We start from the raw sequence: 144,179 nt of genomic DNA on the forward strand, positions 1-144,179 counted from the left end.
TCCCAACGTGCAGTGATGAAGTGAGGGATCAGACTGGATAAATTCTCTGAACGTGACATACACATGCTGATAACCTGCTACATGCATGCCATACTGTATATCTGTAAGCACCAGAGGAATGTAGCATGAACTTAATGCAGTCTTTTACTACATGCCTTGGACCTACAGTACCATGGTCATAGCCAAAACCTGAACAGGGCACTGTGAGCAACTTGCAACAACACCGTGACATCCCAATGATCACTCGGTCAGAACGCCATCCAGTGTTCCTCGTCTTCGCTACACTTGTAGTATGACAATAAGGTCCTTAAAAGGTGCTAGTATTTATGATAAGGTTGTTTTCTAAACTACTTCTTGTTTTTTTTTTCATTAGTGAAAAATAGCCAAGACTGCCCTGCTATAGAGACTGCTGATGAGGATGTACTGTAGCACCTTGGTGGATAAAGTGTGGAATGAGGACAAAATGAGGATCTGGGGCAGGCTTCAAGTGCGGCTTTCCATGAACAAACAAATGACTACACACACACACACACACACACACTTACTGCCATTGAGATCTTTCATAAGATGCATTCTGTGAGCAGGACGGATCCACACAGAGTCTTCTTCACCTCTTTATTAGCATCATGTGGAGCAGGAAATTGCTGCATCTGATGCATTTGATTCAAGTCTGCTTCACTGGGACAGATCTAACACCAATCAACTCAGATGCAACCTCACCTAGCAGGATTCTCTTAGCCTTGTTTCAGCTCACTAACCTATTCTGATGAATAAAACTCTGGTGGACATTTGCATTCTGTAATCAAGGGTTAAATAATGTAGTTATTCTACTAAAGCTTCTACCCCAGGAACTGCTTGAATCCTTTTAGCTGGGTCATAGAGTATATATTCTACCCCAGACATACAGGCTAAATACAGTACACATATGTAGCATATATTCTGTTAATAAATATGTAAAATGTGTTTTGTAATATGAGATTTTCCGAAAAATCCGACAAATCCGAAACAGATTAAATTCCTATGCTGAGGTATCGCTGTAAGTCCATATTCTATGAAATTTAAAATTGTTACCTAAAAGTGATGTGAAAGGAGATATTGAGATTGTAGCTTCTGCAGAGATGTGGTCACTGCACAGGACCGGTGGTGAAGAAGAAGCAAAGCCATTATGCGAAGCTCTCAATTTGGTCTCACATGGTCTACGTCCCTACATTTCCTTTGTGGTCGGGCTTACTCTCTGAGATTGGGTGAGAAGTTCAGGAATTCAAAAGGAGCTCAGAGTAGATCTGATGCTCCTCAACATCAAAAGGAGCCAGTTGAGGTGGTTCAGACACTTGATAAGGATGTCCCCTGATAAAGGTTGGTTGGAGATGTACCAGGCATGGCTTTTGGGGGGAGCTTCTGGGGTCGATCCAGGACAGGCTGTAGAGATAATGTTTCTCAGATGGCCTGGGAGAAAAGAGGGGTCCATCATGAGAAGCTTGAGGAAGTTGCTGGAGATAAAGATATCTGGGTGTCTCTGCTTTTCCTGTCCAGTTTTTATTGTATATCAGTTTTTGATATGCTAGTCTACTGTTTAAAGGAATTTTGGGAAAAGGGCAAGATGCCCTTACCAATAGTGACCTCCTAGTATATAATAAACAGAAATAAATAGAGATGATATTCTTCATAGAAATAATACAACTGCTGTTTTTCTCCATTTTTTGTAATAACATAACACATTTCTCCTCCATCTCACAATACTGAAAACAAAATGCCCCCAAAGTATTTACTCTGCTGGAACAGGAACACTAGGAACATCTGCATATGGAGGAGAAAAGAATGAGGTGTGCTATAGGAATCATTAATGAGGCAGAACACAAAATTATTACCACCTCATTTAGTGGTTTATCAAGTGAACACTCTCACTTACTCATCTTCTATACCACTTTATCCTGTATTCAGGGTCGCAGGGACCTGGAGGTTATCCCAGGAGGCTTAGGGCACACAAGGCAGGGTACACCCGGGACAGGGTGCCAATACATCGCAGGGCACACACACATACACCCATTAACACACTATGGGCAATTTGGGAACGCCAATTAGCCTAATCTGCATGTCTTCAGACTGGCGAAGGAAACCGGAGTACCCGGAGGAAACCCACCAAGCACACATGCAAACTTCATGCACACAGAAACAAGAATCAAGTCCGGCCGGAAACCGAACCCGGACCCTGGAGGTGCAAGGCGACAGTGATAACCACTACACCCTGTGCCGTCATCAAGTGAACAAAGAAAACAAAATCATTAAAAAAAACATAATTACAAATGGAGACAAAAAGCGTACCATTGTTTTCAGTCAGTGCAGCTTTGACTAAAAGATAATAATAGCGATTTTGGTTTAAAGTTGTTTTTACACAAGGCAATTTAGAATAGTTCAACTAAGAGGGGTTTTAGGGGTCATAGATTTAATCACAGTTGTTTGCATCCTGTATAACCTCAGTATAACCTCAACAATATTTTTCCAAAAGTCATAAGCAAACACACACACACACACACACACACACACATCATTCAATCAATATGATTTATGTTTATCTTATCCAAATGGATAGAGATGTTATAACACTAATGCCCCATCACACACTGATAAAGGGCATTAAGTTCCCACTGCATCCTAAAACATATCTGAGGATGCAGTGGGAATAAAGTCAAAATGGAAAACTGTGCATTTATTAAGTCTACACTACTTCCTAGCTGCGTCCCTTTCAGGTTCTCAAAGCCTCCATAATGTTACCAGTTTTTTTCTATCACACACACATACTGTACATGATCATGCATTCATCAGGTCTGATGATATCGGACTGAGTTATTACGACGACTGATCAGATTGCACCACGCTTTTCTAGTTGCTTATCACCGGCTTACGATGTTGTCATTGTGTCCGGTGGGTCAGTATACTGTACAGTAAATACCACGACACATGCAGTGATTTTCATTCAAGAAGTGATGGTGTAAGGAGTTGGATCTAGTATTTATGTCAGCTTCTCTGAATGTCATATAGACGCGCTGATAACTGGTTGCATGCATGCCAGAAGAAAAACACATTTTTTGAGCACATTTGAGACTGTGGGTCAGTTTGACCGGGGTTTAAGTAGTTGACATGATTGTTGAGCTCATGGTTGCACACTGGGGTCAGCATGGGCACTCTGACCCGACTGCACCCACTTCGAAATCAAGCTGTGATGCACTGTGTAATCTCCCTGACATCCCTCTATCAGAGCAATTGGATCTACGCTGGATCCTCTGTGGAATTGGACCAGGCGGCCTAGACTTTATTACCCACACATTTTCCAACATATTGTGTTGGGAGTCTTGTGCACCTTGTAACCCTGTCCCTGGTCTATCAGGTGTCCTACCTTGGACGACTTTTGGTAGGTGCTAACCACAAGACCTGCTGAAATGGAGATACTCTGAATTAGTTTATGAAGTTAGAACAGAAAACAACACTTCGAAATATTATCATTTGTAAAAGAAATAAATAAAAAAAAAGTCCAAACTGGTTTGTTTTTCACTTGGTAAATAAAGCTTCTTCTTCTAGCATCTGTTGCATGAACAGCATCAACTGTTGGCCGAATACTGGCAGCTGGTCCCACACACCATAAGCAGGTCTGTTAGATAAAAACAAAACCTATTTTTCTCACACTTCTCTCACTTAACGAGTCCCTATTAGTTGTTCTTAGCACTGCCAAGTGTTATTTAATATTTAACCTTTTCCAGCTATTGTTTTGTTGCATTTATTCCAAATATGTTATATCTAGTTGAGATTTGGTCCCAGTTTAGGCAACATTTACCATCAATTACACACTCCGTCTTTATGGTTTATTACTACTGTATTGTGCAGTGTGTTACAGAAGATGAACAATACTATGCCTAGACCCAATTCTGATTTTACCCACGACAACAGCTTCCAGATTTTTTTTTTTTTTATTATTAATAATCATGAGGATATCTTGCTACAAATTCTACATTACTCACATTAAAACCATTTAAGTACAGAAAGAGCTCTAGCTTTAGCCACCTCCAATTACAAATGTGCATCAGAGATTTGACTTAAGCCAGGCTCTGTGCAAAATCCTTGAGAAAAAGCCTTTAGCTTTACTGAATTGATGAGATATAATCACTGGTACTTTTGTGGAGAATAAAAATCCCAAAGGTTGTACTTAAAACTAACTACAGTCAAGACTACTTTTATATTATTATTATTAGAAAAACAGACTCTTTTTATTGTAGTTAATTTGAATTTGCAAATTTAGTTTTCAGCAGATTTTTGAGTTCTGGTGTTAAAAGAAATGCAACAAACAGCAATTTCTGAAAAACAATGATTAATTATACGTTTATTTTTAAAACAAATATATTGATCAAAGGGTACATGGACCATAAGTATGGAATTAAACATTTATCAAAATTGAACATATTGTATATTGATCTTGTTTAACCTATGCGACTTTAGTATAAATTTGTGAAATTTTACTTTAACTATACTTAAGATACAGGACTGTGCAAAAGTCTTTGCAAGAACATCTTTAAAAATAATTCTACATGGAAAATAATATATATATATATACAGTGGTGTGAAAAACTATTTGCCCCCTTCCTGATTTCTTATTCTTTTGCATGTTTGTCACACTTAAATGTTTCTGATCATCAAACACATTTAACTATTAGTCAAAGATAACACAAGTAAACACAAAATGCAGTTTTTAAATGATGGTTTTTATTATTTAGGGAGAAAAAAAATCCAAACTTACATGGCCCTGTGTGAAAAAGTAATTGCCCCCTGAACCTAATAACTGATTGGGCCACCCTTAGCAGCAATAACTGCAATCAAGCGTTTGCGATGACTTGCAATGAGTCTTTTACAGAGCTCTGGAGGAATTTTGGCCCACTCATCTTTGCAGAATTGTTGTAATTCAGCTTTATTTAAGGGTTTTCTAGCATGAACCGCCTTTTTAAGGTCATGCCACAACATCTCAATAGGATTCAGGTCAGGACTTTGACTGGGCCACTCCAAAGTCTTCATTTTGTTTTTCTTCAGCCATTCAGAGGTGGATTTGCTGGTGTGTTTTGGGTCATTGTCCTGCTGCAGCAACCAAGATCGCTTCAGCTTGAGTTGACGAACAGATGGCCGGACATTCTCCTTCAGGATTTTTTGGTAGACAGTAGAATTCATGGTTCCATCTATCACAGCAAGCCTTCCAGGTCCTGAAGCAGCAAAACAACCCCAGACCATCACACTACCACCACCATATTTTACTGTTGGTATGGTGTTCTTTTTCTGAAATGCTGTGTTACTTTTACGCCAGATGTAACGGGACACGCACCTTCCAAAAAGTTCAACTTTTGTCTCGTCGGTCCACAAGGTATTTTCCCAAAAGTCTTGGCAATCATTGAGATGTTTTTTAGCAAAATTGAGACGAGCCTTAATGTTCTTTTTGCTTAAGTGGTTTGCGCCTTGGAAATCTGCCATGCAGGCTGTTTTTGCCCAGTCTCTTTCTTTTGGTGGAGTCGTGAACACTGACCTTAATTGAGGCAAGTGAGGCCTGCAGTTCTTTAGATGTTGTCCTGGGGTCTTTTGTGGCCTCTCGGATGAGTTGTCTCTGCGCTCTTGGGGTAATTTTGGTCGGCCGGCCACTCCTGGGAAGGTTCACCACTGTTCCATGTTTTTGCCATTTGTAGATAATGGCTCTCACTGTGGTTCGCTGGAGTCCCAAGGCTTTGGAAATGGCTTTATAACCTTTACCAGCCTGATAGATCTCAATTACTTTTGTTCTCATTTTTTTCTGAATTTCTTTGGATCTTGGCATGATGTCTAGCTTTTGAGGTGCTTTTGGTCTACTTCTCTGTGTCAGGTAGCTCCTATTTAAGTGATTTTTTGATTGAAACAGGTGTGACAGTAATCAGGCCTGGGGGTGACTACAGAAATTGAACTTTTAACTGTGATAAACCACAGTTAAGTTATTTTTTAACAAGGGGGGGCAATTACTTTTTCACACAGGGCCATGTAGATTTGGAGTTTTTTTTCTCCCTTAATAACATAATCTTCATTTAAAAACTGCATTTTGTGTTCAATTATGTTATCTTTGACTAATAGTTAACGGTTTTTGATGATCAGAAACATTTAAGTGTGACAAACATGCAAAAGAATAAGAAATCAGGAAGGGGGCAAATAGTTTTTCACACCACTGTATATATATATATATATATATATATATATATATATATATATATATATATATATATAAAGCAGTAAACAGTAACTAATTAAACAAAGGCAATACTTGGTGTGATAAACCGTCGCTTAAAATGTAGTTTCAGGTAAAGTTTGTCCAGTTTTATAAGAGAATGAACTGCTTAGTTTGACTAAACATCTTGAAAAAACCAGCCACAGTTCTTCTGAAGCCTTTGTCTCACCTGCTTCTTTTTTTATGCAGCAAAACCCAAATGATTTTTTTCTGATTTTTTTTTTGTCTGAAAAGTAGTCCTTTACATACTGTAATATGCTCCTTTCTTTTCTAGCCTACAGATATTTTCCTGTATTATTATTATTATTATTAATATTATTATTATTATTATTATTGATGGAGTACTAATGTTTGGAAATTAGAAATGTTTTTTTTCTACTGACTTAATCATAAAATAAACATGTATAAAACAAGTTCGAACAAAAAAAAACTGAAGAAACAAAACTAAAGCGGAATGCCTAAGACTTTTGCACAGTCCTGTAGAAATGAGTCCCAATAGACAGACTGATTTGTTTTGACTTGAAATACAGGTGGATCCAGAGCACCCACTGAGCCGTTGCTGCTGGTAACAATCATCTGTTTTCGTTGTCCACTTCCTGTTTGCCATCAGTCAACCCCAGGCTGCAGAATCTCCCCCATCACCTCAATTTTTAATAAAACAATCCCTGTGTTGAAATGTTCCCTTTGTTTCCTCCGGCGCTGGAGGCTTCGTGGACCGGTCCGGTGCATTATTGATGTTATTATACACAGTCCAGTGTGTTATCGATGTTATTCTTTATGGCAACAATAAATGGACTGAACCACAGTGTATTATTGATGTGTTTATTGCTACGCATTACTAGACTCATCATTCTACCGTTAGTGCCATGTTGATATAGAGCAGCCGCGCTAATAAAGTCATGCCTTACCGAACCCATTTGAGGATTTAATATACTGTATTGCAACACCACAGTTTTATATTTAATACCAGCAATAAACATTTTTTTTGATGAACTAATCATTGTCAGCTGCTCATAACCATGCAATAAGGTTTATGAAACAGCCTCCTGTCTTCCGACTTATTGGCTTAGTTAATGACATCAGAATAGCATATTAATTATTATCATAAAAATGCTCTTGTGCATTCACTTCATACAAATATGAATCATCATTCTCCTTTCTTTAAGTTCAGCTGTACCTAAATAACACCAAGTTGTATTTGAATTATAGGCTTTTTGCAAGAATAAATAAAGTCACATTTATATAATAAATCCCATTATAAATTTCTTCGCGAGAACGAATAAACAAATATTAAAACCATTTCTTAATATTTAATTTAAAAAATGAAAAACACTTAATCTGTTGGAAGATAATCCGGTCTATTTCAAACATTATTAATATCCAGTGTGACTCTCGACATTGGTTGTGCCTTTAGATTGCTGGTTAAATCTGCTCTTTCCACTTTGAGTAGTGCTTCAGAGTAGGTATTCAGTTCAGTTATTGGATGAGCTCATATCTTCATATCTTCATTAGCAGGTGTGGAACTGATTTAATATTCTTTCAGGGCAGGTTATGGTTGACGGTTCACTCCAGTTCTCCACTGTGGTTATTATTACTGTATTATTATTATTATTATTATTATTATTATTATTATTATTATTATTATTAGTTTGGCCAGTGGCTCACTTTGGTTTTCAAATTTTTCACTGTTATGTGTTTGCAAAACTTAATTTGCACTGGTTTTGTTCATTGGGTCGTTGTGGTTCTCCACTTTGGACAGTGATTAAGTATGGTTTTGCAGTATGGTGAGTAGTTCACCTTGGATTAGCACTTTTGGAAGTGATTTGGTCTGTGTTTACAGTTTGGTCTGTGGCTCAATTTGGTTCACCACTTAGATTAATAGTTATATTTTATATAGTTGGATTGTGTTTGAGTTTACTTCTGCACACTGGCTCCTCCCTGCTCTAAAACACAGCGGAGAGTGTAGCTCAGGGTCTTTCTGTTGGGATGTCTATGTAGGAAGGTGGAGCTTAGTGGCATGCTTGGGTTTCACAGAAGGGATGTAGGAGCTGCCTGGAGATGCATGTGACATCATATAGGACTCCTGTCTGGGGCTGCGCCCACGGAGAGAGCTGGGAGGGGGCGGTCCGCCCAGCACCGAGAGTAGAGTCAACGCAAACTGCGCAGGAGCTGCTGTCCACGCGGGCTCACGTCTCCACTCTGCTCACCGCCACCACTCACCAGCCTGTTTCTGCATGCCAGCAGGGCACTGCCAACCAGACCTGCTCATGCAGGACAGGGGTAGCTCAGTGGTTAAGGCATTGGACTATGGTTCGAAAAATCCCAGGTTTAACCACAACCACCAAGTTGCCACTGTTGGGCCCTTTAGCACGGCCCTTAACCCTCAACTGCTCAGATGTGTAATGAGATAAAAATGTTAGTCGCTCTGGATAAGAGCGTCTGCCAAATGTAAATGTGCGCATTCTTTCGTTCCATTTCCCCTCCTTTAACCCTTTCCTTCCCTATTTATCCTAAATAAATTATCCCTTTTTCCTGTAAGACCTCGTCTCGTGTCGGTGCTTTATGGTGCTGCCCGTGCACATAGGGTCGAACCCGTTACAAATTGAATTGGGTCTACATTTTAGGTGCTGTTATTTTCCACTTTGGTCAGTTATTGAGTCTGGTTCTCCAGTTTGGTTCATGGTTGAATCCAGTTCTGATATTTGGTGCATGGTTTGGTGCATGGTTTACCATTTTGGTTAATTTTTAAATCTAGTTCTATGTATTTGTTTGTGCAATGGTTCTACTTCAGTTGATGTGTAAGCTTGGTTCTGCAGTTGGTGTATTACTTTGATGTTCCTCTTGGTCAGTGGTTGGGTTTCATTATGCAATTAACATGTAGGTTTTGAGGTTTTGACAATTTTAGTTATACAATGTGTAGTGATGTCAGCAAAATGATGTCCTGTATAGTGTGTCCCTAAAAATCTCTAAACATAACACCTAACACTCACTACAACTTCCTGACCCACCCATGGGCATAATTCTTAATAATAATTCTTCTGTCGAGGGCATTCTTAAAGGCGATGTATGAAGACTTTTGGGGACATTTTCATGAATAATAGATCTAAGCTGAATCACCTGTATCATGGTTTTATGGATTCTATTACACAATACTTCCCCCACACACTGTAGTGCACTGACTAGAAATCACAGTCCAAAGCACACAAGCACAACCTGGGAAAAAAAATCATTTCCAAAACAAACCCAGGATTAATGTCAAGCATAACACCCAGTCCTGCTCTAATTAAAGATGTGATACAGCTACAGGAGCCTCCAAAGATATTTTAGTGTCTTTTGTTTGTGCTTTTGTTTTTGCTGTTGATCCTTTAGGCGACCTTGAGTGGGAGAGAAGTGCGGTAAAAATACAGGAAAAGATAGTAAGTGACAGAGAGGAAGACAAGTGGAGGGAAAGACAAAGAGATGAGGTACACAGAGGCACTGTACAGTGGGGCACCAGTTGCATCCTAATCAGAGCAGCAGCTACACACACCCACGCACACACACACACACACACACACACACTGTTGATATGTATGTGTGTAGCTCTGTCTGCACCAACCTTCGCTATATTCCCCTCTTTCTTTCCTTATCTGTCTCTCTATTCTTTTTTGTTTCACTTTTTGTCCTACTATCTTCCTCCATTTGTCTCTGCTGTTCTTTTTTCCTGTTGTATCAGTCTATCTCTCTGCCTGTCTCACTCTAAGCCCAGCTGTCTTTTCATCTATTTTTCCACTTGTCTCTTGTCTCCCAACATCTCTTACAATGATTGCATCTATCTCTCTGTCTCATCTGTCTCCATTTATGTCGCACTATCTCCCTCTGCGTCTCTTGTCCTCTCTCTTAGTTTGTCAGTAACTTCTGTTAGATATCCATCAACCATGTTTGGGTTGAATCCAGAAATTTGCAGAAATTTTGCATTTTAGTTTTTTTTTTATTTTTTTTAACCTGACTAATGATACCAGACTTGTCTCTAATAGAAGTCATTAAAATTATAACTATGAGAAAAAAAAATAGATAATATGTTTATATAAATATATAATACTCAGTTGTGCAAACAAACAAATCAATTCTTTTTCTCATTTATAAAAAATACTTTCCATTGAAAACTTGCACTGTATTGTAATTAAGGCCTAATAATGTTAAATAGTAGCACCTGCTCTGAAAAGTAAAATTAAGGGGGCAAAACCTTTATTATTCTCAGTCCCTGTCACCATGGCCAAGAAGAACGAACTCAGTCATGATCTTCGTATGCGTGATGTCAATGCTCATAGTGGAGGCAAAGGCTACAAGGCAGTAATAAAAAAACCAAATGTCCCTGTATCAATCATACAGAGTATCATCAAGAAGTTCAAGATGTTCAACAATGCCAAAAACCTGGATCACCACCAAAGCTCCAATAACCAAGCAGAGGAGACAGTATTAAGATCCACCGTTCACCAAGTGGTCAAGCAGTGGCTCAAAGACAATAACATAAATGTTCTGGAGTGGCCAAGTCAGAGCACTGATCTCAACCCGATTGAAAATTTGTGGAGAGAGTTGAAGATCCGGGTCCGGACTAGCAGGTCTTCAATTTAATGTGATTTTATTTGTATAGCGCTTTTAACAATTGTCGCAAAAGCAGGTTTACACAAAGGGCAACAGTGGCAAGGAAAAACCTCCTGAGATGGTAATAGGAAGAAACCTTGAGAGGAACCAGACTGAACAGGGAACCCATCCTCATCTGGGTGATAACAGAGAGCAGGAATTGATCTGCATTCATACTGTGTGTTGGGTGGCAGCCAGTATAACAGTTGATGTTAATTGATGTTAATATGGAGTCCAGGTACTTATTGGAGGCTCAGGTAGACTTGTAGTAGTCTAAAGTCCTAAAATATCGAGCAACTGCAGCCATGTCAAGTCCTCAGAGAAACAGCTGCCAACACCAGTCGAGACCAAAACCGTCTTCATGGTAGAGTGAAACCGCCAGAAACCAGACGCATCCCAAAGAGACACACAGGGCATTCATGTGACGAGATCTCCAACCAGAAGCGGGGCACCAGGATGGGTCAGACAGGTCCGGAGGGCAGAGGAAGTCTGGATCACTGGCAGCTCAGGAACGACATGTGTAGCTCGACAGAGAGAGGGAAAGAGAGAGAGGAATCATCCACTCTCCAACAACTCCACACTCTCCAAAGAGTGGAGAAACATTCTGCACCAGACCTGTAGAAATCTTTTGGAGACCCACATGAAGCGTTTCCAGGCCTTCATTAAAAACGAAGGCTAATTCTGAACTTGCTGATTTTTAAATATGTCTCCTTAAAACCCCCCAAAATTTCATATTTCTTGAAATATTACATTATTGTTTTCAGTTGTTTCTTAATTATTAAATATATGAAAGTATTAAACACTTATTCATAATAGAAGACAACTCAAAAACATGGGTATGGATAATCTTTGAGGCCGTGTAAACACCAGGACTGCTCACTTTGGCATCTCAGAAATGTCCATCTGCTGCAGTGTAAAGGTGAAATGTTGAATTATTTGTGCACAGCACTAATCTCTGGTATTTTGTAATCCAGTGTTTGTCTGAAAGTCTCACAAATGAGAAGCACAGAGCAAATATGGAGCAATATGCCTCACTCGGAGAAAATAATAAGTATTAAAGAACTCACACATACAGTACATCCACACACATCCACACTCTGTGCACTGAGCTATTGCTTAATCTTTCTCTTCTTTATAATTCATTTATCTTCTTGCATTATCCTGTCTTTCGGTGTTTTGTTTTCAATCTAACTGTCAGGACCTTAATACAGAGGTTGCATATGAACCAGCTGTTGTTATTAAGAGCTCATCAACACTTCTCTCTCTCTCTCTCTTTCTTTCTCTCTTTGCCCTCCCTCCGGTGTCAGGAAACAGCAGGTTCTCTGATGGACAGATCGTACATTCGGTGAAGGTGACTCACATTGGAAGTGTTCAATAAAAGGAGCAGTGCAAATATTCGGGTTATGATGAGAAGCACGTGCTACTAAACTTGGGGGTGGGAGTGGGGTGCTGGGGTGGATGGGGTTAGGGAGGAATGTATCCCCAGAATGTATCCTCCCCTTCCTGAGTCTAAATTGATCTGTTCCAAAGTGAGTCACATCTTTAGATCTGAGTAAGCTCTGTAAGCCGACTAAAACTGGAGGAGCTTATCGGTATACACATTGTCCTGTATTAAGGTTTTATTCCAAACTCCCCATGTTCCCAGGGCTCTATGTTCCCAATAGCTGGATTCCCAGAGGACTATGCTGTTAAGGCTTTATATCACCAAAGCCTGTGTTTCTTAGGGCCTTAACGTTTGCATACGCTTATCGTCAACATGTACTGTAAGTCATGGCAATATTGAGGCTGCAATGATTTCTTTGAATTTTTTTTCTGGGGCAGAAAGATTGTACAACATTAACATTTAATATAAAAAAAAAACTCAAAAATGCTTACAAGTTGTATTTTATTTATTTATTTATATACAGTATTAAATTTTAAATAACACAGAATTCGAAATTATAGTACACATAGAACTTTCACCTTTAACAGCCTGTTCAGTATCCATTAACAAGCTTCTGGCAAAATTCTGGTTGAATATTTATCAGAGTTCAGAACAGATTTCTGATAAGATTCCTGGCATGATCCCTAGTTTTAGGAGTTGTTCACCATGTTTTGACAGTGTTAAGGCTTCAAAAGCTTCAAGCTATTCCACAACCACCCTTAATGTATTTTTTTTGTCTGTTGGAACACAATCTGAGGTTATGCTGGAAAACTCTAAAGTAGTTCCCTGTATTCATTATGCCATCTACTTTGTGCAGCTTACTTAACATTTATTTATTAACACTTATTAACATTTGTTTCAGTCCTTTTGTGGTTGAATGTTTTTCCTTTATTCCTCCAAAAACATACCTATAGTTGAAACATTCTTCCAGAAAAGATTTTCTTTGACCATGGGCTCAGCTTCAAACTTCAAAGTAAAGCTTGGAGGTGTGGATTTTGGAGCAGTGGCTTCTTTCTTGCTTGGTAGCTTTTCAGTCCATAGCGAAATAAAATTGGTTTGACTGTACACACTAACACTGCTGTTCCATCCAAAAAGCTTCTGGTTCGTGAAAGGTCTATACCTTGGTGGGTCTTTGGTTGTTCCTGGCCAATTGATCCAACTTTCTTTTAGCTGAGGATGACAGTTTGGGTTTTCTTCTAGACCTTGTCAAAGTGCCTCCACCTCCCAATGGTGTGTACTTACAGTATGTAAAAATGTACAAATAATGCTCTAGCTGCAATGTCTTTAATTTTCTGCAATGTCTTCCTTTGCCTGGCTATGGCTCTGTGTTCTGAAGTGCTCTATATTTCCAATGCCACTTTTTTAGGGTTTCAGATTTCCAAAGCTCTATATTTCCAGTGCTTTTATTCTGGGGCATCTATGTCCCCAAGGTTCTGGAGTCCCGAGGCTGGTGTGTTTAAAAGGTCTGTGTTTTTATATTTCCAGTGTCTGTGTTTCCAGAACTATAGTGTATGTACCCGAGGCTCTATAATCCCAGTACCCATATTCTCAGGGGTCCATGTCCCCATGGTTCTATAGTTCCAAAGCTTGAGTTTCAAGGGGTCTATATTCCGAAGGCCTTTTATGCCTAAATGCTTTGATCCCAAGTTATATATTTACAAGATTTGTGTTGCCAAGACTCTGTTTTCAAGGGTTTAGATTCTCAATGCCTCTCCCTGGTCCGTGCCCTTCCCTGGCTCCACATCTGCAGTACTGGTGTTTCAAGTGGTATGTTCCTATTGATCTATATTTCCACTAAACATATTTATATGACTGTAAATATGGGGGTCTACAGTATGTCCCCAATACCTGCATCCATAATAGCCTTTTCCTGAAATGTTTGTGTTCCCAAGTATCAATATTGTATACAAAATCATAAATCAAAGTATGTTCCCATGGGCCTGTTTTCAAAGTGCATTTATTCCCAGGGCTTGTGCTCCCAAAGAAATTACCCCAAGGCCATACATTGCCAGGGCTCTGCAATTTTAGTGGCACACTAATGAGCACACAGTACCAGACCAGTGCTCCGCTCAGAACATTACAGCTGGCCAACACATTTTTGTGATTGAAAGTCAGAAAGCCAATATGCTGGCATGGTATTTTTGATCATGAAGTCCACAGGCATCCAATTAATGTTCTAGTATATTGAATATTCTAGTCCATTTTGCGTTATGCTTTCAGTAAAATAAAATTAAAAAAGGACACGACTTGTTGGATGGACAATTAGAGGAAAGATTCATAATGAACATCATTTTATAGGTGTTAAAAACTATATCCTGTCATGTATACAAAAATAAGACACAGCACTCATTTCTTTAAAATAATTTTATAATAATATTGGTTCCTGACACTTGAAAATAGTTTTGACTTGTTTTTAGTATTTATTTTTTTCAGTTCATGTCTATGTTAGCTATTTTACATTCAGAAGCATGAATGGTTATCCTTTTACTATGAATAAACTGTACGATTTCTAGACAGTCCCTGTTGCATATTAAATGGAACAGCACAAGTTTGAACTAATGCAGAAAAACAAATAATGTAAATTCCATTAGAAAGCCATAAGGCTGCTGCATTTTCTATGTCACATTATGAACACTGATTTACTGTTTTACCCTTTTAACACGACATAACCATCTCTTGCATGCCATTTCGGTAATGACCTAATAAGCAGCAGGTCATGAGGTCGATAATCGCACACTCTCCATCTTCATGGTGAAATAAATTCTCAGCTGGAGCGGTAAAAGTGCAGTAGAGTGAGAGAGAGAGAGAGGATGGGAAACCAGTTCAGGATTGCAATGGTGGAACAGGTGTTGAAAGAGAACATAAAATACTAAGACAGTCCATGTGGTGTGTAGAAATGTGTGTTGTATGTCCTGGTGATTTGAGTGTGGATGTGAGTAATTACATCAGTGGGTCGTATATTACATAAAACATGAACTTAAGACAGTGTGATATTTTCACATAAAGCATGAGGGGGTCTTCAAATTACAAAAAAAGAATACAAATAAAAAACACTGTGTGTGTGTGAGAGAAAAGGAGATGCAACTCTATAATGACCTTTCATAACAGATGACAGTTATGAACAGTCCTCTAGGACAAATGTAAACAAACAAACAAACAAACAAACAAACAAACTGGAAAATCTCCAAAATTTTAAGTATATTACATAAACGTATAGAAAAGCCGTACTTGGTTATGTGACTAGGGCTCATTATACAGTAGGCTCCTTTAAATGCGTTAAATCTTGTCCCGAGACAAGACGGATCCAAAGTGTAGATCCTTTGTGGCCCAGAGCAGAGGTGGCTCAAACGCCTAAGGCTGAAGGTTACTCATGAGACGGTTGGGGGTTCGAGCTCCTGCACTACCACTGTTGAGTCCTTGAGCAAGTCACTTGACTCTACCTGCTCCTGAAATGCTGTATCCTGCGCTCCGACCCCAGTTTCCTAACTGGGATACTGTATGTGAAAAAATAATTTCACTGTGCTGTAAGGCAAATGACAAATTTTAAGATTCTTCGCGAGCTGGAGAAGAGACGATCACGCATGCACAAACCAAGGAACACACTTGTAAGCAATGTAAGTAATGGGTGTCAATTCGATCAAATGGTTACCAATATTATTAAATATTTACATCGTTTATATTAATATCCAGTAGCGGCGCTTTATGATATCACATTAGAGACGGAAACAGCTGATCACAGAACTAGAAAATCTATCGTAGACAAAATTGTCACATTTCAGCTTGGCCTCCTGAATATGAGACATATGAGACATTCTACAAACGAGAGACGTAAATGGCACCGAACTTGTTCGTAGGCCAGCAGATCGACCCGATCACCTGATCTGTATGCACTTAGCACAGATTTACATAAATCTTCTTTAACATTCCCAATTTTATACAATGCTGCAAGTGCAAACACATTAAAAAATATATATGTTTACATCAATATCTATGTGGCATTTATTTCATACCTTTTGTAGGTTTATTTCATGCACTAGGCCAAAATCCTCAATATGATTGCCTTCAATAAAAACACTGTAGATTAGTGCGGAATAGAGATATCTCATGTTAAATGTATAGAAAGCCTGAGTGAGTTGTAAGTGTTTGAGGCAGACACACAGAGTTTTAAATGAAGATGTCACTCAGTCTGATTTACTCAGACTCACATAAATAATTAGTAATGGCACTCAGGCTGCATGTCGTTCATGTATCTTTTGGCCTTTTCCTCTGTGTGTGTGTGTGTGTGTGTGTGTGTGTGTGTGGGTGTATGTTGAATGATGAGATGCAACTCCATAATGACCTTTCATAACAGGACACACATTTACTCAGTGTGTGTGTGTGTGTGTGTGTTTGATTGCATTTGTCAGTTCTTAACAAGGCTGTTTCTATTCTATTATACAACATCTGAAAGGAGAACATGTGTATGGTATGCCATGCAGACTCCTGACTCTCCCGACCTTCTACCAACTCTCATCATTTTAATCAAACCTTGTTTACAAAAATGCTCCAGATCTACTAAATTTGAGATCTCCTCTGATTCTCATGATCAATTAAGAGGATCTCCTGTGCATAGGGTTAACCCTAGGTTTTTAATTAGATCAGCATTCTGACTGAACCGTTAAAAAAACGGTGATCTTCAACTTCCGAAGACGTTTCGACTCGTTATTGTACTGGAAGACGAGCGTTTTCCTCATCTTCAGAACAGATCAGTACTTTTCAATATCCATGATTCCCTTTATCTTGGCGAAAGCAGAAGAGAAGCACCACCATCACCATGCCTCACCATGTTCATTAGACGATAGGCAGTCTTGCTTTACAGTCTTGTTTTTAACATATTTGTTAGAAATACACCTAAGAAGTCCTACCCTTGTCTTAGCAGCCCAGAATTTCTCTCGCATGTTCTGAGATGATTGAGGAAAGGTTTAAAAAGTTTCTTGTGTGAGTTTCTATGTGGTGTTTAAACAGTAGAAAAGAGAGATGCAGTAGGTGAGAGTGAGCAGTACCTTCCAGATGTTCCTGCTGTTCCGTTAATGCTGCTGTAAGTCTCTTGGCAGCCTCTTAAATACCTTTCCTTTTTTGTGCTTTTAGCAATTTTAGCGGGACGTCCTGTTCTTGTCATGGTGCCCCATTTTCTCTAATAGCCGATGATGGTTTTTACGATGTTCTATGGTCACATGATGTTTTGCAAGCCTTTTTTGCCGTACTCCTCTCATTTCAGCAGTGACATCCTGTACATGCCTTGTAAGCTTCTTATAGATCTTGGCTTCAGCTGTCTGAAAAATCTGATCTTCTTCTAATTCTTTCACTTTATTCTAAAGGATTAAAAATTATGCACCTGAAAAATGTATAGTTTTTATTTCCATCTCAAATATATGTACAGCGTAACACACAGCATCCGATTCATTAATGTAATGTACTGTCTGGTTTGTTTAGACAGGATGGAGGCGTGGCTTAGTGGAACTTCACATCAGTCAAGTTTGTCGATGTGGAAACATTTGGACTTCCTGTTTCTTAAAAAGTGAACATAAGGAATCAACCCCTGATTTTCAAGCTGTTCGAGAGGACAAGACGTGGCAACCTGTATAGGTTGTAATTGATCAATTAGACCAGTGTTCTGCCGGATTTCTCACATGGCTCGGATACTCGGTTACACTCGGTTACAGTACAGTTACATTGCTCACATGGCAATGGAAACAACAACCTGATGTTTTGATCACGATTTATTGCTCCTAATATTAATTTGTTTTCCCCTGTTCTCTCTTTTCTTTATCTTTCCTTTGCCCCTACGCTCTCTTTCCTTTCTCCAGATAGATCTGGTAAGCCCTTTCTCTGTGTATGTGTGTGTGTGTATGTTTGATGTGTGTGTGTGTTTGTGTTAAAGATAAAGTGGGATAAATGTAAGTTCATAGATGAACGTTCAGCGCTCAGGTGCTTAGTGTTCGCTTAAGGCCAGCGGGATGATGACTGATCTCTCCTCCCTAGTGGGCTCATTAACACCAGAATAGAACAGGTACAACACACACACACACACACACACACACACACACACACACACACACACACACACAGCTGTCTCCAATCTACACGGTATGTCTTTGAAAAACAGCTGTGTGTGTGTGTATACAGTCCTTATCACGGCTCTTATGGGTGCGTGTGTGTGTGTGTGTGTGTGTGTACAGAGACAAGAGAGACTGTAAGCTGCAGAGAAAAGAAAGAAAACCATTAATAGATATCTGATAAAGTCCTAGCGATGATCTTCCACTGTAACTGTTCTCAATATTCCCCGAACATGTCCACATGTGCAGAAAATAAACCCCAGGTCCAACTCTCTGACGCGTCTCCACCTAATGCCCTGATATAAAAGTGCATCTATAAAGCTATAATTTGCATGCTGCTTCATACTTATCGACCTATTTTAACTTCAGTGACAATTTAGCATGGAGCAGAACTCCCTCAGTGCCAGCGAGTTTGTGCAAAACGCTTTTATGCTCGTTGTACCTCCAACCTGGAACGATCTTCACAAAGTACAGAAAGAAAAATCTGCCTTCTTTTATTTCTTTTAAAAGTAAACTTACAAAAAACATGTCTTATACTTTGGACTACTGTCAATACCTACACACACAAATGTATAACCCTGTTCTTGAGGGTATTGTAGGGTGTGTGTGTGTGTGTGTGTGTGGTATACTTTATGTTCTAATTTTGTATCTAATTAATGTATCTGCATACTTTATTGTGTGCGTAATGAAGCATGCATAATGCTGAAGCCTTTTTGAAAGCTAAAGATATATTGCTAATCTAAGATTTTTATGTCATTGAAAATGTATAAATAAAATATTAATGCAGATGCCACACAGTCAAACTGTTCCCAAGCAGATAAAGGCTGGTAGATTTACATACTGTGCGCTTCTGCCTTTTCTACTGTGTGGCCCAAAAGTCTGGATCCATAGACAAAGAAATGAAAATTAAGTCTTTTGACTTTTGCAGGACTCGTGTTAACACTGAATACAGAAAGGTTGAATGTTTCTTAATGTATCAGAACCGATTTTATTCCATCCAGCAATGATTTCCTCTTACAGTCCATCCATCCATCCATCCATCCATCCATCCATCATCTGCCCCAACTCAACGCTCAGTTCCGCCCAGTTTCTGAGCACTGTTTTAACAGCTACAGTAAATAAGACTAGGCTGCCATTGTTGGGTACTTGTGCAAGGACCTTAACTCTGTCTTCTCCTGGTATACTGTCTCCTGTGTTCTTTTGCTTGTTTTGAACCCATCTTGGGTCTGAACTAAAAGCAAAGATTTTAAAAAGATCATTCTTTTATTGATTATCTACAGTGCTTATCTTCTCTAGGGTCATTGGGGCCTGTAACCAATCCCGAGGAAAACTGGCCATTAGGTGGGAGGACACACTGGATGGGGTGCCAAGCCATTGACTTGACTCATTGTGTGAGTGTGAGTAATATGGCTCTATCACTCTCACTCACACACCCAATAATACAGTTTTTCTCGGTTGTTCTGGAGCATTTCTCAGATCAGAAAGTGAATTCTCAAAACTACTTGTTCAACCGCCATGTAATTTAGTCACTTGTGCACAGCACATGGACATTTCTCATTGCTTTGATCAAAATGAAAATGCTTTTGTACATTCATATAATTGATTGTGTATAATTCTCTTCTGTTTTCTACATTTCCACTTGTTTATGTCATGTTGTTTAATATATATTATACTCATTTCATCTAAATAATCTCAACCCCCATATCATTTCAGCATCAGTTCACTGCACAAGTCACTGAATGAAAAATAGTTAATTCAGTTGTCAAAATCTCCAAGGCCAGGCAAGCGGGGAGGAAATATCACTATGTGTGCTGCTATTTCAGGGCATGGTGTTCTGACTCATATTCCCCTTATAGGCCCATACAATACACAGCATCTCCTCACCTTCCTAGAGACCCTCTATAGGGCTCTCATCCCTGATAGGGGTCCATTTCAAGATGATTCGGCCAGATGTGATATACTTTTTTGGGATATTGTGAGTTTTCATCACTCAAACACCATCAGACAATGGTTTTTGACCCATAAAAGAATGTTGAGGAAATTCCTCCCACCATGTTCCCCATTCCTTAACCCAGTTGAGAAGTTTTACTCATCATGGAGATGGAAGGTCTATGATCGCCAGTCACATACACAGATGTCCCTTCTGGCTGCCATGGATGCTGCATGTGAGGATATCACCGTGGAAGCCCGCAGAGCCTGGATTAGACACTCAAGAAATTTTTTTCCACGTTGTATTGCAATGGATAATATTTAGACTGGGTCACCAGGTGGGATAGAGACAGACAACAGCATGCACAGTTTTGTCTAAAAGGTGTTTCCTATGTTTACCATTTGTAATTTTGTATTGTTATCTCATTGTGCTTTTGTGTCCTTATTTTTCTTATCACAATGGCATTATATGATGTTTATTGTAATTTTTTTTTTTTTCAGTCCACTAGTAAAAGTACAATAAAAAGTGTAAATCCTGTTCGGTCTTAATATTCCACAGTCTCACGGCATTTCATGCAATAGTCACGTAATTTGTGTAAACTTTGATTCGTGCACACCGATACAACTTTCGAGGGTTTTTATGCCAGACAACACGATTCTCTTTTCATGCCGGAGAACACGGTTTTACAGTTTTTCTCAGTTGCTTTGGTGCTTTTCTCAGATCAGAATAAAAAGTCTCAAAACCATTAGTGCAACTTCCACAACATTTAGTCATTTGTGCACAACATAGTAGCAATTTCTCCTTCCTCTGAACGAATTGCAATTGCCCGTGGACATGTACAGTATCAGTTGCTTTCATGCAATTCTCTGCCGTTTTATAACATTATCATTTGCTTATGTCATGTCAGTCAAAATAAACTATACTTTTGAACGCTCAACTCAACAAGTACAGTATGTTGTTGTGTGGGATAATGTCTGTTTTCACCACTCACATCTGGTGGGACAGTGTTTTGCAGAACATGACAGAATGCTGGTTAAATATCTCCCTCCCTACTCCCCTATTCCTTAATCCGATAAAGGAGTTTTTCTCTGCCTGGAGGTGGAAGGTTTATGACCGGCATTCACATCCTGCTAGCAGCCATGGATGCAGCATGTGACGACATCACAGCAGAGAGTCATGCAGAGGGTGGATTCGCCACTCCAGAAGATACTTTCCTCGCTACATTGCATCCATCCATCCATGATGATATCCAAGGGATGATATCTGTTGTGATGTACAGTAGATGCAAATACTGTATGTGGCCAGACAGACAGGAACGTCTGGATGTGCCAGAATGATTTACGTATGTTCAGTTACAATATGTACTGTTATATTGTTCACATTTGTGCACAGCTCTACCAAAAGGGTGTTTTTTATATGTTCATTCTACATAAGTGACTGTGGAGTATTTTTCTTTTGCACAATGTTGTAGAATTACAAACGGCCTACACAGTAAAAATGTGAAACATACGTACTGTATTCAGTGTCTTGTACTCACTTACTTCCCTAACTACAGGAATGTCTAACTTTACTGTAGATTTTACTGTAAATGGCTGTAGAAAAAGTGTATAGGGCTGTCTTGAGCATTTTTAGGTAGTGTCACCGAGTTCTGACCTTTTTTTGCATTGGAAAACACTGAGAGAATACTGTAAACTGTAATAATGAAAAACCATTTGACTATCTTGTTCATAAAGATGGTGTCAAGACTTCTCATTTTGATGACACTGGCAGTTTCATTGACATGAATATTTGCTTTTTGAGGAATGGATTATCGATTTTGAGCAAGTGACCTGCGTCTTCAGCTTATCCACTAGGTTTTGCAGTTTGCACTAATTGTTTTGAGAAATACACTAACTTCTGTGCAAATGTTAATAGTGATGTGAGAAAAGCACCAAAGCGACTGAGAAAAACTGTAAAAACAATTCACTTCCGGATAAATAAAACAGATTTAAATATAAGGATATATAATATAATATATGTAAGGAAATCCGCAATATAATCTAATATTGTAAAATATATTGATGAAACGTGCTGATGATATGGCTGTTACTGTATTTGATCAAACATAGTGAAAATCAAAAGACAATTACCGCAGCAGTGAATTGGTTTAAAAATCATACTGTCCGACACGGAAAATAAGTGCAATTTGTGTCAGTGGGCACGAATCAAATAGCTGAAATAACGTGAATATTGCACGTAATGCCGTGATACTGCGTTGGTAAATTTGTGCTGTTGAATTTCATAGATCCCATACAGAAGAAATTTAGGCTTTTGCATTGTCACTTAAACCAAAACATATTTTATATCAGAAAATCCTAAAACCATGCAATGTCATTTTGACAACATGACTAAACATTTTGACTTCACCGTATATAAACAATAGCAAAAAGACTTGTCATTCTGATGGTGACGACATTTTCATTGACACAAAAACTTACTTTTAAAGGAATACCTAAGGATGTTGAGTAAAGTACAAGCTTTTGCAAAAAATCCAATGTGCTGTGCTGTTTGTACTAATTGTTTTGAGAATGCACAGAATGCAAAAAAATGCTATTCTTCAGATACGAGGAATTATTCATCGAGGCGATTTTAGAGTCTGTTAGGGCCTTAGGCGAAATTATAAATAAAGCATTCATTAAAATGATCTTATAATTAATAAAAATTTGTCAGCTTTTCCCAACAGTGTTTGACTCATGGTACTTAGTTAGTAACCTAGTAACCAGTGCAAGGATCTATCTAATAATGGAAACTTTAATCACTTTTGTAAATAGATCTGGACAAGATCATCTGCCAAATGCCTAAATGTAAATGTAAGCAGTTACTGTGTATTCGCACACCATTTCACTACTTTGACCATGATCTGACAGGAATCTTTGAAAAGTTAGCAGTCTGTGAAATACATGCAATTCAATGACATTTTGTCCTTTTTCCTGACTGGTCTTTCGTCGGTGGTGTATACAGTGGTGTGGAAAACTATTTGCCCCCTTCCTGATTTCTTATTCTTTTGCATGTTTGTCACACAAAATGTTTCTGATCATCAAACACATTTAACTATTAGTCAAAGATAACACAAGTAAACACAAAATGCAGTTTTTAAATGATGGTTTTTATTATTTAGGGAGAAAAAAAATCCAAACCTACATGGCCCTGTGTGAAAAAGTAATTGCCCCCTGAACCTAATAACTGGTTGGGCCACCCTTAGCAGCAATAACTGCAATCAAGCGTTTGCGATAACTTGCAACAAGTCTTTTACAGAGCTCTGGAGGAATTTTGGCCCACTCATCTTTGCAGAATTGTTGTAATTCAGCTTTATTTGAGGGTTTTCTAGCATGAACCGCCTTTTTAAGGTCATGCCACAACATCTCAATAGGATTCAGGTCAGGACTTTGACTAGGCCACTCCAAAGTCTTCATTTTGTTTTTCTTCAGCCATTCAGAGGTGGATTTGCTGGTGTGTTTTGGGTCATTGTCCTGCTGCAGCACCCAAGATCGCTTCAGCTTGAGTTGACGAACAGATGGCCGGACATTCTCCTTCAGGATTTTTTGGTAGACAGTAGAATTCATGGTTCCATCTATCACAGCAAGCCTTCCAGGTCCTGAAGCAGCAAAACAACCCCAGACCATCACACTACCACCACCATATTTTACTGTTGGTATGATGTTCTTTTTCTGAAATGCTGTGTTACTTTTACGCCAGATGTAACGGGACACGCACCTTCCAAAAAGTTCAACTTTTGTCTCGTCGGTCCACAAGGTATTTTCCCAAAAGTCTTGGCAATCATTGAGATGTTTTTTTTGCAAAATTAAGACAAGCCTTAATGTTCTTTTTGCTTAAAAGTGGTTTGCGCCTTGGAAATCTGCCATGCAGGCCGTTTTTGCCCAGTCTATTTCTTATGGTCGTGAACACTGACCTTAATTGAGGCAAGTGAGGCCTGCAGTTCTTTAGATGTTGTCCTGGGGTCTTTTGTGGCCTCTCGGATGAGTTGTCTCTGCGCTCTTGGGGTAATTTTGGTCGGCTGACCACTCCTGGGAAGGTTCACCACTGTTCCATGTTTTTGCCATTTGTGGATAATGGCTCTGACTGTGGTTCGCTGGAGTCCCAAAGCTTTAGAAATGGCTTTATAACCTTTACCAGACTGATAGATCTCAATTACTTTTGTTCTCATTTGTTCCTGAATTTCTTTGGATCTTGGCATGATGTCTAGCTTTTGAGGTGCTTTTGGTCTACTTCTCTGTGTCAGGTAGCTCCTATTTAAGTGATTTCTTGATTGAAACAGGTGTGGCAGTAATCAGGCCTGGGGGTGACTACAGAAATTGAACTCAGGTGTGATAAACCACAGTAAAGTTATTTTTTAACAAGGGGGGCAATCACTTTATCACACAGGGCCATGTAGATTTGGAGTTTTTTTTTCTCCCTTAATAACATAAACCTTCATTTAAAAACTGCATTTTGTGTTCAATTATGTTATCTTTGACTAATAGTTAACGGTATTTGATGAGCAGAAACATTTAAGTGTGACAAACATGCAAAAGAATAAGAAATCAGGAAGGGGGCAAATAGTTTTTCACACCACTGTATATGGTGGTTTATGGCCTTGGCATGGCCAATCCAAGTGCACACTGTAGGCCATTCCTTCTGACGGGGAGGCAGACTGGAGATGGCTGAGTTGGTGGGATCAGACATTTGGGGCAATTGATTGGCCAGATACTGGGAGACTTGCTTTACAGGTGGTTTGAAAATAGGAGGGTGTGAGCAGCTACTAGGAGAGGGAGGATGAGAAGTGGAGGTAGCGAACAGTTGCGCACTCATTATGGCTTTTAACTGTAAGTCTCGCGTCTTCATGCACTCCACCATAGAATGGCCTACGCTGTTTAACTGCTCCTCACACTGCTGTTTCACTGTCTGACACAGTTGCTGCATCTCCACCTAGGCATTCTCTGGTTTATGTTTGTATGTTAATACCCCTGTGTTGTGGATGCGTTGCAGCTCAACCACCCGATCTGGCAGCTTATCCATTTGCCGGGTGAGTTTGTCTTCTAGCGCCTGCAGAGCCACATCTATCTGACCGAGACGCGCTGCTATCTCAATGGAAATGAGGCTTTGGCCGTCTTCAGCGTTGACGGCAGAAGGAGGTGGAGACAGCTCTTCATCAGTGAGCGGTTGCTCTACCCCATCGTCACCTTGTGGGCCCTCGTCTTGAATGGGCTCACGATGCGTCATGAAAGGGCCTGCTGTGAAGTTGTGAGCTACCAACCCTTCCTCAGCTCGTGCATCAGACTCGGCCATTACTTGCCCCAATTTACCTTTAATAAACAGGGTAATTAACCAAATCCCTGAGTGATTGTTTTGCGAAGAGTAAAATGGTATAAGAAAACGCTGGCTAGGTAACAGCTAACAGCAACAATAACAATACATGAATGTAAAATACACACGATATATAACAACTAACTCTGACGATATATAACTATATAACTCTGATGGCCCCATGTTGGGCGCAACTGTAACAAACTCGCTACTATTTATATTAAAACAATATCTAGCCGCTAACAGAATTCAGGAGTGAGTAAGGACCACCAGAGAAACGGTTACAAAGTGTGTAAACAAATAATATTGTGCTGTACATAATAACATTCCTACGCCGGCCACTCATGCCACATTCATCCAATCAATGCTATTTTCTGCACATAGAGTCTTTTCCTTTTTAGTCCATATATACAAAAATAAAACCCAAAGAACGTGGTGCTCCATGCCCGACATCCCCCGCGGGCGGCGTCTCTTTAAGGGCAGCACTGGGGCAGCCGAAGACTCGGTCCCGCGTGCACACTGCCGCTGACGTGTTCAGTCCCGAGGAACAGCCGACACACACCAGCTCCCGGGAAACACACGACCATAAACGGACAAAACAAAACACAGAGCGAAAAGCTAAAAGCTAAAGGTAATGCTACCGCAAAAAAGCACTACATATTATGTAAACCCGAGTGCGGGATATTGTTATCCCTAACGCATGAGGGTTTTTTTTGTTTCTCTTTTCTTTTCTTTTAGTATTGTGTTTTGTTTTGTCCGTTTATCGTCGTGTGTTTCCTGGGAGCTGGTGTGTGTTGGCTGTTCCTCGGGACTAAACATGTCAGCGGCAGTGTGCACGCATGCACCGTTTCTCTGGTGGTCCTTACTCACTCCTGAATTCTGTTAGCGGCTAGCTATTGTTTTAATATATAAATAGTAGCGAGTTTGTTACAGCACCAATGTTGATACAGCACATCTAGCTATTAGTGCACACCATAATGTATAATATGTACTATATAAGGAAGAAAATATTTGCTGTGGTGCTGTTCCTAAAAAGCAATCAATAACTGTGTAGTTTAAATAAAAGAGTTACTTTTCAGAATTGACTTTTTATGGAAAGCTTTGAGCTACATGGTGAGAGTCCTGCTTTGATCCAGTATGAATCCGGATGTCTCTTCATATTTGTATTTTTTTTATTTGACCTCATCAGATCCATCGTTCAGAGAAACCCCATCTGTTGGAGCTTTTCCTCAACTTCATGGGGTGTAAAAAGCTTCCAGAATGTCTGGCGTGATGACTGATGACTGCTCCCTCAGTGGGAGTGTGTGTGTGTGTGTGTGTGTGTTGGGCGCTGGAGGCGATGTGAGCTTGATTAGCAGCTATGTGTTTGTTTACACCAGCAGGTGGAGAGCAGAACAGTGGGAGGCCAAGGTGGTGGTATATTCAGTTGAAAATGTGTGTGTGTGTGTGTGTGTGTGTGTGTGTGTGTGTGTGTGTGTGTGTGTAAATGTGTTCTGGGGTTACACATCATGTCTGACAGATTTCCTTACAAAGCCGTAGGTTTTGGCAGCAAGTGCACCCTGGAGACAACATCCCTGATGAAGAAGCTGTTAGCTGAAGAGCTTTTAAAATGAAATTGAAGACAAAGTGTGTCTGAAGGGCATAAGTAGAAATGGAGACACAATTGAGGGCACCTCTTCAGGACATGAATTACATTTGGACTAAATATTTTACAATATGCAATAAAGTAGGCTATATATAAATAAATAACTATATTTTTGTTATATTCTCTATGCGTATGGGAACTTACTAGGCAAGAGCAATTGAAGCTTACTAACCTAGAACGGGGATGGCACTTTGGTTAAGTGATTAGCACTGTGGACTCTGCCCAATGGTTAAGGGTTCTATCCTTCCCCTGGATCTGTGTGTGTGTGGAGTTTGCATGTTCTTTTCTTGCGTGGTGAGTTTACCATGGGTTCTCCCTTTTTTTTTTCACAGTCCAAAGACATATGAATTAGGCTAACTGGCATTCCCAGATTACATGTATTGTGTGAATGAGTGTGTAGATGCATACAAGCAGGGGAGTTGAGGAGTTAAGGAGTTGGAGTAGTGATCAGAATGTCCCAAGTTTAAGCCGCCGCACCACCAAGATGCCACTGTGGGGCGACGAAATGTCTCCCTAGATAAGATAGTCTGTCAAATGTTGTATATGTTAAAGTTTGCATGTTTTCCTTGTGATTAATTGGTACCCTTTCCAGGGTCTACCCTGTATTGTGCCAAAAGTATCCAGTGATATGATTCTGGATCCTTCTGCAACCCAGTCCAGAATAAGTGGTATACAAAATAAATGAATAAATATCATATAAGTCTTGATGGAGCATGGATCTTAAAGAGCTCTTTAAAGGAACTCAGGAGATACCCAGTGATTTTGAAGCATGAGGGACCACAAAGGAGAACAGCAATCACTGTTAACCAGATCCGAATCCAAACCATAAAAGAAACAAATAAATGAAAGCCTAGAATTGTTACTTATGAGAGTAAACATCTGGGTTATTTAAGGTGTGCATCATTCAGGTGAAATTGACTAACACCAAATTAAACAAAGACGCTTCTACTGTTTGTGGTTAATGGGAATTTGGTCTGGAATTGCAAGTGTCATGCCATTTACCATGCCATGTATAGTGCAAAAGATAATTAATGTAAGACCATTTCAGAAGAAAAAAAGGCAAGCATTATCATAGATGAAAGGGCAGTAACATAGAAGGAAACTTAGCAGCGGGTGCATTTAGGAAGCCCTACTGTCAAGAGGAGCTTGACGGTACACTTCATGTGCACATTTGAAGGGATCTGTTGTAGTGAGACGTTGATAGAGAAGGCATATGGAAAATAATTAGGAAAAAAAGAAAGGATAGAAAGGAAAATAAGGGAACTACTTGCCATGGCCTCAAATGAGAAGAGCATTGGAATGGTACTTTAGATTAGAACTTGAGGATAGGTACAATTGAAGGGCACTACATGAAATAGAAATAAAAAGGTGGTCATACGCACTGAAGGAATTACAAAGGAAGGCTCCTTTTGAACTTGAACTTCGAATGTGCCGTAGAATCAACTACGAGTGTATGTAATCCTGAGTGTTGCATTGTCATAGTGGATTTTAGGAAATAGACTTCATGGGGGATGTAGATATGTTAAAGTTTACCATAAAAGATACTTGCAGTAGGACCATCTGAAAGGAATGTAAGGAAGGTGCTAAGAAAGAGCAATATTGTAAAAAGAGAACTCAGAAGCAGATGGATTTATGGACTTAAGAAAGGAAATTTCTGTAAATAGGAAAAAAAATAAAGGAGGTTTGAGGAGGAGTTCATCTGAAGACTTCTCTTCAAGGAATGACAAAGGCTCTTAATTTAGAAGGAACCATAGAAGATGGTGCATTTGGGGATTACCAAGAGAGAGAGAGAAAGAGAGCGAGAGAGAAAGAGAGTTCCCTTTTAAAAGCTACACTCGATGCTGCATGAAAAACGCTTTTGGGAACACTCTTTGCACGACCGATTATTAAAGAATGTGTGTCAAACACGCCAAAGCTTATTTAACCCCAGTCAGGTGACGTCATTTGATTAGGTGCACCTGGAGGTTATAAATAGGCGTGAACCGAAAACATTCTCAGGTCTTTTTGTCTTCAAGGACCGTATTGTGTGTACATGTGTGCAAAAATCTGTGTTAAATACTGCGCGGCAGTTAAAAAAAAAGAAACAGAAGGCGAAAGTAAAAGAAAATATTACTTACAGTGGCGGAGTTAAAAAGGAGATGTTTGCCTCCATGTGAGAGACTTCTCGCTGATGATGATCACCATGCTTTCTGCTTTGAATGTTTGGAGGAAGAGCACGCTATCCTCGGACTCAACCAGGGTGCTTCGCGCCTGGCTTGCGTTCTTTAAAGGGAAATCGCGAGCTGCACCTCCTTTCTGGGGATCGTGTGTCGATCTGGCGGGGCCGCGTGAGACAGATTCGCCCCCTTTTCTCTCGCGGGATCGTGAGGCTTTTGCGTTGACTTCTCAAGCGCGCCTTGGTCTTCTGATCAGGTGGAAGAGATCTGTTCTTTTGCTTCTGCTGAGATAAAAAAAAAAAAAACGCCTAAACTACACTGTAAAAATTTTTTTTATAGTAGTTTTCCTTTTTTTAAAAATACATACAAATCTCTGTAAAATCACAGACATTATATGTAAATTACCAAGTCGACTGTTTTTTAAAGTATTATTTCAATAATGAAATAAAACTTTTTTTTCACATTTTTTAACAGTAAAAATACCATATTATTTTTACTGTGTTTTTTCTGTTTTTGTAAATTAGGTACAACTTTATGTAAAATTACAATAATAAATTGTAATTAAATACAAATTTATATTAGATAAAGGTTACAATTTATAAAGTTAGATAAAGGTTAATGTCCATGCTAAAAATTTAATGTTTTTCTTCGTAATTTTGAGGTAAATCATATTAGTTTTATAATACTTTGACATTTAAGTTCTACAGTAGATGCAAGTTTTTCATGACTTTTTAAAAGATTATCCTTACATTATCACTTACATGTTTTGTAAGTAATTGTTTTGATGGCATTTGTTCTGAAATATCACCGTGGCAATCTAGCCATCAGCTTTCTTAATGCATGCCTGAATATTCTGACACAAGGATAATGTATTTGCTGTGTAGCTGTTTTAAAGCTTTAAGTTAAATTTTGATATTTTGCTTGTATAAGGGTGTTATTTTTGTACCAAAAACGTTATCGAAAACTTCACGAGTGTCACAGCCAATCAGAAGCTGGACACAGGAACATTTTAATCTTGTTTCTGATTGGCTGATCAGCAGCTGGAGGCAGATATATTCTAATTACCGCTTTATTACTGGCGCATTTAAATGAGCACGCGAGTGAGGGCGAAATACGCCTACGTTTATTGCTCATGTATCAGACACAGACGTAACGTGATATCACCCAGCCAATGGGAAGCAGGCGTCCTTCAAATGTTTAGAGCGCGTAGAGGTGGTCTGACTCTGCAGCCGGTAAACGGTTTCTGTGTAAATTCAAAGAAGTGAAGACACGCTGCTGAGCTACAGGTAAGAAGAAAAGCAGTTTCTGAGGGACAGAGGAGAAGACTCTGAAATGTTACATCATGTTTCAGTGGGAGAAAAAATACCTGCAAGCTCAAGAAACAATGACAGTAAGAAATTTTTTCATTGTTATTTTAATTCTTGGACAACAGGGTTAATGATTTAAAGGTTAAAGTTGTTCTTTTAAATCTAAGATCTTAATGTGTTATTTTATTCTCTCTTCCAATCCACCCTAATGCACCAAGGATCCAGTTGTTTACTGCCTGTTTGGAAGAGGATATTTCCTGGATACACTGGACCGTCCTTTTTGCCATCTTGGGATGTTTTAGATTTGCTTACTTGCACTAAGGCATTAGGATTCTGAACTAAAAGTTAAAGTTATTGATACACATACATTATATAAGAACTATAGAGTAAAAAAGGGACCACATTATACTTTATTTGTAATAAAGTTTCCAATCCAACTTTAATTAGAATATTGGGAATCTTGTTTGTGGTTTGTTTGATTGTTCATTTCTTCATAGGTTTTTAGTCAAGGATATTTCACAGCAATGTTTAGGTTTGAAAGAGAGAATGTTCCACTGTTATAACATGATAGTCTAAATATTTAAATTTGTTTTTCATTTTAGGATTTTACTGTAATGCTATAAAACTGAACTTTTTATTGTATTTTGCATCATACCTGTACTATACTATGTCACAGTTCTACAGGCTATTTTACAAATATTGTAATCTTGAGTTTGTGTTAACATTTTATTAAACATGTGTGTTCATAGAAATTTATGAAAAAAATTGCTAAATATCAGGGTTTTTGTGTTATTGCTTTATTTGAAGGTGTTTGATCTTCAATTTAGGAAAAATCTGTAAATAACAGTGTTTCCCTGCTAAATGTCTAATGCTTTTGCTTTATTGGAGGTGTTTGATTGTAATAATTTTTGAAAAAAAAGTACAATAAATGTCACGCTCTCAGCGCTTTGCGCTGATCAAAAACCGCGTTGTTCATTTGACATTTTCTTTCCCACGCTGCCAGGCTCTTATCACATAGTCATGTTTTCCCACACTTTCATACCTCCAGACGCCTACAGCTCAGAACATAAGCCCAAAGCCCCCGCGAGAGCCATGCCTACCAGCCCCTTCCACCTACGGAGAAGAACCGGGAACCTGTAGATCGTTCTTATCCCAGTGTTTGCAGATCTTTGAACTGCAAGCCTCCACCTTCTTTTTAGAAAGGTCCCCGGTGGCCTACGTGATCACGCTTCTCACTGGGAGAGCCCGGGAGTGGAGTATGGCCCTCTGGGGCGCTCGCGACCCATGCTGCGAGAGCTTCGAGAACTTTTCGGGGGAGATGAGGAGGGTCTTTGACCGCTCTCATGTCGGCAGGGAGGTTGGGGCCAGACTACTGCGCCTTCGCCAATGACTACGATTAAGTTTCGGACACTAGCCACCTGGAGTGGATGGAACGACAGAGCCCTAGCAGAAGTTTTCCAGGGAGGGTTGTCAGAGGCACTTAAGGACGAGCTACTCGCCTGCAAACTTCCCTCTGACCTCCACGAACTTATGGATCTCGCGAGGAGGATTGACTCACGTCTTCATTCTAGACGCTCTACCTGGAGGTTACCCCCAGCTAGGAGATCACCTCCTCCCAGAGCACCTTGCCCATCTCAGAGCAATTAGGAGGAGCCCATGCAGCTGGGCAGAACCCGCATCTCTGAACAGGAGAGACGCCGCCCCCGCCTGGAAGGAGCCTGTTTCTACTGCGGTAGTTCCGATCACATACTAAGGAACTGCCTGGTAAAAGGAAACGCCCTCCTGACAGATTTCCAGAACATCGCCCCTGCTGTCCATAATGCTAATTGTGAATGGCCAAGCCCACTCCATTCAGGCTCTCGTGGACTCCGGCTCCAACCGGAACCTGATCATCGCCGCTACTGTCAGGGCTCTCAGGATTCCCTGCACAACTCTGAGCACTCCACTGGCAGTCCAGGCCTTAGATCGGCGCTCCCTCCCGTCCATCACGCACAGAACGCTTCCGCTCACTCTAAGGTCGTCAGGAAATTATTATTAGGATCTGTCTCTTTTTGATAAAGAAAGCTCATGCCGCCCTGGTTCTGGGCCTCCCCTGGTTAACTTCCCATGGCCCCCAGATAGACTGGACCAAGTTGGTCATTACGGGTTGGAGCCCCTCCTGTGCCACATTATGCCTTCGCTCCGCGCATTATGCACTCCTCACCCCAGCCAAGCCTAAGGAGACTCTGGATATCTCCAATGTCCCCACTTAGTATCATGATCTCAAGCAGGTCTTCAGCAAGACCCGGGCCATGCCGCTTCCACCACATCGACCGTATGACTGCCCTATCGACCTGCTCCCACGATCGTCTCCTCCTAAGGGTTGCTTATACTCCCTAACCCACCAAGAGAGAGGTGTCATGAACACATACATTACAGAAGCCCTCGCCGCTGAAATCATCCGCCTGTCCTCCTCCCCTGTGGGGGCAGGATTTTTCTTTGTGAAGAAAAAAGACGGGTCCCTACGCCCCTGTATCGATTATAGGGGTCTCAATAAGATCACTGTAAAGAACCGTTACCCACTTCCACTCATGACCACTGCAACAAATGGAAGACAGCCTTTAACACCCCCACGGGACATTACGAGTATTTGGCCATTCCCTTCGGCCTGACCAACGCCCCCGCCATCTTCCAATCCCTCGTTAACAAAGTCCTGCGCAACTTTCTCAACTCTTTTGTGTTTGTCTACTTAGACGACATCTTAATTTTCTCCCAAGGCCTGGAGGAACACCAGCGTCATGTTCGTCAGGTTCTACAAAGACTCTTGGTGAACAACCTCTACGTCAAGGCAGAGAAGTGTGAGTTCCACACACCCTCCACCACCTTCTTGGGCTTTGTTATTTCCCTTTCCAGGATCGAGATGGAACCAGCCAAGGTCCAAGTGGCCCACTCCGACCTCACGACTAGACCTACAATGGTTTCTGGGCTCCGCCACTTAATTCTGGGTTACAGCTCTATCGCCACCCCACTCACCTCCCTGACCTCCACGAAACGTTCAACTGATTGGGAAGCTGAGCCTGTTGGGCCTGAACACCTCCCTCTACAACATGATCCTGGACTTTTTGACCGGAAAGCCTCAGTCAGTACGAATCGGGAACTGCACCTCCAGCACCACCACACTGAGCACTGGGCCCCTCAAGGCTGTGTACTCAGTCCTCTGCTGTTCACACTGCTGACTCACGTCTGTGTAGCGACACACAGTTAAAATCAGATCATCAAGTTTGCTGATGACACGACCATGGTGGGTCTCATTAGCAAAGGAAGTGCAGAGGCTAATGGACTGGTGTAAAGACACCAACCTGTCTCTGAATGTTGAAAAGACAATGGAGATGGTTGTTGACTTTAGGAGGACACGAAGTTACTATTCTCCGCTGAGCATCAATAGCTCCTCTGTGGAGATCGTTGAAAGCACCAAATTCCTGGGTGTCCACCTGGAGAAGGACCTCAGCTGGACCCTCAACATCAGCTCCCTACACAAGAAAGGCCAAGCCCTCTTCTTTCTGAGAAGACTGAGAAAGGCCCAGCTTCCACCACCGATCCTGACCACCTTCTAAAGAGGAACTATTGAAAGCATCTAGAGCAGCTGCATCACTGTCTGGTTTGGAAATTGTGCCATATCAGACCGGAAGACCCTACAGCGGATAGTGAGGACAGCAGAGAAGATCATCTGGGTCTCTCTTCCCTCTATTGAAGACATCTACACCACATGCTGCATCCGCAAAGCCACCAACATTGTGGCTGATCAGACACACCCCTCTCACACACACTTCACACTCCTGCCATCTGGAAAAAGGTACCGAAGAATTCAGGCACACACATCTACACTGTGCAACAGTTTTTTCCACAAGCCATCCGCCTTCTCAACAAAAAGGGACTGGACTGATAAACACACACACACACACACAAACATAATTACTTAGCCTAACTGAACTACCTCAAAACATTGAGACTGGACTGACTAATCAACACAAGCGCAAACACACTGACCTACACTTCCAAACTATCATACACACCAATCTGTAAATGCTCTTTTGCAAAATAATCTTTACTGGATTACCTTTGCACTAACTTCTTAAATTCTTGCTGCTTTGTTAAAGAACATTTACTGGTTCTCCACTACGTCAACTCATCACCTCAACACCACAGAGTATTATGTTATGTCACTTTGTTGCTCTTGTTTGCACATTTGCACATGCACTTGTTAATTTATGTTGTTAATTTATGTTGTCAGGTCAATCTGTCTCGTCTCCGCTAGCCAGCTAACTAGGCGTCTTAGTTAGCTAGTTGAGTTTTTTCTGTTTATTTATGTTGTAAATTTATGTTGCATGTAGCACCTCGGTCCTAAAGGAATGTTGTTTCGTTTCACTGTTTACTATATATGGTTGAAGTGACAATAAAGCCTACTTGAACTTGAACTAGACAAACAATGTCACATTGGGTGAGGGATGCTACAGTATTGCCCTAGCCTACGAGGTGCGTGGTCACACTTCACCTCTAGGAGTTAGGACCCATTCAACTAGGGGGCTTGCATCTTCAGTGGCTTTGGCAAGAGGTGTCCTCTTGCAGCAAGTGTGTAATGCGGTAAGTTGGTCCTCTCTGCACACATTTGTCATATTTTACAGTCTGGATGTCCATGCTACTCCGTGCTCACGGGTTCTCTAGTCAGCATCCCAGAGACAGTTCTAGACCTCTTTGGTAATTGTGCACACACGCTACACAACCCTGGGGGTCCAAACACTTTTCAGTGATGTGGTGTTGGTATTCTCATTCCCAATAGGTTTTTCACACAGCATCCAGTGTAGCTTTTGAAAGGAAACGTCTCAGGTTACTTGACTGTAACCCCGGTTCCTGAAAAAGCGGGAACGAGAATCTGCGCTCCAATGTTGCACTGTATGCATGACTGGACGTCCTTTCAGACCGTTTCCGGTTTATACCTATTTATAACCTCCAGATGCACCTTATCAAATGATGTCACCTGACCGAGGTAATATAAGCCAAACTTTGGCATGTTTGACACACACGCTTTAAGAACCGGTTGCACAAAGAGCGTTCCCAATAGCGTTTTTCATGCAGCATTATTCCTGCTTTTTCAGGGACCAGGGTTACAGTCAAGTAACACGAGAAAAACTTTATTATTATAGAAACTAGTATGTCCAGGAACTTAAGGAAGTGCAGCTTTAGAGGGGTGGAGTACTAAATGAGATGAGAGCTTGAAGTAGAAGAGCACTGGAATGGGAATTCTGTAGAAAGGAACTTGAGGAAAGGGATGTTTTCCTGAAAAGTAAAAAGAACCTGGCACATTTGAAGCGAGTGTGCTTCTACTGTATTAAGGAATTACAAAGGGGAATGTAGGGATAGCCCACAGTGGGTTCCTTATGAAGGACACTATCAAACAAGGAAATTCACATTTGAATGGCACATTTGGAGGAAAGTGTGCAATAAGGGAGGGTTACTGCATCAAAAATGTTTGATGTATATTGAAACATATATACAGTATACACATGCACAAATGGCAACAAAGATGGAACCATTTAAAAAGAATTGTCATTTCATGGTATGTGTGTGTGCGCATCTTTTGAGTTCTTGTGTGCTTTTGTACATGACGAGCAGCAGATCTCTAAGCCACTTTCTGTTAATTACACAGGGAGTGGTGTAATTAAAACTTTCTCGGCTCTCATGTAGAGCTAGCTAAAAGCTTTAGGAGAGCAACCCCCCTTTCCACCCCCACCCCCTGAGTGTGTGTTCTTGTGCGTGATTTTGGCTGCTATCCTTCATTTGCATCACATTTTCTTCACCTGCCTTCTTACTGCACCCAAGACACTGTGGCATGAAACACTTTCCCATGGAACTGCATCTTTATGGAGACCAGGTTTGGTTTCTTATAAACCTATATCATGGGGACTCAAAAATGTTTTAGAAGTGAAAAAAAAGGGTTTTATGAATATTCAGCATTTGTATTCAAATCATAGGAGTTTCCGCCTTTATTTCGTAATTTTTTCAGATTTACCCTCATGGAGACTTAATTCATTCCGGTCCTCATAAATGAGTCCCCATTCTATATTCATAGCATCCTGAAGACATTCTGCAAATATCACCTAAGGGCTTTTTTTCTCCCTAACACAGAGTGTTTAGTTCATTGTGTGTTCTTTCCCTCAGTGTGAGAGTCATACTGGTTTTGGTGCTTCCTTAAATATAAAAGAATTTCAACTTTAAATCGAATTGACTGCATTAAATGCATAAAACATGCCATGTGCTCTGGGAAACAGCTTCTGAGCTAAGCCATGTTCTGGACAATTGCAATAACAAATAAGTAAGAATATAGGCTAGAATTGATTTATGGATTTTATCTACTAATTAAATGACCTCCAAAGTTTTTGGGAAAAAATAAGATCCCTACCATTCAAAAAATTATTCATTCAAAGGTTTGTGTATGTCATGCCTATTTTGGCACAGAGAACAAAACACATTGGATCTGACACCATAGCAGAATAAATTTCCTGTTATTCTGTTATTGTTTGTTAAGATGTCCCATGTGTACTTGTTGTTATCTCTGGGAAGAAAACAAACAAAGAAAACAACAAAGGAGATTTGAAATTATTGGAACTGGGTTAAGAATCTTTATTATCAACACATTATCAAAAACTGGAAAGATAGTGCTGAACCGTCAACTTTTTTTTAAAGAAATGATTAAAAAAACATTATGAATGGAGATCACTTGAATGCTTGGTGAATTTGCATGGTAAAGCAACAGTAAAAACCAGAGCTATGTTTTGTAATGAAAGTAAGAACATTTCCATTCACAGGAACTCACCGGATTTAGACTAAACAGCTGTGTGTCCATAAGAAAACCACTTGTTATTGTACCACTTGTTGATCTGAAATAAAGGGCTCAGTTTGTTAGGGAGCATAAGACTGGACATCATTAGCAATGGATGAGTCCAGACTGAGCCTATTCCAGAGTGATGGGCGTGTCAGGGTAAAAAGGGAAGTGCATGAAGCGATGCACCCATCATGCATGGTGTCCACTGTACAAGCCTTTGAAGACAGTGTTATGATCTGGGGTTGCTTCAGTCGCTCAGGTCGAGACTCAGCAACGTTATGTGGCAATAAAATGAAGTCATCTGACGACCTGAATGTACTGTACATAATCACCAGGTTATCACATCTAAGGAGGTTTTTCTTCCCTGATGGCACGCGCCATATTCCAGGACTTGCACTCCCATTTGTCCCAACCCCATTAACATAACAGTGTGTACACATCATTTCACTTTGTATGACTATAATTTGATGCTTCTTCATACTGTAGGTCTGTAAGAGTGGGATCATTTCTGTGATAACGTCACAGTTTATAAAACAGCACTAAAGTACTACCACACACTAGTTTAGGACAGATTCATAAAGTGTTACAGACTCTGACTTCAGAGAGGACTATGGACTTCTTTTTATTGCCATATTTCTGAATGAAATGAATTTTGAGGACATTTTCAGCTCTACATGCCCCGTGGACATTCTTTTCTCTTTTGTGTTTATTTAATTACGTGCAGTTTGAATTGTAACCAAACCAAATAGCAAAGAACCAAAATAATCAATTTCACTCTCATTCAGACTCGACAAATGGACTGAAAGGCATGAAAGCGAAGTGAGACAAAGGGACAGTGATGTGTCTAGACCGTTTTTAGAGGATGAGCAGAAGGAGTTTCAAGATGGCCTTGTAGGTAAATGCGGATTAGTCATGCAACACCTACATAAGGTCTTAATACTATTTAAAAGCATTACATAAACTGATCATTAGCAGCAGACACACTTTTATAGTAATAATAATAATAATAATAATAATACATGAAAACATAATCAGGAATGAGACAACTCATTTAAAAACATTAACTGGCATACATTTGTATTTATTGTTAATTTGTGCCCATGTTCTTTGTTATTGCTGTGTGCATTCTTGTTGAATGTTTGTGTGTGTGTGTGTGTGTGTGTAGCTCGTTATAATTTGCCCTTTAATATCTCCTCCTGCATTATGTATAGTCTATCAGGAGTGGGTGTTAAACTGTTTGCTTCTGCTAATCACATCCAAGTGTTAGACCAGCGAATGGCTCACAATCACTTTCTCCTGTTCTCCTCATGTTATATCCATATTAGCCTCTTTTATTATTTCTTTTTGTTATTTATCTGGTAAATAAACTTCCTCTAACATAAAACACACAATGCATTATGCTTTACAGTAATTATTTGAAATTGTTGGTAAATTGCTGTAATACTGTATAACTAGAAAAAACAAAGGAAAACCCCACCTCTGCTTTGTGTAAGACTACAGTTTACCCTCTTACCGTCTTCTACTCCTTATATTTGAGCCGTTTTAAGTCACATCCCCACTAATTTTTTAAATGTTGTTATACTGTAATATACAGTATGGGAAAATCCTTGGCTGTTGACCTTGTTTACGGTGCCTTGCAAAAGTATTCATACCTCTTGAACAACAAACGTAAATGTATTTTATTGGGATTTTATGTGACAGATCAAAGAGCCAATGTTGACCGTTGTATTTATTCCCATTTTGTATGACCGTTCACACATTACGGGCAATTTGGGAACACCAATCAGCCTTATCTGCATGTCTTTGGACTGTAGGAGGAAACTGTAGTCCCTGAACAATCCTATTTAGCACATGCAAACTGCATGCACACAGACCTCGAGGTGAATCAAACCCGGACCCTGGGGGTGCAAGGTGACAGCGTAACAACTACACCACCGTGTCTTTATTCTGATATCCCTAACTAAAATCCAGTGGAATTGACCAGCGCTCCGTGATATGTTCAAAGCTTGGGAAGGTTTTTTTTTATAAACTAACCCAGCTTTAAACTTCTCCACAACTCAAAGCCTGAGATTACTGTAGATATAAAATAATCAAGCAATAAAGGTATACGGATATGAACCCTATCACGAGGGTAATTGCATGAGGTAATTAATGCATGTGGACCTGCTTATGTATGCTGATTGCATGCTGATTCATTCATTAGTTAATTAATACAAGTGGATCTCTTCATGCGACCCTGATCTCTGAAGTGCATCATGCGTGTACATTTGCAGTGAGTACCTCATGCTGGGGTAATTAATGCACATGGGTCATTAAATTGGGTAGTCCATGGTAAGGTTATGTAGTGTGATCTTATTGAGCACAGGGTGCTGGGCAAACACGAGTGTGTGCAGGACAGGGAGTAATATTTTCTCATTTTATTCTGTAATAGGTTGTCTAATTGGTTTGTGATTAAGACATAACAATATGTAACATTGCTGGCTACATCACTCTGTTAAAGTGGTGATGGCTTTCTTCCATTCAGACAGAGGTCACTTTTACATTAATGCTTCTCAAGGTGTCACTTAGTCATGCCCACGATGGTACACATGTGATATTTGTCTTTCGTGCAAGGTTCCACAGAACATCAAGTGACATATAATGTATGAGGCCAAAGTTTTTTTTTTTACTACAACATGGTTAATGAATGTGAGTGTGTTCCAGGAGAAATGTTGTTTCTCATGTTGTTACTACTTAGGACATTCTTCAAAACCAAACATTTCGCAAACATGAAGAGGCAAATGGTTGAAAAACTGTCCTCATGGTAGTTATATTGTCACGTCCACTGCCACCACATTAAGCAGACTCAAGATCTTGTCCAAGGTGCTAAGGGAGGGGAAGCATCCTGGTCTCAGCGTCAGATCAATGTTCAGACTTTTTTTGTGTTTTTTATTTTTTTTTATTTAGGCGTCCAGCAAAATCATTCTTCATTACACACACTGCCAGCCAGCTTATAAATAATGTCCGGAGTAGGTCACAGCCAGGCTCTCCAAATTACATTGATGAAATCCTACTAGTCAGTGCTGAAAACCTATAAAGCATTCGAGTTGTTTCGAGCTGCTTACTTTCTGTATAAAGAATCTACATAAAAAAATTAAATAAGCGTGACTTTTATGTCTGATTTTACCTGCACAGGTTGATAAAAAATAATATTGCCAATTGGCCCAAATCTGTTCAATCTGGCAACCTGACTCTGACAGTTTTAAAAGGCCGTCTAGCATTCTTAGTATAACATCCTAATTTGCAAGCTGTCCTTACATGATATCATATGACGTTGTAACACACACACACACACACACATTTCAACACTACGGGCACCGTAGCTTAACCTGCATGTCTTTGGATTGTAGGCGGAAACTGGAGTACCCGGAGAAACCTCACCAAGCACATGGAGAACATGCAAACTCTACGCACACAGACCCGAGGGGAGAATCAAACCCTCGACCCTGTACTGTAGGTGTGAGGCCATGATGCTAACCTGCCACTCAACCAGCTACCAAAAATACACCCCTAGATAACAACTCATTCTGAAGTTTAACATTGCAGGACTTCCTTTTTTTTCTTGTTTATTTACCCACGCTGTTGCCAGCAAGGATCTGTTGTTGATCTGTTGAGTTTGATGAAAAGAAAGGAGACCATGTCTAAAAGTTGCTCTTTTAAAGCAATGTCAGTACTGTTCTGATTTTTTTAGCCCTTGTGTGATGGGTAAAAAGTAAAAAGTTACTGTAGCAGCTCAGACCAGTCTGGTCATCCCCCTCTGATCAAGATGAAGGTTTCCTCCAGCAGAACAGGATTTTTATCCTTCTCTAAATGATGATTTTGGTATATTTTTGGTGGTATATTTTTAATGACGGGTTAAGGATTTTCTTTAAGGAAAAAAAAAAAAACGGCGCTGCTAGTACGTGATTGGCTGATTGGATAATTCTGTGAGCATTCCCTATGTGCCTGTACACACTTTGGGCAGTTTTAGGTCGTCAATTAGCCAAATCTGCATGTCTTTGAAGTGTGGGAGGAAGCCAGAGCACACAGAGGACACAAAACTCCACGCACACAGACCTGAGGCAGGAATCGAACCAGGACCCCCCTGAAGGTGTGAGGCGACATTGCTAACCACTACGGGTTGTAAAGGGTATGTACTGTATTTAGGTTACTGGAGTGACTCGGATCAGTCTGGCCATAAACAACATGAAGGATTTCTCCAGCAGAACAGGATGTTTTTGTTTCTCGGACCACTCTGTATAGAAATCTAGAGATCAGAACCTTCTGAAACACTCGACCCACCACCAAATCATTTACCACTGAGATGATAACGATACACAAAAAATACAGTTGTGAAGTTGGATGTTAACATTACATTACATTACATTACACTGCATGCATTATTTTTTATGAACTGCACTGCTGGCACGTGACTGGCTGATTGGATAATTGCCTGATCCTCCTGTGCACGCGCCGTGCTCAAATTAATGCATCAGCCCACTCGGTGATTAATTCACGTGCACGCACGCACGCACGCACTCCTCCTCATCTTCCTCCTCCTCCTCCTGTCCGGTCTCCGCCATCGCTCTGATCGGGAGTGCATCCGTCTCCCAACGCGCGCGCGCGCGTTGCCGCCGCCGCCGCCACCACCACCACTAACACCGTTACCGCTGCCGTTTCAAGTGCGCGCGCGCGATAGACAGAGAGAGAGAGAGTGAGTGAGTGAGAGAGAGAGACGCACAGCGACCGAGACCGAGACGGAGGCAGGATGCGCGCGCTGCTCGGTGTCCCGACTCCCGTCCTCCTGCTGGTGGTGTACGGACTGTGTCCCTCTATGGTGAGCGCGGAGCGGGCATGCTACTCCACACAGCGACGCGTTATCGCGGTCTTATGAGCACTCTGTGTATCGTGTGTTTTCTATAGAGTGTGTCATGTCCATGTCATGTCTGTTCTAAAAGCTGCGTGCTGTTTATTGTTGTTATTGTTATTATTATTTGTTATTATCAAAATGCATCTGGTGAAGTTTGTGAACAAGAAGATGCCCGTGTATGCATGAACGCACACTCTTCTGGTGTGTGTGTGTGTGTTTGCGCGCGCGCGTGTGTGTGTGTGCGCGCGCGCGCGCGCGTGTTGTACTGTAGCTATAACATTGCATTACAACACCGGGGTGCTCGTGCACGCGTGTGACGGGTTTTCGTTACAAAGTTTCACTTTTTTTTTTTTTTTTTTACAAAGTCAAAAGGAATGTAACGGTGCGCTCAGTGACGCAGGGATGGAGAGATGATCAGAGAGAGGGCTTTACACTGCGGCTCTGATTGCATGCACAGAGGTGCGCAAAGAAAAAGAAATGCTGGAAAATGCAATGTCACTATAATCACACACACACACACACACGGTTTTGCGCACTGTTGCATGCTGCCTAATACAGTCCGGGTTGAGATACTGTATGACATGCTGATTCACTCACGCAGCACACATTCAGCACAGGCTTACCTTCAGTTCATCAGATTATCTCCTGCAGGACCGGATTATCTCATCTCATTCACACCTGGATTCACTCTCAGCGGAATTGTTTTGTTTTATTTCATTTCATTTACACAAACCTTAACGTCATCAACAAATCATCATCTTTCCTGGAGATGTTAGAAAGCTTAAAGCTCTGACACTGGAGACTCCTTACATCCATGTTAAATAGACACCTCCATACACAGTCAGGTGCATAAGTAGTTGTGCAATCACATTTTGTTTTAGCCTCTGTACACCTCCAATGTGGATTCGAACTTAAAAAGTCAAGGGGTTTAACAAAAAAATATTTAAGTTTAAAGCTTAGAGCTTTTTAGCCATTATTTTATTATGATTATTTTTTATGTATAATAATAATATATAATATAGGAATTGTGTAGTTTAGAGTGTTGTACGTTTTTTTCAACACAAAATTGACAATATGATGAGGTGAATTTTAGTTTATTTTAACCAGCTACCCAGACATAACCGAGCCAAAATAAAAAATAAAAAAAGATGGGTCACACAGGCAAATAAACAACTCACATACACATGATCATGTGTTTTTATTGTTGTTTTTCGGTTGTTTTATGCCTAAAATAAAACTAACATGCTCATTTTGAGAGTTATACATTTTTGCAATGCCATTCCCATATTCCTGTGGTGGTAGAATTTACCCTTTATACTGTAAATGGTAATGATAACTTCCATTTTAACTGACATATCTAAAAACCCAAATACACACTTTGAAATCTGAAGTGTCCCTTAACACACATCATCAAGTCTTCCATATGAGCAAATGTTTATTTTTTAAACCGCCGTGCCACGTGCTGTGTTGCCGGCATGGAGCTATGCCACTTGAGTTTTTAGGGTTTTAAGTATTTATGCTGTGCCACTTTTTTGTGTGTTTCTGCCTCTGTACACCACCACAGTGGACTTAAACTAAAGAAATCAAGGCGTGATTAAAGTGTAGACTTTTAGCCTCAGGTCAAGGGGATGAACACACACACACACACACAAAAAAAACATAGTCTATCAGTAGTTACAAGCTGAAAATATTTGGCCAGCAGTTTGATATACAGCTGTGTTTCCTCACTATCTTATGACGAATTCAGAAGATAACATTCCAGGAATTGATACCAAGTGTTGAATTTGCACTTGGCACTGTAGCAGTTTATGGGAAATTCTCAATAAGAGGTGCTGATGCAAGTGAAGGAGGACATCATTAGAAAGTGGAAAAACAAAACAGACTTACTGTAACAGACAGACAGCACAGACAGCAGAAAGTTTTTGGGCTCGACTTAAATCAACAGTTGGGCAGATATCTTTCTAAAAAAGAAGGAAGGCACTGGAGAGCCTGGCAACATCAAAAGACTTTCAAGACCTGAGAAGAAATCTTCGATCAAGAGAAGGAAATGAAATCTTCAAACTTTAAGCTTTATGAAATTGAATAAATAAAAACAAAGGGTTTACTTCAAGATGCAAACCACTGGGAATGCTCAACAACAAAAAGACCATATACAGTAAGACTTAAGATAAAAAGCCAGCCCAGTTCTGATACTAGATTAATTTGTAACAAAAATATGATAGGAAGAGAAAAATGATTGTGGAGAAGAAGATAAAGGACTTATGATCCAAATCATACCACATAAAAGCTGCTGGAAGCAGTGTTGTGGCATGGGCATGTATGGCTGCCAGTGTTACTGTCTCACTGCTGTTTATTGATGATGGGAATGCTGACAATCAGGATGAATTCTAAAATGTACAAACACTGCAAAGCTGATAGGACAGCTCTGGGTTAGGGTTGCTTTTCAAATTACTGAGGACAAAAGCAAAGGCCGAAAGATTCATAAACACGCAGCATTTGAAGGTTTGCATTGAAGCAAAGAAGCTTGAGGGAGAAAACTCAGCATTTGGTGTCCATGTCCATGGGTTCCAGATGGTGGGCAGGCATCGACTTCAGTGTGTTTATCGAAAATACTCTTAATATTTATCATGATGTTAGTCTGTCCTATTACTTTTAAGCCTGTAAAAGTTGAAAAAATACAAAATTCTGATGGGAACGACTGCAGTGGGCTCCGAGCCACCTCGAACCGGGGTCGTCATTCACAGTCGTACGGCCCTATTTTTAAAAGTTTGCGATCGTTCAAATGTTTTACTGCGGCTAAGAGTTTTAACACCATACTGTGACTGAAGTCTTCTATAAATGTCAATCGCTTTACACCTTCTTTCACCTGAAATCATGACAAGTCACAGGTTTGCTTGACTGTATATATGTAAATACACCATACAGGAGAGAGAGCGAGAGAGAGAGACTTTGAAGGGTTAATATAGTTTAAAAAAACTTTATTAGTATTCATATTTGCTCTTTACGCAGCATTTGCACTGATTTTAAAAGCGTAATTAAATGATGTAAAAAGGTTAAAACAATTACAATTGTGCACAGACACAGCTTCTTTGTTCCCCGAATCCTTTAGACACATTATTGTTCTTTTTAGTTCTGGATTTAAGACTCATTACTGGCATGCATTCTGCTTTCTGTCTACCTCATACTGTTTCTCCTTCAGCTCTCAGGTTCATAACCGATGATAAATACTCCACTTGTCACTGTGTTCCTTAGAGAAAAGTGTTACGGCCCTCTCTCAGCAGGGGACGAGGCTTCAGTCGGTACCTGGTCATTTATAAGTGCATATATCTAATCTGCTCCTGCATTAGGAGGACAGTGATGTGTATAACACCAGCACAGTGCAGTGACCCACACTTTAGCCAATTTATTCAGGACACCAAAAAAGACAACCTACAAATGAGATGCTTGAAATCTGAGTGTGTTTCACTGTAAAAGAGAAAAAAAAATACTCTCAACCTTTAGCTGTTTAACTCTTCTTTGATAAGGCAACCAAAAATGTAAGAAAAAAGAAAATAATCAACACAACTATATACAGTAGAGGTTTATGCTCGAAGGTAACCAAGTACCAAACCTGGTTACCTAATTTCGAAAATAGTTTTGTCCTACTGAAAGATATTATTAATCATGTTTAAAATATGGTAGAATACATTTATTCTACTGTATAGCAGTATATAGTATAGAATACAATAGAAAATAAAATACAGGTAGAACATTAAATGTGTCAAGATATAGGAATACTAATCTTATATTAGGTTAAGTATAATATAATATAATATAATATAATATAATATAATATAATATAATATAATAGGACTGCCTGATTATATCAAAACTTTTTCTACTCAAATGTATTTACCTAGGCTCACAGAAAATAGTTAGACAAACGATCTTATTAGGAAGATGTTGCTTTATCAAAGCAAAATTATTAATAACAAAAAAAAAAACACTTAATTACTGACAAACTCTACAAAAAATCTTGACTATGTATTACTTGGAATAAATTCTAACATTTTGTAATTAAATAATTGCACAGGTCTTTACTGCGATTATGATTTTAATGTTTTGATTAATTAAGCAGCATTACAATAAATAACTTTTTGTACATCATTTTTAGAATAACTAAGATGATCAGTTACTCGGGTCGAGACTCAGTAACGTTATGGGGCAATAAAATGAAGTCAGCTGACCACCTGAATGTACTGAATCACCAAAGTATCACATCTATGAAGCATGAGTGCATTCCAGGACCTAAATTGTGAAAAAAAAAAAAAAAAAAAAATGGTTCTGGGAGCACTATACGTACATGTGAGTACTTCTTCACATGAATAGTTTAAAATTTATATTTTTTACTCATATTTAATATAATATATTTTTTTAAATATATATTTGACCAAATTTTCTAATTGTTATTTGTATTTTCCTAATCAAAATTTCTCTTTGAACTCTTTCTTCGTCTTCTTTTTCTCCTTTACTACACTCAACCAAAATGGCTTCTTCATTCCAATGCCATTTATAGTAATGTACTGTAGAGACAAAGCTAAAGTTAGCATCAAATATAAAACACTGTAACTGTTAACCAAAAAAATGAACTTGCTAGGTTACAAAACATTTTAAAGCATAAAGTTGATGAAAATGTATATATTTACAAAATGGTATCAGGGCTGGATCCTTGTCTCTTTGGATAAATGAAATCCGTTTATGTTATATATATTTTATCTAATTGAATTCTGATATCATTTTAAACAGCATACGTTTCCAGAGATTTTTATGACCATCCTGCTATAGTGACCTCTCTATATGCCCTCTTTCTCACAAATGCAATAATCCTTCTCTCTCTCTCTCTCTCTCTCTCTCTCTCTCTCTCTCTCTCTTATAAAATCTGTCATGTTAAAACAGTGCCACCATTTTTTTTAATCAAACCTTTCAAAGTGAAAGTGCGTGTCCAGCATCTTTTCTCCCTGTCATGTTTTTCATGCATGCAATTACACAATTACGTGGACAGGGGGTCAGCGACCCTCGTTAAGCACTGATTGTAGGAGACGCTCGCTAAATATAAGCCTGCGTTTGTCCGAGCGCCAAGTAATAATGCGCGTGACTCATGGATCCATGTCTAAGTGCATCACAGGACGTGGCTGAGTGATGTCGGGATGAAGTGATGTAGTCAGTAGGTGGAAAATTACAGTCATGGAAACAAGACGTGGTTGTGTGCTACAGTAAGTGATTACATGGTGCATTGTGGTATATTGTCTACACCTCAAACGCATATTAGATACTATAGGTATGGTTACAAGTCTTGTCTTCTTCTCGACATCTTAAATTGCTTTGGAAATTCCTAGGGTGGTCAGGTCTAGTTTAAGGGGAGGATGGCATTCTCATGACTTTCTGATTAGATAAAAAAAAAAAATAAATAAATAAATCCAAACACACCAGTCACATTTGTTTTGAATTAAATTCTCACTAATTTCTCATGAGATCAGCTCGAACCGCTCCATCCTTTCATCATGCTTGTTATCTCACTGGGGTGAAACCACACGGAAACTTCTTTAACATCATTATTCGTCTGCTTTTGTGCTGCACAGACATCAGGTTCCTATCTGTCCACTGCTCAGGCTTTTCTTATAATGGGTACATTATGAAGCAAAACCCGGCTGTCACCTCCTTTTGTTCAGCAGGTGGCTCTTCTTAGCACATAGCTTTACTTCTCTAACGCTGGGATTTAATCTCGGCAGGATTTAGACTATCACTGTGCCTGTGAGTAAGAGACATGAGACAGGGAATGTTTTTTTTCTCATGAAAATAGAGATATCAGGGAAAACAGTGAGTTCATGCTTGTCAGTGTTGCGCATTATCTTCTGTTATCATACTGGCAAGTAAATATGAAATAGATTATTTATTTGTAGATCTGCAGAAACAACCACGTACTTTCCTGAAGACACATTTATTGAAACCATTTGACGGAATATTTTTTATGCATACAGACACGCTATGTACAAGTCAAAATTTTCGACACCGCTTTCTAACTCCATTGTCGTTCCTATTGTTGGGTGTAACACGTTACAAAGTAACTTAGAGTACTTGCGTTACTTTTTTGATGTAATGAGTAATCTAACGTCTTACGTCCACCATTTAAGTACTCGGTTATTTAGTTACTTTTTAAAAAATGTAATTTGTTATTTAGACAATTTCTGCAATCCGTGAGCCAGACAGCAGTAATTCCCAATCTGTTATTGCGTGTATGTGTGTGTGAAAGTCGTCCTACAAGCCTTGACTACAAGGTCTTGACTGAAACAACATTCATGAGGAATCACAAAAAAGTTTTCATTTCCTGCAATAGAAAAAGTACTCGAACTAGTTCCTTTTATCAAAAAGTAACGCTGTAATGTCACTGATTACTTTTTAATGACGGTAATTTTGTAATGTAATTAGTAACTGTAAAAAGTAACGTCCCCCAACGCTGGTCATTCCTGAGTTTTATTTCTTTCTACACTGTAAAACAATACTGAAGGTGTTTATCCAAAACACACAATAATCTCCTCTGAACAGTTGATATTGAGATGTATATCTGCTACTTCTGCTCTGTAAAGCTTCATAACGGCTCTAATCTGAGGTGCTGGTTGTTAATTGGTGATTTCTGAGGCTGGTGACTCTAAATGATCTTCTCCTCTGCAGTAGATGTCAGCAGTTTTGGTCTTGTTTTCCTGGCAATTGCATCACATTGCTTGATAGGTTGATAGGTTTTGCAAATGCTCTTGTGTCAGAAACTGTTCTTTCAAGAACCGTTCCAGAACAGCTGACCATCATGTCTTAAAATAACAACTGTTCCTAGAAGAAACAAACCAAGCACAGGGAGAAGACACCATAGTAGCCAAAGTCTTCATATCATTAGTAATCCGACTGTATCTTTTTTTTAAATAGACCTTTAGGCTGTTTATTTGGGGCCGTCTCCATCTCATGGATCAGGCAGGACCGGAGAGCAGATGTGGTCAAGACTGCTGCGATGTCATGAGTAGCTTACATGAAAGTGAGAGAGAGAGATTATTAAGAATGCTTATTGTCACATAATGTTTGAGGACAATGTAGATTTTGTGCACAGTGTAAGTCGGGGTCATAACTGCCATAGTTCTTCCAAGTTGAGGCTTTAATCTATAAGTCAAAGCAAGATTTTTGATTGTGCAAACACAGTTCTGAGAGTAAAAACTTTATTTCCCGGTTACATTATTGTACTATTGTATACCATTAAGGTGAAAACTTTTATCAGTATGTTAGAGCCATGAGCTGAAACGCTGTCGTCCTAGGAATTTCCTAAATGTCCCAAAAATGTGAAAATGTTTTGGAGCGAGGTCAGAACTGTACGGGGGATGTGGCTATAACACCCAGCCGAGTTCCTGTAATGTGCAAGCGGTGTTGTTGAATGAGAGTGTGCAGCGTCACACGGACAGAGGCATCTCTTCCACAAGTTGGTGACAAGATATGTGACGATTTTTAATGATCAGGCATTCCACTCGCTGAATGTTCATAGAAACGATGAGGAATGCTTTTATGTCTGTCTATTCATCTATTTGCAGAGTATAATTGAGATCGAAATTGATTCTTTTCACTCGCTTGATGTTTGGTTTGGTTTCACACAGCATGTTATTAAGGTGCATGTAGTGTGCATGTTGAAGTCTTTCTCAATAACTATCATTTATCAGTCAGAAATCTGAGCACAGAACTCTATCACGCGAGTGCTGAAATCACCCGAGTATGGAGAACACAAAGCCAGTGCTCAGTAACGGTAATGAGATTAAGTTTGAATGATAATGATATATATATATAAATCATGTGTAACACTCAGCCTTTATTCTTTCTGCACTTATTCGCTCAGATGCTCTCAGGCCTGAGATTAATTGTTGCGTTCTCAGCAGCCTAAAGAGCCGCAGCATGAAGGAGAACACCCCAGGGTTATGTTTAAACACATTAAGCACTCAGTGTTTAAAGTAAAGCCAGGAGTTAGTTGGCTTTCTGAGCTCGTTCTGCGTGTGTCTGTGGTTCGTTAAAGGTGGCCGGAGCGTGCAGCGTGCTTCCTACACAGCGATGTCTCCCACAGTTTGTCTTATGTCATTATCCTTCTGCTGCCTTTTATGACCATCCAATCTAAAACAGCAGGTCGGAATAACCGGATTCGATCTGGAGAGCTTTGTCATGAGGCAGCTGTGTCATAAGAGTCTCATCTCGAGCACGCTGTGATCTGAACGCTGACTTGCCATGTCTTATCTCCAAACACCTGATGCTGAAGTAGAATGTCCCAGACTTGCTGTTTGGTGATGACACGCACCAAATTGTAGGTACAACTGCATTGACATTTCCATTTTTAATCCAGCATTGATGTTTGTAATGTTTATAAATTTCTAATGCTGACAATGGAATGGAATTTGTCTTTGTCTTGGTGCTGGGTTGATGTTTTTCTTTCCCTAATACACTGTCCAGACAGGACAATGATAAGCTTATGTGTGTGGAAGAGGGCAAATAGTGCTTTAAGAAAAAGATGGCTGAATGGTTCTTTACCATCCCAGCCTTTACCATCCCCTGATGATGGATACAGTATGATAGAACGATCCAAGAGGTGGGAATTGGGAAATTATCATAAACAGGGGAAGTGACGTAAAAAATTAATAAATAAATAAAATAAAATAACATAAATAAAAGTGCTACCAGTATGAAACCATCTGCAAGTCATTAGAGCAATTGATATTCATGGGTGCAATCACTCAGACTGGCCACTGGGGTTGCTGTTCTTGCTTTTTGTTAGTTTTAATTACTGGACATATCTGAAAAAATAAGCTTAATTAATGATGTGTGGGGGTTTTCCCCTCTTGTGTTCCTTTTGAACATAATTTTTCTTTTGGACAATTTAGCCATGCCTCCTTAAATGTATGAAAATTTGCATAATATGTCAAATATACTTGTCCTCGGATTTGTTTGGGTTAGAGTTAGGGTTAGAATAATAGGAATAATAAGAATAATCATAATAATCATAATAATAATAATAATATCTCAGTTTTATATAGCGCCTTTCAAAATACCCAAGGTCGCTTTACAGTATAAGGCGTGTGTAATGTAAGCATGTAAGGGGGGAGGGGGGGGGAATAGAGGCCAAAGGCCTCTGTGAAGAGATGTGTTTTGAGGTAGTTTTTAAACAGGGGTAGTGAAGGGGCACATTGACAATGAAGGGGTAGCTTGTTCCAGAGAGTGGGGGCAGCTACATTAAGGGCTCTGTCGCCAAAGGTTTTGAGTCTGCTGCGGGGGACGATCAGCTGGCCCTTGGCAGAGGACCGCAGGGACCTCAGAGGGGTGGAGGGGTGGAGGAGGTCAGTAAGGTAGTGGAGAGATTTGTAGGTGAGGAGGAGGACTTTGTAACTAATGCGGGATTTGAAGGAGCCAGTGAAGCTGTTTGAGAATGGGAGTGACGTGGTGCCAGGGCCTAGTGCCTGTTAGAACCCTTGCAGCAGCATTCTGGATGTATTGCAGTCTATCCAGGGCTTTGTTTGGCAGACCTGACAAGATGGCATTGCAATAGTCCAGACGGGAGGAGATAAAAGAGTGGATGAGGGTCTCTGTTACTGAAACAGAGAGTGAGGGCCTGAGTCTGGAGATATTCCTTAGGTGATAGAAGGCAGATTTGGTAATTCTTTTGACGTGGGACTGAAATGATAGGGTAGGATCCAGGATGATGCCCAGATTGCAGACTTCAGGGGATGGAGTGATGGAACAGCCATCCACATCCAGGTGGAGGTCCGCAACCTTCCTAAGCAGTGGTGCCTGTGCCACCACCATGAGCTCCGTTTTGCTGCTGTTTAGTTTGAGAAGATTGGTGGTCATCCAGGTTTTAATATCTTGCAAGCAGTGGACAAGAGGCATTGGGGGGAGTTGGGCAGAGGGTTTAGTGCTGATGTACAGTTGTATGTCGTCAGCGTAACAATGAAAACTGAGTCCATGAGAGCAGATAATTTGTCCTAGAGGGAGCATGTATATGGTGAAGAGAAGGGGGCCAAGCACAGATCCCTGGGGGACCCCATGGTTGATTGTTGTTGTTGTGGAGTGTGAATCTTTCAGGGTGACGTATTGTTGCCGGTTTGATAAATATGACTGAAACCAAGAAAGTGCTGTATCTGATAGTCCAGTGAACTCTGAGAGCCGTGTTAAGAGGATGGTGTGTGAGACTGTGTCAAAAGCACAGTTACATAAATAACATAAATAACTTAATGTTATAACAAGGTGTGTAATGTCAGGGGAATGAATGTCAATAGGGTGAAGCTATGTTTCTCAGATACTGAAAATCGGTTTCAGCTGAAATTTTGTGTTTTAGATGATTTTGCTAATCTGTAACTAGATTTTAATTTATAGTCCCTAACTAATGGAGGCCTTCAGCCAGGTGAGTCCTAATAACATTTCATACAATTTTGTTCAATTATGTTTCATACTAGTTATGCTCTTGAGCAAAAACCTGGTAAAGGTTTCATATTTATTGAATATATTTAATGTAACTTGGCCAGAAATTACTACTGGGGGGTAAAATTTGTATGCTATAGGTGCTTGGACCCCGGTACTCGCTGCCTGTGACTACATTTGTAATTCTAATTGTTTGATAGAACAAACTCTTAGTTTGGATTATTTAATGTGCTTTAAAGGTTTTAATAGTGACTGATTATTTAAACCATATCTCTCATAATTTAGTGATCGGTTACCGTGTTATGTGTAACATGTTTCAGGAGAGTGAGTGCCAGCATGTCCTTCCTCAGTTAGACACAGTAACACTGCATCGACAAGACAGATACACGCAATCACACACAAGATCATTTCGTCCAGCCACACATCCTGGCTAATTGTGTATCTCAGCACACATCCGGATTCAGTCTTGTAATTTCTCAGTAATGGGCAGAAACCTTCGTCAGGTCAGAAGCATTGTGCAGGAAGAGTAGAGGGAGTGGCCTGAGTAAGTTTTAATGAGGTCAGGTCATGTCAGCTAGTGCATCCAGAAAATGCGTCTCAGGAAAGGAAAGAGTTTTCACAGACTTGCATCACTCACTCGTTTACTCATTGTCTATATCACTTTATCCTGTATACAGGATAAAGTGATACGCGGGGGATGGAGCCTATCCCAGGAGACTTAGGGCACGAGACGGGGTACACACTGTGCCAATCCAATGGGGTGCCAATCCATCGCAGACAGACTTGCATATCATTTTTATTTCTTCATTTCTCATGTATTTATCTTCTCAAAACACAATCACATTACAAACCGACCCTACTGTGGGCGTGGCTGTCCTCTGAAATGGCACATCGATACATCTTTGCTTATGTTATTTGGGTTAAAACATGCTATATTTGTATGACTGCTAATTCATTTTAATCATTGGTGTGTTTTTATTAGCAAAAACATGCTTGGGATTTTGCTCTGGAGGAGCAGTTTTAGAAGATGATGTTCAGAAGAAGAAATAGAGAGTTAGATTTATCACTTTAGCTGTTTTAGCAGGTTTTGCTAGTTCTGCTAGAAATCCTCATGCTACTGATCCCCACTGCCCTACACATGAGCAGAGACAACGAGTAACTGTAAACTCCAATCTGACCGTTTTTTATTTAGGTTGCATGACTATGTATCGATGGGTACAGTATATGATCTAGGATGACGTGAATGTGAAAAACATCAGATTTGAGCTTTAACAGCTTTAAATTTCTTGAAAAGTAAAAAAACAAAAAACAAAACGTATGAGTAAGAAGGAGGACTTAGGAGTCTTAGGAGTTTCTTAAGCAGAGACGAAGATGAAGTACTTGCACCCGGACACGCCGGCAATCAAAGTGAAGAGCCGAGCCATTCCTCTCCAGTTACTTCCATATAGATTAAGTACAAAAAATATTGGTGAATAAAAATAAAATAAAATAAGGTAAATATGAGCGATTTGGGTTAAATATGCAAAATACGCATGTTGTTTCAAGATTGGTTCAAGGCTTATAATCACTATTATTTTATCACCATTTTGTAGATATGCACAGGCCATGCATTATAATAGACCGATAATAGACCGAACCTGACCCACCTGAACCTCTCTAATATTCACAAACCAGGCACCTCATTGGCACTGGCACCACCGACCTGCACAACACACGATGATGTAGTTCATTAACACTAGACTGATTAATGTGCTACAGATGCGCACTGACAGCAGGGACAAAGGAAGAACTTTACCGTTTGTCCCCCTTCTGTCAGAAGAGGGAGGATCTAATAAATATAGTAAATAAAAAAAAGAACAAACAAATTATTCAGATCTATGACAAAAACATAAAAGAGTTTTTATGCCAGCGGTGTAAACAGAAGCTATGCAAAACATTTAGGGGAATAAATAAATCTCTATTAATAATTCCCCCCATGTCTGTGTGTGTATGTGTGTAAGTGTAAAGTATATTTTTCTCTGCATTAATTAATAATTAGACTGACTCTGAATATGATTTGTTAGTCATGGACCCGCCCGCCTGAAACCTCAATATTTTCTTTAAAGATCACCCACCCGACCCGATAGTATGTTTGCGGTTGTTGTGCATCAAAATAAACATCACTATCTTTTTTAATTTAATTAAATTTTTAGGACAACAAATTACAGTCTTCAGAAGAATGTGTCATCCTTAGCAACAGGGTCAACACAGTTTGTGTCTGTTCCTCGCTCAGAGTTGCTCTGAGATTAGTCTTAAATCACTCTTAAACTAAGACTCCAAGATAAAAGTTTTTAAGCAAAGTTAGAGCTATCTGAGAGGATTTTTAGAATTTTGGTAAATTCGGTCCAATGCCAATTAGCCTAAAGCTAATTAGCCTAACCCGGAGGGAACCTACCAAGCACAGAACGAACATGCAAACTTCATGCACACAGACCCGAGGCGGAACTTGAACTCTCGTCCCTGGAGATGTGAGGCCATAGTCAGTGCAATGTCGTTATATTTGAGGAGGGTAAACGTCCCATGAGTTTAATTTAAACATTGTCCACATGCTCTCTCTTGCTATTGCTCCTCGCTTATTGTCCCTCCTGTTCTTTCTGCCAGCTCTATCTGTAGGCACATAACAGCAGCAGAATTTCTGTAACTTTTATGACTGCTTACCAATTTATTCACATGGTTCAATACAGCCCATGCAAACGAGACTTGTTGGCAGCTTGAGTATACTGTATAAAATAACTCTTACTTTAATAAAGCAGCATCTTGCATGGGGTAGTTGCATCATAATTATCCACAACCTGCTTATATTTAATCAACTTAATTATATTGCTCTCAATATAGAGACTTAAAAGCAATGAAAAACTCTCCTGTCCCGTTGTTGTTGTTCTCATCCAGTTCCGAACCCGCCACATTGCCAAAAATGGTCTCTCACGCGTTGCTGTCCTTTGAGGGCAAATTCTTAGTTCCTACAGTAGGTCAGACATGAAGGAGGTATCAGCAGCAAATTTATCCACACCCGCGCTCAAATTCTTCCAAGCATAAGATGAACTATCCGCAGTGGCATGCTCCTTCTCATGCTTCTTCTCCTTGATCATTACTGCAGTTTTTAAGTCCACGTACGAATGTAATATACAGTATTTATCAGATTTGGGAACGCCAGTTAACCTAATCTGCATGTCTTTGGTCTGTGGGAGGAAACTGGAGAACCCAGAGGAAACCCACCAAGCACAGGGAGAACATGCAAACTCCAGGCACACAGGAACCCGGATCCTGGAGGTGGAGGTGCGATGTGACAGTGCTAATCACTAAGCCACCGTGCCCTCGTTGTGGTAATTTATTTTTGTTTATTTGCTTTTGTATAAAACGACCCTGAAACTGATGATTACCACTGGCAGCAGAATATTAAAATGTGAAAAACAACATATAAAATAACCTGTATTCAAAGAGTAACCTTGTAGAAATCTTATGAACGTAATGCATGTACTGTAGGTAGTGGTGCGGGGAGAACATGCACATATAATGCTCTGACTCACTTCAGAAAAAGAAACGGATAAAAAAACTGTTGTGATTAAACGTTTTTTTGTTAATAAACTCTACACCTATACTTTTTAAAAGTTTCCTAAAAACAGTCGTGGTTTTAATTAACTTTCTAACCTTGCCTGGGCTTTCTGCAAAAGGTAGATAAGAAGTCAGTTTAATAAACGTGGCTGTGTAAATGTCTGTAGACTATGAATAATGGCAGGAATAACGCTAGAAACAGGTTTCATACTCATATTTATTTACTTGTTTGATTTTACTCATTACACACTGCCTGGCCAAAAAATAATAATAATAAAAATAATCGCTAATTGATAAGGGTCAATTTATTGGGCTGCATCAAGCAAAGAAAGCAACTAAGGAGATTTAAAATGACCGGAACTGAGTTTAGAACACATTATTAACACCCGGACGGATGGTGCTGAACCATCAACTCTGTGGAAGAAAAGTGGTCAGAAAAAACCAATCATGAATGAAGATTACTTCACACTTGGTGAAGTTGCATGGTAAAAAAAAAAAAAAAAAAACAGTAAACACCAGGGCAATGTTTAATACTGAAAGTAAGAGCACTTCCATATACACACACACACACATAGACACGAAATGTGATGAGAACTCACAGGTTTGGGACTAAACAGCTGTGTCCATAAGAAAACCACTTGTGAGACTCATCAGAAAGGCAGCATAAAGACGATGGAAAAAGGGTCATGCGATTAAATGAGTCCAGACTGGTCCTATTCCAGAGTGATGGGCGTGTCAGGGTGAGAAGGGAAGGACATGAAGCGATGCTCCCATCATGCATAGTGTCCACTGTACAAGCCTCTGGAGACAGTGTTATGATCTGGGGTTGAACAGTTACTCAGGTCTAGACTCAGTAACGTTATGGGGCAATAAAATGAAGTCAGGTGACCACCTGAATGTACTGAATCACCAGAGGATCACATCTACTGTATGAAGCATGAGTGCATTCCAGGACCTAAATTGTAAAAAAATATGGTTCTGCGAGCATGATGAATCATTTTCACTTGTCCCGTCTTTAACTGGAATTGCAGTAAAATAGAAGAAACCTCCAGCCATTAAGGTCCTCAGTCCCCCTACCTGCATTGTGCGTTCCCTCTAAGCCAGCACACTCCTGGTGATGCTCCGTTCCAGAAAAAAAACAAAACAAAAACTAATTAAACTGGAGTAACTGAAAAATGATTGTGGTCTACAGATTGGACACGATTCCTACTGCCACTCAAATATCAACCACTAGCAAGTCATGTTATCAGACATTTTACGCATGTTGGTTGGTCATTAGAACTGGTTCCATAAATGCTTGTAAATCAGTTTCCTGTACAAGTGTGCGGATTTGTTAGCGTACTCGTTCACACTCTCAATTTGCACTTGTTCTACATGGACTTGTTTGGACAGATAATACATTACACACTGTGTAGTGAATGCTGAAACACCCTGGCAAGAAAGAGTGGAAGAGAGAGAGAGCACATGAGTGATGGAGAATAAACAGAGTAAGTAATAAAAGCTGCAGGTCTACAACCTTTTAATAGCTTTTGTTTGGGGGAGAAATTGATGAGCAGCAGGACGCAGCAAAATATTACTGGAGATAAAGAATTAGGACGTGATACTGTCTCCGTCTATATATTTCTTCTCTCTACCTCTTTTTGCTGGAGACATATGAAACATGAAGATGTGTGGAGAAATGCATCTCACACACACACACACACACACACACAGAGAGACTGCTGCACAGATGTCTCGCTGGGCTTTAACTTACTGTTCGTCATCCCATTTGTCACGGCGTCATTAATGTCCGTCTTCATGCAGTTAGAGCAGAAAGCACGGGCGGCGGTAACTGTATTAAAAACGACTGGCCCATGATGATAAATGGTGATGTTTAGGAAGAGCTACGAACCACTAAAGGAAACTCAACAAAGAGACATGGAGTCCGTCCCCAGAGACAGAATGTTAACCGGTTTAAAAGGCGTGATCATCGGTCAGGATGCAGTCGTGTCTGTTCTGCCAGCCCACACAACCTTTCATTTTTTTCTCTCTCCGTCTCTAAATGAAATGGTGTGATGAATGAGTGGGTCGAGCAGCTCCGTCATTCTGCTCATGTTTACTGAAATCATTTAGCATCAGAAGGTCGTTCCTTTCCATTACAAGACAGTGTACAACGGGTTCATCCTTATGATAACCTGCACTACTACTATTACTGAACTATTACTACTACTACAAGGGGTGTTCAAGTCAAACCGGGATTGTGATTGTGCACAATTCTGAAAGTAAAAACCCTCTGCAACCCTAATGCACTTAGCGTTTTTACTAGTGCTTGGATCCCATCAAGGAAGAAAGTTTGCATAGCCATGATCGCACTGCATGCTTCATGTCTGAAACGCCGGCCTCTAAGGAACTCCTTTAAACATGTGGAAATGGCTAGGAGCCAGGTCAGGACTGTACGGTGGAAGTGACAACAACTCCCAGCTCCAGAGGTTCCTGTAATGTACAAGTGGTGTTAGTAAATGATTGTGTGAAAAGTTTGCACCTTTCAGATGTTTTACTGCGGATAAGAGTCTTATCACCCTACTGTGCTTGAAGTCTTCTGTAAAGGCCAATCACTTTTACGCCCTCATTCGCCGGAAATTTTATTATAATTCCTGGGTTGATTTGAACCCTAGTTTAAGTTCAAGTAGGTTTTTATTGTCATTTTACCAAATGAAATGAAACAACGAGAAGAAACAGTTCACGTTCCTTATACAGTAAGTAGCAGGTGGTAGTAGTAGCAGTAGTAGGGGTAGGAAGGCCCAAATTTGATGCCCAATGCCCAAACCCCAGCCACCATCCCAAGCTTTCAACGTCAGCATTCTACAGCTTAAGAGATAGTGAGTGCGTGTCATGTATGCATTGTTAATCTAAGCTGTCATATGTCAGTATGTATTAAAGAAATGAAGGAATCCATGTGTTATATTGAGTTCTTGATGCATAACTGCATCGTGTAGAGAGGGGTCTCTGAATCAGGACCTCACTGTGGACACGAGGAGACTTTACCTTCTGCTACAGCATCTTGTGGTTTCAAAGTTGAATGTCAGTTATCAGAAGATTCCTAAGGACAAGCCATACCATGTGTGTGTGTCCATGACAGATAGAAGGCTTGTTCTCCAGCAGAAGGAGAAGGTAACAGAGAGGGTAATAGACAGATAGATGAGGAGAAAGATAGATGAGGAGAGAGTGATGCACCAGGGCCAATTGCGAATGACAGGAGAATATTGAGTGTGGAGAAGTGTATGTGTGTGGTTTCAGTTGGAGGAAAGTGTTGATGGATAGACAGATGATGAACTCTGAGTGTGTTCATCCTATAAGGCACATCCACAGGAGCTAACACCACTCCAATTTCCCATTCCTTTCTCTCTCTCTCTCTCCTTCTCTCTCTTTCACTCTCTCTGTCTATCTATCTTTCCACTGGGGTAATCATGGAGCCACCTGAACCGTTTGCTTTTGTTCTATACTGTGATGTGCTTCGAATCTCAACTCCACCTCCGAATTATAGATCAAAGCCAAGGGGAAAGCGATCAGGTGCACTGTGGGAGGAGGAATAGAGAGAGAAAGAGAGAGAGAGAGAGAGAGTGGGCATATAAAGAGCAATGTGGCAAGCACCTTCTTTTTCTTTCTCTCTCTGTGATCTGAGAAAGACCTCCCACCCCCGAGTCTCACGCTCAACACCAAAACACATTTCCTGTTAAATTAGGGCTGCGGGAATTTGAGGCAAAGTGAAAGTTGGTGTTCATCTGTCTTTTACCCGGTGCCTGTCACCAGGGAATCGGATGCCTGCTTCACTGCTGCTTTTATAGCAAGGATGCTCTGGATATGACTTGGATAAAAGAGTGCGTTACTTGCTTCAAGGCTGGAGTACAGAAGAGAAAGAGAAAGAACCAGGGGGTGGGAGAGACAGAGAGAAAGAGAAAGATGGAGCTAGAGACAAAGAGAGAAAATGAGAAACGGAGAGAAAGCAGAGATAGAGAATTCTTACTTTTACACAGCCCCCAAAAATATCTAAACGTCATTCCAAAATGCGCGTTAGAAGCCAAAGATGGATAGATAAAATAATATGCATTCAGTCATTTCTTTTGTTTCCCTTTTTTCCTTTCAACCTCCCCTGTGCCCAAACCTGACAGAATTCTGGCAACCTTTGAGTCATTTTAAAAAACCACATGCGCTTTTGAGTCTGACTTTTAATAATACAGTCAGCATTTTGTCAGCATCCTGAGTGCCACCACACATGCATTTTGTTTTTCCCCTTAAGCTAGAGTGCTAGCTTGGATAAAAATGTAATAAAAAAAGATTTCTGCTTTGAAACATACTTTGTCCAACACAGTATACATACAGGTGTTCTAACTATGTGACTCCCATCCCTCTGCACCAGGCTCCCAGCAATGAGAACCATCTGCTCATCTTCTGCAGCATACAAACAGGTGGTCCATAGATTTCTCACTAGCACAGGACAGACGCTCTTTACCCATAGACTAAGTTCACATTACCATTCTGAAGTCAATCAAATCAGATTTTTTACCCCAATGTGATCCAGATATAATTTCTTTATGACTGCCTGAATGCACGAACCTGACCTCTTCTTTGAGACAATGGCCATTGTTAAAAAGCACTAGATAAATAAATACAATTGAATATATATATTTTTTTTTCAGATCTGATCTGCTTCCCTTCCATATGTGATTCTAGATCAGATATGTGGTCAAGTGACTTGAACAATAACGAACAGATTGAAATTTATGGGTCTGTGTTGCCTCTGCATATGCGTAGGGCTCTGATGTCACTTGGTAGCGCAGGGATTTCATAGCAATGCTATAACAGCCAAAAGGATCTAGCGTTTTTCCTTCCTTTGGACCTCAACAAGCCGACTAACTTTTTTTACTAAATCGCATCTATTGTTTGAAACAAGTGAGCGTTCGCACAAATATGACATGTTTAACCCAGATGATGCGACCAAACATGCCATTACAGAGAATAGACACGTCCACTCCTAAAAGTCCCTAAGAGTGTGTGGGTGTGTGTCTGTGTAGCTTCTCACTGCAGGATGGGTTGCAGGCCTCAGCACTGTAAAGGTCTATGTGAAGTTTGTAGCTGCTCTTATCATTAGCTGCCATTGCTGTTACAGTGCCACCTGGTGGTCAGTTAAAAAGCTTCTGTTTTTTTGTGTTTAGTTAGCTGTGGTAGTTGAAGAAAAAGGCAGTGAGGGCAGGCATGCCATGTCCTCAATGTTGGAGATGTGATATATCATTAGAGCTTCTTCAGCTACTTTTAAAATGCACCCTTTCATATATTATGGGTGCTGTGTATTTCCGAAAAAATACTTTAACCCGTGTCCCTCAAATGGAACCCCCACAAAGAAACCTACTAATCGTAAAATAATAATAATAATAATAATAATGGTTGTAATATGTACTTGAAGTTGTAACTTGTCCAAAGTTACTTGTAGTTTATTTTGCTATACTTCCGTATGACTAGAGTGATTGTAGTAATCCTACAGGGCACTAGAGGGTGCTTGCGAGAGCTTTCATACAGGATATAGAGGTAGCTGCTACAGAGAAGGAGAAAGATTTAGTTTGGTAGAGGGAGCATGTGGGTGCTTTTCCTTTAGCTTCCAGAAAATCTCAGAGCCCTGAGTGGGAAACCTTTTGATTTTAGCTCAATCTAAAGACTCCTTAATGTCTAATATGTCTGAGGTTCACTGCTCTAAAAGAAAGAAGAGTGTTCATAACAGCTAGCCATTCATGCACAAAAGGACTTTGTATGCTGACCTAAAAAAGAGAAAAGATGAAGTTGGATCGTTCCCCAAACTCACCTGATTTTTAGCGTACTCAATGTTTTTCCACACACTGGACTTAACCTGCAAAGTTTGCAACTTTTTTTTTTTTTTTTACTACTCCAAAGACACTAACCTGTTCTTTATCCTATCTTTTTCTGTTTCCGAAGCCAATTGCTTTAAGTTTTTGAAGTTTCTGTTAGTTTAATAAGAGGGTTTAAGTTAAATTTGAGCATTAAAGAAAAACACAGAATCAGCTCGGTGGTTGTTTCTTTAAACACAAAGAAATTACTCTGGTCACATGGGAAGTGTTACAGATGGCGCCTGAACAGGGACAATCAGAAAATTAGCAAAGCTAAAAAAGTATTTTAGGTGAATCTTTGATCTTTAAAAGGTTATACCTAGCCTTTGGTAAAAGCCCATAAAAATGGAGGGTGATAATCATGATGCACCTGATCAGGATTTTTCTTCTAAAGCTTTCACTCAGAAAAAAGAACTAGATCCTGTTCACAAAATTATTGACTTTAATGAACTTTTCATTGATTCAGATGATGAAAAAGAAGAAGCAATTGTTACTGAGGACCTACCACCTCCACCATCTTTTGTTTTTAAGGACGATAGTCACCGCATGTATGGAGTTGATGGCAACCAGTCACGTCCCACCAGCATTGAAGAGCATCTAGCCAACCTTGAACATCAAAGTAAGTGAGCTAGTTAATGAGACGCAAATCACGTTAATGCTAAATTCTCTTAAAGAAAAAGTATTTTATATGTTTCAAAGAGAAACTGATGATAAAAGGAGTGGACTCAAAGCAAGATGGATGACATGGGGAAAAACTGTCATTGATTGAAGCAAATTGAAATGAAAGAGACTTTGCTTTTAATTATAGAGCCATTTGCCTTGAAGCAAACCTGGAATGACTGAAGGCGAGATGGTGATGGCTATTCTTAGGAACTGCAACCCATGCTTAGCATCACTTCTCAGAGGCACGTCTAAAACTGTGGATAATGTTCGTTTGGCGACACAAGTAGAGAAAGATTGGGTAGAGAGCAATAAGTACTGGACACAAGTAAGTGGTGAAAATCAGAAGAAAAGAGTAATTTCTGAAAAACCTGACCTGAAAACTTAACCTTATGATGGTAAACCGATTTGAAAATTTTAGTTCACTTCAAAGATTCGTTATCGCTAACCATAAATTTATCAACGCAGTGGTTGACGCCGGGAGCACTTACTCTTTGATACAAAAAAAAAGGTAGGGAAGATGTTGAACTCTCAAGCTAAATGTTTGCCTCCCAGTACATAGACTTTCATGCTCACCAATGGACATCGACAAAAAGCTGTTTGTCAAGTGAGGGAAAAGTGTTCAAGGAAAGGCATTTGAAGTTCAGTTCTACGTACTCAACCGGTACTGCCAGATCAACATCTTTATTTTGGGACTGGATTTTTTAAAAAGTATAATGAATGGTAATAGATTTTAATTCTGCCCAATTCTATTTTCCAGATGCAGACAAAGCCCCAACCATTCATTTTAACTTCCATATAGCACAACCCAGTAATCACTTTTTCTTGCACTACCTCTAGATGTAAAAGCACAGCTGCAAAGTCTAATGCTAGAGTGGCCCAAGGTATGCACTCAGAATTTAGACCATACCTCACTGGTGAAACACAAGATCATCACTACGGATGAACATCCAGTAAGGAAAAAGCCATATCATGTGTCAACTACTAAGAATGAGTTTATAGAAGGACAAGTCAAGGAGTTGTTGGAAAAGCAGACCATTTGTACATCCATTTCCCTATGGGCATCGCCTGTTGTTATAGTTGAGAAGAAAGACAGCATTCCAGAATGTGTATTGACTATCGTGGCCTAAATACCAAAATGCATTTAGATGCTTACCCCATGCCTTAAATTGTGGACATTTTAGAAGTCATGCAGGGAGCCAAGATTTTTAGCATTCAACACTAAAATCTGGCTACTGGCAACTGGAGATGGACTTAACAAGTGTTGGAAAAAACTGCTTTTGTCACCTCATCAGGGCTATATGAATTTTTATGTCTACTCTTCGGGTTCAGAAATGCTGCAGCATCTTTCCAGCGTCTGATGGAACATGTTCTGAGGAAGCATAAAACTCTGCAAAAAGTTCTGCATGGCGTGGATTGACGATATTGTGGTTTATTCACCAGACATTTCCACTCATTTGAGCCACTTGCGAGAAGTCTTCACTTGTTTGCATGATGCTGGATTCTCTCTTGGCTTAAAAAAGTGCAACTTCATCCAACCTTCTTTGACATTTCTAGGACACATTGTATCTACTGAAGGCGTTAAAACTGACCCTGAAAAGGTAAATGCTGTGGGACATTGCCCTGTTCCAACTTCAGTTAAAGAAGTCCAGAGATTTCCTGTGATGGATGGTTGGTATCACCGCTTCATTAAAGACTTCTTTTCCAAAGCCACCCCTTTACATGCCTTAAAGAAAAAGATAGAAAATGGAGCTGAGCAGAGGACTGTCAGAGAGGATTTGGGAAGATCAATGAGGATCTTACCAAAGCTCTAATTTTAGCAGTACCACGTTTCACATTGGCTTTAAAAGTTCAAACAGATGTGAGTGACACCAGTTTAGTATTGACACAAGAGTTAAATTATTGGTCAAAAACGTGTCATAGCCTTTGCATACCGTCTGTTGAAAGGAGCCGAACAAACTTACACAGCTTCAGAAAAGGAGTGTTCAGCTGTGGTATGGGCCATGGAAGGATGGAGGCACTATTTGGAAGGAAGATGTTTTGAAGTTTTAACTGACTATGCAGCATTTACAAGGGCATTTAATTTATTAAAAACCTTCCTCAAGATTAGAGAGATGGACAATTCGATTGCAAGGGTTTAATTTTGTTGTTCGTTACAGAAAAAGGTCAATGGAATATTGTACCAGATGCCCTGTCAAGAAAACACCAATTAGAGAAAAAACTTAATTATGGTGACCACAGCGATTCACTCATCCACCATCACCAATGATCTTCCAGTGGATTTGTCTCAGCTTGCACTAGCACATCCAGGAACAGAAAGTGAAGAGCAAACAACAAAACAAAGATGACCCTTTGAGAACACATTTTATTGAGGAAAATGATGTGTTGTTCAGAAGTGTTACTGATGGTAAGAAAAGTCAGAAGCTGTAAGTTGTTGTTGTTCCTGCTGTGTTTAAAGACTTGTTTTAAGATATGCACACGACAATTCATTGAGCGGTCACCTTGGAAGTTTTAAAACTTTAATAAGATTGTTGGATTTCTCTTTCTGGCCTGAGATAAGGAAGGATGTATGGAGATATTGTAGAGGGTGTTTGGCATGTCAGCAACACAAACCTACCACCTCTAAGCCTGCTGGTCTATTGCAGAACACTACTATTGTTGAGCCCGGATATATGCTGGGGACCTTTTACCAAACAGCATGAGTATCTGACAGTCATTGTGGACTAATTTTTCAAATGGTTAAAGTTATTTCCACTTTGCTTTGCAAAAGCACCAACAATTGCAAAGATCCTAGTAGAGGGGATCTTCACACGCTGGGCTGAGGAACTCGGTCTACTTCCAACCTTCTTAAACTTGTCTGCAAGCAATGGAATGTAATCCAAAAACTAACCACCACATATCACTTACAAACCAACCTAATTGAACGAGTTAACCGTAATCTCAAGAATATAATTGCCTCCTACATGCAGGAGAATCATCATTCATGGGACCAATGGATTTGTGATTTTCGTTTTGCACTAAATTTCGCATGGCACGAGAGCTCATAGGACCATTGGAGAGAGCACTGCAAAGTCCTCCTGACCCCGACCAACCTAGCTATGATGCTGTAGACTGGCAGTATAAATTGTTAGACTTGGTAAGAGCCAATGTGGTGAGATCACATGCAGGACAAAAAAAAGTACTATAATCGACGGAGAAAGAAGATCGAGTTCTCTGTTGCAAACATAGTTTGGGTGCGATCTCGCACCTTATCCAGAGCTGACGGTGGGTATATGGCTAAACTATCCCCTAGGTGGAAAGGCCCAGGCAGGGTTATAAAAAAAATTGGGGCCAGTTAATTATCAAATTGCACTTAACTCTGATCCTAAGAGGGTGGGGGGTGTAACTTGTCCAAAGTTACTTGTAGATTATTTTCCTATACTTCTGTATGACTAGAGTTGTTGTTGTTGGTCTTTCGGCTGCTCCCGGCAACCCTCCCATTTTATCCGGGCTTGGGACCGGCACTGCATCTAGAGTGGCTGTAGTAATCCTACAGGGCACTATAGGGCTCTTGAGAGAGAGAGCTTTCATACAGGATATAGAGGTAGCTGCTACAGAGAAGGAGAGTTTTGGTAGAGGGAGCATGCGGTTGCTTTACCTTCAGCTTCCAGAAAATTTTAGAACCTTAATTTAAAAACCTTTGGATTTTAGCTTAATGTAAAGGACTCCATAATATGAGTCTCAATATGTCTAAGGTTGTTCTTTTTTTTACTGCTCTAAAATAAAGGAGTAGACTTGATCAGACATCATTAACTGTAACCCATAAAGCCAGTCAAAACTTTAGATGCTCTTTCTGACTTCATGGTCTTTCTCTATGTTTATTTCTTTTTACACTGTGAAACAATACTGAAGGCATTTATCCAAAATACACAATAATCTCCTTTGAACAGTTAATATAAAGATGTATCTTATAGCTTTATATCGGCTCTAATCTGAGGTGCTGGTTGGTAATTGGTGATTTCTGAGGCTGGTGACTCTACTGTAAATGAACTTCTCCTCTGCAGCAGAACTAAGTTTTGGTCTTGCTTTCCTGGGAAGGTCTTCATGAGAGACAGTTTCATCATGGAGCTTGATGGGTTTTGCAAATGCACTCAACACAATAATGTTCTAACAAGACCTGTTCCAGAACAGCTGACCTTCATGTCTTAAAATAACAACTGACTTGTTGTTGTTACTTAATTACCTAATTTCATATGCCACAGGTGTGGTTCCTCCACATTTGAAAAGTGATTTTTGTAGCATAGTTCCAGTCTCCAGGCATTATCAGGGAGGAGTAGGTACCACTCGGTTTTAGCTTTATTTTCTAAAAGAGCTACTGTTATTTTTTTTTACTGCCACTATTAAGGGTCTTCTTTATCTTTCGGTTAATCCCTTTCAGGGGTCGCCACAGGAAATCATCTGCCTCCATCTAACCCCATCCTCTGCATCCTCTTCTCTCACACCAACTTCATGTCCTCTCTCACTACATTCATAAATCTCCTCTTTGGTCTTCCACTAGACCTCCTGCCTGGCAGTTCCAACCTCAGCATCCTTCTATCAATATATTCACAATCTCCCCTCCGAACATGTCCAAACCACCTCAATCTGGCCTCTCTGACTTTATCTCCAAAACATTTAACATAGGTTGTCCCTCTGTTATAAAAGGGTGTAAACATTTATTTAAAAAAAGCTCTATCCTTATTTTTTCCACCTCCAAGATCACAACCATGCCCTGCTTTAGCTTTGTTACTTGTGTGTTAATTTCACCTCACAATTTCACCACCACATCAATGGTCTTCTGAAATGTGTTACCACCTCAGCACTGATGTTAGACCTGTGACTGGGAGAAAGTTTCACTTCCCACTACATTTGTCCCATTAGCTTGATCACTATAATTCTCTGGTAAGAAAATTACATCAATGTTTTTTTTTTTTTCTTTGTTTAACTAGTTCTCTAACTACGGTTCTTTTATTTCTGTCCCTGCCACCACTGATATTTAAAGAGCCTATTCTTAACTTCTTCTTTAGATGAACAAAAAGAAAGAAGAATGAAAATGGGTTCTTTTAATGGTATCTCGCTTTTTTCGGTTACACAATCTCGGCAGCGACCATGAAGGCGATTTGTCTTAATGTCTCCCTGAGACAAAAGCAATGAATTCGCTGATTCAATTGAAAGACACATGCATTTACAAACTAACCGGCTCGGTTATACCATCTCCAACAGCATTTACCATTTAATACATGGCTTCGGCTCATAACAAGCAGAATGCGCTAAAAACTGCACTCTTGAGTAAAGCTGTCCACTCATGTAAAATTCCTAACTAACAGTAGACACAATCAGCTCACATACAGTATCCAAGCTTCTATTCTTAATCTCTGTGTTCTGGCAAAATTGGAGTCCATATGGATGTATTTTCTTGTCTGAAATGGGAATTTTAAGCGTATAAATTACTCACCAGCAAGAATAAAAATGCGTATTAAAGAAAAAGCGTATAAAAATTTCCTCACACACTTCTTAGTCTGTAACTTCTGCTTGTCTCACTTCCTTGTCTGTACCGCATTATCCTACGGTATATACAGGGTTGCAGTGGGCTTGGAGCCTATCACAGGAAACCTAGAGCATGAGGAAGAGCACACTCCAGACAGGGTGCCAGTCCATCGCTGGGCACACACACATACTGTATATACACCCACACAACACAGGCACTTAGCCTGATATGTATGTCTTTGGCTTGTGGAAGGAAACTGGAGTACGTGGAGGAAACCCTCCAAGCATGGCAGAATATGAAAACTTCATGCAGACAGAGGCGGGAATCGAACCTGGCCAGGAATTAAATCCCAAACCCTGGAGGTGCAAAGCGACAGTGCCTTGTCTCAACACCTGATATATACTGTATTAGTCATTCACTAGACTTCCAAATTTCGTCCTGTTCTGTACTAATAAGAAGACTTATTCTAATAATGTCTGGAAATGCTACAAAAATCTTACTGAATAGTTGTAAATTCAAAGAGAAACAGGATAAGGAAAGGTTTCCTGCCACTTGTGGAATAAAACACTTGGCACTGAACATGGGGTAGCAATGGACCAGGTAAAGTGATGATTATAATGGTGGTTATACGTTAATCATAATTTGCTGTCCATTATATCTTTACAACAGACGATATGATTTTGTCAGTGTCGGGGGGGTGGATCTCTAACCTCAACCAATTCACCTTTGTGCAATTTATCTCTCCATGCCGTCTGAATTCCCAGTGCTCAATGCCCCCCTACTGCTCCATGCCATTACCTCTACAAAAAAGGAAATAAATAAAAAAAGACTCTTCATCGCTGCACCTTTCTCTGCAGATGTCTGCACATCTAACATATATTTTAATTCCTTGCTTTTTACCTGTCTGTTCAAAATTGTTCAGTACATTATCCCCCGCAGTGGGTCGATCCATGTCTGACTGCTCTTTGCTGTCTTTTGCTCCAGCACTGCTAGGTCTTGGTGCTCACTTCACACTGCACCTATGTAACACACCATCCCTGCAACATGTGTAACAGCTTTACATTGTGATGAATGAATCTGATATCCACATTTACTTTCTGTTGAGCTAAGGAGCACACTTTAGTGATTTTGCTTCAGATAAAGATCCAGAGCTCTGAGAATCACACTCCACACATCACTCTTACCTACATTATTAACTCCCAACATGCACCAGAGAGAGAGAGAGAGAGAGAGCGTTACACATGTGCAAACATGAAACATATTAAAGTTAATTGAAAAATAGTTGTCAATTCACCCGTCAGGGTCGAACCACAGGAGGGAAGAACGGAGGTGAGTAATTCATAATTAATCACCTTTATACAGACAGATCAGGAGGTTAACACCTCTACAAGACTTACATTATGAATGAGACAAAGCTTTGTGCTTTTACAGGCTTTAAAAAGACAGACTATTCAGAGGTTCCAAGCTAAAGGCAGGGATAATTAACAACCATAGCAACAGAGTAATGGAAACAGGAAGTATAGACCATATAAGGAAAATAAAGGACAAAACAAATCTTGGACTCAGTAATTTTTTTCCGTTTGGAACAGTTTAATTACAGATGCTATGCATTAGTCAACATCTGGGGTAAGAAATCTTTAGGCTCGATCAATTTAACATAAGACAGAGTGTATAGAGATGAGGATTTCCCTTTAACTGCTTAACACTGATGTCTGATATGTCATCAAAATGATCTTGCTGCCATTCCCACTCCTGCATAATCATCCAGATTATTATTCCTAATCATTGTCATTGTCATTTTTCCGTTCACATTTAACGTAATGTTAAGGGCATCAGCCAAGTAAAGGGAAGCAGCAAGTAAAAAAAGTAACGCTGGAGTACATGTGCTAAGGGATTGATCAGAGGAATCATTCAAGCCAAGGCCTTGGATTTGCTGCTTTATCTTATGTACAGTATAAACTTCAGAAAATCTAAACTCTCAGTCTATCATTGAATGCACAACTCAGACACAGATAATCAATGCTCGTCTTTGTACCTTGTTTGCTTGCTTGATTTAAACATGGGGGTTAGTTTGAGAATTTCTCTGGTAGTGATCTTCCACACTGCATCTGCTAACGTTTACTGTGTTGTTTGTTGCTTGTGTAAACGGCAAAAAGGTTTGCTCTGTTCTGCTTCACCTCGACCCTCAAGGCAGCATTGTGTGAGCAGTGTACAAAGCTACACATGATTAAAATGAGGAGTAGAAAGTTTATCATTGATGAGTGCATTTTTTTCCCTTTAAATTTAACTTCTACATAATGTGCATACAGCACTTTCTGTAACGTGTATATATATATAGTAGGAACTGCTAGGGATTGGATTACCTCATCGAAGCCCAGGACCAAGTATTTCCACATGCTACATACTGCAGAGGTGTTGGCAAAGTGGTATAGCTACAGTAGATGTTTATTAGATCAAAGCTGAGTAAGCATGAAAGTGTTCAGTCTTAAATGTAAGAATAAGAAGGTGAATCTAATTTTATATAATCAGCATAGTGGTTTGCACTGTGGCCCCGCCCCTCTAGGGTTGAGAGTTTGATTTCTTTCTTTGGCCTGTGGTCCCCTGAATCAGGGCTTCTGGCCTTCTGCAACCCTTTACATAGTAAGTGCTATAGAGAGGGAGTAAGATGTCCATCAATTTGAGAAAATCTGAAAATTTGACAATTAATAATAATAATAATAATGATGATGATGAAGGCAGCAGATTACAGCTCTTGCATGTAACAACACACCTGATCCAGAACTGGCATTTTGACGAGCAGGCTCTAATGGCACCAGAACCCCCAGTGCACCACAGTCTGCAGTATATGAGGCTTAGCAAACCCACAACACTTAAAGCATCCACTGCTCATGTCCTTGTGCCAGACACAACAGCGCCCTCCCAAAGAGTGTGTAGAGTTATCAACCAAGGGACCAGAGCTGCCGTGGTAGCTCAAAGGGGAACCTACACAATACCGTGCTTAATGTTTTTATGCTGTAATGTTTTGGCTGATTAGTGTATATAAGATTCACAATTCCATAATTTTACATTCTCAATGGAACTTTGAAATTTATTCTCATATTACACTTAATACACACCTATATAGCTGTGCTCATAATCATAATTTTATTTAAAACAAAAAAAATGCATTTTTATTCAAACTAATCATTTGATTTATTTTGAACTTGATCCTTTGTGGAGGCAAAGTTCGAGTTTAGCCGTCATCTCTCACATGGTTGACTCTGACTCAAGTCTTAGCACAATCACACTTCACATTTTTTAGTCGGAAATGCCTTTATATTTACAAGTTACGCAACAAATATTCATATAATAAATATTTCATGTTTTGCACAATGCATATTTAATGTGTGTACAGTATTTTAGACTGCGTACTACAAACCAAAACACTTAGTCTTACCATAACAAGTGATAGTTTCCTCCCAGAGAGCACTCAGACAACAGGACTGTTCACAAATCACAAGCGTCCGCGATTTTGTAGGAGTGCAAATCAACTGGAGAAAATTGTGACAAAAAACTGATGGGACAGTGGGATAGGTCATCAGATTGTAAATCTGGGTGTGCACTGTCCTTGAACGTGTTCTAGAGGGCAGCGGGTGCTTGATAAGGATCGGGAATATCCAGTGACTTAAGTTTCCAAACATACACCGTTATCTGATCTCTGGTCTGTTGAGTAAAATATGTGGAAGGTCATTTATTTGCAGTATTATACCTTACAGCGTCTATACTGGAGGATAGTAACAGTTCAGAGAAATGGATATCATGATGAACTTTACAGCATTCCCAGCAAGATTTTTAAAGGAAACCTGCAAAATCTTCCTTTTAGCACCATCTTAGAGATAATTCTACATCTGATGTTTATCTGCTTGCTTTTCTCGGTTTCTTTGCTCACTTTGATGATCACTATCCTTTTATAATGCTGCACTCAACTTAAACTCCGAAGTCCTAAATGTTTCAGTCTGGAGCTACTAAAATCCAAAGAGAACACCAACCAACTTCTACATGGAAATGTTAACAGAAAATATCTGTGAATAGTTAACAGGGAATAAAATATTACGTTAATTTAGAACAAATCAACACAGACACATTAAGCTGGAGGGACACTTCAAGAATTTAGACAGAATTTTGTACCGGGTTCAAAATGGCGCCGAGTCCTAGTCTGCACCAGTCATCAAAAGTTGTGGCCAGTTGGCGTGAGAAGATGGCTCAGAAATCTGGAGAACAGGGTCCTTCTGACACGAGTCGCAGTATATCAAACATGTTTGATTGTCCAGAGCTGACTCTGGACTGGTGGGTGGCCTAATGTACACAGTCACCCACCCGACTGGGGAATGTGTACTGTCAATAACCAGTGAAGATTGAGGAGGTGGGATCAATGGCAGGAATTATATTTTTAATAACAAATAACAAATATCACAAGAAGCATGACCCAGATTTTTTTGTACTTGTTTCTTCACGTTATGATTTTATTTAAGATTTTACTTAAAGAGCATGGTGTTTTTTATGCCATTTAAGGAAGCCAAATGCAAAACCCTCTCAGAACCTTTTAGGGGCATGCTTTTACACATTTAGTGTTAACAGCACCAAAAGCAAAAAACAAGCTCCTGTAAGCTCAAAAAATCTTTCCCAGCACAGATGGTGGCACATATTCAAAGTGCTGCTGTCTGGCTTGTTAGTTTGTTAGATTTTCTTCTTAAAAGTTTAATCTTGTTCACATGAGTGTTTGGTCCGTTTACTTGGACAAATCATTTAGCTTATGATCCCTCATCTGGTGCATTCATTAAGTGTATGATCCACTATTTTTTTGAGTCATCATGAATTCTTTTTAAAATCTGTGGAGACCAGTGTATACTCCAAGTCTTTTAAAATTGCAAAAGCCTTGAAGTGTCCCCCCAGCCTTAGTCGGGTAAATCCCTAACACTCGCCAAGCACTCAAACGTGCCAAGCACACTTCTCAAGTTCAAAGCAGCATTATTCTGTTTCCTGATCATCTGATCCTTAGAGCTAATAGATTATTTTGATGCCTGCATTTGCATCAAGACCTGTGTAAGATTAAAGACAAAACTCCTCCTACTTTTACTTTATTATTTACCTATGATATTTAAATCTTTATCCAAATCAAGCTCCCAGAGCCACCGCGTTACATCACTCCCACTCAGCTGATTACCGACTGCACCTGTTAGCTGTTAAATCCTTCTTTAGCTCATTAGTGGATATACGTATAAAAGTACTATGGCTTAGAATCTTTGTGAGGTTTTGCATTGTAGAGGACAATTCCCTCTTTCTGGTTTCACCTTCGCAACTGCTGTGATTTATTTATTTTTCTTTGTTGTGCTGAATATCTATTAAAATGGCCAGCTCCTGATTTCGGATTTCAGAAACGTATTCTCAGTAAACATCTGACTCATATTCAACGTCCTCCACTTCATGACACATAGACAAGACTTGTGATTAAATATACACTGCCTAAATAAAGCTTTGCGCATCCACTGGAAGCAGAGGGCCTTTTCCCTTCATGGTCTCCGCTATAAGGAAAATACCAGCGCTATTGCCCAAGGTCTTGTTTGTCAGCTTTTGATATGTGTAAGTTATTCATTCACTGGTCAAGCTGGGATATTATACCTGTCACATTAACATAGGGTACATAATCCCTCCATGAACACTTTTATTCATGCGAAAGATTAACTGTCTGACATTCGAGAGTTGCGGAGGCTTATTGACAATCCCTCCTGCACTCTGCCACCAGAGAGTCAAATGTCACATTACATGGCATCACAGGACTTTTTTGTTTTTATCAGCACATTCGAATAAATTATGCCATCGTGACAATACGTGAGACAATGCTAAAATTCTTCTTTGACAATGAAATGCATTTTCTTTTGATGAAAGATGAGATATTGTTTCTTGCTACTTTCTTAACCCAATGCAGGTAAAACACACTGTGGATAGCCTTCCAAGTATAGTAGTGGATTAAATTCTGTGCTGTGTTTTTCTTATTTATTGATAAATAATAAAATGGTGAATTTCCAGTACCACTGTAAATTTTTAGAATGTTCTTGGCTTTACCAAAGGAACTCCGAGGAGGAACAGTACAAAAACCTTTAGTGAGGAGGGGTCGTTGGCCCCTTATTGCTAGGGGTGACGCAGCAATTCAAGGACTGTGATTGGTTGATAAAAAAATCTGTAAAGGTCTTGGAATTGGCTCTTTGTGAAAATAGAATACATGATACTAGAACAGACAGTAAAATCATAATGTTTGTATATAAAGAAATTGTATAATCATGACTACAAGATACTTTAGGCAAAAGTTCTAAAGGCTAAATATCTTAAAATGAATTAACTTTTAAGGCAAGTAATTTACATGCAGTAGTTACTATATTTAAGTTCTTACATTTATTTACCATACTAATTTTATTACTTGTAATCCATTTCAGATTGATGGAAGCAAATTGGCTCACCTTTTTACCAATTTGCATGATTGCAAGTCTGTTTAAGTTGCCCTTTTAAATTGCATGTAGCCAACAATCCAAGACAGATGTAAGGAAGTAAAAGAACAAGAAAACCAAATTGCACAGGAGAGCAGTGTTTACTTTTACAGTAGCTTTAGGTTAAGTGTTTAGAGAATATTTTTTCTTTTCGCCATTTTGTCCTCTGCTATAAAAACTCTTAAGTCCTCCTCTCTACTTAACAATTTTTATTTACATTTAGGCATTTGGCAGACGCTCTTATCCAGAGCGACTTACATTTTTTATCTCATTACACATCTGAGCAGTTGAGGGTTAAGGGCCTTGCTCAAGGGCCCAACAGTGGCAACGTGGTGGTTGTGGGGTTTGAACCTGGGATCTCCCGAACCGTAGTCCAATGTCTCCAATTTTTATCTTAGGAGCTGATTTTAGGTCTAAGATGTTTCGTAAAATCATTTTTATTTTTACTAAGATTTAGTCGTAAATTTAAGAAATTGTCCTAATTCTAAGAATTCTAAGAATTTTCCTAGAATGTTTTCACTAGGAGGACCCGTATTCAGAAAGTGTCTTAAGCCTAAAAGTTGCTCCTAGTGACATTTTTGACATCTATCTTTGGCCTCACCAATAGGCCAACAGTGGGCCAACAAAGTAGTGCTATCTGGGAGGTAATGGCCAGGTTGCCTGACCCTTCCGTTTTCCGTAGTTTTACACAGTTAAGCAAAAAGATTGGGACCAGTATCTGCCATGCCCAATCCTCTCCAGTGTGGGCTTAGTTCCTTCAGGCCTTTGTTGCCTAGTAACATAACCATCACTAATACTCTAGCTGTTAAAAACTGGTTTTGTGGTTGTGAACAAGTGTCTAAGCCAACATGGTGGTCTTGGTAAGTCACTCAAAAAAAATAGGGTTTGAATGAGGTTCTAACAAGCTTAATCTGCCCCAGTGGAGCTGCCAAACCCTGACATTCACTCTCAGACCCCATGAAAGAAAACAGAAAGGAATCTTAGCTACATTCCCCAAACCTCCCAAGTGTCAGTCTGTATAATCTTTAGCCCAGAGGAGAGAAGATGTATTCCTGCTCATGACATCTTTGATTCCAGGTTGTCACCAGAGATTCTTGCCTCAGTGCCTTGAAAATCCTGCCTCGAATTATAGATATAGACTCAAGATCAGCTCCTAGAGTGACCTCAGAGGGTTTGTTACAGCATTAAAATTTCTTCCTGGAAGAAACATCACTGATACGTGAAATAAACGTAACCACCCAGAATCCACAGGCAGTTAGGGAAATCTGCAGTATGACTGGACATGGTTTATAGAGACCCTAGATAAATCACATTTCCAGTTTTATAAATCGATATTCATTCGCTTTTTATCCAAATCCAAAGCATTTCTTTTTTCAAAATTCCTCTGACTCGATTTGTTTTTATTTAACTAATACATCTTAATGTTTTTTTTTTGTATATTTACTTACAGTGCAACACTATAATACTGGACAAGTTCAGTTATAGTCGTTACAGTTATTTTTCTCTAAAAAAGCCAAAATGTGTCTGTCTGTGCCAGGAGGAAATGCATGAAAAGTGAAACATGTACAGTACAGTGTGCAACTGTGTAAAAATTACTCATTTCAATGCAGGGAACAATGTTATATGTCTCATATACAAAAGAACTTACAGCATAAATGCAATTTAACTGATCTAAGGTTAAGCTGAAGTATATGCTTTAAATGCTGGGATATAGTTTTAAATTGCCCAGATACAAGCACTAAAAAAACAATATGGTGTACAACATCCAAAAGCACATACAGAAATATACTCATTTTTAAGCATAACCAGTTCACAAATTCTGCACTTAAGTAAGAGTAGAAATACTCAATGTAAACTTTTATTCAAGTAAAAATAGAACTCTCTATCTACCTTTACTTAAGTAAAAGTACAAGAGTACTTACTTTCATCCATTATGTGTGTGTTTGTGTATGTGTGCAGACGATCGGGCCAAAAGAGGGCTGGCAGGTGTACAGCTCAGCTCAGGATGCAGACGGTCGCTGTATCTGCACCGTAGTTGCCCCTGAGCAGAACCTCTGTTCCAGAGATGCCAAGAGTAGGCAGTTACGCCAACTGCTGGAAAAGGTACCACAACACACACTTTATACACATACACACATATAGAATGACATCCTGTTAGACAATTTGGATTTGCCAAAATGAATGAAAACTCCTTGAATTCTGATATCATAAATTAATTAGATGCAATGAATTTGCCTATCATTTCAAGGTAATATTTAAAATAGTGCAAATGGAAGATGCAGAAAAAAAATACCTGTACAGCATATAGCACCTCTGAGATGAGAACGCAAAATTAATGCAAATGTGTTATCAGTTTGAAATATCTGGCTTGCATGATAGGCTCTCCTGTGATGAAATTACACCTTCTCATGAAAAAATGTAAGTATAATAACCTGAAAAAATGGTAAGGAACTGTATGGTGTTGGGAATCGATTCAGCAAATGCTTGTGGGTAAAGGAGGGGGTCTTTTACAGTGAGATTCTGTACAAATCTAGTTTAGTAAAAGTCACAACATTTTGAATATGTGAAATGTTAATGAGTTTGTGAAAGTCCGAAGAACATGACGGACAAACACATGAATCACATGATTTTAGACAAACAGACATAAAATAATAAAAACAAATTGTTGTAAAAAGGAATTTGTTCAAATGGTCCATTCTGCATGACCTGAACGAGTCAAGGAATCATCTGGGATAAAGTATGTGATCCAAAATGTTTAAAGATGTCATAAAAAAAAAAAAAAAAAAAAAAACAGTCACTGGCATTGCATTTAAATTTGATCATGTGACTTACCAAAGTGACTTACAACTGAGAAAAATCAGGATTTAATCTTTGCTCTTGAACCCAGTAGTGGCAGCTTGTCAGTCCCGGGCTTTAAACTTATTACCTTCCTATCAGCACCCTTTAACCTTCACTTTAGAAAGTGAACAGAAAGTGCTTGACTCATTCATGCGCAAACTGCTCATCTTCAACTTTTTGACTACAGAGGACGATACTCCAGGTCCACTGATATGATCTTACAATCATCCATAAACCCAGTAAGGCAATACTTGTTTGCTGTTGCAGACACACCTTCCAGAAAATCTGTCAGACCAACAGGGACAGTTTCAGTGACAGCATGGATATCAAAGTGCAGTCATGCCCAACTGGCTGAGGTCCAGAAGTAGACTGCAAAAGCAATGCAATATACTTGGGGGAAGAAATGCATTAAGGGGTTTTAGGAAAGATCAAATTCCCTTGAAGGTTTCTGCAACCAGCAATGAATTGCATGACATCTTCAGAGGTGAAAATTATCCAAGTTCCACACTTACTAAGAACAGAAGTTTTATTGTGTATGTATCATACACTGGTTATCACACTTTGGTTTAATTTGTCCATGTTTTAGTTTAGTTTTATTTTAATTGGATGCTTATTTCAAGTTTCTACACAAACTGTTTTTCTCCAAGCGCGTCATTCACCTTCCCAATATGTCAATAAAATTAGCTTAAATAATATGACTTTAAAGCACACATAATCAGGCAGGTTTACTGTCCGTAATCTCTAGACAAAATTGTGACTGGTTACCTCCATGAATCTACAGTCTGGGGTAGAATGGATTTGTCCTAGCCTAACTTATTCATATCATTATGTGTAGTTCTACTAATGACCATTGGTGGCTCTGGCATCATTTCTTAACAACAAATAAGACAACATTCACTCACTGGCTAACTTATTAGCAATACAATTAGGCATGTAAATATGATCAAGACAAGCTGCTGAAGTTCAGCTGAAGTTCAACTTAAGCATCAGAACAGCGAAGAAAGGTGATTTAAGTGATTATGAATGGTGCATGGGTTGCTTGTGCCAGACGGTCTGGTTCAAGCATTTCCATATTTGTTGATCTGCTTGGATTTTCACACACATCCATCTCTAGGGTTTAGAGCAAATGATCTGAAAAAGAGACAATAACCTGTGAGGACATTTCTCTGGCTGAAAATGCCTTGTTGATGTCAGAGGTCAGAGGAGAATGGCTGGTTGGAGCTGATGGAAAGGCTAATAGAAATATTTTGTTATATCTGAGGCATGCTGAAGAGCATCTCTGAATGTACAACACATCAAACCTTGAAGCAGATGTGCTACAGCAGCAGAGATCCACACCAGGTGCCACTCCTGTCAGCTGAGAACAGGAAACTCAGGCTACAGTTCACATGGACTCACCTATATTGGACCGACGATGGGAAAAACATTGCCTGGTCTGACGAGTCTGGATTTCTGTTGCGACATTCGGATACGTGGGTCGGAATTTGGTGTAAACATCATGAAAGCATGGATTCATACTGTCTTGTGTCAATGGATCAGACTGCTGGTGGTTGTGTACTGGTGTGGGGCAGGTTACTTGGCACATTTTGGGCATTGTTTAAATGCCTAAGTATTGTCACTGAACTTGTTCATCCCTTTAAGCTAAAATCATCTCATCTCACATGACATGTTTCTTGGTCACTGTACTCACATGGCCTCCACTGTCAACAGACCTCAATCCAATAGAACACAATGGGTGACTGAATCCAATTGGTGGAATGGGAGATTGGCATCATGGATGTGCACCCATCAAATCTGAGGCAACTTTCTCATGCTGTCATGTCAATATGGACCAAAATCTCTAAGGAATGTTTTCTTGTTGTTGAGTCTATGGCTTGGTACTAACAGAGATTTTATCATGATCATGCAGGAGGTACAAATTGACTTTTCTACAACACAGATTTTACATATAGCAGACACTTTTATCGAGAGCAACTTACATTTTTATCTCATTATACACTTGAGAAGATAAGGGTTAAATGCCCAACAGTGGCAGCCTGGCGGTTGTGGGACCTTGCAAACCACAGTTCAATGCCTTAACTACCGAGCTACCCCTAGCCCTAGAATACCTACTGCTCAAGCATAAAGCCCTCAACTGGCCATAGTGTAATAGGTAATGACCACAGATATATTGACGGACAACAGTAATGGCTATGTGGTCATACTAGTGCTTAACCTTTACGACACCACATCCATACACAAGCGTAGAACAGGTTTCACCAAGCAGAGCATACCCAAAACAGCCAAATCCAACAACTAACCGCAATCGGAGTACAAAGGGGTTTGTAATCTTGGCTCTTTCATGTCACCATCATGCAGCATAGACTGTCCACAAAATAACGGTAAGAAATACTGTTAAAGGCAACAGTAAAAAATTTTCTCTGTCTTCTGGAAATTTGCAATTTTATTTCACCTGCCCATTCACATCACACCACAATAGCATGTGCACATCAGAAGAGGAAAACATCAGACAAACCAAAAGCCAAGATATGACAGGTCAGCCAAATAATTTACAGCTACAGCCTGATGAGTGTCAAAATACAACTCCATGCTACATGCTATTGCCAGCCAGCCAGCCAGCACACAACTTCAGAAGAGGATCAGGTGTATGTGGAAAACCCTGACATTGAGAAAGTGACAACTCAGTATGAACCTGAACAGAGCTGGAATAATGATACACACACACACACACACACACACACACACACACACACACACACACACAGTATATTTGTGCAGATGCAAGCCAAGTTAACATGGTACTGGCATTTTTATTGGGTTATATCACTGACAACATGGTGCTTAAATCATCCAGGTATCCAGTATTTTATAAGAAGCAACTCTGTCATTGCGAAAATATGTTTTAAATTGCATAAACATAATCAAATTTTCACTGAGTTCAGTAGGACTCGAACCATGTCTTATCCATACTTTTTCATTTAAAAGAGTCATTTGGGTTTATTTCCTCTAAGCTCAGGGAATCAGGGTAAAAAATATAGTTATCATTTGAAAAGTTGCCAAGCCTTCTTCATTGACTTATGGGAACAAGAACCATGAGTCCTTCAGTAGAACTGGCAGACACAGTTGCATTGCTGCCTGGTCAGTGGAGTTTGTTCTACAGTATCAGTCTCATTACTGTAGCATTCAAATGGTTAATAGCTACATTAGTGATTAATGCATGTACTTCATTTAGCAGATCTGTACAATTTGCTAATGACATCACTAATATTTATTAATGGCTCTATATTCTTTAAATCTCCTGAATAAGTCCTTGCTTCTGGTTTATGGATTCTCTAAGCTGCCACCTGAGAAACGAGGCCCGCTGTTAGATAAGGTGAAAACACTTACGATGGCCAAAAGCTGTTCATCACGTCAGATTTTCACACATTTGTTAATGCAGGAGAATTGGGAAAGAAGCGCCGGCACAATTGCATTAGGCAGAGGAACGTGCAATACTTCAAAAATATCATCATGATAGCAAAAGACGTTCAGAATGAAGACGATTGAACAAGATTATTACTCAAATGTACAGGCTGGTTATTACTCCAAATTTATAGATTTGTATACTATTGTAACTAATTAATGTATTTTACAGAAACACCACAAATTTTGTTCTAGTCATTTGTCTAGACAAATGGACTTAAAATGTGTTATTTAAAAAATCATTAATTGAGAAATTCATTAAATAAAAAATAAAAAAAACGATGTAACTATAGGCTGTAACATTAGTATAGCTGTAACTGAAATATTTTTCGCCATATTCAGGCAATTTTGTAGTACAGTAATACCTTAAAGAAATTAAATATGATAGACTAGATTACTAAATTGGATTAGATTAGATTAGATTAGATTAGATTTAACTTGATTGTACAGAGTCAGTGAAATGCTAGTAGGGAAACTTGCTGTATCAAGATGTTTTGTGGACATTTCACAATAATTGGTGTAAATGGACAATAGATTAAAAAAAACAGAGTAAATCTTCCCTATTACACAATGTTAATTATCTGATCATATGAATAAAAATTTAAATAAAAGTTATTAAAATCTAATAGGGCAAGAATGATTTTTCCGAGTCCAGATTGCTCAGCTATTCAAACCGTGTTCGAATGGGACAGAGATTAATTTCATACCAATTCATAACCAGCATCTTACTACTGGTTATATCCACAGATCCATCTTCTCCCAAACCCTCACCCTGGTCATTTGTACCCACAGTCCACAGTTTTTCCACATTGACCACTGCTGGATAAATGTGTGACAAACTGAACGAGTCATGCTGGAGAATATTAAACTCTGTAAGAGCAGAGGGAGTACTCTGTATTGCATTGTGGTATTTTCTGGGCTCGAACATGCCTGATTCAGCTTTCCCTGATGAATTAGTGCCTTAGAGAATGAAATAGAGTGCCAGAGGACTGATGGGAATTGATAAATGGCGCTACGTGCTAACGTGCAGTGACGGATGACGCAGGTGCAGAACATGTCGCAGTCGATTGAAGTGCTGAACCTGCGTACTCAGCGGGACTTCCAATACGTCATGAAGATGGAGAACCAGATGAAGGGGCTCAGGACAAAGTTCAGACAGATCGAGGAAGACCGCAAGTCCGTCATGGCGAGAAACTTTAAGGTAAATTTCATGAATTAGCCAGTGTCTTCTAGAGCTGTGGATGATAAATAAACTGTCAATTCAATTCCATAATTTTTTAAGTAGTTGCAATTTCTTATACGATTCACTAAAACTTAAGTTTAGTGATTTGACTTATTTTAAGCATATACATATCTTACAGATTTGAAAGTAATTAATACTATTTGAAGTGTATAATACATATTTAAATGATTTGTAACTTGTGTTGTTGATTGTTTGTATCTCTTGTACAAATCTGTAATCTTTTGTCCTGCCAATCTTCTGATCCACACTTCAGTCTATCCAGGTTTTATAGAAGATAAAAGCAATTTTTGTTTCTGCAACAGCTGTGCTTCATTGTTGAAAGATTTGGTTAAATTTGATTACTGATTTGATTCAGACTCTTTATTAAACCTTATTTGCAACACAGCCAAGTAGAAAAAAAAGATTGTCACCTTCAAATTATATAGGATAGGTGAATCTGTGTGTGTGTGTGTGTGTGTGTGCACCTTGCAATGAGATGGCACCCCATCCTGTGCCCTAAGATCCCTGTGCTACGTAGCATCCAGGCTTTCTGCGTTCCTGCCTTTACAGGGTAAGCATGGTGGAAAATAGCCAGATGAATTATTGTCTATCTATATTACAAACTGAATTTAAATTATATATAAATACATTAAATTATACAACATTTTAGAGTGATTTTTCTGAGCTGCACCAAGCAAAGAAAACAACTAAGGAGATTACAGGAACTGGGTTAAGAACCCTTCAACAAATTATCAAAACCTGGAAGGACAGTGCTGAACCGTTAGCTTTGTGGAAGCAAGAAGGCCATAAAAAATCATGATTTACTGTATACACTTGTTGCATTGTAAAAAAAAAAAAAAAAAAAAAAGGTCAACAGTAAAACCAAAGTTATGTTTAATTTTAAAAGTAAAAGCATTTCTACAGTATACTCACAAGATGTGATGAGAACTTACAGGATTGAGACTAAACAGCTGTGTGTTCGTAAGAAAACCACTTTTTAGTCTTATCAGAAAAAAGTCTTCAGTTTGGTAGGGAGTGTCCAGTTTATTCCAGAGTGATGTGCATGCCAGGGTACGCAGGGAAGCACATAAAGCAGAAGTGTCCATGGTGCAAGCCCTTGGAAGAAGTGCTATGATCTGGGGTTGCTTCAGTTGCTCAGGTCTAGACTCAGCAACGTTATGTGGCAATAAATCACAGTCAGCTGATGACCTGAATGTACTGAATCACCAGGTTATCACATCTATGTAGTTTTCCTGCCCTGATGGCACGGGACAGCCTCCTTATGTCCGAAGAACTCAGAGTGTGAAGGAGTAATTCTATGAGCATGAGGAATCATTTTCTGGCCACCACAGTGTGTGTGTGTGTCTAATGAAAGTTAAATGTGACTGAACGAAATCTTACATCTTGCAATGCAGTATATTTCACAGCACAGTTTGTTTTTTCGCGTATCCCAGCTTGTTAGGAAACTCCATCTCTAGACTAGATTTTTCAAGGTCGACACAGATATAAACCAATAAGAGCCTCGTAAATAAACAGAAACTAATTTAAGCTGCTAGTGCGGTGCACCTGACTTTAGCATCCAGTGTGCTGTGATGCATATTGTGGCTGCATGCGGTGATAAATCTGACCTCTGAATGATAAACCCACCCACAGGCTTCAGCATGGTAATGAAAGCATGCCTGTGGAGCACAACACTATGGTAAGAGCTCAGAGGACATATGTTTCCACAATCATTAAGCTGCTGTACAGAAGGAAACTATATTTAATTTTTGTAAAGGAAATCAATAGGTTCATGAGATCACTTATATCCTCATGTTGAGGCAGTGTATGTCCTGTCAGCCTTTCAGTGCAGGTACTTAGGGAAGTACAGTACTTTGGTCTCTTTCATCAACAAAATCAATTTGTTAGTATTTGCATTTGAAACTAAGTTAATACTATGAATTGTAATGCCTAGCGGAGATGTTATCAACTGGTCTTATGCAATCCCACATTGCATACTGAGAGAAGTATTTCATCAGACTGAACCAAGTGCTCAAAAAATATCATAAATATTACCAACGTATGGAAGAAAACTGTCTGGAGCTCTCATAATGCACTCCAGGTTTTTTTTTTTTTTACACATGGTTTCTGTAGCAGATCCTCTGCTGAGGCTTGCTGAGGTCAATTACAACCCTTAATAAAAATTAACCAGGCAACGGGACAGGAAAGAGTTTTAAAAGGAAATATATTTAAAAAAAAATATTTATTATCTTCTATACAATTATTACTGCTGTATGGACAGTAGAGGAAAACAACAAGGAAAACAGAACATTTAAAACTGATTGGAAAGTTTTAGCATTTAGTTTGTTTTCTGATTCATGTCTAAAGTTTAAATAAAATAAAAATAAATTAATAAAACATGACCACCAACAAATACCATTTATTATAATTTACAAACAGAAACTGATCAACAACTGAGCTGCGTGGGACACCTTTCAGGTTCAAAATGTATTTATTTATGTATTTATTTAAATTCTGAAACAAGTGCAAAGCAATATTATCAAAGTATAATTCTAGTAGGTAGGACAGCTTCAGGGATAGTGACATTAAAGACAATAGTACCATTAAGGATGTCTTCAGGACTGCAGACCCGCCGGGGATGGCCTCTAAAATAGAGGCCCATGGGGGATGTCTCCAGAGCTGGATACAAATTGGGCATGTCTTCAGGACCAGAGACACACTGGGGACATCTTCCAGAACCATTAAAGCTTGAAAAAATATGAATACCTCAGATATATCTACGACTATTTTCCTAGTCATCATAAAGACCTTTTAAGGAGTCTTGAGTTTTAAAGATGTTTTGCAGATGACCGAAGGCTAGCCTGTGTGCCAAATTGTATGTAGCCTATTTAGACATCAATAAAACTACTTTTTTCTAAAACCAGATTTATCACTGAAAGTAGAGTGTACTGAAATGTATAAATATTTTTTTTTTTATTGAGACTAGATTCTTTACCCCACTCAGGTAATGTATTTACTCTCAGTAAGAGAACCTAAGAATTTAATCCGGCATATTCAGGCCTGTTCCCAGAAAAGATCCAAAGGTTAAAAAGTCAATGTTTTTTGGCATTTAGTCACAGCAACTTTTAAATATGTGTTTTGCAGATTAATGTAACACAGAAAACTTGTAGCAGTAGAAGATTTACGTTATAGGCTGTTACAGAAGAAACAATTACCTTAGTAACAAAATCGGAAACAGAATTGAACCTTGTGGGACACCGTTAGAGACGAGTCCATGCAACAGAAAAAATAAATAAAGCACATGCGCTTAGAAATCTAATAACACGATGACATTGGAAAAAGATAACATTTTGCCTTCTTTATAGAGATTTGGCTTTGGGGTTTTAATAAAAAAGTACAGCTTGTGCCTTTTTGGACTGACATAAGGGTAAGTGTATGGTGTAGGTATTGGGCAGTTGTTCAAGATAGCAAGACAAATCTGTTTGTGTGTGTGTGTGTGTGTGTGTAGGAGTTGAAAGATCGAATGGATGAGCTGCAGCCCCTCATCCCAGTGCTAGAGCAATACAAAACAGACACTAAGCTCATCTCGCAGTTCAAAGAGGAGATCAGGAACCTGTCTGCGGTGCTGACGGGAATCCAGGACGAGCTGGGGGCGTATGATTATGACGAGCTTTACAACCGAGTCATAAGCCTTGAGAGCCGTCTGCGCAGCTGCATGAGCAAACTTAGTAAGTAGTGTCACATCATGTGAGCCTAATATGGCCATTACCATGATCACTGTGATTTATACGCACACTTCACGGGAAAAAAATACTTCATTAGCATGTTTCATTTTTAACACTTTCTTTCATTTTCAAGATTCAAAGAACTTTATTAGTCCCAGAGAGAAATTGCTTGTACTTGGTTATTGTTGTTCACAGTCATTTACAGGAGGAAAGGAGTAATTAATAAATAAATAACTAAATAAAAATATTGGTTGCACACTTAACATAATTCTACAGTTATTCCCTTAGTTGCACACTAAACATAATTCTACCTTATATACAGATATTGCACATTTAAGAGAAAAAACGGAAAGATATCGCACCAGTTATATGTGCAATAGCAACATGTGCAGTTATATGGATAATTCAGGGTTTGCTATGGTAATTGCAGAGTGGTGTGCCCAAGAGCATAGTTAAGTAAATATTGCACGGGTAAATTATATGTGTAAATAAATGATATTATATGTGTAAATAAATTAGCTTATATGTGTATATAAATATTGCACAGGTAAATTATATGTGTAAATAAAATCAGAAATTGCACTTGAAAAATGGTATGACCTAAGAGCATCGGTAGGTATTGCCTAAATTGTCCATGTACGTAATAATACTGTATTATTGTTACTAAAGGTGGCTCTCTCTATAGTGTCCATGTTACATAGAAGAGTTTTATTTTTATGGCCATTGGGACAAAATATATTTTGTGTGCCGTTCAAACATTCAAACACCACTCTTACTTTTCTTGTTTTTGGGAGGTCTTTCATGGAGTGTATGGCCAGCTTAGTGTTAAAACCCGCTCGTTTGAGGTCGCAACATAAAAGAGGGATCAAAACAAAATATGTAATCAATAAAGATTATTTATTTATTTGTACGAGTTTAATGTTCAAAACAATAAACATAATGAAGTCTATGGATAAATAAACAAACAAACACAACAAAAACTTAATCTACATGTTATGAAATGCACAAAAAAAACACAAAATTAAAGAGTCGGCAAAAAGGTTACACAATAGAACCACTCCTGAGACTCCCTCCACACAGAGTCTAAACCCCAGATAACCCCCACAGAGTCTTATATAGGCTACCAATTAGCAATTAATTATAGGATAGGCCAATCAGGATCATCCACACTCTCCTCAGTAGGGTCTGGAGAAACCTCAGGGTCGGCACACTTAGGATTTTAGAAATCGCACTATTTATATACTACAGTTCCACAGTCTTTCATCAAATATTTGGGGGTGTGGCCTGAATTTGCAATAACAGTCATTACTAGAAATGATATCATCATCATCATTACTCATGTAAACAAAACAAACCACTAATCATTAGCGCTATTCCCGTTATTGGTATTACTGTGATTTCTCTTATTACTGTCATTACACCATCATCATAATCATTTCCCTTCTGTTTGAATCAACAATAAACATTGCACTGCCAAATATCATTACCAGGATGACTAACACTACATCCACTGCTACAGTAACGCTTCACCCCTTTCAGTAAATACAGGAACTAATCCAAGCTGATTTTAATACATTTTGTCTTTAGTAAAGAAGACCAGAGGTCTCTGAAGCTACTGAAGTATTTGAATTATGACGGTCCGAATCATGATTTGATTGATCCCGTGTTTGTGGTGCCATTTACTTCATTTAACGTTTAAAAATAAACTCTATTTTTAGTCATTTTATCTTTGGGCATGTGAATACCTATTCATTAACAATGCTCACACATCTAATGGAAATAATTGCAGTGCATTTTTAAAGGGTTTTTCTTTGCTGCAGTTTTCTCTTGAATAAGTATGAACGGTTGAACTGTTAGCACAAAATGCACAAAATATTATTAGCATACAGTACATGCTAATGTCATGAGAAATTCAAGAACATGCTAGGAATTTCCTCAATTATATTACTGAACTCACTCGCTCGCCCGCTCGCCCACCAACCAACCAACCAACCAAGGGGAGAACGTACACACAAACCCCAAGGCTAGGATTGAACTCAGACCCTGGAGGTACATCGCAACAATACTAACCACTACTGCCTGCTGAGATCCCTGTCAGTTATGATAATTTTATTATTTCTGGGTTTTGTCTTAGCCCTTCTTTTTTTAAATGCCTTACTGCCATTAATCTTTTCACATCTATAATCAAAACTTGGATTAGACTTTAATGTTGGATTTTACTCTAACCCTTCAGACTTGAATGACACAAGGATCATTCTTATAAGGGCATTATGAAGATTTCATTCATTAGAATTTGAGAACTAATCCACATGTTTTTACCATATATTTACTACTTAATACTTAACGCCCTAAGACGATCCTGTGCTGCCTTGTTCTACCCTGTTCTGCCCAGTCATGGCCTGGCTGCACTTAACTATGTCTTCACATTCTTTTTGCGTTACCATGCTTATGTTAATGTGTCTTAGGTAAGTGAAGTCAACTCTCTGCTGCATCAAAGTCTGATGCAGTTGTACAATGTCCATTTAAAATTTGTCTCTTACAACAAACACGTCAAAACCTGGAAATATTCTCTGTTTATGTCCAAAGTGTGGCATGGAATCTAGTTTATTAAAGCAACTGTCTAAAGCAGGCCCTGCTTGGTTGCATCAATACATTATACACCCACCTAACTCTGAAAACACCAAGCTGTTAAAAATCTGCTTGCTGACTAATAAGGTGCTGTTTATCTTTAATGGAAAACTTGGACAGCAGCATTGACTTTATGTCTGACTAAAATTTGACAACAGCCTAGTGACTTTATTACATTAACCTAAGCCAAACCCTGACAATATCAGAACCTGGATAAACCATGCACTACTGGTCATGGTGGTGTTCTTGCTGTTTGAAACCTTGGCTGGTCCGTTTTAGGACCACCAAATAGATCGTTTTGAGTATATTGTTTTGAGACAGAGAAGAAATGCTGGTGAAGAAAGAATGTTTTATAGCTGCTATAAAAAAGTAAGAACTGTCCTCCTGATCAACCTGGCACCTTTAAGAGCCATGATTAAAAGGTAAATAATGTTGAAAAAAGATCCAAGGGCACTCAAATATGTGAAGGAGAAGGTGTGTATATTAGGTATCAAACTCCTAAACCAAAGTCACAAGGATTCTGCCATTTGCTATTAGGCTATAATGTTTGGCCTGCTTATTCCCTCTACCACAAACACCTAAAACACCAAAATATCATATTTAGAAACTTGCCCTTCAGCTCCAAACAACATGCTCAAGCAATTTCCTATTTCCCTGCTTTGCACTTTATTTCCCCCTTGCTCTGGACATCCACTATAATGACACTATCTTCACTGCCCTAAACCAACTACCTTTGCTCTGACTACCTTATCTGACCTTCACTCATCCTTCTCCCCTCATCACTCCTGAGCTCCGCTGTATAAAAGCAGCAGCATGGCATCTACAGTAGAATGCCCGAGCAGGAATACAGTATGTGCGGTTAATTTATATGCTTACAGATATCATCTAACAAACATATATGCTGATTAAGCTATTTAAAGCACTTTGATTATATATACAGTGGTGTGAAAAACTATTTGCCCCCTTCCTGATTTCTTATTCTTTTGCATGTTTGTCACACTTAAATGTTTCTGCTCATCAAAAACCGTTAACTATTAGTCAAAGATAACATAATTGAACACAAAATGCAGTTTTTAAATGAAGATTATGTTATTAAGGGAGAAAAAAAACTCCAAATCTACATGGCCCTGTGTGAAATAGTAATTGCCCCCCCCCCCTTGTTAAAAAATAACTTAACTGTGGTTTATCACAGTTAAAAGTTCAATTTCTGTAGTCACCCCCAGGCCTGATTACTGCCACACCTGTTTCAATCAAAAAATCACTTAAATAGGAGCTACCTGACACAGAGAAGTAGACCAAAAGCACCTCAAAAGCTAGACATTATGCCAAGATCCAAAGAAATTCAGAAAAAAATGAGAACAAAAGTAATTGAGATCTATCAGGCTAGTAAAGGTTATAAAGCCATTTCCAAAGCCTTGGGACTCCAGCGAACCACAGTGAGAGCCATCATCCACAAATGGCAAAAACATGGAACAGTGGTGAACCTTCCCAGGAGTGGCCAGCCGACCAAAATTACCCCAAGAGCGCAGAGACAACTCATCCGAGAGGCCACAAAAGACCCCAGGACAACATCTAAAGAACTGCAGGCCTCACTTGCCTCAATTAAGGTCAGTGTTCACGACTCCACCAAAAGAAAGAGACTGGGCAAAAACGGCCTGCATGGCAGATTTCCAAGGCGCAAACCACTTAAGCAAAAAGAACATCAAGGCTCGTCTCAATTTTGCTAAAAAACATCTCAATGATTGCCAAGACTTTTGGGAAAATACCTTGTGGACCGACGAGACAAAAGTTTAACTTTTTGGAAGGTGGGTGTCCCGTTACATCTGGCGTAAAAGTAACACAGCATTTCAGAAAAAGAACACCATACCAACAGTAAAATATGGGGGTGGTAGTGTGATGGTCTGGGGTTGTTTTGCTGCTTCAGGACCTGGAAGGCTTGCTGTGATAGATGGAACCATGAATTCTACTGTCTACCAAAAAATCCTAAAGGAGAATGTCCGGCCATCTGTTCATCAACTCAAGCTGAAGCGATCTTGGGTGCTGCAGCAGGACAATGACCCATAACACACCAACAAATCCACCTCTGAATGGCTGAAGAAAAACAAAATGAAGACTTTTGAGTGGCCCAGTCAAAGTCCTGACCTGAATCCTATTGAGATGTTGTGGCATGACCTTAAAAAGGCGGTTCATGCTAGAAAACTCTCAAATAAAGCTGAATTACAACAATTCTGCAAAGATGAGTGGGCCAAAATTCCTCCAGAGCTCTGTAAAAGACTCGTTGCAAGTTATCGCAAACACTTGATTGCAGTTATTGCTGCTAAGGGTGGCCCAATCAGTTATTAGGTTCGGGGGGCAATTACTTTTTCACACAGGGCCATGTAAGTTTGGATTTTTTTTCTCCCTAAATAATAAAAACCATCATTTAAAAACTGCATTTTGTGTTTACTTGTGTTATCTTTGACTAATAGTTAAATGTGTTTGATGATCAGAAACATTTAAGTGTGACAAACATGCAAAAGAATAAGAAATCAGGAAGGGGGCAAATAGTTTTTCACACCACTGTATATATAATCAACTTACAGTATATAAACGTAACAAATGGTTGGCTTCATTTGGTTCCTTACTTATTTTATCATATGTTTTTGACAGAAAACTGTTTTATTTAAAAGATTTAAGGCATCTCTCACCTCTCCCTGTGGTGTTACTCAAGGCTCAGTTTTTGGCCTGCTCATATTCATTATATATCATATAATTTTCTATACACCGCACACATTTTAGTTTGAGTTGAAAATATGAATGAGACAATAGATTTTTAGCTTTTAATTATCAATATTTCCATCTAGATCAGCCATAACATTTAAATTCAAAACATTACACCTAATATTGTGTAGCTTTGGCTTGTGCTGCCAGTGCAGTTTTGGCCTCTGGGGACATGATTCCACACAGCCTCTGCTAGTGTTCTGTGGTGTCTGGTACCAGGATGTCAGACAGCAGATCCTTTGCGTTCTGTGGGTTGTGGTATGAGACCTTTATAAATTGGAGTTGTTTGTCCAGTTTATCCCATGAGTGCTGGTTTGGAGGTCTGGTCAGTGGCAATGGGCTCTTTGCCTGCCTTATGAATGGCAGGCTGGGTGTTCTGGTGCCTTTCTACCATGGCCAGCATTGATTGATTTTTTTAATAGATAAACCAAGGAGGAAAATTGGTCTATCAGAAATTGATGAAAAATGAATCAACTAGCTCCACTTTATAGGGGTGATGGTATCACATTCCATCATTTAAATAAGACTGTAAAGAGGTCAAACCATGAGGTACAAACCTTTCATCAGCAGTAAGAATAAACTTGGAAATTCCGATGAATACACAAAGGTTTTTCTACCAAAGTGATGAAAAGACCAAAGTGTGGAGTAAGAAAAGATCTGCTAATGATCCAAAGCATATGAGCTTATGGGTCGAGCATGATGGAGATTGTGTCATGGCGTGTGCTTGCATAGCTGCTTCTGCCATGGGTACACTAATCTTTATTGATGATGGAGCAGCAGAATGAATTCTGTTTGTCATGCTGTACTGAGCAGAATTTCACCTCCTGGATAGGTAATTGAGCGGAGAACTACCCCAAAATACACTACAGCTAAAAGAAGCTGTGGTGCAACCCTTAAAAAAACATTACAGAAAAAGAATGCAACAGTTTGATGTCCAACTTAATGCAGTTGATTGCAAGCAAGAAATATACAATCAAACTTTGAATTTTGTTTACTGTTCCAATACTTCTGACCAGGTAAACATGTGTTTTGCCATCAAAGGAGTTATTAACTTCTTTGTTAAGAAAAGATACTTTGTTTGTTGTACACAAGAACTACAGTAACACTATGCATCCCAGAATACATCATGGCCTTCCTGTGACCTCCAGCTCCCAACACTCTCGTTGTAACTCACCTGATTACTGATTTCAAACAACCGGTCTCATTTACTCCAACACATACACCATCAGTCTTTCTTCTAATTTTTCTATTTCTTCTTTTTTAACTTATCATTAAATGATCAGAAAATATCAAAATACTACTAACACTGAAGAAAAAGAACAAGAGAACTTGTTTCTTCTTCCTATAAGCTTAATTAATTTCTAACTTCCTGTTGAACATGTGACATGGAACGTACAATACCAATACAAACAATTCATGGGGGTAAATGTGTTCAGATAACGGAGTAGATTAACTGAAATAAAGTGTACACTATACCTCTAAAAGTATGTGAACACCTGATCATTAAACATCCCAATTTAAAACCGTGTGCCCATTTAGCCACAAGAGAACAAGAAGTTGGGTCTGGAAAAAAAGAATGGAAGATGGCATGAAGTTGCCTTTTCAAAAGAGTGTCTTGTAGAGGACACTCAAGTTTTTCTATTACAGTCTTAATACACCATGTCACAATGGAGCTCACTGTCATGCAGGAATGGGTTTGAGCTAGACCATCAGAAATCAGACAAAGAAAGACGTTCTAGACAGTGTCTTTTGCGTTTGAGTATGGCAGAAGTTCAGGTAACTGAATGCTTCAGTTTATTTAACTTAAATGTGAGGTTGTTGTAAAGTATCTTTAATTTACCTTTAGTGAGACACCAATGGCACCACAACCATGGATCACTGCTCTTCCAATAGACCAGCAATCATAAAACTCAAATATATATTTACAATAATGTCACCAAAAAGCCTCCCTAACAATCCACCAAACAGCCGTAATACAAAAGCGGGTTTCATATTTCTGATTTAATATGCAGAACACAGCAACATGCATTATCAGTGCCGCCATGAAATTGCCTTCAGGAATCTAGTTAGTAGGCCTACATCTTATCGGTGTGTTCCATTCTCTCACAGCGTGCGGCAAATTAATGAAAATCACAGGACCTGTGACCATAAAAACATCAGGCACGCGGTTCGGTGCATGGATGACCGACCCAATGGCATCTTCGAGAAACAACAGAGTGAGTCACTTTTCTTTTTTTTTGTGTGTGTCCCTAATGGTTTAGAGCATTAGGGCTTCATAGAATTGGTGGAATCAATAAGACGTCCTATTGTATCGTGTGGTAATTGTGGTCATGCAGTAGATAAACACTCACTTCCTGTGTAGATGGCTATCTTTCAAAGCAATACAATAGAGCTGTCTGTTTATCCTGCTAAATGTCAGCATCAACAAATCAATAATGCATTATGATTAACGTCTTCAGCTGTTCTAGTGAATTAATTCATTTAATTTGAACATCTACATGATGCCTTCATTACACTACCGTTATGATGCAGACCTCGGCTTTGGAGCTGTCTTACACATACTATTTATTTACTAGTTTGTTTGTACACTCCTACTAGGAGTTTAAGGTTTACATTTTTAGTATTTTGACTATTTCCGGATAATAATTGAGATTATTATTATGGCATTATTGTCATTAGAGCGTTGCTGCTGTGATGTTTTTTGAGGATAAGTGATATATTATTTTCTCATTAAATTGGAGATTTGTCTAACGAGTGATTTTTCAGTTTGTAAATGTTGTTTTTTTTTTCTATCTACAAGGGTGTTGAAGTCAAACTGGGACTTTTAATTGTTCAGAATACCAGAACACAGTAATGACACTAAAAACTTTCTTTATTTCTCTATAAACAGTATTTCCCAGCTACACTAATGCAGTCAGTGCATTGGATGCTTGGATACTATCAAGGTAAAAAGTTATCCGGAGTTAAGTACACCGGAGCCATTATAAATAGATGTCTGCTTCATGTCTGAAATAAACTCAGGAACACCTTTAATGGCCCCAAATATGGCTTGGAGCGAGGTCAGGACTGTACAGGGGATGTGGCAAGAACTTCCAGCCGAGTTCCTGTAATGTGCAAGTGGTGTTGGTGAATGATTGTGTGTACACAATTAAACACAAGAGACGCATGTGTTTGTGTGTACACACAAACACATGCGTCTCTTCTGCAAGTTATCTGTCAATTTTCAAGGATCAGGTGTTCTACTCGCTGAATGTTCATGGAAAGGACTGCTGTCGGCTCAGAGCCACCTTACCCAGTATCATTATTCATGGACATGCGGCCTTCTTTAAAACGTTTGTATCGTTTAGATGTTTTACTGCAGCTCATCACTGTTCTGTGCTTAAAGTCTTCTGTCAATTTGAATTGTTTTTTACGCCTTCATTTACCAAAAAAGTCCCAGTTTGCCTTGAACACCCCTCATAAAAAAAAAAAAAAGGAAGGGTCTGTTCTCTGGTGGATTTCCTGCTACTGTTTGGAATTTGAATGTAGGATCCCTGGCATCTAAGGATGTTTAAAAAAAATACTTTGATTGACTTGTCGTCACATATAGCATGAGCAGCAGTTTTTAAAAGATATAGAAGTTATTGTAATATACATTAGAGAGAAAGCATGTGCTTGCCCCACCACTGTGGATGGTAAATGTCATGTGATGGGAAAAGTTAGTCAGTGAGTGGGATTTAGCAAGACCAAACTGTAGACACAATGGAAGAAACAAACCATCAAAAACTACAAAATATTTTGCCTCAAAAAGTTGTGGCTTTATTGAACGTTAACTTTGCACCACACTCCTTGTACTAGGCATGTCCAACAGCAGGCAGGTATAGAAACCCATGGCTGAAATCTTATTTACATAGGGGAATAGGTTCCTTAGTATCTTGAATATGTCATGTGATACAGTGCATAATGTACACTGTAAGTACACCTGTTCTAGAAAGAGGTCAGAGATAATGGCTAATCAAACACCGTCATGAAAGCAAAATCATTTCTGGGACACAGTTCTGGCAAGTTATTAACAAGGGTTTGGTTAGGGTTAGGGTTGGGGTTAGGGTTATAGGTTGTATAAAAACAAATTTACCAAACTTTCACCATCTCATGGAGAGACAGTAATTTCATTATTATGACTTAATGTAGGCCATTCACCAAAATTCAGTGATTGTTGACAGCATGTATTAATCAACCAGGAAACCAGGGTTAACTTTTGTCTTTATGCTACCACCAATATGCTTCACAGTGTAGACGGTGTTTTGGAGTGGTGAACTATGTTAGGGTTCTACCAATGTTTACCAAATATTTTTCCATGTTTAATAAATCTCCAGTATTCCTTTTATCAAGATCCAAACAGAATCTCATATGGTCCAGGATTCTTTTATAAATTCCAGTATTGAGGGGTTTGGGCTGTGGTTGTACTGTAAACACGTTCTCCCATCTGACTTCTTCAGTGCCTTTAAATTACATGATGCTTCGGTTAAAGTGCTATAAAATGTCATTTCCAAGGAAAGAATCCAATTTAAACATTGACCTGATTAGCTAAGAGGGTACAGTGTGTTGCTTAAATTTGTTTTACAATGTAAGTATTTGAACTCACACCTGAAACCACCCTTTAACAAGTAAGATGCACTGCTCTAATTTAAACAATCTTTTGTTTCTCATGTAGGTCTGGTACATGGATACATACACCAACAGCAAGGTGGTGCGAGAGTACAAATCCATGGCAGATTTTGTTTCGGGTCAAGAGTCTCGAACGTACTACCTTCCATTTAAGTGGGCTGGGACCAATCACGTTGTGTATAATGGATCGCTATACTACAACAAGGAGCAAAGCAACATTGTGGTCAGGTACAGCTTTGAGACAGGCCGTGTGCTGGCTCAGCGGGCACTCGAGTATGCCGGATTTCACAATGTCTACCCATATACCTGGGGAGGCTTTTCGGACATTGATCTAATGGCTGATGAGATGGGGCTGTGGGCTGTCTATGCCACCAACCAGAACGCAGGCAATGTAGTGATTTCTAGCTTGGAGCCTGAGACGTTGGAGCCTCTTAGTACTTGGAACACAGAGTACTCAAAACGCAATGCTGGCGAGTCATTCATGATATGTGGAACACTCTATGTCACCAACTCGCACCTTACTGGTGCAAAGGTCTACTACTCCTATGACACAAAGACATCCAGTTATGAGTACGTGGACATTCCTTTCCACAACCCATACTTTCACATCTCCATGCTTGACTACAATGCTCGGGAGAGGGCGCTCTACGCCTGGAACAATGGCCACCAGGTTATCTTCAACGTCACGCTCTATCATGTGATCAAAACTGAAGATGACTCATAAAAACAACAGAGAATCTCTGTGCCAGTTTATTTTTTTTTTGTTTGCCCGGAACAATGGCCATCTTCAATGTCACGTCCCACCACGTTATTCATTTAGACACAAATGGTAAAGATAGGGGTCGGGTGCTCTGCGGCTATGACACCATGTTTTTGTTTGCCTGGAACAGGATCCACCGGGTCATCGTCCACATTATGGTCGACCACTTTATCCAAATCTACACAGAAAACAAAGGAGCTATGAGATGATTTTCTCAAGGCTATTTTCTTTCTAAACTTGCTCTTTAAAAACCAAGGACAGGATGTAAAAAGGGTAATAACAGCAGAGAAGAAAGGTCTGGTGGCTTTGAAAGGATTTTTTTTGTTCATCTGAAACAACAGCCACAAGGTCTTTAGTGACACAGCCTACCACATCATCAAAAACAAACACAATTCATGAAAAGTGAAGTGGCTATAACACGCAAACTGAACTGAACTTCCCTGTAATCCAGTCATGGATATTGCTGCTCCAGAGCTTGTTAAGAAACACTGGGTGCGAGGCAGAAATACACCTTTGATAGACTGCCAGCGAATTGCAAGACAAGTTAGCATACCCAATCTACTTACTGAAAAAAATTAGGGGTTGGGGGGTTGGGGGGGGGGGGGGGATGGGGGTGATGAAGTACCAGAACAAAACAGAGAAGATGTGAAAATTCAAAGGAGGATTTAACAACTCAAAGATTATTTGTAACAACATGGACAGTTGTTTGTTGTCTACAGTGTGCTCTCAGTTCAAATTCACATACTACACTACATCATTGTTTTGTTTTGTTTTGCTTTAGGATTTACCTACAGTAGGTCAGGTGTTATCAACTGGCAGACCATGATCCAGATGTAGAATTAAAAGAAAAATAAAAGGCAGCCAGTCACATGCATTTATGCAAAAGATTTTAGCTAAAAGGTGAGAAACATTATTCGAGAAAAGGAGGTCTAATTAGTAATGTGACAAAGAACAAATCAATAATGGTTAGCCATTAAAAGGCATGTTGAATAACCTTGATTGAGTGCAACGGATCATGTCATCTTCAGCGTCACGCTCTGTCACTTCATGTAAGCTCTTGATGATTCATACGGACAATTTCTAAGTACAGAGAGGAGCCAGGCCACTGCAGCATGATTTTATTCCTCACGAGGCATTTGTGAAGATGGCTCAGCGGTTAAAATATGATTTTATTATTCTTAAATCGCATTATCATCAAGTCTGATGAGGAGAAAATGGAAAATGGAGCAGGAGGAATGTGATGGATAAGAAGTGATAAACAGAGAGATACACTGGAGTCTTTTCCCTTTTTTATTTGACAATGAGCAAATTGAAAAGAGACAAATTTAATGACAAATCAAAATGATGTTCTGGTGAATAAATGGATAAGAATGGCCTGAAAATTTGGGATGAATGAATGAATGAATGAATGAATGAAAAACTAAATTTAGTTGACCTCCTTCAGTTCTTTATGCTAATAACCATGCCTTACCTCACATCAGTTAGTTTTGTGCAGCTTTTTAGACGTTTTCAGACGTTTTTCTGCATGAATGTAGATCTTTTTTTTTTCTTCAATGTAATTTATTATTGTCCTGGTGTTGAAAAGGAGATACCTGTCTTGTGAAATATGTTTTTAATATTCAATTCAGTCAATTTTGTTTTTTGGGCAGGAACTTGATTAGGTGTTCGTTTGTATAAAGCATCTAAATATCAACCGAATGTAAACGATTGTATAATTCTTGATGTCTGTCTGAATTACTTTCTTGTATGAAGTACATTAATGACCAGTTTAGATGGTTATTCTTTAAATAATTTTGTATTAATGCAGTAGTCAAGAGCATAAAAACGGCAGAGAAAGATGGAAATGACGACGGCTATAAGATAAGGACAGTTTTTTTTTTTTTTGTTTTTTTTTTGCTGAGTCTTGTGACAGGGCCGGCTCTCTCAAATCAGAAATTGTCACGCGTTTCCTTTGATGACTTTGAGTGCGGCTCTTCTGCAATTTCAATCAACATGAAAGGCAGAGGAGCAGCGATGATTGGAGTCCCTTAGCTGCAATTTCTTCCTCTCATGTCGGTGTCAAGATCCTCTGTCTGCCAGCACAAAGGGAATTTAAATGCTGTCAGGCAGTTCAGCAGGAGAAAATGGCAGCACCTCCGGGATTTCCTTTATGCCTCCACCACACCTGTGCTATCACATACTAATGACCTTCAGTCACACACACACTTGCACAAAGCATTATTATATGCCCTCTGTGGTTTTTATTGTTGCTTTACAGTTGATTAAAATAGTTCTTCCATATGTTTTCCACCAATTAGCGTTGATTGTTTCCTAACCACACCCACACCAGTTTGATTTTTCTGCCTTAAGCTAAGCAAACCACCGACTCGCAAATATAATCAAGCAATCACGCAAGGTCGCAAGTTTATCCGGTAATACTAAGCTCTATTTTCAGAAATGTAAAAAAATAAAAGAGGCGCGTAGCTGTCCTGATTGGTTTCCTAACTGCTATTTTTGCAGATGGATCTGCGAATTTTGCCTTTCCTGCAGTGACGTGACAGCTGCTTCAGAAGCAGTTAGCGGGAAATAGTGAAAGCAAAGAACAAATCAAACAGCACTCCTGGCTCTCATTTTCAATTCCGCAGACAGCAATAAAAAACCCACAGTGAAGGAAAAAAGAGGAAAGCAGCCGTGAGCCCTCCATCGTTTCCTCCCCTCTAAGTATTGATGGCGTTTGCGTTTGTTATTTCCTGTTTGCTCTGTCTGAGAACGTGTATTAAATCAGTGTTCATACTACAAAACACGAAAACATCGATGGTGCGAATTGTGACTTGCAGAGAAAGTATTAAATGTACCTGCAGAGATGCCAATATTGTTAACAAGATGATTCTTTATTTACATACTTTACAAACTTTCTTTCTTACTCTTTTTAAATCACAAAGCATTTATAATTAAACACCCATAGGATAAATTCGTGCATAAATGCTGACACATGAACAGATTTTTTTTCTTTATAAGCAACCAGATACGTGTTGAAGGTTTCATACCACTGAAACATAAAAAGATACTGGTTCTGATATCTACTATATGCCCAAAAGTTTGCGCACCCCATGATCCTCACAACCTACAGTATATGTGGTTCTTTCTTCAAACTCTTCCCACAACACTTCTCTAGGGATGTCTTTCTACGCAGTAGGATTACAATTTTCCTGAGAACTAAAAAGCCCAAAACTGGTCAAGCATGACCACAGTGCACACGCCAGCTCGATGAAGAAACGTTGTGTTAAATTTATAGTGGGAGAATTCGAGTGTCCTGCGCAGAGCCCTGGCTCAACTCAACCTCACTGAACCATCCATCACCTTTGGGATGAACTGGTACTGGAGCCTCCTTGACTGATGTTCTTGTAGCTGAATGAACACAAATTCTTACAGCCACACTCTAACATAGGAGGGAAAGTCTTGCCAGAAGAGTGAACCACACTAGAACAGTAAAAAAAAATAAAAATAAAAATCTGAAATGAGATATTCAACAAGGACATATTCATGTCATGGTCAGGTGCACAAACTTTTGACTATATAGTGTATATTTACATATGTTAGTGATCTGTCTCTTCTCAATGAATATTGCTATTAAAAAGATAAATGATCTATTAATAAATACGTTTCACAACTTTTATTAGTTATTATTGTTTTTTTTTCAATGGTATGATAATGAACAGTAAAATATTAATAGTCTGATGTAAACTTTACTCTAAATATTGGCACCTCTGTTCATGTCTCAAGTGTTAATAGAATAATTAGAAGTAAAATCACAAACTTCCAGAATCCTTAGTTAGCCCACATTTACTTAAAACCTAATATACCTGAATTCTCTCACACATTATTTGACCATGTCTTGACCATTACTAGTCTCCTGATTATGAAACTCACAGCATTCACACAATCTCCATAAAATAACCCTGATTACATACTGTACACTTCCCAAAGTCCCTGTGATTCCCAAACTATTTATTTTCATTTCAGTTCCTTAAGGAAAGAAATGGTATTTTTATGTTTCTGCTCCAACAAGTTTTATTTCAAAACTGGTCAAAATTAAATAACAGAATTAGGTAATGTTTATTTATTTATTTATCTATCTATCAATCTATCTGTTTATTTATTTATTTATTTATTTTTACATATGATATCCTATTCTGCTTATAGAAAATGAAAGGTACAAATAAAAACAAACATTGAATTTAAGTAGAAACGTGTACTGTTTTTGCATTATTATTATAATTATTATTATTATTATTATTATTATTATTATTATTATTATTACTATTTACTTACTCATGGTCTATACCGCTTTATCCTATATACAGGGTCGCTGGGAGCCTGGAGCCTATCCCAAGAGACCTAGGGCACAAGGCGGGGTACACCCTGGAAAGGCTGCCAATCCATTACAGGGCACACACACATACACTCATATACTCATTCACATACTATGTGGAATTTGGGAACGCCAATTAGCCTAATCTATATGTCTTTGGACTGGGGAGGAAACTGGAAGACCCGGAGGAAACCCACCAAGCACACAGACCCCAAGGTGGGAATCAAACCTGGAACCAGGAGGTGCAAGATGACAGTTCTAACCACTAAGCCCTTGTGCAATCATTATTATTATTATTATTATTATTATTATTATTATTATTATAAATCTACTTTACCTTGTCATTTGTTTGCAGTATTGTAGGAAAAAAATTAAATGATAGAATAAAGATGTTCCATCTTTAAAAACGTTGCTATATTGGTAATTAAACATAAGGTCATCGTTTAAGCAGCCCTTATACTTGTGACAGAAGAATAAATTATGAGAATTGCTTTGAATCGGTAGATAAACTGCAAACAAATGTGTTTTATAAGCAGGATTCGATTGACTAATGAAACTTGTCCAACTAGCTGTTTTAATGCATGCACTTAAGATAACCACTGACTATTTGTTTTTTCCAGCATCTGTTGTGCTGTCATACATACTCAGTTGTTAACGCACATCAATCTGTTGTCAGTCGAGTGTCTGTTGCTAATATTTGGCAGGTATCTCTTGTTGACTATCAACAATCGACTGCCAGTTCTCAATGTCACCTGACACTTGTCTTTTTTCTCCAAATGACGATCGTTTACGATGTGTGTCAGAGGTCATTTTTGTCGTAAAGACTGTAAAAAGGGTATTTATACTATGCAGAAAGTGAGCAATTCACGACTGGAATTTAGGGCTCCTTGGAAGATTATTGACATCATAAAATACAGTTTTCAATCTGGAACAGTTTACAGATATAGCTTTTATGTTTTCTGCTTTTTTCTTTCTCCCTGTACCTTTTCTAATTCCTGATTCCTGGTGTTTGAGCTTGGTAATGTTTTTCGTGCTATTTGATCCCTCACAAGCTGTGAAGAAGCCCACCTGTTTCAATCATGATTTTGGATTTTGCCCTCGTCTGCTTGACCAGTTTTTGATTTTAAATAAAAACACTGCACATGCATTTTTGCCAAAGTCTTTTTATTTAATGTTGACTTAAATAAGGATGAAGCACATGGTGGCAGGTTTATGTTGTAGCAACATGTGATGTCGGAATAGCGTTGACAACATGATGATGAGATGAACAAGATGAAGTGCTGACTACTTAATGAAATTAACCCGAATCCCCCAATACAACGTTGCAAACATTATTAACACCAAACTGATGAAGGGGAGCAGAAGACAAGCTCCAGTCAATGTGGTTTGAAGACTGCATGTTTATTACCAGACCACTAGGGGGCATGCTGTTAAATCTAGTGAATGAGTGTAAATACTGTAATAATGAGCAGCACAAAAAAAAAAAAAACACCAAAATTTACCAAAATTGCTTTTTAAATTGTAAAGCAGGCAAAAGGGTAAAAACCCGCTTACCAGTTTGGATATTGTGCTATATGAGCACTATATTAGAGTAGAGTAATTTGGAAGCTAAGATGGACCTCATGGTTATATTTCCAAAAGAAAATGAAACAAAGAACATTACAACTTAGACATAACACTAAGAGCCACGTGACAGGAGATACACATGCTGTATGTGGGAAGCTGTTGATTGTGTCTGTCCCAGTCTTCAATCGGAATTCTAGACTCTGTTAGAAACTTAAGAGACCATGGTTGTGGTCAGACGTTGTGCGATCGGATGTTAATCACCATAAATGCTTCAAATAAAGATAACAACTTTGTTGGTTTAAGGTTTCCATTGGGTCGCTCATTTAACATTATATTAACATAACTTTATAAAAGTCATCTTAACTTTCATATTGATCACACGTTGCTAAAATAGAATACATTCAAATGTTACAGTAGTTCTAAATTATAAATCAGGAATAGTAACAATAATATTTATTTTTTAAATGTTGACCGGGCAAGGCTTAGGGTTGCACAAGTAATGTTCATGTCCAGGAATTCAAAATGCTCACAAAATACACAACACAAAACCAGCACAAGCAGACACTGTAAACAAGAAACAAAAATGGACAGAGGAATCTAAAAGACACAAACTAGCATGGCGTAAAATTAGAACGGAAGATTAGCTCTAACCTGGGTTAGTGCTTCAAAATATATATTTCAATTGGGGCAAATCAGAGGAAACACGTGCAAAAAAAAAAAAAAAAGATATGCTGTCACTAATGAAGAGCTGGAGAAATAAAAATATCTAGCAGAAGGATCACAATAAGATTAACTGTCACAACAGACACTAAAAGCCAACTTTAGGGCACATGTAGTGAGAAGGTAATTCCGAAAATAATAGATTGTCTGGTGACCTGTCAGTTTCGTTTAGTGCCACAGAGGAGCTAGGCAGTCAAGTCTATAATTTAAAATTCAGTAGGGCCATAATCAGTGATTCTAGTTTAAAGCATCAATACAGTATTTAAGTGTAGAAAGTTTCTTGTATTCAGAATCAGATTACACACATGCTTAAGGCAAAGCCTTAAGAGTCTTTCCACGAACATACCATGACAGCACTGGGACTTTAACTATACTCATATGTGTCATCCGGCATCCCAGATGTTGTCCAGTGGTTAATGACACTAACTGTGTGTCTCAGCGTGGGTGAGAGTAGGTCTGTACGGTCCGCAGTACTGAGGAGAGAGCAGCTGCCTGACAAAACCCACATTCACACCCAGTCACAGAAGCTCTGTTTACGACTCACGTGAGCCTTCGAACACAAGGCGGAATCCCAAATCCCAAGTGGTTAAATAAAGAAACTAATATAAATACGTTGATAATAAATGGTGTTTGTGGAACTGTTGTATAAAAGCAATATCAGAGTCGTGCTGTTGTGCTGAATATCAACACTGCTTGAGGACGTTGGCTGTGCACTCGTGCCTACGAATGCAACACATCAGGATGACCTTGAGTATGATATTGCTGAAATATAATTGTACAGTGTGACCCAAATGTCTGGATTATAATTAAAAAAAAAAAAAAATTAAGTATAAACTAAAACTAATGCTTAAATTTATGAACTGAACTCCACTACAGATGAAAAACATCAGATCAAATCAAATTCAAATCAAATTCAAATCAAATCAAATTCAAATTTTGTCACATACACAGTCATACACAGTACGAAATGTAGTGAAATGCTTATACGACCGCCAGTGACCTAAAGAATTAAAGGCTATAATAAGAAATAAATATAAATAAAGGAAATACGATAGAAAAATTAAATTGAACTAGGATAAAAATAGAACTAAAAATAGAAATATACTGTACAAATAGAAATATACTGTGCAAGAACATTTAAGAAATTAAGAAATTTTTATATTTTTGGAAGAAAGATGGTGTGCAAATATGCATAGAAAAAAAAGTGTCTTTGTGCAATGGTCCAGAATGTAAACGTAAACATGTAGTGTAAATGTGAAGGTAGATGTGTGTGGATTTGTCCATAGTGTCCATGGATGTAAAAAGATTGATTGATTGATTGATTGATTGATTGATTGTGAAAAGATTGAGTTGGTTGTGTGGTTGAGACCTTATCTTCTGTTAGTGATTTGAAGCCATTGTGAATCTGAAAAAAAAAAAAAAAATCAAATGTTATCACTCACTCACTCATTGTCCATGCCCGTGTTATCCTGTATACAGGATTGTGGCTGGCATGGAGCCTATCCCGGGAGACTTAGGGCACCAGGCGGGGTACACCCTGGACAGGATGCCAATCCATCGCAGGGCACACACACACATATACGCACTATGGGCAATTTGGAATCTCGAGTTACCCTAATCTGCAGGTCTTTGGACTGTGGGAGGAAACCAGAGTATGTGGAGGAAACCCACCAAGCACTAGGAGAACATGCAAACTACATTCCATACACACAGAGATGGGAATCAAGCCTGGACCCTGTAGGTGAAAGGAAACGGTGCTAATCACTACACCACCATGCTGCCTACCAAATGTTATGTATGGAGAAATGCCTTAGGATATGAATGCCTGTATATAAATAGGAAGTTCTGTACATACTGTATCACTGCATGTAAAGTCCTGGTTGTAATCATGACTGTTTTGGTATAATTGAACAAAATTGCTTCCACTCTTTTGCTCTCTACACTTATTCAGCAGCGTACAGTAATAAATAGCACTTGATATTATTTTATATTTACATTTACATTTTCATTTTTCATATCATGCTCTGACTGTACTGTAGCTCATGAACTCACGCAAGATACTAACCAAGGGCATGATATTGTAAAGTGTAACCCAAATGTTATGTCAGTCTTTTGATTCGACAAATTTATACAATAACACTATAACATTCTCACTGTTAGAAGGATAAGCTGAGTGCTTATCTGCTAGGCTTACAGAAAAATATTAATAATTTCCTACCCCATGCATGGCTCTTGCATTACCTCTGAATAGCATTTGGGTCTGCACTTACTGTACGTCTGAGGTCTAAATATCGGCATTAAATCCTCACTGTGTGCTTAACGCCACTCCGAATACGGCCCACCGAGGCAAAATCTTAGATAGCGATTCCGTGACTTTTTTTCTAAAGTGTCAGTTAGCCTTAGAAAACTTGATAAGATGGGGATTATTCCGATATGCCGGCCTGAGGCTGAGATGGAACTTTAAATGCTGTCTAAGTCAAAATCAATTGCAAAAAAAAAAAAATGGAGGCCAAATTATCTGGTTAAAATACAATCGTTCTTTAAATCTGGTCTCTGTTCCCTAAAGCCCTAATGTAATAAACTTTTTTATCTTTCAGCTCTGCAGCGAGGTGGCTCTCACCTCTGGAGACATAAAATGGTAATTTCTTCACGTTCCTTCCTTTCTGTTAAAGCCTTTGTTGGATATCTTTGCCACACACACACACACACACACACACACACACACACACAGAAACACACATAAAGAAACAACATTGTCCAAGAAATGACCTGAATTCAGCCTTGGTGCCATGTAATTGTCAGTCAGTGGAGTTATCTTTTCTCTGAATGTTTAAGAACCGAACAAAGGGAATGTCTTTCAGCTCCAGCTTTAGAAGAACTTGCTATGAGAGAGAGAGAGTGAAAAAAGCCTTTTACCTTAACAACCATGCATGCACATCGCTTTTATGTTTAAACTCATTTTCCTACCCGACCTCGCAGCCAAATTAAAAAGCCGACGAATGATCCGGACTGTAGAGGCAGCTCTGTGATTGTGTGCCTAATAAATTAAAATGTCAGTGCTTCTTAATGAAATCAAACACAAAGAGCAGGCCAAGCCTCATAAAGCGCAAACCATGGAGCTCGATGTTTTCACACGATTGATGTGGAGAGTATGCGCTCTTCGCTGAACGAGGCCTAATTATTTTTCCACATAAATAAAAACAAGCAGGCGAGCCACAACGGCCGACCGAGCCAGGAGGAATTCGAGGGCAAATCAACAGCAAGGGCTCATTTAGGATTGGAAAGGGTGCCCATGATTTCCATATGAATTGCCGGACCTGATTATTATCCAGAGCTCAGAATTCAGTTTTTCTGTCATTTTAGCAACACTTGAGTTTTCAGTGACACCACTGGGCTAAATGTTGTTCACAAAGAGGGGAAAAGTAAATCTGGAAAACGTTTGAGACCGACAGAAATAAGAGCTGATTAAAACGAGAAACCATCTTCACAAGACAACTGAGGCGACATTAAGCCACTGATCACTAACAATGACTGCGTTTAACCTAAATACCTCACATTCTTTTAAAGAAATCAATAAAAAATAAGCTTCACATTCTGCTTTTCCAACATGTTTGTTACATGGTACAAAAACTATATTTAATTGCAGCATTTCTTTCCTGTCTGAGATTTATCTTTGGTTTATCTACAGTAAATAATGAACAATACTTGCTTTTATAGGAAAATATAGAGTAACTGTGATTTTCTATATCAGCATGTCCTGAAATGTTTTATTTCCTCTTACATACAGCAACTATTTTATTCATTTAATTTATTCATTTTCTATAGTGGTTATCCTGTATTCCTGAGTGCCAGGAAGCCTGGAGCCTATTCCAGAAGACATAAGGCATGGGCCAGATGCTAATCCATCTCATGGCACACATGCGTACACACACTCATTCTTAAAATACAGGTCATTTGGAAACACCAATTACCCTAATTTGCATGTTTTTTTTTGTTTTTTTTTACGCAAGTACTTGGGAGAAACCCACCAAGCACTGGGAGAACATCATAAAGACATCCTTATCAAAAATAAATCACCAAATCAAGGTTTTTTTGGTTTCGTTTTTTGTAGAGCATCCAGTATTTCTATAGAAATAATAACATAATGTATTCAAAATTAGTCTGTTAATATAAACCTGTGATTTGTAGCTGCATTACTGTTAGAGCTGCTGTTCCAAAAAACTAATCAACACCTTTAAAAATCAATCATAGTCCAAGATTTAAAATCACTGTGGTATTTTAAGCCATTTCGGTATGTACTGTATATTTATGATACAGGCTGTGTAGTTGTGTCTTGTCTGATGGACATTGGGTGGTGGTTGTAATGTCCTCTCAGTGCTTGAGTTATTAAATACAATGCAGCTGAGTATAAAGGCGAATGAAGCTCATACATCTTTATTTCCATCAGTAATTATCATCTTAATTGACATTCATGATGAAATATTAGCTCGCTCAGTTAGCCAGTTGAGCACACAGATTGTTGTGTGTGGGAAGTAAACTAGGTCAAGAGATTGAAGGCTGTTGAAGTGAGGTACAGCTGTAGGATCATCACAAGCCAACAAACAGTATTCATCTGCTTGCTGACTTCATGATGTTTGTCAGGGCTTTGTGTTTCTCCTATGCCTATGGGACTTTTATTGGACTTAGTTAACACTGGGTGTTTGTTCCCCTACTTGCTGTTTTGAGTTAAATTTATTTCTGTGTTAATTCGGTCCAGGTGTCGCACATTTTCTGTTTATTAGTAGCATTATGTGAGACCCTTGCGTTTCATGTTTATTTGTCCATTTCTGTTTTTACCTATTAAATCAATGACTTAGCCAGAATCATGCCCTATTCTGCCTTAACTATCCCTTGCTCTTCCTGATCTATGCCATGACTTGTCCCATCAATGCCATGACCTGTCCAGTCGCAACAAGACTTCATCTTGCTTCAGCAGTTTTGTGACCTGTTCCATCAATACCACACCAACGCCAGGTTTATTTAAATTAGCAGTTATTAAACCATGAATTAAGAAACCTGACCTTGACCCCCATCAGCTGACCAATTACAGGCCGATATCAAACCTCTCTAAGATTCTCGAAAAGATAGTAGCGCAGCAGCTATTTTTATATTTACTTGGAAATAGCATACACAAACTGTATTAGTCAAGATTTAGGCCTCATCACAGCACAGAGATAATAATGACCTCCTATTGGCCTCTGATCAGGGTTGCGTCACTATACTTGTGTTACTCGACCTCAGTGCAGCTTTTGACACCATCGATAATAGTATTCTTCTCCAGAGATTAGAAAATGTATTAGGAATTATAAGGAAATGGCCCTCTCCTGGTTCAGATCCTACTGTATTTGAGTGATCATTATAAGTTTGTAGATTTAAATGGTGCCTATTCTACATGTTCTCAAACGATGTTTGGTGTTCCACAGGGTTTAGTTTTTGGTTCACTGCTGTTTCCTCTTTACATGCTTTTTCTGGGCAACATAATTCATAAGCATGGTATTAGTTTTCATTGTTATACTGATGACACACTGTTATATATTGCAGCAAAACCTGATGAGAAAAACCATCTTACTAAAGTGGAGCAATGTGTAAAGGACATAAGAGCCTAGATGTTAATTAACTTTCTTTTGTTTAATAACGATAAGACAGAAGTCATAGGTCCACATGCAGCTAGAAGCAAGCTTTTAGATCACACTGTAACTTTAAATAGTCTTTTAAATTTAAATTTAAATTTTATTTGTCACGTACGTATACAAATAAATGTAGTAAAATGCTTACACAACTGCCAATCTCACATAAGAGATAAATATGAATAAAAGAAATATGTTAGAAAATAAAATTTAATAGCAAAACATACTGTACAAGTAAAATTTACTGTACAAAGTAAAATAAAATATACTGTACAATTAAGAACAAATATCAATACAATAATATAGAAATATAAAAAGAATAAATAGAAATTTGTCCAATTAAGAAATGTAGAAAGGACTGAGGTGTGCAAATATGCATAAAAGTGACTTCTTAAAGTGACTTGTTATTAAAGTGATTTGTGCAGTGGTCCATAAATGAAAATATAAATATATAGTGCAAAAGTGTGCGTGAATGTTTCTGTTCCATCAAGTGCAACAATAAAAGACCTTGGTGTGATTATACAGTTGTGTTCAAAATAATAGCAGTGTGTTGAAAAAAGTGAGTAAAGCTTCATATCCATATAATAACTTTTAATTTAAATCACACAAATGCATTGGACACCGTGCATACTCTGAATCACAACATGAAGAAAAATGTGCTAAATGTATGATTAGTTTAATGTAAGTAAAGAAAAACTAATATTAGTCTGTTCAAAAAAAATAGCAGTGTGGAGTTCAGATAGAGAGGTAATTTATTCTGGGAAAAACAGGTTTTAAACAAGTTCCCCTTATTTAAGGATACATAAAGAAAAGGTTGTCCTGTGCATTTTTCTCTGAAAATCAGAGTAAAACGGGTCGTCCAGACATTGTTCAGAAGAACAGCGTACTTTAATTCAAAAGTTGATTAGAGATGGGAAAACATACAAAGAATTGCAGAAAATGATGGGCTGCTCTGCTAAAATGATACCAAATCATTTTAAGCTTTAAAATGGGAGACCAAAACCAGAAAGACGAGGAAGAAAACGGAAAACTACCATAAGAATGGATCGAAGAATAAAAAAAATTGACTCAAAGAACATCTAAAGTTACCTGTGAGTACTGTTACTATTAGAAGACGGCTATGTGAAGTCAAGCTATCAGCAAGAAGTCCCCGCAAAGTCCCATTGTTGGAAAAAAGACATGTGCTGAAGAGGTTACAGTTCGCCAAAGAACACATTGACTGGCCTAAAGAGAAATGGTGCAATATTGTGTGGACTGATGAAAGCAAGATTGTTCTTTTTGGGTCTAAAGGCCGCAGACAGTTTGTCAGACGACCCCCAAACATTGAATTCAAGCCACAGTACACTGTGAAGACAGTGAAGCATGGAGGCACAAGCATCATGATATGGAGATGCTTCTCGTACTATGGTGTTGGGCCTCTTTATCACATTTCAGGGATCATGGATCAATTTGAGTCCATCAGAATACTTAAAGAGGTCACGTTGCCTTATGCCGAAGAGAAAATGCCCTCGAAATGGGTGTTTCAACAAGACAACGACCCCAGACACACCAGTAAGCGAGCAGCATCTTGGTTCCAGACCAACAAGATTAACGTTATGGAGTGTCCAGCCCAATCCTCAGACCCTAATCCAATAGAAAAGTGATATTAAAAATACTGTTTCTAAGGGAAAACCAAAAAAAATGCAGAGGAATTGTGGCCTGTAGTACGATTGTCACAGAGGTGAAGCAGTTCTCAGAAAGCAGGTTATACAACTCAATATTAGTTCAGAGATGAACAAGATGGATTAAACTTCAAGCATTTTTGTTTAAACTGTAAATTCATCACTTTATAAAGATGAATGACGACACTGCAATTTTTTTTGAACAGGCTAATATTAGTTTTTCTTCACTTACATTAAACTAATAATACATTTAGCACTGTTTTCTTCATGTTGTGATTCAGAGTAGACCGTGCAGGGGTCCAATGCATTTGTGTGATTTAAATTAAAAGTTATTATATGGATATGGCGCTTTACTCACTTTTTTCAACACACTGCTATTATTTTAAACACCACTGTAGACTCCAGCCTTTCATTTAAACCACATGTAGATAATATTACCAGGATAGCATTCCTTCACCTCAGAAATATTGCCAAGATAAGGAATATATTGTCACTGGTATGTTTAGATGCTGTCTTCCTATGATGTCCCACTCTCATTGGTCACTCAGCAAAGGGAAGTGATTGGTTGCTTTACATCTCAGTTCCCCCTCATGTCTGTGTTTCCTTCTGGCTCTCCCTTTTAGTTATGATGTCATAGTTAGTCCTGCTGAAGTCCCTGCTTGCACTCTACACTAAATATATATTCGCCTTATACATTGTTCTACTGTGACCATACCCAAATGTTATCTCTCCTTCTCTTTTGCTCTCTTCTCTCTCTTCTCTTCTCTTCTCCTCTTCCTCTCACTCTCACTTTTCCCATGTCGAGCTTTTTCCACATTTTGTTATGTTACAGCCTTTTTCCAAACTGGATTAAATTTATTATCTCCTTAAAATTCTACAAACAACAACCCATAATGACATTGTGAAAAAGTTAGTGCACAAACCAAGGCATGAAGTCCAAGTAATTGTCTGTGCAGTTGTTTCATGTTACACTTTTTTTTTTATTAACAGTAACAATAAAAAACTCTAACGTAATGTAAATGCTATCATGATTAACAAAATGACAAATATGAAGTAATCGAGTTGTGTTCGCGCGTCAGTATTCACATCCTCAGGGATCAGGTGTTTCGGCGTCAGCGTTCATGTCTCCAGGGTTCGGGTGTTGCGGCGTCAATATTCACGTCCCCGGTATTCACATCCTGAAGTCTTTAAACATCAGTATTCACGCTCTCAGTGTTCAAGTGTTTTATGAAGATAGTGAGGAAAGCTGCGGAGTAAATGAAACTATCAAATTTTTTGTCACATTATATTTCTCAGCAAGGATCCATCATCCGTCACTAATATAAACAGGGTTGATAAGAACACACAGAGGAGTGTACACTAGCTGAGTCAATAAGACAACAAAAGCGTAGTACTCTTAAGGCAGTTTCCAAAAGAATAGAGATACCTCTGAAATATTGTAATAAACATAAAGAGCTTTAATACCTTTTGTACCAATGTAAATAACACAGTGAAATTGTTTTTTAATAGGTTGTGTAATTTAGAAAACACCCACAGTAGATTGAGGCTGGTGTAGTTTTGAACACATACTGTACAGTATGATGTCCATCCATAGCATTATGTTATACAAATAAATATCAGACTAGAAATGACAACAAATAGGCAGCAATTATAACAAATCGTTTAAACCCACAGAACACACACAAACCAAAATTCTATTAGTTAAAGTCTCTGTTAGACAAGCAGTATTTTATCCCTTCCTGCCAGCAGATCGATCTCCATGACTCTGTCAGAGACAAACACGAGACAGAAGTGAAAGATGGTTCTTATGTTTTTAGGAACGTTCCTGCTCATTACCTCTCCACAGATCTCTCAAAAGACATGGAGACCGCAGAACTAATTCATCAAATTACACTGTGTTTAAGCAGAGAGGAGAGGCTTTTATATTTAAATGATGGTGGCTTTTTAATGGTATTACATAAATGCAATGCTAGGAAGCATCTGGCCCTGTTCCAGTACACTGCTGGGATGGGTGGCTATAAAATTCTGCTTTAGAAGGTTTTAAAATATCTGCTGTGGTCTATTCTAATACTGTAATCTCCAGCTTGGTGTATAATTGATGAAGCTGCAATTTTGTTCCATTCAACCCAACATTTGCATTCATACCAATCAGGAGCAGGAAACAAATTTGAGTGATTAAAATATCAAATAGAGCCCAGGATTTGACCGATGCCATGAGTTATGGACAATCCTGGTAATTATTTTAGTTTGTAAGCCATTGCAAGGGTTTCATGGACAATCTGTTAATTATCATTTATAAATATTTGATTCTGTAAAGCTGCTGTGCGACAATGATTTTTTTTTAAAGTGCATATAAATAGAAGTGAATTTAATTAAATCTTCTAATGCAGGCAGTTACAGGAAGCCAATGGAGGAAAATGTTGAGAGCTTAAACAGAAGTTGAGCTATTACGTTTGGATCAGCAGAAGCTCAAGAAATGGCTTATTTGAAAACGGCCTTTTTTATTTATTTATTTATTGTTAATGAGAGTAGGCCATGGTTTAAATGGTCAGCTTTTCAGGCATCCAGATCCCAGTCTGCCCTTCCATTGTCCACCGTGACCTACCAATGCAATGCCTACTCCATTTGTATTGGTAGGTGACTCTTCCCATTGTAATGCTTACTGTATATGGGCACTGAGTTAAGGGTTAAGGGCCTTGCCCAAGAGGCCAACAGCAGAAAACCAGCAGCGGTGGGTCTTAACCCACGACCCTCTCATTAGTAACCCAGAGTCTGAGCCACAAATCTTTAAATCATCAATTTTGTTTTGAAATAACCTGCATGACCAAATGATTACTATTTTCTGTATGCAATTGATTCTATCTTCTTATCTTAAACAATTCAAAGAAATGGCCTTTCAGGAACCTAATCCCCTCAATTATCTAATCACCCCTTAAAGAACCATGGAAGAACAATTTTTACGAGATAAGATATCAAACTCACTCTACACTGGGCTTTCTTCCTTTTGCAGCATTACGGATCAGTGAGTTAAATAAGATTAGAGAGATGCATGCACATTTCGCCACTCACACCCATATGTGCTTGTTGAACATCAAATTATAGGTTCAGCTCCTCTTTTTGTTCTTATAATAAGCCCCACTCTTCTGTAAAGGCTCTTGTGGGAAATCGTGTTTACTCAGTGACAAGAGCTTAGTGGATGCAGGCACTGATGGTAGGATGGTGAGGGGACTACAGCTCCAGTTTTACCCAAAGGTGTCCAGTGAGGATGAGTTCATCCAGGGTCCTGTGCAGGAAAATAGAGTTCTTTCATACCAGTTTTAACACACCATGTGTTCATGGAGCAGGGTTTGTGCACAGGGGCGGTGTGATGCTAGAACACGTTCTAGCCTCTAAGTTCAACTAAAGCGAAATCATAAAGCTTACAGAGACATTTTCGCTTATTTTTTATCTCTATTAGATGCTGTGGCCATCCAGGACTTATAGTCAGAAAGCAAGTTTTTAGACAACCATTCATGTGTCTTCATGCAAGTGTGTGTGTAAAGACAGATGAAGGGATACTAAATCAACATGCAAATAAGTGTTCTGAAACAAATCATTATAAGAACCAGTATTCTGTACAACTGGATATGGTTATTAGCGGTGTTAGCCGTGCTAGTTAAATGCAAATCCTATATGAATCATATGCACTTTTAATGTAAGTGGGTTTTATCATTTAGTTGGGTACGAGCAGACTGGGATGGTTAAGAACATTTCTTTTAAGAGAAATTTAAGAGAACAAGGAAGGAGAGTAAGTCAAGCTCTAAGTCTTGTGGGATACCAGTGGAATGCCTGCATGGAGAAGATACAAGTGCTTGTTTAGGAAAATTTGTGCTCAGCCAGGGATTCACAAGGGTTCCTTGTGGTTTTCTTGTTTTCTCCTACGTCCCCTAAAAAAAGGACAGTAACTGGTTATGATACATTGGTGTAAATGTATGTTTGCATAGAACCAGGATAGTGCCTTACTAAAGATGGATGATGGACCAATATTCAAAAGGCTTAATATAGGTACGTTAGCAGGAGCTAAACATGTTATGGAATGCTAATGTCTTGTACCCAGCCTTATTCCAGCAGTTTGATTAATCTGGGTGATGGGATCAGAGTCCCCGTGGCCTCGTGGCCATTTTGGAGGGAACGACTAACTGAGAGTAATGCTGTTATTAATAGGAACTGACTCCTGTTTATTCCCAGCACTCTCGTCGATTTGGAAATATGTGTCACCTTTGGAATGAATTACTCGTTCCTGGTGTTCTTCCTGCTTAGTGTATGAGAATATAAATTACATCATTCTCAGAGAGACAAGCATCTCTGGACATGAAGCTGTACAGCCATTGCAACTTCAAATTAAATCTGCCTGAAGACTTTAATTCAGTTTCTCAAGACAAGACAATGATCTGTTCAAGAGTTGATTATGTATTTAAAATAGTGCAATTTGGTTAGAATAATCGGGATTAAACCAGTGGTCTGAGTAACTTTAGCTTGAAAATGAAACAAAGTTAAGACCCAAGTGGCCATAACGACTCCCAAGTGTCCAATCAAAAGGCAACTCGAGACCTTGGATTATTGTCTACGATCATGCCATTTTAACAACTTCACTAAAAACACTATAAATGCAAATGAAGGCAGAGTCTAAACGTAATTTCGTTTACATCTAAAAAAGACAGATCATCGCAGTCGCTTAAATGAAGACTGAATCATGGGTCATGTGATCTGTTTTTTTTTTTGTTTTTTTTTTAGGATAACCTGAAAGATCGAGTAATCCATGCAGTTCGTCACCATAACTATAAAAGTAATAATAAAACAACATTAAATTATATTAAAATGCAGTATATTTCACAGTAGTAATGAGGTTTAATGTGATGGGGAAACATTTAGAATTTTACAATTGACTAATGAGAACAAGAGTAGCATTGTTTCTATAACTGCTTACATTTTACAACTGAATAATAATGACTGAATATTAGTGGTACCCCGCCGCCAGTTGTTCCTTTTTCTCATCGCTGTTAAATTATGCAGGAAATATATTCTGGATGCCTTAGGGCATTTGTACTATTTTAAACACTGTCTGTATTTAAAGACAAAAGTTCCTTCACTACAGGTAAATATAAGTAGAGGCGGTATGGTGGTGCAGCAGGTACAGTAGAACCTCACAGCTCCGGGGTCCTGATTCAATCTTGAGCTCAGGATAGGATTAAGAGACAGTTATTTGTCACAGTGGAAGGACTTTTTTTTGCAGATCCCAGGTAGGAAGCCTGGGTCAGAGTGCAGAGTCAGCTAGGATACAACTCACCTGGAGCAGACAGGGTTAAGCGGCTTGCTCAAGGGCTCAACCGTGGAAGCTTGGCAATGCTGGGTTTTGAAATCACTGACCTTCTGGTCAATACCCCAGAGCCCTGTTTGAGCCACAAGGGCACCCCCATGGTTACTTGATGTGTGGCTTTTCTCTGGGTTCTGCAGTTTTCTCCAACCCTACTGTAAACTGCCACTTGGCATGTATTTGGGTTTTTAAAGCACAGACTCCAAGTCTCAACCCTGACAAAGATCAAGCATCCACTAACAATAACTTATTCAACCATGACCAAATGAATCAATTAATAAATGAAAGGATGAAGTGGCGGTATGGTGGTATACGTTTCCTAGGGTTACTTCAGTCCGAAATAATAGAGAGTACCCTAATTGGTGTTTTTAAATTGCCCATAGTGTATGAATGTCAGTTGCACAAGCATGCACATACTCAGTGACTTTAACTGGAAGCCAAGGCAATTGTAGAGTCTGTCAGGGCCTTAGGCAAAAATTTGCAGGGGGCCCCATCATCCAGCAATGATCACATTATCTTATAAATAATAAATACGTTTGTCAGCCCTCAGGGGGCCCCCTACTGGCCTGGGGCTTTGAGCAGTTTCCTGCCTTGTCTGTTGACAAACAGCGTCTATGAATAGAAAAAAGTTTTATTCACAATTTAAAATCTGCCCTTTCGACATATATAAACAAATCAAAGTGAAAACTTTGTGCTCTGGCTTCACTAGGCACTTAAATTAATTATGCAATTCCTGACGGGCTCTGTTAATAAATCCCCTTTGAGAATGCTTCTAAGTTAGAAAATTAGCGATATTAGCATTGTAGCCCCAACACCATACACGTCTTAGCTAATGGATGTTTCCTTTAAATTCATCTATTGTATATTTCTGTTTTTTTTTTCTTTCTCCTTATTTGTTTGTCGCTTCTCTTGCGATTGCTTCTTTTAATCTCTCTGTATTTCTCCATTTCTTTCTGCATGTCACTGTTTATTTATTCCTCCTCAATCTTTTCTCTCTCTCTCACCCTTTCTTTTTCATTGCCTGAGTTATCTGTCACTCTTTTCATCCCTTTCATTCTCGTCCTTTACCTTTCATTCATCTTTCCATTTCACTCACCGTATACATCTTCTCTTCCCTTAAAAAATGATTTCTCTTACTTTTCATCTTCTCTCTCACACACACACACAATTTCCTTTGCCTTTCTCTTAACATTCTTCTCCACATTTCAATTTCACTTGTTTCGCTTTTCAATTCCTTCATTGCTCATCCCATGTTTCTTTCTTCCTTTTACCCTTTACTTTGTTTCCATATTTGGATCTTTCTTCATCTTTTTCCTCTCTTTGCCCTGAATGTCTGTCTCTCTCATCATCACTGCTTCTTTCTCTTTCATTTACGTTCTTCTCCATCTTTTCCTTTTCACTCTTATTATTCTTTCTAAGCCTGCTTCTCTCCTTTTTTGTCCAATCCCATTCTCTTTAAATCTGTCTATCTCTATATCTTTTCTTTTCACTCTTTGAATCTCCACCTCTCGCCTTCTAGAATTTTTGCCCATCTCTCTCTCTCTCTTTCTCTCTCCCTCTCTCACTCTCTCTTAGCTCCATCACTCTGCCTGTCTATTAAGGATGGACTGTCTCTTTCTCTCTCACTCGCTGTAATTATTACAGACACAGGCACTCAGAGTTGAGGGGCAAACAACATGCTTGATTTAAGATGAAACCCTAAACACTGGGAAATTGAAGATTGCATTGGTGTGACATGAAGGGGCAGTAAGGATGGGGTTGGGTTTTGCGCTGGACACAGTCAGAGGAGACCATTAACATCAGTGTTTACGCCGTCTGCTTATCTCATGCTGACAGAGAGACGGGACTCACGGCTCTCCTCCTATCTCTCTTCTGCAGTCTCCTGATTTCGAATCTCACAAAGAAACACTCACAAAACAGTCGAAAATCACACACATGCACAAACATGTACAAAAGTGCCATTACAAGTGATATCTTTGATTTTACTTCAAGTCTTCAGAAATAAAAACTGTACATTTAGTACATTCTGGAAGAAAAACAAACAAACAACAAAAAACAATGGTTTTGTTTTCATATCGGCTTATGGTCCACCAGTTACCATGGCTAATGGTACTGTGGGCAGGGTGGGGTGACCAATAACAGGTGTTGCAAATGTCCCATCTGAGGCTCTACCTACCTCCTCATATGTTCCAACTAAAGTACCAGTAATTTTTCCCTTAGACTTTACTCACTCACTCACTCACTCACTCATCTTCTATACCGCTTTATTCTGTATTCAGGGTGGTGGGGGCCTGGAGCCTATCCCAGGAGACTTAGGGCATGAGGCAGGGTACACCCTGGACAGGGTGCCAATGCATCACAGGGCACATACACATACACACTCCGCAGGGAACTTAGGAATGCCAATTAGCCTAACCTACATGTCTTTGGACTGTGGGAGAACACCAGAGTACCCGGAGGAAACCCTCCAAGCACGGGGAGAACATGCAAACTCCATGCGCACAGAGACGGGAATCGAGTCTGGCCGGGAATCAAAACCAGACCCTGGAGGTGCAAGCCTACCCCTTTCATTTTATTATATTTTATTTGGATCACATTTTTAACAATTGGCATTGTCACAAAGCGGCTTTATAGAATCAAAAGAAAATTATGAAAATGTGCATGAACTGTCTGAGAAAATATGTATGAATTAAAATGAAATTAGATTGTCCTCGATGAGCAAGCCAAGGGCAACGGTGCTTGAGGGAAAACTCACTGAGATGATTTTGTTTGAAGTAGGCGTGGCAGATCGCAAAACACCAGCAGTTCACTCAGGTACTATTTAATGCTTTATGGGTCAATAGTATTATTTTTATTAATCATTAAAAAAGCCAATGCAGTGAGGATACAGGTAGGGGTGACGTGTTCTTCTGGTTCCAGTGAGGACTCTCTGTTCCCTTTCAAAAGCTACGCACACTCGATGCTGCACTATGGGAAACATCTCGTCGTGACTGGTTGTGAAGCACGTGTGTGTCAAACACACCAAAATGTTTGGCATATATTACCTCGGTCAGGTGATGTCACTCGATTAGGTGCACCTGGAGGTTATAAATAGACACCAACCGGAAACATCCTCAGATCTTTTTGTCTTCAGGGTCCGCTTTGTGAGTGTGCGTGTGTGCAAGCATTTTTAAAAAAGAAAGCGTCTTATTACTCACCAGAAAGATGGCAGAGTTAGACACGAGTCCGTCCCTCCGTGTAGAAGAATATCCAGCAGAGGGCGATCTCCTTGCTTTCTGTTTTCAGTGTTTGGGGGAAGAGCGCGCTATCTCGGGCTGGAGGGAGCAGGTAACGATTGCGATTTCTCCCTATTAAAGTCCCTCGAGCTCGGGTTCACCGTTTTTAAAACGAAACAGCGAGCCGTGACGCATTCTTCGCGTGCATATCTGGCGGAAGCGCACGAGACAGAATTTTCCTTTTCTCTCGCCGGATCATGAGCCTTTCACCTTTCACTTCTCAAGCACGCGTCGGCGCTTTTTGTGAAGGGGGAAGAACTTTCTCTCTCGCTTCCGCGAAGATGGAAACTATCACTCCAGAGCGCTCCTCTATTGATGAGCCAGTGTGTTAGTTGTTGTTAGAGGTGGTAACACGCAGTCTAATGCACACCTCGATTTGCGGTAAAAATAAAAATATATATATAAATCCCCCAAACGTTCAAAACAAGGTCAAACGACAGGTGCCTGTCAATGATGGCCCCTCCCCCTCCTGACAACTTCCATGAGTTAAGTCTTTCATGGAATAAGCCGTATTTATCCCATGTTTTGTGCTATTGACATCGATTTGTTCCAATGTCACTGATGAAAGCACGGTCCTTTATGATGAAGTCCCAGATCAGAGAGACACTTGCGGGCTATCCCTCTCCTGGGAGCTCATCCTACCGGGAAAAATCCACACTCCCCACCAAGCGTGTAGACTAACATCTTCGTTGGTGGGAGAAGATTTTTCAGGCAGCGGGTCAGCCTGGTGCTGTCCTGCACACAATGGCGCTGTAGGCATACCAGACTGACCTACTGAGAGCTGAGCACTGTATGTCTCTTTAGGTACGAAGCACTGTGGAAGACCAGCACTCTCAGGAGATCGGTGTTCAATTCCTGCCGCCACTGGTGTTTCGGGAGACAGCGGTTTCTGACAAAGTGTTTTTTTTTTCCTCTACCTATCTCTCTGTCGAGCTATACATGTCGCTCCAAAGCTGCCAGTGATCCAGACCCCCTCTGCCCGCTGGACCTCTCTAACTCATCCTGGAGTCCTGCTTCTGGTTGGAGACTTCATCACATGGATGCCCCCGTGTGGTCTGCCTGGAATGCGAGTGGTGACTGGGGTTGGTTCCACTTTTCCATGAAGGTGGTCCTGTCCTCGACTGATGCAGACAGCTGTTCTCTGAGGACCTGTGACTTCAGTCGCTCAATAGTTCAGGACTGAAATTTTTCACAGTCTACCTGAGCCTCCAGGAACAAACTGGACTTTAATCTTACACATCTCCTCTTATATTGAACTTCCAGTTTCGCATATTATTATGCACATCAATCCCTGCTATCTGTTTTCACCCAGATGAGGATGGGTTCCCTGTTGAGTCTGGTTCCTCTCAAGGTTTCTTCCTATTACCATCTCAGGGAGTTTTTCCTTGCCACTGTCGCCGTCGTCCTAGGCTTGCTCATCAGGGACAATCATATAATTTTGATTCATACACATTCACATTTCATACAAACTTAATTCTTTTGATTGTGTAAAGCTGCTTTGTGATGATGTAAATCGTTAAAAGCGCTATACAAATAAAATTGAATTAAATTGTTAGGTGCTTGGTTCCCCCCTGTCGTGTTTCAGGACACCGAACACCTAACAGCCACCACCATTACCACCACTCCTCCGCCTAGCTAAACGACAAAGCTACCGCCCCTTTGGAGAATCTGGCAGCATGTAAGCTACTGCCAAGCATGTCTCCCTGGCTACAGGATTCAATCATTGTGTTTCAACGGCGTGAATTTTCCACTTCTGTAAAACCACAGTGAGCACCTCTGTTAATTGAAATCCACAGGCTTGCTGGAAAAAGAGGCCATAGCGCATGTTCCCCTCCCAGACAGAGCCATTCGGCATCAACACGTCACCCTAGCTCACCTCATTTTCTTAGGGTGGAGTCTTAACGCCACAGAAAGCGTCCTCCTTCCTACATGAGGTATGACCTTGAGTGTCATGCAGAATCCGACCACAACAGCTGTCTCCTGTGAGTTCCGGATCCATTATAGCGCCCTAAAGGAGTCCAAGCTAGGCCAGGAGGTAACTTCACCGCTCCTAGAGTGGTTTCAGTGGTGGCTAAGTGCCGGGGGATTTCATCCAAGGGCCAATCTCGTTCCCGCTTTTTCAGGGAACAGGGTTACAGCAAAGTAATTTGAGACGAACTAACTGAAGCTTGACTATGCACCTAGTTATACAACCAGACAGTAAGGCGTTACAATAGTCCAATCTAGAGGTGACAAAAACATAAACAAATTCTTCTTCATCGTTTTATTGAAATTATATTTCTCATCTTGGCAATATGTAAGAGATGTCTTGTATACACACTGTCTCAGACTCTCTGCAGCCTGAAAAGCTCCAGCCACATAATTAGAAACTCCACACACAGATGCAGCACCTCCAGCAGGGGTGTTAAACCTTCTCCAGAAAGGGCTGTTGTGAGTGCAGGTTTTCATTTCAAACAAGCACAAGCCACACCTGATTCGGCCTGGTTAATTAGTTGTTCCAGGGTTTCAGTAGAATATCATGTGTGGCTTCTGAACTTCACACCGACCTGGAGGAAAAGGCAATATTCCTGGAGGAAACTTGATGCCTTGACCTCCAGGTTTTAGATTCTCCACCCATATACAGTAATCACACACTCTCTCCACAAGTCTTCTTCTTCTTTCCCATCATCTTAGTTTCCCTTTTCCTTCTCCTTTTCATCCTCTTTTTCTTTTTCTCCTCCTTCTCCCCTTCTCTTAATCCTCTTTTTTTCTTCTCTTCCTTATTGTATGCTATTTTAAATTCAAATTCCAATTTATTCATACACAGCTTTTAACAATGGACCTTGCCACAAAGCAGCTTTACAGAATTTAAAATTCTGGAAATAGATTATTTATACTTTTCCTTTTTTTTTTTCACTTCAAGAATTTTGTCCATAATGAGCAACGCAGAGTGTTCCTCTTATTTTTCTTTTTCCCTTTTAGATAATTAATTTTAAAACTCAATCTTCTTCTGTTACACTTCTTTTCCAAACATGCCATTTCAGTGTCTATGTAACTGAGCTAGTGTTGAGCCACGCCCCTCAAAAGAACAGCAAATTTGAGAAACAAGCAGAAGGGGTTTGTTAGGTTAGTGGGATCATCTATGGAATTTCCTTCCAAAAAATATGCAGAAAGGACAAAAGAATGGTGTTTGCTTTTCTTTCTGACATAGGAGACCCATCTAATTGACCCCCCCCCCCCCCCCCCCCAAAAAAAAAAAAAAAAAAGAAAAGAAAAAAATAATTTTGCATAATAGGCCAGCTTTAAAATTTTTCTATTTTAGATTTTTCATTTAATTCCAGAAATATTTTAATATTTTTAAGCATAGTCAGATTTCATATTAATGAATAAATGAATAATGTTTTTTGCATCATGAATGTACAGAGCAGTAACATCCATTGATTTTATTTTTTGTTGTTTCTATTTGTGTTTAACAACAAAAACCATGCAATTTTTTATTTCCATTCATGATTTTAACCCTTCTTTTTCTTTCATCTTTTAAAGTTTTTTTTTTCTGTTAAACACAATCATCTAAACACAAATGAAAACTTCATTTCAGATGCTTCTTCTCAGGTAAGCTCTAGAGGCATAAACTAGAGGCAGGTGATTTTAATAATCTGAATACGGAGCTCTGAAATTGGCTTCAGATCTCGATTTCCAAATAGAAAGAACTTCCCCGTGTACATATTGATGTAATTTTGTACTTAATTGGCCCTAAATTTAACTTGTTGATCATGGGACATCTGTCACTTAGCAAATATCCAGACAAGCCAGGAAGAAAACCTACCCTGAAGACTTGAGCGAAGAAAGATTAATTAGGCTTGTCGCATCGATTCGTGTCTCCTGAGAAATTAATAACTCTGGCTCACCAGCTTTTTCTCACTCAGCTGAAGTGCATGATTTGGAAAATGCTCCTTCAGTCAGTAATTACATTTCTCACAAAATATGAACCCTAAATTAATAACGTCTGCAGCCCACGAATGAAAAATAAAACAACCGATGCCCTTCCTTCCCTGATAATAACCGTCCCGAATGCGCAGCATATTGAACATGAAACATGAGGAACGCACTCAGACTAAGAGTGTTTATTAAAACCAGACAGATCTCTCTGTAAAGTCCTCCAGCACTTTATTTGCAGGAGTGACAATCACCCCTCTGATTAAATTCAGTCTGTCTCAGGATGCAGAGTGCAGGTAAATAAAGGCTCAGGGCTGGAAGCTCTCCTCTGCTGTGTGTGTGCTTGCGTCCCTTGTGTTTGCTCTCCTCTGCTGACTCAGAGGAGAGGATTGTGGGTACACAGAGAGATTTTAAAGCAATGCCGCCATGGTAACCATCAGCCAGGAGGCAGCATGCAGCAAACAGGTTCGGCATGAAAGAAAGGGGGAAAAAAGCAGAATAACCGAGTAGAGTTCAAGTCTTTATACCCTGAGGAGGAGCTGTGGGATGACTAAGCCCACACGTCCAAAGATTTCCTGGAGTAAAAAAAAAAAAAGTTATTGTTTTTGAGTATTTTTTATTCATAGAAATGACAGTGCTTTTGTTCGATTTAAGCAATATTGCCTTTTCATGATTTTCTCATAATTTTCAATAACATTTCATAATTTGTTGTTGAAAGTGAAAGGGTCAGAATCCTGACATGGCAAAACTACTTAGAATGTTTTAAAACATGAACATTTTAAAATCTTAAACCTTGATGATGAGAATATCAATACTGAGAGCCGCCTGTAAACCATGTGTCACTTTCCAAATCTTCTTCTTCTTTGTCTTTTTTCTCCTCCTCCTCCTCCTTTCTCCTCCTCTGCTTTCTTGTCCTTTTGAACCTTTCTCTACTTTTTTGTCTTCCTTTGTCTCTTCTTCTCCTCCTTCTTCTCTCTTCCTTCTTTTCCACCTTTTTTCTTTTTTTTCTCCTTCCTTCTCTTCATCCATAGTCTTTGTCTTATTTTTCTTCTATCCTTCTTTTCCATTCTCTTGTTCTTGTCCTCATTGGTCTTCCTTTATCTTTATTTTCTCTTTATTTCCCTTCTCCTCTCTCTTTTTTCCTCCTGCTCCTTGTACTTATTTTTTTTACCTTCTTGTTTTCTTCTCCTCCTTCTGTCCCCCTCCTTCTCCTTTTTTGCTTTTGTTGTTTTTCATCCCCTTTACCTTCTTTTTTTCACTTCCACCTCCTCCTCTTCATCCATCTTTGTATTATTCATCTTGTTCTTCTCATCCTTCTCTACAGTACTTCTTTTCCTTCTTCTCTTTTATCTCTCTTGGTTCTTCTCTTTTGTTCTTTTTCTGGTTCTTCCCTTTCTTCTGATACTCATCTTAAACTCTCATTGTTATTCTCCTCCTCAACCTTCTTAATCTTCTTCCTCTTCTTTTTCCTTCCTCTTCTTCACTCATGACTCTGCTGCTGCTGTAATTTCTGTTTCCCGAAGCAGCTTCCCGAATCCGTTAATTCCCAGATGCTGGCCGGGCTTCAGGGAGTTGTATCTCACTTGGACAGTGTAAGATTCTCCCTAAGCACCGCTGCTGTGATCATAAACACTGTCGTGTTGCCTTTGCTGCATTCTCAGTCTCTTTCTGCTCAGAGTGAACATCCTGTTAACACACTCGGTGCTGTTAGGCGCTGTTACTCCTCTACACCTGTATCATGTGATGATTTATTACCCCACTTTCTGGTCTTAACCCAAAGAGCACAGCCCTGGTTTTAAGGGAGTTTTCCTTGCTGCTGCCACTACGGCTTTGTTGAACTAGACAACAAAACATCTGGAGCCTTAAGTGAATAATTTCCCATGTACGGTTCATCACTCCACTCGGGCTACTAGTTTTAATTTGACATTGTAATGGATGGAGAATCAATAGCAATGTATTCAGACACAAAGTCAACCAGCATTTTTTAGGATGTGGAATTAAACATCATCCAGGTTTCTGAAATGTTCGACTCCATCACTGACTCGACCCTACAGCCGACCCTACATCATGCTCTTCTTGTCTTTAAAGACATTTTCAGCATCAGCATCCTGACACATTTACAGGCCTACAGAACTGACAGCCAAGTGTTACAGAACCTCTTAGCACTAAAGCCTGAGCAAGTGTTACCAATAAATTAAAGTTTATTATATTTTATGTTAAATAAAACATGCATTTGTTCAAAATTCTAAGTAAGTATAAAAAAATACACACAATAATATATCCAGTTGATATCCAATTTTAACAAACGTTTGATCCAGTACTGCATCAAATACACACTGTGTTTTATTATAATTCCTTAGAAAATGTTTGTTTGTTTTTTAATTGAAAAAAAAGTTTTATACTATAAGCAAAGTATTTCTTTTTGTTTGTTTTGTGTTGTAATAAAATAATGAATATGTTATGTTAATATGTTTCTTTAAGTCTATTGTAAAGTCCTTCAGGAAAGCTCCTCATGCTAGAACAAACTGGACATGGTCTTAAAAAAAAAGAGCAGAGAGCTAATACACACCTACAGTATTAGCTTTGAGTGTGTTTTTCCCTAAATTGTTAGCAAATCTGAATTAACTTGAAAAATCATTTTAGAGCTAAATCTTTAAACTATTCTACATGCATATAAGAGAATGTCCTGAGAATTCTTAAGGATAAGCTGTTGTTTTGGATTGTGCACTTGTGAACTTATCTTTTAACTGATTTTTTTTTTTTTCAATCTTCATTGTCAGCCTGGAAGCAGACAAAGAGCACATGAGCGAGACCTACTGTATAGGAAGATATGACAGGACTTTCATCCACCTTTGTCTGACTTACTGAATAAATCCAAAACACATCTTCTTTCCATTTCTGTCTTTGATGGCAGAAGAGAAAACCTGAGAGCCGAAACCCTGAGGGAAACACGCAGCCCTCAGCCACCCTCTTGTTATTAGTGCTGGAAGACAAGCCAAGACCTCAGTTTTTCAAAAAAATGAATGCCCATACTGGCAAACCACCAACGGCACTGTCTTACAGTGACGCTCTCCGCATGCTGATACGGAGCAGCATCTAACAGTCACGCCGAGTCCACTCCGAATCTGTTGTTCCACTGCACGTATTAATGTTTGCATTTATTTATATAGCTGAAGGGTCTTTATAAAGTGACACATTTCAGACAATATAAATTAAGCATGAAGGTGTGTGGATGACTCTAGCTCAAGGGCACAACAGCAGAGGAGCTCACTAAGTCCCAGCATTGCTAAGAGGAGAGAGTTTGTCCATCAAAAAAAAAAAAAAAAAGAAGAAGAAGTGTGTTAAATTGACAAACAGTTCCAGTCAGCAGCACAGGTTTTACTCACTCAGGTCGTCTGAAGACCTTAGACACCTCTCAAATGCATTTCCCTTCTTACTGCAAGCAGAAGAAGGAGCAGCGGCACACCTTAAAGGGACTCTAGTTTTTAGCAACTCCAGTGTTCTGTTAAGACAAGATAAATTTGCATTTTAAATTCACAGTGTTTTATTTAACAGTTGAAAGAAATATGAACAGTTTCATGTTTAATTCTGAATAAAATAGAATTTCAGGCTGAAAGCCACACCCTTTTCAGACACACCCCTTTTAGCCACACCCACTCACAGCTGCTGCTCCTTACGTTCTCAGCATTTCTGTATAAATAAATGTATGGCTGGAGTTTTCAACTAATTAAACTAGTGTCTATGTGACATTGGTGTTCAGCTTCTGGAGCCATGGCCGAGGTCATCTCCAAACCTAAACTCAATAGAAATCTGTTGGACAGGAGCCGTCAAGAAACTGTATTTTGTACATGATGTTCAAGAAAAGATCAAGCAGGAAAACTATGAAAACTATGGCACTCAAACAACACACCGGGTATAAAGTGCCTGGAGATGAGGCGCTCACAGGGGCAGATCTAGTTGGCTTTTGAGTTCCGTCTTTATTAGAACATCTAAGGCATTATATGTTACAATTACAAAACCAGCCATCATAAGACCTGACATTAGACATGTAAGTGTGTGCATACTGTATCTTTAAGTACTGTAAGAAGCATCATAGGACTCAGGTGAGGGGTTACATGATGCTGACTAGATTTTTTTAAATGAAAATACACAATCATTATACAAATCATTATTGGGGTGCAGCACTGTGCGCCCTGAACCCTTTCACTTTTGTTCTTAGCAAATCAATATTGTTTTCAAATATGTGGGCTCATGTGATTGGACTATTCTCAATGAGTCTTATTAACGGTCAGCAGATTGTTAGTTAATGTATTGAATAGTGATTGATGTAAAAGAAGCTAAATATGAAAGAAAATTCTGTAATTTCTTTGCTAAAATACCTCTTCGCAAGACGATCGAAGGGAGAAAGAAAAAAAGTTAAAGATCTTGGACCAGATCGACCTGATCTTCTAATTAAGCAGCAGTCAAGTGCTTGTGGCCGAGCTTACACTCGGTGCTTTTCCAGCACTTGTTATGGCACGTGGAGCTGCTGACTGGATGTGATGTGAGTCAGTGCCTTTATTTTATACTAGTAGTAGTAGTAGCTGCTTAATCACCTGATAAATCCATATTTACAGGCAATTATTAAAGATTTATTTAAAATTTTGTTTGCGCCTGCGCCCAAATTTTTTGCACCAGCCGCCACTGTACATAACACATAGAAAGTGGTTTTGGGACACTTCACTCAAATGCAAAAGTGAAAAAAACAAAAGACGAAGAACACTGCAAGTGCAGTTTAAAATGCTTTTTGAAATTAATGAGGTTTGGTTGCAGCATGTGAAGTGGCACTATACACAATGTGTGAAGTAACACACTTAGTGTGAAATGCCATTTACAGTCAGTTTTAAGTTCAACATAAAGTAAGTGTGTGTGCAACTCAGAAAGTACTGTAAGTCAGTAAGTGGGTAAATAAATGAATAAATGAGCACTTATAAATAAGCACTTATTAAATAAAAAATGCATTTTATCTTCATGTATGGTATCTCTATTTTTATACTATACTTAGACCAGTTAATGTCTATTCATGTTAAAGATTATTATTATCGTTATTATTGTTTATCCCTTATAATTTGTTATTGAGAGACTGGGTACATTGCTTGTTATATTAATTTGCTTTGACCACAGTATTAATATAGTTATGCCAATAAGGCAATAAAGTACACTTTAAACCTTATTGTATAAACACTGATTTATACCAATATTTAAACATTTAACACTAAAAGTGCCGAGCAGCGGTCGTTTGACCGCAGTGGGGTAAAAAAAAGAAAAAAAATTCTTCACCTCAATCAAATTCCAGGATCCTCCTTTCATGACTTTTTCTAGATTTGTGAGCTTAATCACCCTGTATGCTTACATTTTCAAAACCGCACCAGTAAAAGCCATTTTGCTCTTATTTACGTGAAATCGCTAAATACAGACAAACAAAATACAGCTAAAAACAAACAAAATACAGCTTTTTCTCAGAGGTAATCGGAAAAGTGAAGTTGTTCAGCTGTTTAGTGTCACTGTGCAGATGTTACACTCAGTATGATTACCGAAATTTTCGATTTAGTTTTCATTGAGTGGCCACTTCCACATTTCCCCCGCTTTCATTACCGGATTCTTACGTGAGCATAAACAGTGAAATATTCCGCAGGTTTATAATACACCGTGGCCAAGTGAACCATGTTCCCGCCGATTAGGCGCAAGGTCCGTTGCCTAGCAACACTGAACGAAACGAGGCATAATCGTGGTGTTTGCTTCAGTTATGACATAGCATAGTTTATTATCTGCTGTGGTAGATCTGATTTATTGAAATTATTTATTGATAATTTCACGGAAGCGAGTTCAGAACTAAATCGCTGCTCCTGCTCCATCTGAGACGTTTAGAAGCTCCGAATAGAATGAACGAACTTGTAAATTTTCTCCATGCGATATAAAATTAAGTAGAGCTTTCCTTTTTGTTATAGTACGAAGCCCCTAGATGGACAAAGGAGGAGAAAAAACGGCAGAAAAAAGTCATGCAATGGTTATAATGCAAAACATGACTTTTTTTCCTTTTCCTTTGTCCCCTTAGAGACTCTGTAGTAGGTTTTCTCAGTTAAATATGAAAAAAATATCGCTGATTATCAACGCGGGAATGAATGGCGCATTGTCCAAGTGCAAGTTGATCTTGGAGCTAAACTATTTGCTTTGGGTGAAAGCGCCATCTAGCGATCATTGTGTGTCAGCAACAGCTTCCCATTCTAAACAGCCGGTCAAATGACCGCTGAAGCGCGTTAAAAGAAGGTGACACTGGCGCGGCGCTTCTAGTGTTAACGAGGCCTATAATTACATTTTGGACGGTTTTAGAGGTTGTTGTGTCTTACTGTCCTATCAACTCAAAAACGTCAAACATCCATAGATAAAGCGAACAAAAAGGAAGAGGGCACTGCAGCAAAGAGATGGCACCAACATTCAGTAGGAGATTATTGTGTAACAGTGATGTATTTGTTATTCATAAAACTTTTATTACATATGGGGCTGCAACTATACAGCCTGGCAGCTTCTTCTGTCATGGAATATGGCATGTGCCATCGGGGAAGAAACCCTCCATATGCGATAACCTGGTCATTCAGTAGATTCAGGTCATCAGCTGACTTCATTTTATTGCCACATAATGTTGCTGAGTCTAGACCTGAGCTGATGAGTATGGAAATGCTTTTAATTTCACTATGGAATAAAAAAATTTCTGGTTTTTAAATGTCCAAGTAGATTTCTTTTCTGGCCATATTTCTTCTACAAAGTTGTCGGTTCAGCACTATCCTTACAGGTTCTAATAGTCAATTTAATAATGTATTGAAGAATTCTTAACCCACTTCCAGGTGTCCTTGCTGCCTTTAAGGTTGTCTTTGCTTGATGAGGGCCAATAATTTGAATGTTCTCAAACAGTAACTTTTTTTACAGTGTATTTTTATAGTCAAATAAACTACGGATACAAACCACCACCTAACACACAGTATGAATGCAGATCAATCCCTGCTCTCTGTTTCACCCAGATGAGGATGGGTTCCCTGTTGAGTCTGGTTCCTCTCAAGGTTTCTTCCTATTACCATCTCAGGGAGTTTTTCCTTGTGTGAATGTGTCGCCCTCAGCTTGCTCATTAGGGACGATCTGACCATTTTGATTAATACACATTCACATTCCATACAAACTTAAATAATTCTTTTAATTGTGTAAAGCTGTTTCGGGACAATGACAATTGTTAAAAGCGCTATACAAATAAAATTGAATTGAATTGAATACAAACATTCGACTTTTCATATTTTGAATGATCATAAGCAAATTTTAAAAAGTGTGTATTTAAATATCAGCTTTAAAATTTAGCTTAAGGCATTTAAAAATATCTTGTAACAAACTTTCCTGCTTATACCAGGTGATATCAAAAAGTTTTGAGACTAGTTTGGAGACAGATAGCAGCACAAGCCTTCACGGGAACAACGAGCACTGACCTTCATACAGTAAGTCAGTGTGCTAAAATACATTGTCCTACGTAGACTGAGAATATGTCAGGTTTTAAGGTGTCTGAGGGAGGGGACACTGCAAAAGTGACCAGAACTTACACAATGAATAATAACAATAGCAGCAATATAATATAGTATAATATAGTAAAGTATAGTTTAAATATGGCAAATGGCAATTGTGACAGTTATAATAATTTCTTAAGAACTAAATGCCCTCATAAGAAGACACAATATTTTCTCCCAACTACATTGTCTATATATCCTTGCAAGATCGTAGTGTACATACTGTTAGTTGGTATTATTCTTTTCCCAAACTTCTTCAGGTTTAAGAATATTGATTAAGTTAATAGCTATCAGGTGTGAATGAACACAAACTTCTGTACAAGGGACACAATAATAGAGTTTGGGTCTCAGGAGGTTAAAAATATAAGAAAACTTAAATGAAATCGTTTTTTCCCCTGCTGCTAGCAGCTATAATGCGTTTGTAATCACAGCTGACACCGTGAAGAAAAACACAGCGAACAATAACAACAATAATTGTTTTCAAAATGGAAATAAGAAAAAACAAAACATTAATTTTCAGTTGCCAGAAACCTTTTAATGGCAGCAAATGTTTCACTCACCCCGAACAGAGAGTTTAACGGCCTCAGACAGGAGGTAGACCAGGTTTAAGTTCTGGGTTCATTCATTAAATATACAGAACATTACTGCAGAGTGAAATTCTTTGCATATCCCAGCTTCTTGTTAGTGGCTGGGTCAGAGCGCAGGCCACATGGCACACCTGAGGCAGAGCAGACAGGGTTAGGGGGCCTTGATCAAGGGCCCAACAGCAGCAACCTGGTGGAGCTGGGGCTCAAACCGCCGACCTTCTGATCAGTAACGAGGGAGTTAGAGAGGGAAATGCTTCCACAGGGTGCCAAATTATTACACTATAATCAACTTAGTACTTTATTGTATTGCTTAGCAATTACTGATAAGGTTCATAGGTAGTTAATTAAGCTAAGTAAAGAATCATATTGGTATAAATAAGGCACTGATCCACATATTGTATGTTTAACACAGGACTGAATTAGATCAAATTTAAAACATGGATCCAATATGGCGGCGCGGCAGTAGCACGCAGCGGCCGCTCCGGAGCCAAAATGCTGCTACGTTGTTTATGTTTTGTGTGTAGCGCGTTTATTTTTCTATGTGTATGGATATCGTCGCAACTGGTGTCCGTACATACAACAGCCAGACACTTTTCAACCTAAATAACCCGGTTAATGATATCCACGATGAGCTGCGGGAAAAGCTACGCAACCTCGGCTTGCTGCGTGAACCAGGCCTCGAAGCCTCGGCGTTGCCTGATGCAGGAGGCCGGAGGAAGGGTCATCGGAAGCGGTGCGCGAGGAAGTGGAAGCGCGGCAAGCGGGCGGGAGTCTGTGCTAGGCTAAAAACAAACCCTAGCCGGCCGGCTCTCCCGTCCATCATCTTATCCAACGTCTGCTCTCTGGACAATAAACTGGACTACATCCGTCTCCAGCAGGCTACACAGCGTGAGGTTAGAGACTGCTGTGTCTTTGTTTTCACGGAGACATGGCTCAGCGACAGAGTACCGGACGCCGCTATTCAGCTAGACCGGCTAGCCTCGTTTCGCGCCGACAGAAATGCAGCTCTGTGCGGTAAGACTTGTGGTGGCGGCTTGTGTGTTTACATCAACACGAAATGGTGCAAGAACTCTGTGCTAGTTTCTAGTTATTGCTCATTGCTAGTGGAGTTTGTGATTGTTAGATGCAGACCTTTTTATTTACCACGGGAATTCACCACTGTTTTCATTATCGGAGTGTACATTCCACCTAGCGCTAATGCTAAGGAAGCGCTATGGGAACTGTATACAAAGATCAGTGAACTGCAAAATACACACCTGGATGGACTGTTTATTGTTGCTGGAGATTTCAACCGTGCAAATCTCAAGTCAGTGCTTCCTACAGAAGATTCCATCAGTATTCAATTCAATTCAATTCAATTTTATTTGTATAGCGCTTTTAGCAATTTTCATTGCCGCAAAGCAGCTTTACATTGTCAAAAGAATTATTTAGGTTTGTATGAAATGTGAATTTGTATGAATCAAAATGGTCAGTTTGTCCCTGGTGAGCAAGCCGAGGGCGACAGTGGCAAGGAAAAACTCCCTGAGATGGTAATAGGAAGAAACCTTGAGAGGAACCAGACTCAACAGGGAACCCATCCTCATTTGGGTGAACCAGAAAGCAGTAAATGATCTGCATTTATACAGTGTGTAGGGTGGGAGGCAGTTCAGCTATAATAGCTGATGTTAATTGATGTTAATATGGAGTCCAGGTAGTTATTGAAGACCCAGGTAGACTTGTAAGAAGTTCCAGTCATGAACTATCGAACTGTCAAGTCCCCAGAGAAACAGTTGCCAACACCAGTCAAGGCCAGAACCATTTTCTAGGTAGAGAGAATCATTCCCAGACACCAGACGCATCCCAGAGAGACACACGGGGCATCCATGTGACGAGATCTTCAGCCAGAAGCGGGGCACCAGGATGGGTGAGACAGGTCCGGAGGGCAGAGGGAGTCTAGATCACTGGCAGCTCAGGAACGACATGTGTAGCTCGACAGAGAGAGAGAGAAAGAGTGAAAGGGGGGACAGGAGGAGAGAGGAAAAAGAAAGAGGGGGGGAAAGAGAAGAAGAGGAGAGATGGCAGTTAGGTATGGTCACAGTCACACAATGTATAATGTGAATGTATATTAACTGTAGAGTGCAAGCAGAGACTCCGGCAGGACTAACTATGACAGCATAACTAAAAGGGAGAGCCAGAAGGAAACACAAACATGAGGGCTTCCTGACATGTAAAGCAAACAATCACCTCACCGTCAGCAAACCTGAGTGATCAATGAGAGTGAGGAAGACAGCATCCAAACATACCAGTTCACCATAATACTCTACGTCCATGAGTCCCCCAGATCTGCTCCTTTACCTATGGCAAATCTATTTATAAAAATGCTTGGCTAAATAAATAGGTTTTTAGCCTGGACTTAAACACTGAGACTGTGTCTGAGTCCCGAACACTATTTGGAAGACTATTCCATAACTTTGGGGCTTTGTAAGAAAAAGCTCTGCCCCCAGCGGTATTTTTCATAATACGCGGTACTGACAAGCAGCCTGCATCCTTTGATCGAAGTAGGCGTGGCGGATCGTAAGACACTAGCAGTTCGCTCAGGTACTGCGGCGCGAGACCATTTAATGCTTTATATGTCAAGAGTAGTATTTTAAAATCAATGCGAAATTTCACAGGGAGCCAATGAAGTGAAGATAAGATAGGGGTGATGTGCTCATATCTTCTGGTTCTGGTGAGGACTCTCGCTGCTGCATTCTGGACTAGCTGAAGCTTATTTATGCATCTAGCTGAACAACCAGACAGTAAGGCATTACAATAGTCCAACCTAGAGGTGATAAAAGCATGAACTAGTTTTTCTGCGTCGTTTAGCAACAATAAATTTCTTATTCTGGCAATATTTCTGAGGTGAAAGAAGGCTATCCTGGTAATATTATCTACATGTGCTTCAAATGAAAGGCTGGAATCAATAATCACACCAAGGTCTTTCACTGTTGCATTTGATGGAACAGAAAGGCCATCTAAAGTTACGGTGTGATCTAAAATTTTACTCCTAGCTGTATGCGGTCCTATGACTAGAACTTCTGTCTTATCCGGATTTAGCAGAAGGAAGTTAATTAGCATCCAATTTCTTATGTCCTGCACACATTGCTCAATTTTAGTAAGCTGTTTTTTCTCATCAGGTTTTGCTGAGACATATAACTGTGTATCGTCAGCATAACAATGAAAACTAATACCATGCTTACGGATTATGTTGCCCAGAGGAAGCATGTAAAGGGAAAAAAGCAGTGGACCTAAAACTGAACCCTGCGGAACGCCAAACTCCACTAGAGAACATGCAGAATAATCACCATTTAAGTCTACATACTGATAACGATGGGTCAGATAGGATCTGAGCCAGGAGAGGGCTGTACCCTTAATTCCCACTACATTTTCTAATCTGTGAAGAAGAATAGCGTGATCAACAGTGTCAAAAGCTGCACTGAGGTCAAGTAATGCAAGCATAGTTACACAACCCTGATCAGAGGCCAAAGTATGTGGACTATGCAACGAGAGGGAAAAACACGCTGGATCTTGTTTACACAAACATCCCCGGCGCATATCGGGCAGAGCCCCGCCCCCACCTCGGCTACTCAGACCACATCTCTGTTATGCTAATTCCAGCATACAGACCACTCGTCAGGCGCTCAAAACTGGTTCTGAAGCAGGTGAGAACCTGGCCAGCAGGAGCCATCTCTGCTCTTCAGGACTGTTTCGAGTGCACTGACTGGAACATGTTTAGGGAGGCTGCAACTTACGGCAACTTCACTGACTTGGAGGAGTACACGTCATCAGTGACCAGCTACATCAACAAGTGCACCGATGACGTCACTGTCTCCAAGAGCATCATCAAACTAACGACCCAACCAGAAACCGTGGATTACTGCGGAAGTGCGTGCACTTCTGAGGACCAGAGACTCTGCCTTCAAAGCGGGAGACAAGGTGGCCCTCAGAACAGCAAGGGCCAAACTTTCTCGGGCCATCAGAGAGGCAAAGCGCGCACACGCCCAGAAAATCCACAATCACTTCAGGGACAGCGGCGACACACGGCGCATGTGGCAGGGCTTACAAGCCATCACAAACTACAGGACAACATCACCTGCCTGTGACAGTGACGGCTCCCTCCCAGATGCGCTGAACAACTTTTATGCTCGGTTTGACAGGCAGAACGACGTGGCGGCGAGGAAGACCACCCCTCCTCCGAACGACCAGGTGCTGTGTCTCACTACAGCTGAGGTGAGGAAAACTCTACGCAGAGTCAACCCACGCAAAGCTGCTGGACCAGACAACATCCCAGGCAGAGTGCTCAGAGAATGTGCTGAACAGCTGGCAGATGTTCTCACCGACATCTTCAACATCTCTCTGAGCAGCGCCGTCGTTCCCACGTGCTTCAAGGCCACCACCATCGTCCCCGTGCCCAAGAAGTCTACTGTGTCCTGTCTCAATGACTACCGTCCCGTTGCACTCACACCCACCATCATGAAGTGCTTCGAGCGGCTCGTCATGAGACACATCAAGACCCTGCTGCCCTCCTCACTGGACCCACTGCAATTTGCGTACCGTCCTAACCGCTCAACGGACGACGCCATCTCCACTACACTCCATCTTGCCCTCACACACCTTGACAAGAAGGACACATATGTTCGAATGCTGTACATAGATTTCAGCTCAGCATTCAACACTATCATCCCCCAACAACTGATTGGGAAGCTGAACCTGTTGGGCCTGAACACCTCCCTCTGCAACTGGATCCTGGACTTTCTGACCGGTAGGCCTCAGTCAGTACGGATCGGGAACTGCACCTCCAGCACCACCACACTGAGCACTGGGGCCCCACAAGGCTGTGTGCTCAGTCCCCTGCTGTTCACACTGCTGACTCACGACTGTGTAGCAACACACAGTTCGAACCACATCATTAAGTTAGCTGATGACACAACCGTGGTGGGTCTCATCAGCAAGAACGACGAGTCAGCGTACAGAGAGGAAGTGCAGAGGCTAACGGACTGGTGTAAAGACAACAACCTGTCTCTAAATGTTGACAAGACAAAGGAGATGGTTGTTGACTTTAGGAGGACACAAGGCGACCATTCTCCGCTGAGCATCAACGGCTCCTCTGTGGGAATCGTCGAAAGCACCAAATTCCTGGGTGTCCACCTAGAGAAGGACCTCAGCTGGTCCCTCAACACCAGCTCCCTACACAAGAAAGCCCAACGGAATTGTGCCATATCGGACCGCAAAACCCTACAGCGGATAGTGAGGACAGCGGAGAAGATCATCGGGGTCTCTCTCCCCTCTTTTGAAGACATCTACACCACACGCTGCATCCGCAAAGCCACCAGCATTGTGGCTGATTGGACACACCCCTCTCACACACACTTCACACTTCATCTGGAAAAAGGTACCGAAGCATTCGGGCACACACATCCAGACTGTGCAACAGCTTTTTTCCACAAGCCATCCGTCTCCTCAACAAAAAGGGACTGGACTGATAAACACAAACACACACACACACACACACACACACACAAACATTATCACACAGCTTAACTTAACTACCTCAAAATATTGAGACTGGACTGACTAATCAACACAAGTGCAGACACACTGACCTACACCACCAAATTATCGTACACACCAACCTGTAAATGCTTCACTGTTTTTAACAATCTTTTGCACAATGATCATTACTGGACTACATTTTGCACTAATTCCTCAATTCTTGCTGCTGTTTTAAGGAATGTTTACGTTTACCCACTACCTCAACACCATATTTTATGTTCTGTTATGTCGTGGTTGCGCACTGTCACTTTGTTGTTGCTCTTGTTTGCACATTTGCATGTGCACTTTATGTTGTCTATAAAAATGTTACTTAGCTAGTTAGTTTTTGTTAATTTATGTTGTAATTTATGTTAGGTCTCTCTGTCCTGTCTCTGCTAGCCAGTTAACTAGGCCTCTTGGTTAGTTAGTTTAGTGTCGATGGTAATTTATGTTGTAAATTTATGTTGCATGTAGCACCTTGGTCCTGGAGGAACGTTGTTTCATTTCACTGTGTACTAACTGTATATGGTTGTAATGACAATAAAGCCTACTTGAACTTGAAACAACACTAAAATAGGGATAAACGTTTCAGTTCATGAAGCAGTTTCTACCTCGATGAGACCATGTCAATAAGAAAACTTTCTATCTTGATGGTGTCCAAGCACTAGTGAAACACTAAAATAATTGCATTAGTGTAGGAGGGGGTTATATAGAGAAATAAAGTCCCAGTTTTACCTGAACACTCTTCATATGTTGCCTGAATTTTAAGTAAGAAAAAAAATCTAATTCATGATTTTTATTTTTGTAGTGAGTGACAAGTGTGTTAAGTTTTTTTTTTGCACTCTTCCTTTTTGCACCTTTTTTCCTGTTCCCTACTTTTCCTATCCACAAGTCGATGGAATACATTTTGTTCTTTTAAATCAGCCACTGTTTTTCCAGGCTGTGAGTTTCACTTCACTGATCACATGACACAAACAAGCAATAGTATTGGCTTTTTTTTTCTTTTTCTTTTTTTTTAAGATCTCATTTTGCTGATCAAGTATAAATTCAAAGATCCTTAAAGAAAGGAATTTTCAAAGAAAAAACAAAAAAAAGGAAAAAACCGTCAGACAACCTTGTGTGTAAGACTATAGATAGATAGATAGATAGATAGATAGATAGATAGATAGATATTGCACTTTACATTTTCTATTCATAACATATAAATTTAATTATATCCAATGCCATGATTTTTTTTTTGTTTTTTTGTTTTGTTTTTTTTTTGCAAATTTGTCACACTTATGATTTAAATCATTATACAATGTTTAATATAACACAAAGATTGTCACTTAAAAACTGCATTTTGTATTTACTCAAGTTATCCTTGGGTTTCTTAAAAATAGTTTGCTGATCTAAATTAATTTAAGTGTGACACACTGTACATGCAAAATAAAATATTGTAAGGGTCCTCCACTAGAGGTCACTGTTTTTATTTTGTAGTTTTTGTTGGCTGACTCAGTTTCCCAGCAGGCACCTCGGTCAGGTGATGCAGTGCACACCTGAACCGAGGTAGCCATCAATCAATCTATAAATAGCTGTTTAGACTGGGAAACTGGGTCGAGCATTTTTGGGAATACCACTGTCAGTTATGTGGGCATTTTGGTTTGTTTTTGTTCTCTGTCTAATTTGTACTTTGATTTTAGTTGTGTTGACTTGGGCTCTCTTAGTGGCAAAGTCTCTGTGTATGTTTTGTGTGTCTGTGTTTGTGGAGCTGATTCAGTCCTGTCCTCCTGTGTTCGTGTGGTTAGCTAGAGCAGATAAGCAGTTAGGTGTATGTGTGGCTAGGAGCATGATTAGCTAAATGCTATGTTGAGTTTATAGTACAGTTACCGTACTAGCATGCTTCTAGCCATAGCCCCTCTGTGTCTCTAGCTATCCTGTGTTTCCATCCCCCTCCTAGTTGCCCAGTGTGCCTAGCCTTTGATGTGTCCTCAGCCTAGCCTTTGATGTGTCCTCAGCCTAGCCTTTGATGTGTCCTCAGCCTAGCCTTTGATGTGTCCTCAGCCTAGCCTTTGATGTGTCCTCAGCCTAGCCTTTGATGTGTCCCCGAGCCTAGCCTATGATGGGTCCCCTAGCCTAGCCTATGATGGTCCCCTAGCCTAGCCTATGATGGTCCCCTAGCCTAGCCTTTGATGGTCCCCTAGCCTAGCCACTGGGTATCCCTTGTCCTGTGTTTCCTCTCCCCCTATTGTCCCAGTGCGCCTAGGTTTAGAGTGCTGTCCCTCCTGACTGGGGAGTAACGACTAGCTTGTGAGTGCCGCCTCGCTTAGTCTTGGAGGGCTGCCTCGCCTAGCCACTGGGTATCCTTTGTCTGTGTTTCTGTGCCCCTATTCCCTAGTGTGTTTAAGCTATTAGGTAAGTATAGCTTAGTGCATGTTGGGGCTAAAGACATGCTTAGCTAGGTGTATGTGTAGCTAACTGCCATGGTTAAGCAATGCTTAACCATGTTTAGCTAAAAGCCATGCCTAGCTGATTGCCATGTCTTTAGCCCTTGTCCTGTCCCTCTCTTGGTCTCTCGTTTCGTCTTTACGTGTCTCCCGTCCTCTCTAGTGTCTCCCGTCCTCTCTAGTGTCTCCCGTCCTCTCTAGTGTCTCCCGTCCTCTCTAGTGTCTCCCGTCCTCTCTAGTGTCTCCCGTCCTCTCTAGTGTCCAGTTTCAGCTCCACGCCTCGTTTGTGTCGTATGTGTTTGTCCCCCTGTTATGTGTCTCGCCGCAGGGCGTGTTATGTGTCTCGCCGCAGGGCGTGTTATGTGTCTCGCCGCAGGGCGTGTTATGTGTCTCGCCGCAGGGCGTGTTATGTGTCTCGCCGCAGGGCGTGTTATGTGTCTCGCCGCAGGGCGTGTTATGTGTCTCGCCGCAGGGCGTGTTATGTGTCTCGCCGCAGGGCGTGTTATGTGTCTCGCCGCAGGGCGTGTTATGTGTCTCGCCGCAGGGCGTGTTATGTGTCTCGCCCTGTCTGTGTCTTGCCAGAGAGCCCCTGTCAGCACAAAGTTAAGTATCGTTTAAGTTTGTTTGTATCTTTATTTATATTTTGTTTAATTATAATTAAAAAGACTCTTTTTTTGGTTACATCACCCCTCTGCCTCTATGCCTGCTCCTTCCGCCCACGGCGTTCAACACCTGCCAATACACCCAGTACGTGACAAATATGAATGTGTCAAATACTTTTTCACGACACTATATACTACTGACATGTGTCTTTTCAACCTCTTATTTAATTAAATAGTTCTTATTAAAGAGAAACGTGCTTTATGCATTACTGAAACAGTTGAACACTACTCTTACTCAGATAAAGCACTGCTCATTCAGGAGAGTCTTTCATTATGGTTTGTTTATATTCCCCTGTTTATTTGCATAACTCAATATTTTTTTTTTTTTGCTTGTATTTGTACAGTGGCAGTAAAATGAATTGAATTAAAATGAATTAAATGTGGGTGTCCAGCAGTGATGATAAGTGTTTATATGTAAATGCCGGCTGAGTTGGCGTGGTAATTGGGTAATAAATCACTCGACTGGGTGAATCAGGCTCTCTGGTGGCGTTTAACACCAACACACTTTTACAGAAAGAGGAAGAACCTCAAAACACACACATACACTTACACACACAACCTCCTGGGTTTGTTTCCGTCTGAGAGCTATTTAGCGGAGGCAGATGTAAAGATTTTGAACGTAAAGATGTTTGAAATCAGAGCTAGTCAATTCAGTAGAAAACATTGCTAGTTCCGTAGACTTCTAATGAAATCATTAGGACTCATTTATACTGCAACACTTAGCTGTGTTCAGTGATTGCCATTAAAATGCTTGCTGTCGTGTATAAGTGTACATAAAATACAGTGTTATGGTGTTAGAAGGTAATAATCAAGGCCGGCAGGGGGTGAGCAGATGTTACGACTTTTAATATAAATAGATTTATTAACGTAAACCACAACAATACCTGGATTAGGAACAGACCAGGGATAAACAAAACGTTTCAAAAACACTCTGTGAAAAACACTGGGGCTTAAATAATAATACTAATTAAGGAACGCAACAAAACATCCAACAGTCAACTTTAAAGCCTCAAGACAAACAAAAATGTCCAACGGATGCACCCACAGTAGTGCACCACAAAGGGCTAACCCTGACATGAGTTACTAAGTATTAGTTATTAGTATTAGTAGTGTTTTTTTTTATAACTTTAACACCCTTTTCCCAATGTGTTCCATTCTACTGATGAAACTGTAATTTGACATCAAATACAATTCTCACCTTCTCGTCCTTCATCAGTGGGAAGAACTCTCTCACCCGCCTCTTTCTTCTCTCTCTCTCTCTTTCTCTCTCAAAGTCCTCACTTGCTATGTTACTGAGAAACCAGAAAGAAAAGAACATACAGTTTCAGCTTTACCTCTGAGTGTTCCAAAGCACTGACGCTGGAAACTCAATGTGTTAGCCTAAAATGCAACATTAAATACTTACTTAGTTTGTTTTTAAAATTCCATCTTCTTACAAAAGAAAGTGATCATTATCTTTATATAATCTTTATATAAAGAAGTTCTATTGCATGGAGAATTTTTTTTCAGCTCCAACATGACTTCTCTTAAACGCTGTTTGGATGCCAGTCCTCTCTGCCAGACGCAGAGCGAGCATTTAACTACATTTCCATCTGTCTGTTCTGGAAATGACCTTTAAGTATTGTTCACACACGAACACAGACAGGTTTTTGGCTCTGAAGCTGCATTTCCAGTCTTTAACTCACCCATCTCCAAAAAAATCTAATTTTGTGTGCTGATAATGTCCTTGTTGAAACAGAACTATGATTATACACCTGTCACAATGTGTTAGCCTGCAATGCAACATTTAATACAGTTTATTTCTAAAATTTACATGTATATTCATAGAAGTAGAAGCATTTATGTTCAGTGTCAGGTTAAGGTTGATTTCCTTTATTTTCTTCATTAGTTTACACTTCCTAGTGTTTTTAGCCTCTTCTTTATCACTCTTTGCTGGATTGCTCTGTAGTTTAATAATAAAAAAACAATGCATTATGGAGATTAATAAAGTTTACTTTCACTTTTGTTCAGGGCCTTTGGCTAAAAAGCACAGGATTATTGTATTAAAAGGCAGAGTAAAATCTATGGACATTAATATTACATTTGCTGTATAAATTTCAAGATGTTTTAAGATCAAACCTGTACATCAATACACCAGTTTCCAGCCGTCATGCATTTTATAGATTTTAAAAGTATCGATCTTAGGGCTATTCTTCTAAAATGTTTTTTCTCTGTAGTTAGGTTATTTCATTCTGGCAGCAATTATAATATAAATAATAATAATAATAATAATAATAATAATAATACAGTTAAACCTTGGTTTGCGAGGTATTGTTCATTTCGCAAGCATGCTTGTGTATGAAAGCACTCATATATTAAAGCGGATTTTCCCATAAGAAATAATGGAAACTATTGAATTTAGGCGCACTTTAAAAAGAATCGTGACTAGGGTTAGATGAAGTGAAGGATGAGGGGGGCTACACTGTAGGATGACTTTCACACTTGCGCACACACACACACACACACACACACACACACACACACACACACACTAACGAAATCATTCTTGTATTACATTTACATTGTAAATCATCTTCCTTACTGCTACAGCCTTTTTAACTTTTTTTCTTCATGGAGGCCTTTGTTGTAGTACAGTTATTAAAGAACAGTCACTGCACTTGGACACAAAATACAATAATGCCTTATGCGCACACCTGTGGTCACAATGTTATAGTAAACAGTACATTCATGCACAGATGTTGACTGTGATGCATGCGACTGAGCATGGGAGACGATTACCCACAATCCCACAGCGTGAGAAAGAGAAGAATCACTGGCTCAGTTGTGATCACGTGACAAGCTGCAGACAAAGCGCCTGCGTACCCGTATATCAAGACCTTGCACGTTCATCAAGTTATAATGTATTTAAAAATTTTGCTCATCTTGCAAAACACTCGTAGACCAAGTTACTTCCAATCCAAGCTTTCACTGTATTATTATTGTTATTGTTTTATGTTTTGTTCTACTAATTATTGCACTTGGAATGCAAACTTTGTAACTCATTACACATTACATGATGCAACCTTCACTCCAAGGATTAAACTTTGATTTTGACTTTCAATCTTCCAATTCTGTTTTTTTTTTTACCTGGAGTGTAAAGCTTAACTCAGTTTAGCACATTAAAGTTTAGGAATAATAAGTTTACTACTACTTTAAAGCTTATGACTAGCAACTTTATTGGGGCAGTAAATCTAATAGACTGCAACTAACTAATAAGTATGTAATAACTGTCTTTAGACTTCAAGGCTTATGAATTGTGACTAGGGTCAGAATGTAAAATGAACAACTCTGACTGCTAACCTTACAATTTGATACTGATTTCAAAGCTTCAGAATCACTTTCTTCCAACATTAAAGCTTACTGTGTGATTTTTTTTTTCCTTTGGACTTCAAATGGGTATGATTTGCAAGGTTATAAATTGCAATGTTAATTGGATTACAAAGCTTTGAATGTAACTTGGCATTTAAACTCATCACTTCCAACTTGACTCTAAACTCCTGAGACCTGGATTTCTATTGCTGCACTCTGCTTTTAATCCTCACTGTATCTCTTTATTAGCATCCGATAATGATAACCTTAACCAATGTCTTTAAATAGAAAAATGTCTGCCAAA

The 144,179-nt window shown here is 39.4% G+C and overlaps 1 protein-coding gene and 1 long non-coding RNA gene across 3 annotated transcripts; both read left to right on the forward strand.

Annotated features, from left to right (window-relative positions):
* The first annotated feature begins 18,194 nt into the window (after positions 1–18,194).
* Positions 18,195–20,635, forward strand: LOC128520041 (uncharacterized). Its single transcript, XR_008357905.1, has 3 exons — positions 18,195–18,375; positions 19,718–19,818; positions 20,497–20,635. It is a non-coding gene; the product is annotated as an uncharacterized LOC128520041 (long non-coding RNA).
* Positions 20,636–42,395: 21,760 nt separating this feature from the next.
* olfm3a (olfactomedin 3a) lies at positions 42,396–97,764 on the forward strand. 2 transcript variants are annotated; one of them, XM_053495437.1, is made up of 7 exons: positions 42,447–42,516; positions 63,015–63,102; positions 77,130–77,273; positions 82,516–82,671; positions 86,201–86,420; positions 93,915–94,021; positions 96,499–97,764. In XM_053495437.1, exons 4-7 carry the CDS (start codon positions 82,525–82,527, stop codon positions 97,174–97,176), a joined length of 1,152 nt encoding a protein of 383 aa, XP_053351412.1. In that variant the 5' UTR covers positions 42,447–42,516; positions 63,015–63,102; positions 77,130–77,273; positions 82,516–82,524; the 3' UTR covers positions 97,177–97,764. The 2 variants fall into 2 exon arrangements, with proteins under 2 accessions (XP_053351411.1, XP_053351412.1); XM_053495436.1 differs by lacking the exon at positions 63,015–63,102 and having other exon boundaries at positions 42,396–42,516.
* Positions 97,765–144,179: the final 46,415 nt, after the last annotated feature.

Source organism: Clarias gariepinus, chromosome 4 (assembly GCF_024256425.1).
Source record: "Clarias gariepinus isolate MV-2021 ecotype Netherlands chromosome 4, CGAR_prim_01v2, whole genome shotgun sequence".
Taxonomy (NCBI): Eukaryota; Metazoa; Chordata; class Actinopteri; order Siluriformes; family Clariidae; genus Clarias; species Clarias gariepinus.

What these genes read in the sequence shown, in the direction of transcription:
- olfm3a (XM_053495436.1), top strand. Translation starts at nt 42,448, where the DNA reads ATGCGCGCGCTGCTCGGTGTCCCGACTCCCGTCCTCCTGCTGGTGGTG. An exon ending in ACGGACTGTGTCCCTCTATG is followed by an intron (nt 42,517 to 77,129) that starts GTGAGCGCGGAG and finishes GTATGTGTGCAG; the next exon opens with ACGATCGGGCCAAAAGAGGG. An exon ending in CAGCTGCATGAGCAAACTTA is followed by an intron (nt 86,421 to 93,914) that starts GTAAGTAGTGTC and finishes ATTCTCTCACAG; the next exon opens with CGTGCGGCAAATTAATGAAA.